This window comes from Mesoplodon bidens (assembly GCF_964165515.1).
Source record: "Mesoplodon bidens genome assembly, chromosome: 16".
NCBI classification, from domain to species: Eukaryota; Metazoa; Chordata; class Mammalia; order Artiodactyla; family Ziphiidae; genus Mesoplodon; species Mesoplodon bidens.
Window position 1 is genome coordinate 34,937,006 of NC_138173.1, and position 144,179 is coordinate 35,081,184.

The window sequence follows — 144,179 nt, forward strand, 5'->3', positions numbered from 1 at the left end:
TTGATTTCTCCGTCAAATCTGAATGGAGTATTTGCTGGATAGAATAGTCTTTGTTGTAGGTTTTTCCCTTTCATCCCTTTAAATATGTTCTGCCTCTTGCTTCCGGCCTGCAGAATTTCTGCTGAAAAATCAGCTGGTCACCTTGTGGTGATTCCCTTGTAGATTATTTGTTGCTTTCCCTTGCTGCTTTTAATATTTTTTTCTTTGTATTTAATTTTTGTTAGTTTGATTAACATGTGTCTTGGCATGTTTCTCCTTGGGTTTATCCTGTATTGAACTCTCTGTGCTTCCTGGACTTGATTGACTATTTCCTTTCCCATGTTAAAGTAGTTTTTGATTGTAATCTCTTCAAATATTTTCTCATGTCCTTCCCTTCCTGTTCTTCTGGGACCCCTATAATTCAAATGTTGATGTATTTAATGTTGTCCCAGATGTTTCTGAGACTTCCCTCAATTCTTTTCATTCTTTTTCTTTATTCTGCTCCCTGGCCTTTATTTTCACCATTCCATCTTCCAGCTCACTTATTCATTCTACTGCCTCAGTTATTCTGCTGTTGATTCCATCTAGTGTATTTTTCATTTCAGTTATTGTGTTGTTCAACACTGATTGTTTGTTCTTTAGTCTTTGTCAATCTTCTCGATCTGTGCCCCCATTCTATTTCCATGATCTTGGGTCATTTTTACTAGCATTACTCTGATTTCTTTTTCATGTAGATTGCCTACTTCCTCTTAACTTATTTGGTCTTGTGATATTTTACCTTGCTCCTTCATCTGCAATGTATTTCTCTGTCATCTCATTTTGTCTAACCTACTGAATTTATGGTCTTCTTTCCACTGGCTGCAGGGTCGTAGTTCCTCTTTCTTCTGTTGTCTGCCCCCTGGTGAGTGAGATTTGTCCAGGGGCTTGTGTAGACTTCTTGGTGGGAGGTCCTGGTGCCTTCTCTCTGGTGAGTGGGGTTGAGTCTTTTCCCTCTGGAGGGCAGGGCCTCTTCACTTGGTGTATTTTGGGGTGTCTGTGAGCTTAATACAACATTAGGCAGCCTGCCTACTGATGGGTGGGGCTGTGTTCCTGTCTTGCTGGTTGCTTGGTGTGAGGTGTCTAGCCCTGGAGCCTGCAGGCAGTTGTGTGGGGCTTGGTCTTTGTGCTGATATGGATACTTTGGGGAGCATGCATGCTGATTAATGTTCACTGGACCCAGAAATTCTCTGGTGGTACAGCGTCCTGGGCCCTACATTCCCAACCCAGAGGCCCAGGCCTGACCTCTGTCCGGGGAACCAAGGGTCCACAAGCCACACAGTGTGGCCTGAGAGAAAAGAAAAGGAAAGAAAAGAAAAGTAAAGGAAAGAAAACAAACAAAACCCAAGACAAATAGCAAAAACAACAGCAAACAAACAGCAACAAACAACAGCACAACACACAGATACACACACATTCAGAAAAAAGAGAAAAATAAAATAAATGAAAGTAACAGACCAATCAAGAAAAGAATTCTAATATGAGAACAGTCAATAAGGACTAAACTAACAAAAACAAAGAATGAAAAATAAAAACAGAAAGTGAACAGACAACACAAAAGGGAAGGAAACAAAATATACACATAAAAACAATGAAAAAAATAAAATAAAATAAAGAACAGATAACAAAGAACAAAAACAAGGAAAAAACCACAAAGCAACAAAAAAATAAAATAAGAAAAATAAAAAATTATAGGTATTGAAACAAGATAAAATAATAAGAATAAAAATCAAAAATAAAAGAAAAGATAATAAAAGCAACAACACCAACAACTGAGCAAAATGAAACAAACAAAAATAATATTAGTACTAAGAATATTTTCCTGGGGCCTCCTCTGTCAGTGTCCCTGCTCCCACTCTGAGTTAAAACCAATCCCCAGAAGGCCTTCCAAAACCTGTAGGTAGGTCTTTGGACCTGCTGTGGGCACTGTGGAGTCAGCAGAGACTCTGACCTGGCCTGATTCCTGAGTGTACTTGTCCCCAGAGTCCAGTGCTGTGAAGGCTAGACCAGTCTCAAATGTTGAAACACTCATCTATTCAGGTATTCCACAGATGCAGGATTTACCCTACAGATCTTGGGTATTTAATCCACAGCTATACAGCTTCATGGAAAGATTTCCACTCCTCTTCCTTAGTCACACCTCCCCTGGGGCTCAGCTTTGGTTTTGACCACACCTCTGCATGTGCACCACCCTCAGGTGTCTGTTCCTTGCTCAGGCAGGAGTAAGTGAAAGCAGTGGCTGCTTGGGGCACACTTACTCACTCTTGCTGGGGCCTGGGTACTGCTGCTACAATTGAAGTGTCTGCCAGTTGCCTGCAGCAGAGGGTCCTGCAGGCAGTTGGAACAGACTGTGACACTGGCAAATGGGAGCAGTGGCGACTCCACACCCTGTGCACCTCTCAACAATGGAGCCTCACTTTCCAGGCAGACCACACTTCCTCTAGGAGCATTCCTGGCCGCACATACCCTCACTCCCATCCCCTCTACTCTATCCACACAGCCCACATAATTCCTTTCCCCAAATCTGTTCTCCCGACCCCACGCTTCAACACTCTTCTCCCACCAGCATCAGCAGACTCATCTCTGGCATGGGCGCCCAGGACTGAGTCCCAAAGAGGCTTTGGGATGGGTGGCCCTCACGGCCCTGGAACCCACATGAGCGGAGGAGACCCCAGCTCAATGGGGGAGCAGGCCAGCTCAGATGTGAGCTCCTCCTAGTGCTCGCAGAGGCCAAAGAAGCCAGAGGTTAGGAAAAGGGGTTGTAATGGTGGCTCTGCCCCTTGTGTGCCCCTCAACAATGATGCCTTGCTTTTATGGTATCTCATTTTTTTCTGCAGATTTTCCCAGTTGTGGGGCTTGTTACTCCTGTCCCTTCAGGCTGTCTTTTCACAGCCAACAGCTGTCCCTTCCCTGGGTCTGCACTCCATACCCCCACTTTCCAGCACCCAGGCCCCTTTCACAACAGGGAACTCATGATTCAGGAATGTGCAGAGCTTCAGTGTAGACCCTGAATGCAGTTCTTACTTTGTTCTGCCTTCCACAGACTGTCAGCTGTGTTCTCCTTTGATCCCCTGAAAGTCCTTTTCTATCCCAGCTGATTTTCCCACCATGAGGGAGTTTTTCTGAGTGTGGGGACTTCCACTCACCTCCAGCTTCCCACTGGAGTTGCTGGTCCCTTTTTTGATTCCTTTTTTCTTCTCTTTCTTTCATTTTTTTTAGGTGTCTGAAGTCTTCCGCTAATGTTCAGCAGGTGCTCTGTGGGAATGTTCCATCTGTAGATGAATTCCCTATGTACCCGTGAATTCCGTGTCCTCCTAGTCCACCATCTTGACTCCCCAGATACCTCTTCAAGATAATGATTTCCTTTCCTGTGGATATATACCCAGAAGTGGGATTGCTGGATCATATGGTAGTTCTTTTTTTTAATTTTTTGAGGAAACTCCATACTGTTTTCCATTGTGGCTGCACCAATTTACATTCCCACTAACAGTGCACAGGGTTTATTTTTCCCCACATCCTCAACAGCATTTGTTATTTTTGTCTTTTTGATAATAGACATCCTAACAGGGGTGAATTGCCCTCTTCATTTATTTTATTTTATTTTTGTTATAAGAATGCTAACCATAAGATCCACCCTCTTGGTAGAATTTTAAGTATACTATATGGTACTGTTAATTATAGGCACAATTTGAATTTCTTACTTTGATTAATATCTTAACTTCTTAGAGGACATGTTCAAATTTTCTTATAGAAAATAATTGAAAGTTATATTTTCTAACTCCCTGGGATGCCTGAAATATCAGGTGTTTGCACACAGCAATGAAAATGCTAAATATGTGTCCAATATCAACTGGATCTGATCTTGTTTCTCATCAAAATATTGATCTCTTTACCTTGTTCCTTGGAACTCTATTTGGAGTTATTTAATCTGTCCTCTACTAAATTCATTCTCTGTTATATCTTCTATATCATGGAAAGACTACACAATAATTTTTAATTTCAAAATCATGTCTTTCACATTATAAATTTTCTTATCCAAGATCTTTTTCTCTTTATGACTTAACACTGCATTTTATTTGATTCATTGTATACTTGTGTGTATAGGAAAGTGCAAGTTAGAATTTTTAAAAATATATATTTTCCTTGTAGTAAATACATTTCAAGGGAAGGCACCTATGATGATCTCAGAACTATTATTTTCTCTGAACTGTGATATAATTTCAAAAGCATGGTAATTCCTTTTTACTTATCTTTGCATAAGGAAGTCCATGTTTACCCAGGATTGACTTAAAGTAAGTCTGGAATTGAGAATGATGTGGGCCTCTAATTCTCTCATTTTCAAATTAAAAAAGTAAAAAAAACCTATTTATCTTAATTTTACTTAACTAGCTTTGGTATTCTGCAGACTAAGAGTGGTGGAAATGGAGTTTTGAGTCAGAACACTGGGCAATCATTGCAGGTAAATTTGCTTCTGATTCAAAGTATCTCCCATTGTGTGGTACTTAGTCTGTTCTCACTCTAGCCACCTCCTCTCTGAGCTGAGGGCTGTCAGTCATATTCTCCTGGGTCTCCTCCAACTGCTTTCTAGTACCCTTTCATTATAAGATAATTAAACAGCTATACTCAACTCACTGTCTTGCCCAGAAGTCCAGAACTGTGGTATGTATGTTAAAAATTAAGTTGTGAAATAGGACTTGGGAGTCAGATAACCTGTCTACCATTTTTAGCTATATGCCTTTTGGAAAATGATCTAACTTTTCTGAGTCTCAGTTTCCCAATCTGAAAAATACTTTTTCTTCTGCAGGAATGCTGTGAGGTTTCTGTGAGATACCAAAGCACTGCCAGTCCATGGCAAAGACCTCCAATCAACAGTGGTGTGGTTTTCTACTGAACCAGATTCCTACTAGAAACCTTTTCAAAGCATGCCACAGGTCCACCACTCCCAAACAACATCCAGGCCCTTCTTTAGTTACTAGCCTCTGTGGTGCTTTTGTATTTTGCACAGCTCTTAGTCAACACTTGCACTTAGTAGGTACTCAATAAATAGTTTAAAATTAGTATGATGAACCTAATTTGGGGTGCCTTTGGGGATTAGTGAGTCATCTTCTGAGATAGTTTCTCATGTCTTGTTTTTACATAATTAGCTTTTTCCCATGGTTGTACTTTAATAGGGAAAGAATTAAAGAAATAAGGCCACTGGGAATGAGAGCCTAAGGAGCAACTAGACTAAAGAGAAGGAATAAGTGAACATTCTTCATGTGAGCATAGTGTAAAGAACTAGAAGTCCTGGAAGTTGCCCACTACCTCTTTTGCACATGTGCCACATTCCCTGTGAGATCAGTAGCAATCTTGTCCTTTCCTGAGCACTGGCACTAATCCCTGTCCTAAACAGCCTTGGATATGGGAAGTAGGAGAAGGAAAAAGTGGATTTAATGAAAATGCTTCTGTTACCAAATGTGTTTCTGCTGCCTTTGTGCTGTATCCTGTCAGTACCCAACCATATGTTGTTAAAAACACTCCCTAAAATATGTTTTTTTAAACTACTTTGCAGTTATAATGGGTAATTGTGATCTGCTTCACAGCTAGAAATGCATGAAAGTGGCTCCTATGATATCACCAAACTGCAAAATGCATTAGAGGACCAGGAAGGAGGAAGAAAGGAAGATGATCTCTACTCCCTTCTCTCTATAAATCACAGTGGGTACCTCTAATAGGTTAAGTCAGAAGGGAGCACTATGATGGTTGCTTCTAGTCAATATTAGGCCATCAGACTCTTGAGCTGTGCTTTTATAACTGCCCCTCTCCATGGCCCCTTATTCCACCTTTAAAGATGAGTCTCTGTGTCTAGACTTCAGGGCATCTTAACTTCCCTCCAGCCACAAAGCTCATCTACAACTACAACTGAGGCCTGCAGAGGTTCCCTCCAGTGGGCACTCCAGCTCTGTCAATCAGGTAAGAAATAGCCAGCACTAGCTGCAGCAGTTTGATTAACTGATCCTCTACATTAAGCAAAAGACTTTAGTAGAAACTGCCCTAATAGGCTGGGTAATCTACATGCTTAAACATCCTGGGAGAGCTTTCTCCATCTTTGCAATAGATCATTCCCATTGACTCATGGCCTAGGAAGACCCACTAACATTTACAGACTGCAGATAGAATCCCAGCTACAGTCGCCTACTCCTCTGTCCTAGAATCAGAGATATGAGGATTCCAAAGAGTGGTATTTCTGAAACACGCTCGCTCTGATCCCAAGTCACACAACTAGTTGACCTCAGGTTCCTCATCTTTTTTTTTTTTTTTTTTTTTTTTTTTGCGGTATGCGGGCCTCTCACTGTTGTGGCCTCTCCCGTTGCGGAGCAAAGGCTCCGGACACGCAGGCTCAGCGGCCATGGCTCACGGGCCCAGCCGCTCCGCGGCATGTGGGATCTTCCCGGACCGGGGCACGAACCCATGTCCCCTGCATCGGCAGGCGGACTCTCAACCACTGCGCCACCAGGGAAGCCCAAGTTTCCTCATCTTTAAAATGAAGGGAATGGACTAGATGCCATTCTAAGGCTCTCTAGCTTTGACATTTTATGAGTTGATGACACACAAATTTGTTCAAACTTTACTTTGCATATTACTTGCTATCTTTCTAGTGAGCAATACAAAGTTAGTACAAGTCACAGATATAAAATTACAGAATCCCTTCACCCTGTTAAAAGCTAAACTGAGGCATATTAAAATTTTATCTATTGTAATCAGGCACCACCAAACTGTAAGTGGTAGCAGTGCTGTGCCAACTGGAGCTGGGGAGAGACTTTATAGAGAAGAGGCTGAAGCAAAGTAAGGAAATTATTGATTGGCTGTAACGTAAAGCCTGGTTTGTTCTTTGTGATTGGTTATCCTTAGTTTTCAACTTCTTAACTTGAAGCACTTGCATGCTTGGATTTTGGTTTGCTTATGCAGGCTTCCCAGCACTAGAGTCCCCCTCAGTCTAATGGCCTCCTTGTTTAATTAATGTAACACCACTAACACTTTAGAGGGAAAGCTCAGACTAAGCCCACACTCATCCTCCTGAGGTAGAGGAAGATTTTACCCTGGGACCTGGGTTTGCCTGTAGCTGTTGCTCCAGGTTCTGCCTTTTATCAGCTAAATGACAAAGGGAAGTCTACTTAAAACTCTTGAACTGGTTTCCATGTTTATAATGTGAGAGTCAGTTTGTTGTAAAGATATAATTCATGTATGAAAAGTGCCTGGGAACATAGTAGGTTCTCAATAATTCACAGGCATGCATCTGTTCTGTGATATTGGGTGATTCTCTCCCCTTCCACTCCCATTTTTTCACATTTCACAAGTGGAGCAAGAGTTGGATGAGCTCAGGACCTACCCTGGTCCCCGATTTCTCACATTCTTGCAGAGCCCTAAAAGAGGGCTCCAGCAAAATATATTCTATTTATTTGACACATTTCAATCTCACTTCCTCAATTTAGGTTCTCCATACAGTTTTACTTTTGGAAACAGTTTGTTCTGTGACAAAAGGTTTGCAAAAATACAGGGATAATTGCTAAAGTTTCTCTCTTTTTGACAGTAATTCAATGCCTTTAACAAAATTTATAATCTTTTTGTACCTAAGTGTTTATATGTGTTGTTAAACCATAATGTTAAAGTATATAAACATTTTCATATGTTCTACCAGATCAAATATGGTACATATGATAATAATCAGAACCACCAACCTAACATATTGTGAAAATGCCACATATGCATTTAATTATAGTTTCTGTTTTTCAAGCATGCATTCAGGGAAAGGAGGAAGTGGCTTTCTATTTAACTTCTTTGCTGCTAACAGAGCATGCATGAATTTTGGCAAGTTTCCTAGGGAACATCTGTCTAAAAGGGAACATTGGGGAGTTAATCGACATCTACCAAGCCTGAGCAACTGCTCTATGGCCCATGCTGTCTCTGTTAAACTTCTTAACTGTGTATCCCTTTAAGAAGAGTCACAAAACATACTATTGATTCAGCTCTTTGAGTAAAAAAGCAGATCACAAGCAAAACTTAAACTGGTTTATTTACAGAAGAGCTTTATGAAGTTGGTAAACAACTTAGACTCTTTTTCCAAAAGAATTATTTGTAGAAGACGCCAATGCTGGGGTGGGGATAGGGTTATGGGGTGGGGTTTGTAAATGGCTTGCGGATGTTTCCACTGGTTCATACTAAAGGAATGAATGGAAAAAGGCTCCTTAGAACTGGGTGACAGGGGTGGAGAAGGGATGGGATGGAGAATGAAACAAACTAGTACTTTGACATTGCCTCAATTCTGGTTGGAGGAAGCATGATGAAGGATTTGAAAAATAATAAAGACCCTAACAATTTAGAGGAGCTGGCTGGACAGATATAAATAGAATGGAATTAAATCTTCCATTTCTCAGATAGGTTTGACAAGGAATGTGCTAATGGTTTACAGATGAAGTAAGACTAAATGACAGAATGAATAGTTCCATGCTACTTGGAAACTTAGTGGGAATGTGAGAATTTGAACTCAATGTCTTGCTCTAAATCCTGACATTCACTTTTTTAAACTGAAGATATAAGTTTTTCCCCACTTCATAATTAATTGTGCCACAGTAAGGACACTTAAGACTCTGGTGACGGGTAAAGGACAAGACACTGAGTTAAATTTGAGTTCGGGATAACAATATTGTTTTTTTTGGCTAAATCTGACAACTCTGGTCAGACAGTAATGTAAAATGACAGAAAGCCACAACCAGTCCAAGTAAGGCAAGCAAGCCTAAAACAGGACCAACGTAAAAGGCAAAGCTAGAAAGAGAAATCACGTAGAAGGGTAAAAACAGGAAACCACAAACTCCAAGGGAAGAATAAAATGATAGGAGACTGGGGATGGTTGGTAAGAAGGAATCAAGAACTGGAAGATTTTCAAACCCAGCAGAAAGAAGCCAAAGCTGAAAAAGAGATAGAAAGTAATTCAGCAGAACTTTGATAAGGCACATACTAGGGCCTCATGACCAAAGTGATTATATTAGTTCAGGCTGTGATAGCAAAGTACAGAAATTTACTTCCTCAGAGTTCTGGAAGTTAGAAGTCTGCGATCAAGGTGTCAGCAGTGTTGATTTCTTTTGAGGTCTCTCTCATTGGCTTGGAGTTGGCCATCATCTTTCAATATCTTCTCATGGTCCTTTCTCTGAGTGTGTCTGTATTCTAATCTCCTCCTCTTGTTAAGATGCCAGTCATATTGGATTAAGGCCAACCCATATGACTTCATTCTACCTAATTACCTCTGGAAAGGCCCGGTCTCCAAATACAGTCACATTTTGAGGTACTGGGGGCTAGGACTTCAACATAGCATTTTTAAGAGGACATAATTCAGTACATCACATGTTATACTTCCCAAATTGCAATCAACTCAGTTCATTTTTGCAAACATTTATCAGTACTTAAAATAGGTAATCTTGTGCCAGGTGTTGGGGAAACCAAGATTAATAGGGCATGATTCCTGCTTTCAGTGTGCCATGTAGTGGGGAGTCAGACACATACATAAGAAAATTGGTTTAGAGAAAACAGATCTAGGTCAAATCCTGGAGCAGCTCACTGACCAAGTGAGCTTGGACAGTTTTCTGATCTGATAAAAGGTGTAATTACATCTAGTAGTAGTCTTGAGAATTAGCAATATTGATATCAAGCCCAGTTATTGGTGTATAACGGTAGCTCTTACTATTACAAAGTGTTCAGAAAACACACAGGGAGACGATAACTGTTACAACTAGGAAAAATTAGACAACTTCCCCCCAAAAGTCATCATTAGAGCTGAGCCTTAAAACACCAGGAGGATTTTGCTAGGTGGAGAATGGGGCTAGACCATAATACAAATACGAAACAGCAAGAGGCACACATGTATTTTGATATGTCTACAGCAGAGCAGGGCTGATGTGGGTGGCAGAAAATAAGGCCAGAAAATAAAGTTGGTGCTACATTGTGAAAGGTCTTCAGTATCATGATAAAATATCTGAAGGTTTTGCTACAGGCAAAGGAAAACATTGATGCTTCTGTGTAGTTTTGTCTATTGATTTTGTTGTTATTGGCAGTTTGTTTGTTTTTTATTATTTTCATAGAGAATTAACTGCTTTTCAAAGGTGATATATGGGAATGCCTGACTATAATGGAAATGAAAAGAAAGTTAATAAAAAGAATAGCTCTTGTCTAAGGCAAATTCTGGCAAGCTGCGTATACTAGGACTAGATCTGTCCCTTCCATAGTATCAATGGATAAAACAATTCTTTCAATTTCTGCAATGACAAAACAAAATGAAAATCTCTCAGCCCTTGCCTCTGCCTAACTCTCCCCACTCAGTACATAGAACACTCAGATCTCTCATGTCTTCTAAAAACAAATCCCTCCTTTGATCTTCCATCTTCTCTTTGCCTACTATTCACTTTATTTTTTGTTGTTGTTCTTGTTGTTGTTATAAATGGAAAAAAAAATGAGTCATCAATTGATATGTGTTTATTTCAAATAAATTAGAAAATATAAGGGAATTAAAAACAAATTTTTAGTAATTCCTTCCAAACACCCAAAGATAATTTACTCTTCTGAATAGGTATGCACATATTTATTCTCACAGTATGTGGTGGGGTCAAACTATACGTTCTATTGGGTTATATTCTTTTTTTTAAATAAGCTTTTTATTGCAGAAACATATAGTAAATTATTCAGCTAAATGTTACTAACTTCCATCAAAAAATAAAATATCTTTATCTTCCCATGAGCCTTCCTCTCCCACCAAGGTCACCATGCCTGATTTTGAACACGAGGTAAGGTATTTGCTGTTCATATAGTGTGTACTGTTTCCTAACTGGCTTCCATAATTCCACATTATGTTTGTGAGGTTCATCCATCCTATTTAATGCATATAGCAGTGGTTATTCATTTTTCATTTCTGCATAATAATTTACTGTATGAATCCACCACTATTTATCTATTCTTCTGTTCATGAGTGTTTGCACTGTTTTCTTTCTTGGGTTATGAATAGTGTTGCTATGAAGGTTACTGTACACATATTTTGGAGCACATTTGCATACATTTCTTTAGGTATATATTTAGCAAAGGAATTGCTGGGATAAGAGAGTATGCAAACGGTTTTCAAAACTGATTATACTAATTGGCATTCCCTACAACTTTATATAAGTTTCTAATTGCTCCATATCCTACGCACCCTTCGTATCATCTGTCTTCTTAATTTTAGCCATTCTGGTGGGTGTGCAGTGGTAGTTCATGTTTCTTTTTTTACTTGCATTTCCTTGACTATGTATGAGATTGAGCATCTTTTCATATGTTTATTGGCTAATTGGATACCTCCTTCTTTGCAATATTATGAAGACTTAAGTCTTGTCCATTTTTTCTAGTAAATTTTCTGCCTTTTTGTTATGATTTGTTCTTTATGTATTCTGGATTCAAGTGCTTTATCAGATGTATTTGTTGCAAATATCTTCTTACACACTATGGTTTGCTTTTTAAAATCTCATAAAGTTATATTGATGAATGAAATTTCTTAATTTTAATAAACTCGACTTTATCAATCTTTTCCTTTATGTCCAGTGAATTGTAAGTCTTGTTTACAAAATATTTATCTATGCCAAGTGGTAAAGATATCCTTCTATGTTGTCTTCTAAAAGTTTTATTGTTCTACTTTTAATATTTAGATGTACAATCCCTAGAATTGATTTATTTATATGATGTGAGGCAGGGGCTAAATTTAATTTTGTATGTTTATTTTTATATCCAAATAACCCAGTATCATTTATTGAAATATCCATTCATTCCTCATTCTGCAGTGTCCTCTCAGTAGTGCTATTTTTTTGTAATTCTATTGTTCATGTGTTTGGGTCTATTTCAGGATTCTCACTCATCTTTCTATAGATCCAAATTTACATGTAGCTCCTTTGATTTTCATTTTAAATTTAATAAAATTAGAAATTTACTTATTTATTTATGTCACACTAGCCACACTTCAAGTGCTCAGTAGCTACATGTGGCTAGTAGTTACCAGGACAGTGCAGATATGGAACATTTCCATCATATAGAGAGTTCTATTGGACACCATCACTACAGATCAGTAGTGTCTATTTCCATAGCTCTTATCACTATCTGAGGAAATCTTATTTTCATTTGCTTATTGTCTTTGTCCACTCTTAGACTATAAGCTCTATAAATGAAAAAACATGGTCAATTCATTGTTATATGTACTAATTCCAGAACACTTCCTAGTACATGATATGTGTTGAATGAATGACTAATATTCTTCTGTGTCCTGTGAAGCCTAGACTGCTTTCTGAACCCATTATATCCAATCTCAATGATACTCCCCAAGATTCAGAGCAGAGAAAGGCACCTTGTCATTTTGAAAATTTTGGAGTGTCCCGCATCTGGTATTTATAATGGTTGTTGATTAAGACAATGTTATTCCTGCAGACATGTATAATATTGATAAAAGCTATCTTTCTTTTGAGTACTTACTTTGTATTACAGGCTGTTCCAAAATTTACATTAATTAACTCATTTAATGCTTATAACAACCATATGAATAGGTACTGTTATTATCTCCATTTTATGGATGAGAAAACTAAGAAACAAAGTAGTTCAGTGACTTGTCCAAGGTCACCACACCAGAGAACGGAAGCACCCAGATTTGAACCCAAATGTCTGCTGCAGAACCTGAGCTCATAATGACTGACATTAATGCCTCTCAATATAACCGTAGCAGTCTTCAACTTATTTTTGTTTGTTTATTCACCTACTTAAAAAAATAATACAATTGTTGAACAGTCCCAGGTAGTGTCTTCAGCTCTGTGTTTTTTACTCTTTGCCACTTCTGTTCTCTCTTCAGAGTATAGACCATATTTTGATTGATTTATAACCTCAATCCTAATGGTTATTTAGATATTGCCACTTATAGGTTGGATTCCCAAGAAACAGAGTAGGAATTTTAGTGCACCAAGGTGTGCTTTTAAGAGAGATACTGTGAGAGAGGCAGGATAGGGAAGGATGGGGCAAGTCTATATAAGAATGTGGTCCCAGCTGGTGTCCAGCTTCATGCTGATCCCTTGGGAAGCTCTGGAGTATTAATTGCACCGTGATCAGTGGGACAGGTCCTATATACAACTTTAGTCAGTTATTGGCAGCAGGCTTCCCTGGAGTGCATGTGTGTCTCTGTGTGTGTGTGTGCACGCACGTGTGCATATATGCAACAGAATAATCTTCAGGGAGAATACTCCTGTTTAGATCAGCTTAGGGAAATTCTCTGGAGAAGGCAACTATAAGCCGTTAGCCATCAAAAGCTGGGGGCTAGGTATACTGACCAGGAAAATAGAATCTTGACCAGGGTCAGTGACAGCATCCACTGTCCTCACTCCATCCCCATTAAAATGTTCCTATTTTATTTATTACTTAAGATTAGTATGAAATAGTGTTCAGCATGTTCATGCAGTTGACTGGTTTTGTGTGGATTTCACAAAACACTTTCACAGCCCTGATTATTGCTGTTGCGTCTTTGTTTTAGGAATACATATGTTTCATGCTTTTAAAGATTTCCAAATGGAATGAGATCAGAATGAAATAAGAACACCCTACAAGCTATTTTAAATAAAAACTAGTAAATAAAAACATCTGGTAGATGATTAAGAGCCACATCTTGAACCTCAACAAAGACTGTGTGATGAACCTTTAAGGAGGAGCATACACATTAGCAGCTTTTTCAGTGATTTTGGTGTCTAACAGGGAGCTTAGGAAATGTAGGCAGGAGGATGTGGAGTCATTTGGATAGCTCAGTGGGATGAGAGGGCACAGAGCATGGCTCCCCCTGTTTCATTGATCTTTATACTGTGTTCTATTTATACTTTTTAGAAGAGTAGTTATGAAAAACCAGATATTACATTCATTGGATGTGAATGTGACACCATCATCTGCTTGCTTTGACTTGATGTTTCTGGTTGGAACCATCGGGAATGCTTTATCCCATATCTTCTCTTTGGAAACATGAACAACAACAAAAAAATCAAAGTCCTGAAACACCTGTGTAAGCTCTTCTACGCCATGGAACAGCCACATAAACTGATTCTAAAAATGAAGCCCTCTGTTCCTTGCCTTCCTTTGAAGATGCTGGAAAGGAGTGATCACACAGGGTTCTGATAGCCTGTGAAGTTCTTACCTCCTGCCTGGTTATCCTGAGATGTCAGGAAAAAAATCCTTAGTGCCTCTAAAAGCAAGAGCTAGGAGCAGGAATGTTGAGTGTCAAGAAGTATCATTTTCCCATCCACACTACAGCCTCACTTAAAAAGTCAAAGCAAATAAAATCTTTTGGTACCGTTTTGGTAATGAATATTTAGAGCAAACCCCACTGTGCCTGTATGACTTTATTCTCAGTTTTCCAAAGTGAGATATAACTTGTTTCAATTGCTTAAAACAGAGGGGCAAACCACATATGATGAATGCATTCTGTTCGAAATCCATTTCCTTCATCATTTTATTAGATTGAATGCTCTGAGCTAGGCAGTATTATTTTCCCATTCTACTTTTGCAAAACTTCCCACTCTTGGCGTTCTTGTGGCTGTGAGCTCTGGATCAGTGTCATTGTTTTTCTTTTCTTCTACTTTCCTGGCTACAAGGACTTAACACTTTCCTCACCTTTGAGTAGCAGGATGGCACCACAAGGAAGGTAGAATAAACTGGATGATTAAACAACCCTGTGCAGCAAGGGGGCAATATTTCAATAGCAAATATTGCTACCCATATACCTCAACAGAATGTGCTAGAGTAAACAAAATGATAGCATAATTACAGTAGTTCCAATTATGTTCATTAGACTGCATACACGCTTCACTGATAATCAACTGTACTACAAAGAAACTCCATAAGCCTGGTACTTGAGCCTTTAGTGCTACTATTTTCTTGGGTAACATTTACCCTCTCACATTTTTTTTTCTTTCTTTTGTAAAACTTCTGTTGGAAAAACATTCAGGGACCTGCTACCTCACGTTTGTAGAGAAGCCAGAGAATCTATACCTGCTATGTTCCTCTGTGTTTTGTTTCCTTTCTCCTCAAACCTCAAATGAAAAACATTAACATGTTCCATCTGCCAACTTAAAATCCATCTTAAGAAAATGGATTTGCTTTTCAGTTTACTCCAAAACACATTCTCTGCTTTGATATCACCCATAAAAAGAATCCATGAGGGAAGAGGTTACCAAAAGCTGTTATTCACATAGCAGGCTGCATTTGGGGGGAACTAAAGATAGGGGAATCTGGTACTGCTCCCAAGTATTTTATCTTGGTGGGTTTATGGGAAACCTGATTGTTTTAACAAAGAAGGTCACGGATTGCAAAGATATGGAAGATATAAAAAGAAAAATCATAACAAAAAATTAAATGCCCAGAAAGGAAAAATTATATTTGTAAGCCAATTAGAACCATTTAGATTTTAAAATTGAGTGCTAATGCAATTAAACAATGATTTAAGTAGGAAGCAACCAAAAAACTCATCAATAAAATCAAAAGTAATCTAACACCTAAGTCAATCAAAGAACTTGAAGAGTAAAAAGAGCCCGTGTCTAGTTCAGATATTATCTATGAGACATTGTCATAATAGTGTAGTAAATAATTACTTCAAAAAGAAAAACTAAGGAGTTGTTTTCATCCCCAAAAGATTGCCGAGAAGTTAATCTAAATGAACGCTTATAAAATCAGAGGATAAAATGAGTATATTAGTATACAATCAAAGCAACACGGTAGAATTTTGCTTGTTTAAAAAGAAGTCTTGGTGGCGCAGTAGTTGAGAGTCCTCCTGCCGATGCAGGGGACATGGGCTTGTACCCCGGTCCGGGAAGATCCTGCATGCCACGGAGCAGCTGGGCCCGTGAGCCAAGGCCGCTGAGCCTGCGCGTCCGGAGCGCCTGTGCTCCATCACTGGAGAGACCACAACAGTGAGAGGCCCGCGTACCGCAAAAAAAAAAAAAAAAAGAAGTCTAAGTCACTTAAGTTCCACCTTTGCACTTCACTCCACTCTATCCTGTGTCTTTTATGAGCTCATTTCAACAGTTACTCACTTTCTCTCTATTTCTTATTTTCTACCTGTTCTTTTCCTATAAACTCTGCTTGAGCTTCTCCAGTCTAAAATGATTTTCTCTTACCCTTACTTCTCTCTCTTTCTCAGAGTTCACTTCTTTCTCTTCTTGCCAGATCTCTTGAAAGGATGGATGATAATCATCTTCTTCAACGTTCTTACTTTCACTATCAGTGCTAAGTAAAAATTGCACAGGATTAGATATTTAAATAAATCAGCATTCACTTGTCAAAACAAGGCTAAATTCTCTTTGGTTCTGCCTTAGTTATCAATGCAATTAGGTTGACTTTTAGTACCAGTAACCCTAAAATAAGCTCTTTATATGCCATTGCATGAGGTTTGTTTTCCATAACACTGCCTATTGAACAAAAAGAAACACTAAGGAAAGCACAAGTGTACTAAGAATATAAATAAGAGACAAGTGTGGCCTATAAAAATATCATAGAACAAAAATATATGCCCTGGAGGGAAAGATTTTTTTTAAATGCTGAGCTGATTTTGTGTAGACAAGAAAAGCTAAGAGTTGGTGACTAACCACCTATAATTATGTGAAAGATTATTAGGAAGGAGGATGTTGCCAGCTGATCTCTGCTCTGCTGAGGGTAGAAGGATGAGATTAAATTATAAACAGAAAGGTTATGTTAGACATAAGGAAGAACACCATAGCTTTGGGAGGGGGTGATATTCTCTAAAATGGATTAGCAAGGGATAGTGTAAAATCCTCACTATAGAATTGTAAAATGTTTGAAAATGGGACAGACTATTCTCTGTCTCAGATAGTTTAGTTAATTCTTTTGTAAACGTAATGAATATTTGCTTAAGAGTTGTTACTAGATGATTCTCTGCTTACGAAATACACCTGAAGATTTAGTAATGTGGATAAAATGAAAAGATAGTATTTAATTTTGCATAAATATTTTCTTTGCCTAGAGCACAGGTTTTTTTTTTACTCTTTCTTACCTCAGTCCCCTACGGGTTTTCTAGCTATTGGTTTATGTACAAATGACTCAAGTTCCTTCTAAGCTTTATTATTCTATTTTTTTCAGTTTCCACAGTAAGATGAGAGCATAACAGAAAACTTGTGCTCTTTGTCTTTCTAATTATCAAGGGTCTATGAAGACACATAGTTTGACTCCATCATCTGCTACAGAAACACTTATAACACCATGAAGGTTAATATATTGGCTTGGAAATGCATGCCTTGGGGAGTACACTTATGGGTGGGCTTCTCTCTTTCAGATATAGTATGAAAAGACATGAGAAACCTCTTCGTTTGCTTTTGGATTAGGGAGGCAAAAGTGACTGTGGCATAATATTAAAGTAGCAATTGATTTATCTGTATATTTCTTTCCAAAATACTCAGCAATAGAGAAATCACTGGGAACCTGCAAGTAAAAATGTTCTATGAGTAACTTCCAAAGAAGGCACAAATAAACCTCAAAATGTTCATGGATTTTACTCTCAGAAGTTCCTCCCAGGTATGTATTCCGTCCCTATATATTATTCTTTTAGATACTGATATATCAAATTTAAATCCCAGGCCTCAGCAAGAAAGGAGACACAATCTATGGAAAGAAGTCAGGTAAATTAAAATAACCTGCCACAAGGGGTAAAGGCACCAAAGCAAATGCAGAGGGCACTGCTTAAAGCTGAAATCAGTCAGCAGGTATTTATCAGGCACTACTAGGTGCCAGGTGCTGGAAATAAAATGAGAAAGCTTTGGTCCTTGCCATTCTGAAGTTTATAGGCTAAGGCAGTGGGCATACTCTAATGTAAATATTATGCAATTTTTTTTCACATTGTGATAAATACTAGGGAGGAAAATTATGGGGTGTCTGAAAGTTTACAACATAAAAAAAACCTCCCTGAGAAAATAGAAATGTATCTGAGATTTCAAAGTTGTATAGAAGGTAACTAATGTTTTGGAATATAGGGGCATAGATGAGGGACACAAAATGTTTCATACAGAGTATACAGCTTATGCAAAGGCCCTGAGGTAGGAAGAAGCTAAGGAAATGAAAGACCACTGTGAGGAGAGTAATAAGATGAGATGATGTGCAGAAAAATATGTAATTAATAGATGTAGTGTATGGATACTGTTTTAATACTAATGAACATAGGGAAGCTATTGAAGGGTTTTCAGTGTGAGAGTGAGAGAATGAAACCTGTATTTTAAAACCATCACTCTGAGTAAGTCAGAAAAAGACAAACAAATATCATATATTAATACATATATATGGAACCTAGAAAAATGGTACAGATGAACTGGTTTGCAGGGCAGAAATTGAGACACCACAGATGTAGAGAACAAACATATGGACACCAAGAGGGGAAAGTGGCAGGGAGTTGTGGTGGTGGTGTGATGAATTGGGAGATTAGGATTGACATATATACACTAATATATATAAAATGGATAACTAATAAGAACCTGCTGTATAAAACATTAATAAAATAAAATTTAAAAATTAGAAAAAATAAAACCATCACTCTAACCACAGTATAAAGAACAGATTTACTTGGGGCAAGATTGGCAGCAGAAAATCAGTGAGAAGGTTATTATAGTAGTAGAGTTGAAGATGATGGTGAATTGACTAGGATGCTAACAATAAAAATGGAGAAAAGTGGAAAATTCAAAAAGCATTTAGAAGGTAAATATGTAAAAAGTAAACAAGAGATAATTAAAAGCACTTTTTTGGACTATAAATTGGGCTGTGGGAAAGGAAATTACCACAAATGACTTCCAGTATTTCAGGAAACAATAAAAAAGAACTGTTTTCAGTCAGAGCTTGCAAACTTTTTTTAAGTAAAGGTCCAGATAGTAAATATTTTGGGATTTAGGGCACATGCAGGTCTGTCACAACTATTTGACTTTGCTGGAATAGAGTGCAAGCAGTCATAGACAACGCGTAAATGAATGGGCTTGGCTGTGTTCCAATAAAACTTTATTTATAAAAACAGACAGGGGACGAGATTTGGCCCTGAGGCATAGTTTACCTACACATTTTAGATGATGAACATTCTGTTTTCACAGACTGTTGTTTACATTGATGGCCCTGGATCATGAAAAATAAATTTAAATTTTGTTCACTGTTTTCTGGTGAATGAAAGCCATGCATATTTGAAATACTTTAAGAGAATCTAGTGAAAATTACTGAAGGCAATTTAGGTGCTTAAAACTTTACCTGAATTTTTCAGATCACTAAAGCAAATATGGAATATATTTCATCCTGATAACACAGGATGAAATTGAGGTTTCAACATGTATATTTTTAACTTAGCTTCAGAAAGATCAGCTTTAAAGAGGCCTGAGTTATATTCATCTCATTACAAAGAACTGAGGCAACAACAAATATTTGCATGATGATATCTCTCTATATCTCACTATTATATCACCTTGCTAATGAATGATATTTCTCCTGAGTCGTAATAACTATAGAAAGAAAAAGGATTTCTTCCCAGAATTTGTGATAACCTCTCTAAAGCTTGTATTCTTGGCAAAAGTGTTTGGGTAGATGAACATAAAAAAGAACAAGTACAATTATGCAAACTCCAAGAAGACTTTGACACAAATATTTTTTCATTCAAAACAATTTTCTTAGCAATTCTACAGAATGAATGTGGAAAACTTAAGTAGAAGAAGTTGTTATTAAAATGCCTATTTGTACAGCAATTTTTTCTTAAAACCCTCATTTTATTTCAAGCATTATTAAGCACCTTTAGAATCTGTGTCCCAATTCCAAACCAGATATACAACCAGACACTTCTGCTGCCTGGACTGTATAATCTTAGGAAGCTTGAAAAATTATAGAGTTCAGTTCAATGACAACATAATTTTATTTTTACAAAGATAGTTTCTGAAATTATATGAATATTCCCTCATTTAATATCTAATCTGATAATATATAAACACAAATTTAATACTTTTAAATTACAGAAAGATGTGTTAGAAAAATTGATGTAAGATCAATTAGAAAGGTATTTTGCAGAGTTGTTTTATGAGTTGAGAAAGCAGAATTTTTAAAGTTTTTTAAAATAAATTTTTATTGACGTATAGTTGATTTACAATGTTGTGTTAGTTTCTGCTGTACAGCAAAGTGAATCAGTTACACATATATCCACTCTTAGATTTTCTTCCCATATAGGTTATTACAGAGTATTGAGTAGAGTTCTCTGTGCTATACAGTAAGTTCTTATTAGTTATCTGTTTTATAAAAGACGTTTTAAAATCCATGATTCTTTTAAACATAATACTCATAATCAATGAGTTCTCATAGCAAATTATTTCCTGGAGAGCAGGGAACACTCTTTTTTTTTCTTTAATTGGAGTATAATTGACTTACAGTATAATATTAGTTTCAGGTGTACAGCCTCGTGATTCAATATTTTTACAGATTATAATCTAAGGGAGATGACCTAACAGGAGTTTTCCTTTTCATACGATTTTATGAAGCTATGAAATCCTCAATATGTTGTGGGTCATAGACATCTCTCCTGGATCCAGCTGTGCCAGAGAAGCAGAAAAGGTTTTCTGATACTCCAATGCTACATAGTAAAGTGAGAACCTAAAACAACAACAACAAAAAACCACCCAGGTGCTAACTATTTAAAACCCTGTTAACTAGGCTAATGTGCTTTTTCTACTAGGTCGTTATAAAAAAAACTGTTAACACTTTTCACCAGAAGCTATTCAAAGGCAGACTTAATCCTAACTCCAGTATTTTCACTTCTTTTTTCCTGGTCAAAAAATAATTAGTGCTAATTATAGATCAAATGATTTCTTGTTTATTATTTCAATGTCAATGTTAGTGCTTTCTGTGTACATATTACAAGATTATGTGTTGGGGGGGAAGAAAAGTTTTTAAATGTAAGACAAACTCCGCTCCTGAAGAAATTAACCAAGGAAGTGGAATATAAGTTTAGAGTTAATTAATAATAAATGAGAGTTTATGGTAAATAAAAAAATGAATATTCAGCTAGAGAAGCTGAAAGAATTCAAAAAAGAAATTGCTTTTTAAATCTCCAGGAAACACCTCATAGAAGACAAAGAATTGGCCTCAAAAAAATTTGATGGATAAGATTAAGAAAGCTAGTCAAGGTGGCAGGTATGTCATGTGGGATGCATAATATAAGCTATGCTGAGTATGGAATACACACGACAGGCTTGGGGGCCTTTGAAAAGACTACCCTGGGCAGGGCAGGGTTTATTTGCATATCAGTGAAGAGAGTCGAATAGACTCAGTGACTCATCAGTAGAGGGATTAGGATATGTTCCATGATAGCATCAAAGAATTAAGTAATGGGCAGGAAGAGTCAATAAAATACAAATAGAAAGGCTAGGAAAAAATTAAAAGAAAATAGTGCCACAAAATCCTTGAGACAGAAGAGTTTTTTAAAAGTAGGAAGGGTGTTCCAATTGAACACAAATTGGAGCATAGAAAATCAACCCAGATTTTGATGATTAGTTGGTTAATGGGGATGGTAGGAAGAGCAGTCTCAATAGACTGCTGGGGACAGAAAATGGATTGAAATAAATTTAGGACAGATGAAGGCTGAGTGAACTGAAAATATTAGTGAAGGTCTGGAAGCTGTAGTGTCTAAAAAAAGATAGTTATTTTTTTACCCCCTCTCCCTCCCAACATCCCATTTCAGTGGTTGAAAATGTGTTTAAAAGAGTACATTTATAGCAGTGCTGCAAAATATTAAAACATACTCAAATTCTTGTCTTATCCAAGAGAGAAGTTATAGGGGTTAATAAAATTGATCAATGTTGACAGAAAAAAAAACATGAGTTCAAATGTTTGTTATAATTTTAATGGTCATCTTACTAGGTGTCTATATCTGAATCTATATGTCTATATCTGTTGATATAGAACATTGAGTATCATTCTCAGACTAATGGAATTAAAGTATATGTGGGAAAGTAGATGGAATTGGGGGACAGAGTGACACAACTTTGGAGGAAACATAACCCAATTAATTAAATTAATCAACATATTATTTCACCTACCAAGTCATGGAAGGATTTTTGGAAATTAAGCATATCTGCTAAAATTGTTAAAAATTAATAAAAAGGCTGAATAAGTTAATGGACATTGTTAAAGAATGTAAATTAATAAAGTATTTTAGTTATAAAATAAATAAGCCATGGGGATAAAATACACAGCAAAAGGAATATGGTCAATAATACTGCTAAAGAAAAGAAACAAATTAATGAATTAACTTTGTATGGGGACAGAAGGTTACTAGACTTATGTGGTCATTTCATAATGTATGCAATTGCCAAATCACTAATGTGATTTGATACTTGAAACTAACATAATATTGTACATCAACTTTATTTCAATAAAAAAAGGAATTCCTCTTGAGAAAATAAATGAATAAATACAGGAATATATTTTAGTGCATATGTAAGGGTAAAAGAAATGAAAAATATGAAGAAAATCTTTTAGGAGATATGGAGGAGAATTCCAGTGTATCTAATATTTCTGTTCTAGGAGAGAAGAGGAATGAGAAATTTAAACAATGAAAAGATAAATAGTTTTTTAAAAAAGGATGAGGTAAAAAAGATTCAAGTCTTCATATTGAAAAGCTTACTGGGTATCTAGTAGTAAAATGAGATAAAGCAAATACATCTACTCATTCTTTATCAAATATTTTATTCAATATTTACTATATGCTAGATACATTAGAGATACAGCCATAAAGAGGAAAGGCCAAAATTCTGCCTTTTTGGATCTTATATGCTAAAGAAAAGAAACAAATTAATGAATTAACAAATATAGCAAAAATTAAAAACCAATAAATTATTTGAAGAAAGTCATATGGGTAATGAGATAATAACTGTATGAAGCTACTTTATACAAGGATGTCAATGAAGGTATCTCTGAGGAAGTAACATTTGCTATAAGATCTGAATAGCAAGAAAGTTCTAGCCATGGAAAGATCTGGGATAAGAGCTTGTCAAGCAGAAGGAAGATATTTACATGTCCTGGTGAAATTTCCAAGTGCCAAGGCTTAACAAAAACAAAAGGAAACATATCAGTTACCCTGGAGTAGGAATAACATTGGAATCAGAACTCTCATCTATCAAACTCTATGCTAGTAAAAGAAGGGAGAATATAATTCTGAGTCTAGAATTTAATAAAAGGTCAAACTACCATTCCAAGTATTTTTCAGACATGCAAGGACACATAATTCATTCTGGGAGGAAGAAAACTTTAGTATGTATTCCAGCAGAATGAAAAAAGAATACAAAGAAAAATATAACATGGGGTATATGATCAATCAAATAAATCAATAAAACATAAGTTATGTGTAAATAATTGTTGTTAGTGTAGCTGTGAAGTTTAGTTCAATCATTTACTGTTCTGGTTATAACTACAGAAAAAACACCCCAAACTTTAGTGGTATAAAACAACAATAATCATTTATTATTATTTTCTATAACAGTCATGTGATTGACTCAGCTCAACTAGATGCTTCTCATTTAGGGTCTCTAATGTGGTTGCAGTCAGGAGATTTATGGAGGTAGAGTCATCTATATGGCTTCCTCACTCATATTAGGGAGTTGACGCTGGCTGACAACTGGGGCCTTAGCTGATGCTGTCAGCTGGAACACATTGATGTACCCTTTGTGTGTGGCCTGAGTTTAAAGCATGGCAGCTAGGTTCTAATAGCAATCATCCCAAGAAAGAAAGCAAATCAGGTGGAAGCTGTATCTCCTACAGCTTGGCCTCAGAAGTCATACAACTCCTTATATTCATTAGGAGCGAGTCATTAACACCAGGTCAAATTCAAAGGGAGAGGTATTAGACTCGTACATGTTTTAAAACCACCACATTGAGGAAGGATACTTTAAAATTTTATCATAATATGTGAAAAACTTAATAATAATCTGGTGACGAGAAACAAAAAATAAGTAAAAACATTACTCGAACCCTGGTCTTATTTGGGATGAATAAATTATCAATGTTGACACTGAAAAAATGTTCAAATATGTTTATTAAATTTGCAGTGGTCCTCACATTATATACCTATATCTATTTACACATAATTTTCTCCAATGAAGTGCTTAATTCATTAAACAACTTATCTTGAACATTCTCCCCTCCATCCACAGGTATATCTGTTCATCTACCTTCAAGGCTCATGCCATTAGGCTATATCCTCATTCTTGACCTCCCTACCCCTGTCAGTTCTCTGACTCAGAATCTTCCTCCTTTATAGTGGCAATCTGGGGAACTTCACAGTTTCTTTTAATGACCCGTCGTTCAAAGAAGCCTCCAATGCCTGAATCTTTCTTATTCAATGATCTTCATGTCTACTGAGATTCATTTTTGCCTGTTACCAAACTCTGAATACTGTCAGCACTGGGAATTACTCCACCTCACATTTTGACTGTAACCTTCATCTTCAACTCTTACTATACCACTCTTCCATTTCGGAGATGTCAAATTCTTTGATAATTTTATTTCCTTCCAGTTTATTAGCCCTGTTTTTCATCTTTTCCCTTATGTAACATGAACTAAATTGTTGATTATCTTATGTTGCAGATACTCAACCAGAATCTGCCTAGTTAGCTCAGGCCTATGTTGCAATATCTACTGAACTGTGTGGTCTTGGTAAGGTTACTTAGTCTTTCACTCCCTCAGCTTCCTCACCTCCAAACTGAAGACAGTTACTTTATGTAGCTGGTGTGAGAACTGAGTGTCAATAACGCCTGGGAAATGTTTCCACCATATCTGGTAGATAGTGAGGACTGTGGTGAGTGAACGTTGTGGTGGCAGGAGTGGTGGCAGTAGTGGCTATTTTCAGAAGTTTCTCTGAAAAGTTAAAATAGAGAAGAGGAAATAGATTGACTGGCCAGAAGGTGGTAAAGACTTCCTTGCCTCATATTATTCCATCTGCCTGAATTTTTATCCTTTCCTTACCTGAAAATTCCAAAACTACCATTTTTGGAACTTCGTATCAGTGGGGAAAAGAGAGATCAGATATTCCAGAATTGGTGTTGAGTCCAGTGGCTAACTAGGTTAAATGGAAGTGATACACCAAAATGAATTCTAGATGGAGGAGAGGTTTATTGGAAAAAAAATCAAAATGGTAAAAGCATTTGAAGAACACACAGGAAGATTGATTGACTGATTGAAGGTTGATTGATTGATTGATTTTTGAGAACGCTTTACAAAAACAAACAAAATGCTCCAAATAGAAGTCATTTAAAAAATGATAAATTTGGGCTTCCCTGGTGGCGCAGTGGTTGAGAGTCCGCCTGCAGATGCAGGGGACATGGGTTCATGCCCCGGTCCAGGAAGATCCCACATGATGCGGAGCGGCTGGGCCCGTGAGCCATGGCCACTGAGCCTGAACGTCCGGAGCCTATGCTCCACAACGGGAGAGGCCACAACAGTGAGAGGCCCACGTACTGCAAAAAAAAAAAAAAAAAAAAAAGATAAATTTGATCCAATAAACTATTTTAAATTCTGCGTGGTAAAAGTACCTAAACAAAGTCAAGAGACAGATGACAAACTGGGAAAATATTTGCAACACATATGACAAAAAGACATTTCCCTGTACTAAAATTACACTAATTAAATATATTTAAAGTTTTAAAATATATTATATTTTTAAAAAAACAAGGGCAAAGCAGTGTATATGTGATGCTTCTATTTATGTAAAAAGAAAAAGAGGAAATATGTACAAACATTTGTCCATGCATTGAGTATCTGAAGAGATACACAAAAATAACTGGCAAAAATGAGGTGCTTCTAGGGAAAGAAACTTTCATTAAATAGATTTTTTACTCTGAATTTTAAAATACATATATAACATTATCTTACCATCACAAAACTGAAACTCTTTCTAGTAAATCTTCCCCAAAACCCTGAAGAGGAAAATGGCAGAAAGAAAGGAAGGAAGGAAAGAAGGGAGGGAAGGAGGAATAAAAAAAGGGAAGGAAGGAAGATCTAACATCTCAATTCTCATAGTAACTAATTCATGTTTTTTAATTAATTTATCATCAAAAAATATTCCATCTTCTCTACAAGAACACAAACTGTTTAGGGCAAAAATATTTCCTGATCATCCTCAGTGTTTTGTACTGTACTAAGCATTTAATAGATGCTTTACATACACTTTTAAAATAAATAAACAAGTGAAACTTATCTCACAGTGTATTTTATGTATGGTCATTTTGCTTTGCAAAATTTGCCTCATGTTACCTCCTGTGTTTCTAGTATGTTGCACAGATTTTCCAGAATTTTGGAAAGTGCAAAATAAATATTGCGTGGTAGCTAACATTTTCTCTCCAAAAGAGAGTTTTATACCACTGGTATTTGAGTCAGAAAAGTCCCAGAGCCCTGTCATCTTATATAAATCCTCCTCATTCAGAAAGACAATATCACTAAAGAGCATGGCATATATAAATCTGTGTATTCTTCAAGAGGGTCCCAACCATATGAAAGTGAGTAACCTTCCACCAAAATCATTAATATTTTGCATTTGTAGTAAGCTTACTGGAAATGATTGGTATGCATTGTGTATAAATTTGGAGCTTTATACTGCACACAATTTAGACATAATTGATTGACCGAATTATTCTAGTGTACTTTATAATCAAATTTCTTCAGCTCAGTGTTACATGTTAAATCACATCTCCAAAATGTGGTTCTAGTAATGAGAGTCCATTAACATTCTTGAGTGATATTACATACAACAAAATTACAAGCGTATAAGAATGAAGACAATCTTAGGAAAAGAACGGTGTGAAACTAAAATTGGGTCCAGTTTCTTAACAGCAGGGCCAACATCCACTTAACTCCCTTCACAGGATGGCGTCTGATCATTATGCAACTAAGAAATCCGATTCATTAGTTTCTTGACTCCACATCTGAGCCTTACGTGTTTACTCACTAGTCTCTGTAATTTCTCCAGATGTTTTTTGGTCAAAGATTCATCTTCAAGCTAATTCTATCCTCTTTGGCAGGAAATTGTACACAGATTTCAACCAAGAAGGGGAAGCTGGGACAAAGTGAGAGAGTAGCATTGACATATATACACTGTCAAATGTAATGTAAAATAGATAGCTAGTGGGAAGCAGCTGCATAGCCAGGGAGATCAGCTCAGTGCTTTGTGACCACCTAGAAGGGTGGGATAGGGAGGGTGGGAGGGAGGCGCAAAAGGGCAGGAATATGGGGATATATATATACATATAGTGGATTCACTTTGTTATACAGCAGAAACTAACACAACATTGTAAAGCAGTTAAACTCCAATAAAGATGTAAAAAAAAAGATTTCATTCATGAAGACAAAGGCTTTGCCACTAAATCATTTAACTGGCAATAAGCAACATGTTTAGTCAGCAGATTTGGCCCAGAGCTCAGGGCTAATTTAGTAATGTACTTTAAATATCACATTTGTGCCATAATGCCTTTATTTTGTACCTATAATGTAAAAATGCACTTCAGGTAGAGTGTCAAATGTGCCTGCACACACACAAAAGTATATCTTCGGTTCTTCAATGTGTTCCTGAGTGTACTTCCTATGAGTGGAAAATGTGGTTCAGATCAGACTATTTTTCTACCTGTATTGTGAATCTGCAAGAGTCTGCTTTCCTAAAATTCCAAATAAGTCCCTTTCTTCCATCACGCTATCAAAATTCACAACCACAAAACGCACACTCCTGTGTGTATTCGGTTGGCCAAACTTTCATTTGGTTTCTTCTGTAAGGTGGCTCTAGTAGCACTTTAGTTGTCTTTAACCTCATTCAAAACAATTTGGTTAGAGTGTATTGTGACAGCTGTCATATTAGCATGCATTTAAAAAAAATCAAAATTGGTGAATTTTTGTGTAGCCATTTTAATATTGAAAGTGGAAAAAAACAACATTTTCAGCATGTTATGCTTTATTATTTCAAGAAAGGTAAAAACACAACTGAAAGGCAAAAAAATATTTGTGCAGTGTATGGAGAAGGTGCAGTGACTGATCAAACGTGTCAAAAGTGGTTTGTGAAGTTTTGTAATGGAGATTTCTCACTGGATGATGCTCCATGGTTGGGTAGACCAGTTCAAGTTGATAACGATCAAATTGAGACATTAATTGAGAACAATCAACGTTATACCACACGGGAGATAGCCGACATACTCAGTATATCCAAATCAAGTGATGAAAATCATTTGCACCAGCTTGGTTATGTTAATTGCTTTGATGTTTGGTTTCCACATGAGTTAAGTAAAAAAACCCTTCTTGACTGTATGTGATTCTCTACTTAAATGTAACAAAAACGTTCCATTTTTTTAAAACAAATTGTGACAGGTGATGAAAAATGGACTGTACAATAATGTGGAATGGTGAAATGAACCACTCCCAACCACTCCAAAGGCCAGTGTTCATCCAAAGAAGGTCATGTTGTGTATATGGTGAGATTGGAAGGGAGACCTGTATTATGAGCTCCTTCCAGAAAACCAAATGATTAATTCCACCACGTACTGCTCCCAATTAGACCAACTGAAAGAAGCACTCGATGAAAAGCATCTGGAATTAGTCAAAAGAAAACGCATATCTTCCATCAGGATAATGCAAGACTGCATGTTTCTTTGATGACCAGGAAAAAACTGTTACAGCTTGGCTGGGAAGTTCTGATTCATCGTCCATATTCACCAGACATTGCACCTTTGGATTTCCATTTATTTTAGTCTTTACAAAATTGAAAAAAATATCAATTCCCTGGAAGATTGTAAAAGGCACCTGGAACAGTTCTTTGCTCAAAAATGTAAAACTTTTGGGGAAGATGGAATTATGGAGTTATCTGAAAAATGGCAGAAGGTTGTGGAACAAAACAGTGAATACGTTGTTCAATAAAGATCTTGGTGAAAATGAAAAATGTGTCTTTTATTTTTACTTAAAAACTGAATTAACTTTTTGGCCAACCCAATATACATCTGCTATAATCTATGTTGCATGTGAAAGTTTCAGTCAAGAGCAAACATGATTAGAAAGAGGTAGACCCAATATTCTGTGGTCGTGTTGAAAGGCAGGTCTAGGCAGAAACATGTGCAGGGCAGTGACTGTTCTGGTTTGCTTTGGAAATGAGGGGTTCCACGGATGTAGAACTTTCAGTACTAAAACCAAGGTGGTTCTGGGTAAGCTGAGATGGATGGTCATTCCAAGTAGGTTACTTCTCTTTAAAATAATGTTGTTTTCACAATGTGGCCATGCCTGTCTTATGCAGCTATTGTTGGAGATTCTGATACTGTGCTTTGTTCATCATCCTTGGAAGTCTTCTCAACAACTGGGCCTATTGTGTGGAATTCCCTGGTGGTCCAGTAGTTAGGGCTCAGTTCTTTCACTGTGTTGGCCTGGGTTCAATCCCTGGTCATGGAGCCAAGATCCTGCAAGTCATGCAAAAAAAAAAAAAAAAAAAAAAACTGTGGCTACTGCAACCTCATATGTCTCACAGAGGAAATTCCTGGCAAGGTCTAATGTGGGAGAAACTGGGGAGAGAATGGCAGTATCTTCAGCATCTTTTGCAGAACCAATTCTTCTACCTCATTTTTCCCTAGAATATTACTGTCCTACAATCCTTCCCCTGTTCCACTCCAGAATTTACCATATACTCAGAGGCAGAGAACAGCTAGTATTGGATCAACAGCTGAGCAGACTTGTCACATGATTGCATAGTGCATTCTAGATTTGTTAGTTTGTTTACATATTTTGATACATAGTGTGTTCGATATATCTTTGGAAATATTTATTGGCTTGAATGAGTTAAGTGTTGCAAATGATCCTCATATCTTAGGAAAACTTGAAAGCTTGTGGAATTAGGAGTATCTAGTATTTAACTAACATCACTATATTATTAGATATGCATCGACAGCAGAGTTTTGAAAATGAAAAGAGAGAATTATATCCATTCAAAAATGAAAGGAGAAAATTTCTATTGATATATCTGGGAGAGTGAGACTAGTTCATTTTTGAAATTTTATCATACAAAATGTATTAGGAAATAAGAACACATAAAAATTCTTGGAAACATCATTACTTGGAAAGCCTTCTGGGAATGGTGAGAACTACCATTTATGAAATATTTGTTATTTGCCAGGCACTTGCTAACATTTTTGCTGTGGTTATTTCTTTAATTCTCACAATGATTATCTGAATAGGCATTATCATCCTCATTTTACAAATGAGTAACCTGAACTCAGAAAAGTTAATCCATTTAGTTAAAGTCACAGAGCTGATACTGGTACAGTGAGAATTGCCACTCTGCTGCCATGCCACTCTGCTCAGTCAGTTCTCCCTATTCATTCAGCAAGCATGAATGAATGTGTCCTAAGAATTAGGCCTGTGCAAAAGAGGAAATTTAGCAGGGATCATGAGAGACTTCATTTCTGTCTCTTTGAAACAAATACTTAATGCAAATAGTCCCTACATTTGTACATAATGCATCCTCAAAATATTTTAAAAAGCCAAACTTAAATCTTGGAAGAGAGCTTTCCTTCCAGAGAAATACAAATTAACATTCTTAATCTTTACCTTCTAAACACAATATGGAGAAGTTCTTTATAATATACACTGTAACTAGCTTAATCTTAATGAGTATCTGATTGAAACTAAATTTGATTTCCTTGGCCTTTGAACCAGAATTATTACCTTTTAGGTCAGTGGAGGATTTTGGTGGCTTAAATGTAAACCTAAGCAATGGAAAAAATGCATATTGCTTTTAAATTGGGGAATTCGATACCCCCTCACACATTTCACTTTATTGAGCATAGGCCAGTACAATTCATCTTGTTTCATTCTGTATCAACTGCTTTTAAAGGGCCATGATGTGCCCTATTAAGTGTAAAAATTAATTGTGTTTTTCTCATATAATTTATATAGCCTTTATCCAAGATCATAATTAAATGTTAACTTGTATACTAACATACCTTCTTCAATCTTCCAAAATTTTACAAGGATAAGCAACAATACAATACTTAAATAAATACTTCATAGAAAACAAATAAATCATAGTGATCTTAAAAGGCTAATTCAATAAACTAATCTGATCAAACAATTGGTCTTATAAAATCAATCACATTTGTCTTCAAACAAAAAGACATAGAAAAAAATCATAAATGCAATATGTTTTCCATAGGGACTCAAACAGAGATTGATTTATGAAAATAGTCCCTAAGAGAAAGAATAACTTCATTCTTAAAGAATTTCCACTAAAAAACAATGACAATTCTGTTTTCTTTTGGACTAGTTAAGCAACTGGCTGGGTACATGTAAATCGTTCTAAAACAGTTTATAGTTACAGTTCTGTAGTCTTTGTTTTTCATGTGTACGTGGAAATGACAGTAATCCATATCACCCAGAAAACCTGGGCCAGAGCATTCTTTAAAATAAATCCTACTCTGAAACTCAGACTGGGGTTTCCATAGAGCAGTGATGATTGTCATCACCAGGTTATTATTATTTTTGAATAATGCAGGAAGGAACATATGCAATCCTTAGTTACCTCAGATTTCTAATTGGGAATGTGTTGCTGCATTAATTGTCATGTTACATATATTCTTTGTGACTAAATAGCTAAACAACCATCCAAAGTGATCCAAGGGAGCATTTCTTTTACATCTGGGAGAGATGCTAACGATGCTGACTTTCAAATGCACAGTACACCGAGACATCTAGCACATCAAGGGAATGGTAAGGAACATTTGTATTTGTTTTTATTCTGTTGAACTTAAGAAAACCAGTTATTTGGAAACATAAACTCATAAACATAAACTCAAAGGATCCTCTGAGATCATTAGCTCTGTGGCATTCAAAATGCTTTAGTAGTGTAATGAATCCTTTATTTCAGATACCACTTAATGGAAACCCCCACTAATTGAAATGAACACCAGGTAAATCAATTTTACAAGTTCAAAAAAGAACATTTACATAATATTAGGTTCCATCAACATGATAAAATATGGATATATATCCCACATACATACGCATGTGTATCTATTTCAGTTTAAACATTGTTTTTGAAAGATAAACCTGAGTCATATCCTCTGAGGCATTTTTGTGGAATATAACAGTTCCTTAAAACAGTTTGAAAAATTCTAATGTAGTTTTTCCATCTCATTTTGAAGATGACGAAAATGAAACCTAGAGGCTGAACTGCTATTTTTCGAGAGTACATAATGGCAAAACCAAAACTCAAACCCAGGTACGCTGACTCTTATTAAAGGAAGAATGTTTTCGTTTGTATACATTGAGTACTCACCTTGTGTTAGGCACTTAACTTATTTAGTGTTTGTAACAACTGTATGAAGAATTAGTGCTATAATCTCCATTTTTACAGAAGCTGAAATTTATAGATGCTAAGTAATTGAGCACTTTAACAGGGCAAAAATGGTCAGAGTTTCATTGAATCCTATTTGTCTTGACACACATGCCTAGGCTTATGTCACATCTCTGATATTTGAATATACAATCTAAAGGGCCAGATTTAGGGTAGGGTGAATCTGTGGCTAGAAGTTCCTGGTCTCCATCTGTGAACCCTCTTTGACATGCTTTCAGTTAGGTAGATTCAGGAAGAAGATCCATGGACTGGCCCTGCCTTTCAAATTCTATTTAGCTCAGAATTGGACCTCCTTAAATGCCCAAATCTCCTATATAGGAGCCAGTCCTACTTCTGACTGTGCCAGAATTGTTGGCAAGCTGGAGAAGATATCTATATCTATATCTATATATATCTCTATATATGTATATATATATATATATGTGTATATATATATATATATTTATTTATTTTACAAAAAAGAAAAACTGCAGATTTGGAAAGAATTGGGTCAACTTCTACAGTGGTATCATTGGCAGTAATAAGTAGAAAATATTTCTGAGCTGAAATGAATATGACTATTGAAAAAAGGGTCTTTGCAGCTCTCTTTTTGTGCCAAAACCTTCTGAGTATGTTTAAATCTTTTAAATCTACTGGGTTTAGTTCTTGCTTTTACTTAATATACATCATAAATCAAAATGCTCTCAATTTTATCAGAGCATTGACTACATGTAGTAATTAGCATTTAAAATCATCATCTGGAAGCCCTCAGGGAAATTTCATAGGTGAGATGATCCAACTACAGTCTCCAGCTGACTGTAGGTCAGAGGCATCAAATCACCCTCTATAATTGTTCTCTGGTAATCTCATCTCAGCTGATGAGAGGCTCAAGCCAAATTAGGTCGAATTACTTATTACTTCTTAGGAATACATTTCAGTCATGCACAGGTCAAATTGTACTGTCTGACCCCTGATTACCCAGAGGCTGCCTTTGCTAGAAATACAGCACAGATCTGAGTTGTGGCAGTGAGAAGGGAGGCTGGTCCTGAGGGAACTGCCACTTGACTATGAATTTTCTTAAAACAGCTTTTAAAGATAGCCCTGTGATTTGTATTTAACTTTTAGAATGCTAGACAGCGGAAGAAAACCAACAGTCTCAATGTCATATGTAAGCAAATGATGAAATACGAAAGTCTCCACTTTTCAAAGTTTAAATGAAATAAATGATGATAAAAAATTTAAGTCTATTTTTAAAACTTAATAGCTCATAAGGAATTTTAGACAAAAATAGTCATTTGAAGAAGAGAAACAAGACAAAATCCTTATAATCCTCAAACAAACCAATAACAGATACTATTGTTATCTTCATTTTTCAGATGAGGTTACTGAAACATAGAAAATTTCAGTAACTGCTCAAGACCATACAACTATTTTAAATATGTAGTAGTTGGGCCAGGAACTCTGCATGTTTAATAAAAACACTCCCATGATTCTAATGCATGCACTTAGGAAGTAACTGGTTCAACCTTTTCTTATAGAGAGATTGGGACTCGGTTAAACGGGTAGGATGCTCATGCCTTCCCATATCTCATCCTGCCCTTGGACTCAGGTGTCTTTTCTGTGATCATAAAGCTGTATAGCACAAGGTCATGTGTTCTTTTTCTCCAAACAAGTGTACTTTCAGTATAAGAGGGTGGTATTGAGAAACAGCTTCTCATTTTACCTTACCCTCAAATGTAAAGGAGAACTGATCTAGTAATACTGTAGGGAGTCCTCTACTCTATGTAATGTTTATCAAAATATAGTTGATGTGGGGACTTCCCTGGTGGTGCAGTGGTTAAGAGTCCACCTGCCAGTGCAGGGGACACGGGTTCAATCCCAGGTCCAGGAAGATCCCACATGCCATGGAGCAAATAAGCCCATGCACCACAACTGCTGAGCCTGCGTGCCACAACTACTAAAGCTCATGCTGCTAGAGCCCGTGCTCCTCAACAAGAGAAGCCACTACAATGAGAAGCCTTCTCACTGCAACAAAGAGTAGCCCCCACTTGCCACAGCTAGAGAAAGCCTGTGCACAGCAATGAAGACCCAACACAGTCAAAAATAAATAAATAAATAAATAAAAATTAAAAAAATATATATATATAGTTGATGTACAATATTAAGTTAATTTTACATGCACTACGTAGTGATTTGACGGTTGCATACTGTTCATTATGAAATTAACAATATGATAGGTCTAATAAACACCTGTCTCCATACAAAGTTATTATAATATTGACCATACGCTATATGCTGTATACTTCATCTGCATAACTCATTATGTAACTGGAGGTTTGTATGTGTTAATCCCCTTCACCTGTTTTGTCCATCCCCTCCCTTCAGTTTCGTGAAAAATGCCACTGGTATTTTGATAAGGATTGCATAAATCTATAGATTGTCCTGGGGAGTATGGTCATTTTAACAATATTAATTCTTCCAATCCATGAACATGGTATATCTTTCCATCTCTTTGTGTCATATTCAGCTTCTTTCATCACATTTTACAGTTTTCTGAGTACAGGTCTTTTACCTCCTTTTTAGATTTATTCCTAGGTATTTTATTCTTTTTGATGCTCTTGTAAATACGATTGTTTTCTTAATTTCTCTTGCCAGTTGTCCGTTCTTAGTGTAAAGAAACACAACAGATTTTTGTATCTTACTTTTCTATGTTGCAACTTGTTGCAAGATGTTGATTCATACTTACATCCCTGAGATAAATCCCACTTGATCATGGTGTATGCTCCTTTTAATGTATGTTGAGTTTGGTTTACTAATGTTTTGTTGAAAACTTTTGCATCTACTTTCATCAGTGATGTTGGCCTGAATTTTCCTTTCTGTGGTATCTTTGTCTGGCTTTGGTATCAGGGTGATGGTGGCCTCATAGAAAGAGTTTGGAAGTGGTCCTTCCTCTGCAATTTTTGGGAATAGTTTCAGAAAAATAGGTTTTAACTCTTCTCTAAATGTTTGGTAGAATTCAGTTTTGAAGACATCTGGCCCTGGGCTTTTGTTTGGTGGGCATACTTTTATTACTGATTCAATTTCATTACTGTTAATTGGTCTGTTCATATTTTCTTTTTCTTGGTTTAGTTGGGAAATTGTACATTTCTAGGAATTTGTCTATTTCTTCTATGTTGCCCATTTTATTGGCAAGTAATTGTAGTAATCTTTTATGATACTTTGCATTCATGTGGTGTCAGTTGCAACTTCTTTTTCGTTTCTGATTTTATTGATTTGTTCCCTCTCTCTTCTTTTTTTCTTAATGAGTCTGGCTAAAGGTTTACCAATTTTGTCTTTTCAGCTTAGTTTAATTGATCTTTTCTATATTTTAGTCTCTATTTCATTTATTTCTGCTCTGGTCATTTTCATTTCTTTCTTTCCACTAACTTTGGGTTTTGTTCTCTTTTTCTAGCTTCTTTAGGTGTAAGGTTAGGTTATTTGAGATTTTTTCTTGTTTCCTGAGGTAGGCTTGTATCACTATATACTTCCCTCTTAGAAATGCTTTTGCTGTGTCCCATAGATTTTGGATTATTGTGTTTTTATTTTCATTTGTCTCCAGGTATTTTTTTACTTCTTCTTTGTTTTCAGTCTTTTAATATGTTCTCTTCCCCTTTCTCTCTCTCTTCTTCTGGACCCCTATAATGGAAATGTTAGTACACTTGATGTTGCCCTAGAGGTCTCTTAAACAGTTCTCACTTATTTTTATTCTTTATTCTTTTTTCTGTTCAGCTTCAGTGATTTCTACTACTCTGTCTTCCTTCTTGTTGATCTGTTTCTCTATATCATCTAATCTACTGTTGATTCCTTCTAGTGTATTTTTTTAAATTTCAGTTATTGTATTCTTCACCTCTGTTTGGTTCTTCTTTATATGATCTAAATCTTTGTTAAAAACTTCTAACTTCTTACTCTGTTCATTCCATTTTCTCCTGAGTCTTTGAACATCTTTATAATCATTATCTTGGACTGTTTGGCAGGTAGATTGCTTATCTCCATTTCAGTTAAATCTTCTTCTGGGGTTTTATCATGTTCCTTCATTTGGAACACATTCCTCTGTCACCTTATTTTGCCTAAGTTTGCTGTTTGTATTTCTATGTATTTTGTAGGTTGGTTACCTTTCATGACCTTGGAAAAGTGATCATTTGTAGGAGATGTCTTATGCATTTGAACAGCACACTTTCCTCCAGTGACCAGAGCTATATGCTCTAGGGGTACCCCCTACATATGTTGCATGGGTCCTTCTGTTATGGGCTGACTACTGGGGGCTGTCTTATAGACGTGGTTCATCCCTGTTCTGATTGGTTGCAAGGCCCTGTCCTGTGAGAAGACTGCCAGGTGCTGGTAGGTGGGGCTGGATCATGAGGTGGATGGTTGTGGAGCTCTGGGGAGGAGGTCCCTGTTCTAATTATTACCCACTGGTCTAGGGTGTCCCAAAGCTGGTGTCATTCTGACAGTGAGTGTGGCCAGATCCCAGGGTAGCTGGCTGAGGGGCCCAAGGTATCTTGAAGCTGGTGTCAGCCTGGTGGTGGGAGAGCTGAGTCTTGACATGGCAGGCTACAAAGCTGAGGTAGTCCTGGCGCTGGTGTCAACCCACTGGTTGTGGGACCAGGACCAGGGGATCCTGGAGCTGGTGTCTACCCACTGATGTGCAGAGCTGGATATGAGGGTCTCTGGCTGCAGGACCTGGGGTCCCAGATCTAGCATCAGTCCACTGGTGGGCAGTGTTAGGGTCCAGGTGTCCTGGGGTTAGTGTCAGCCACTACTGGGTGGAGCCAGATCTCGGAGTTCCTGCCTGCATGACCTTGAGGATCATAGAGTTGGTTTTGGCATGTTGATATGTGGGACCAGTGTCCAGGGCATCCAGTGTCTAGTGTTGGCTCACTGGTGGAAAAAGCCAGGTCCAGGGTCTCTGGTGCCAGAATCCTGGTGGTCTTAGAGCTTGTATTAGCCAGCTGGTAGACACAGTGGGATCCAGGTTGTCCTGGGTTTGGTGCCTTCCCACTGGTGGGTAAGGCTGGTCCCAGGGCTAGTGCCAGCTCATTAGTGGGCAGGGTTGTGTCCCACATTCTCTGACTGCAGGGCCCTGCGTATCCTGGGGCTAGTGCAGGTGCACTTGGTGACCAGAGCCAGGTCCACTCTGGTGGATAATCTCAGGTCCTGGAGAAGCTGGGAGTTTAGGGGTCTTAGGCAGCAGGCCTGCTGGTGGGTGAAGCTGTGTCCCTGCCCAGGTAGCTGTTTGGCTTGGAGTGTTGGAGCATGTGAGGTTTTGTTTGCACCCTTTAAGAGTGGAGTTTTTATTTCCTACAGCCTTGTGGCTCTCCAAAACATAAGCCCCAATAGCCTTCAAAACCAAATCTTCTGGGTGCTCATCTTTCTGGTGCAGGGCCCTCAGTCTGGAGAGCCCTGTGTGGGACTCAGATCCCTCACTCCTTGAGGAGAACCTCTACAATTGTAATTATCCTCCTATTTGCAGGTCATCCACCCTGGAGTATGGGCCTTGACTATACTGTGTCTCCACAACTCCTACACATCTTGTTGTAGTTCCTTCTTTATATCTTTAGTTGTAGAAGATGTTTTCTACTAGTTTTCAGGTCTTTCTCATCAAAAATTTCTCTGTGGGACTTCCCTGGTTGCACAGTGGTTAAGAAACTGCCTGCCAATGCAGAGGACATGGGTCCAAGCCCTGGTCCGGGAAGATTCCACATGCCGTGGAGCAAATAAGCCTGTGTGCCACAACTACTAAGCCTACACTCTAGAGCCAGTGCTCCAAACAAGAGAAGCCACTGCAGTGAGAAGTGTCCACACTGCAACAAAGAGTAGTCCCCACTCACCACAAATAGAGAAGAGTCTGCCAGCATCAACAAAGATCCAATGCAGCCAAAAATAATAAAAAAGTAAATAAATAAACTTAAAAAAATAATTTCTCTGTAAATATTAGTAATTTTGGTGTACCTGTCAGAGGAGTGAGCTCAGGTTCTTCCAACTAAACTATCTAGGCCACTCCCTGTCCTCATTTTTTTAATCCTTTTTTGTTTTCTTTTTTTCTGTTCAGCTTGGTAGATTTTCACTACTCTGTCTTCCAGTTCACTGATTCATTCCTCTGTATCATCTAATCTATTGTTGATTCCTTCTAGTGTACTTTTTATTTCAGTTATTATATTCTTCAGCCCTGTTTGGTTCTTCTTTATATTTTCTAACTCTTTGTTAAACTTTTAGCTATGTTTATCCTTTCTTCTCCAGAGTTCATTGAGCATTTTACCATCATTGTCTTGAACTCTTTATTGGGTAGCTTAATTGCCTCCACTCACTTAGTTCTTTAAGGTTTTATCTTTTTCCTTTGTATGGAACATATTCCTTTGTCACCTCATTTTGCCTACTTCTCTGTGTTTAGTTGTATGTAGTAAGTAGGTCTGTTATGTTTCCTATCTCGGAGAAATGGCCTTATGTTAGAGATGTCTTATAGGGCCCAACAGCACACTACCTCTGGTCTCTAGAGTTATATGATCTAGGAGTGCCCCCTACGTGAGCTGAGTCAGCCCATCTGTTGTGGTGGGGCAAACTACTGCAGGTGAGCTGGTAGAAGGAGCTGGGTGCTGGCCCAGTTAGATGTCAGGCCCTGCCTTGTGTGAAGGCTGTCAGTTGCTGTTAAGCAGGGATGGATCCTGGTACACCTGACTACAAGGTATGGGGAGTCCTGGGGCTGGTGTCAGGCTGTTGGTGGTTGGGGCCAGTTCCTGTCATGGCTGGCTGTAGGGCCAGGGGTTGCAGAGCTGTTGCTGGCCTGCTGGTGGGTGAGGCCACGTCCAGATATGATTGGCTGTGGGCCCAGGGGGTCCTGGGGCAACTGGTTGCTGGACCCAGGGGATCTGAGGGCTGGGGCTGTCTTGCTGCTGGGAGGCACAGGTTCCAGCATAGCTGGCTGTGTAGCCTGGTAGTCCCAGGGCCTTCTGGGTTCCAGGTTCTGGCTGGCTGGTAGGTGGTGCTGGGTGCTGGGATAACTTGTTGGGAGCCTTGTGGGAGGCTGGGGTTGGTGCCAGCCCACTTGTGAGTGGGGTTGTGTCCCCATGAGACTGGATGCTTGGACTTTAGGGTACCTGGTCTGGGTACTAACTGGTTGGTGGGTGGGGCTAGGTCCCAGCATTAAAAGGCTAGAGGGAGGACTAGTACAAAATGGGACTTGCCAGCACCAGTGTCCTTGTGGTAGAACAAGCTCCCAGAAGTGGATGCTACCAGTGTTTATGTCCCCAGGGAGAGTCTCAGTGGCTTCCTGCCTTCCTGGGAGGCTTCTGCAAGATTAGAAAGTGGGTCTGACCCAGGCTTCTTTCAAATTACTGCCTCTGTGCTGGGACTCAGATCATGTGCGATTTTGCATGTGCCGTTTAAGAACAGAGTTTCTGTTTCCTACAGCCATTCAGCTCTCCCATAGGCAATCACAGGTGGCCTTCCAAGCCAGATATCTGGCCTTTATCTTCCCGAGGCAAGACCCCCGGTCTAGGGACCCTGATGTGGGGCTCTGATCCCTCATTCCTTGGGGAGAACTTCTGCAATTGTGATTATCCTTTTCTTTGTGGGTTGCCTACCAGGGTTGTAGGTCTTGACTATACAGTGCTTCCTCCCCTCTTACTTGTCTCATTGTTGTTCCTTCTTTATATATTTTGTTGTAGAAAATCTTTTCTCCTAGAATTCAGGTCATTCTCATTGATAGTCGCTCTGTAAATAGTTGTAATTATGGTGTGCCCATGGGAAAAGGTGAGCTCAGGGTCTTCCTACTCTGCCATTTTGACCAGTAATCTTTATAATTATTTTTTGTTAGCTGGATATGATGTACTGTTAAAAGGAACTTCTATAAATAGGCTTTTAGTAACATGGTGGTGAGATTGGGGGGAGTATTCTCTAGCTCTATAATTTGGTCTCAGTCTTTGAGTGAGCCTATGACTCTAGAAAAGTGTTTCTCAGTTTTTTCTTCTCCACCCTTAGGCGGGACATGATGGTTAGAATGGGTTGGAGTTGGGTATTTCTTTTGCCTTGGTCAATTAGGCTTTGATTTTACAATTGACCTTTGAACAACATGAGGGGTTAGGGGTGCTGAACCCCTGCAGAGTCAAAAATCCACATTAAACTTTTGACTCCCTAAAACGTTACTAATAGCCTACCATTGACCAGAAACCTTAGCAATAATATAAACAATACTTATTTTATATGTTATATGTATATCTACATGTAGTTTATGCATTCATGACATACCTTTTTTCTTTTCTTTTCTTTTCTTTTTTGATATTTCTAGGCTATGTCTGTTTTTGGGAGGTTTCTTCAAATTGCCACAAATCTACAAAAAAAATTTTAAATGTATTTATTGAAACAATCTGCATATAAGTGGACCCACACAGTTCAAACCTGTGTTGTTCAAGGGTCAACTGTACCTCAGGCATGTTACACTCTCGTTAATTGATTTCCCCTGAGGGCAGAACTTGTTAAGATGAACACAGTGGGGCTTCCCTGGTGGTGCAGTGGTTGAGAGTCTGTCTCCTGATGCAGGAGACATGGGTTCGTGCCCTGGTCTGGGAAGATCTCACATGTCGCGGAGTGGCTGGGCCATAATATATAATGATACTTACTGAAACAGATATGGGGCATTTGGGTAATTAGGAATCCATTAGCATATTTTTCTGGAAGCCTTGACTACAAAATGAAGACAGTGGATTTGGACACTTTCAGCTATGAAGAAGTTATTTGGATATTCATCTTTACGCTGAATGGAATATGCTTATTTCATCTCTGCAGCTTCCCATATACCATTTTCCCACCTCTGTTTTGTGTTTGGAAAGACATTTAGAAATTAAAACTCAAGTTAAAAAGTGAGTGACGGGCTTCCCTGGTGGCGCAGTGGTTGAGAGTCTGCCTGCCGATGCAGGGGACACGGGTTCGTGCCCTGGTCCGGGAAGATCCCACATGCTGCGGAGTGGCTGGGCCCGTGAGCCATGGCTGCTGAGCCTGCGCACCCGGAGCCTGTGCTCTGCAACGGGAGAGGTCACAACAGTGAGAGGCCCGCATACCACACACAAAAAAAATAAAAATTAAAATTAAAAAAAAGATGAACACAGTGCTCTTGTATATTCCAAAAAGTTCATTTATCCTTCCCCAATCAGAAGCCTATGGGGATTTTCTGATATTTACTTTGGGATCCTGGTCAAGCTCCTGGAGGTAAACTTCACAATATTGTGGGACTCCCCTATGACTGTGTCCCCTAGAGTTTTTAACTCAATATTCACACTGAACCTCCAGCAATTCATCAATCACAGTCCAGCTTTTCTATCCCACAGTAGTTCCCGTGGCAGTTTCCACTCATGAATCTCTGCTCTGGGAAGCTACAACTCCGTGCATTTGCCTTTCAGTCTCTCCAGTCCTGGGATGACATTTTGTCCTGTGTCCCTGTGTCTTCCCCTCTCTTATGGATTGAAAAAGTAAAAAAAAAAAAAAAAATCTGTTCAGCTTTTTACTTGTTAGGACAATGTGGTGATTTCCATGCTCTTTACAGACAGAATTGGACTGAATTATTATTTTAACCCATAAACTTTGACATCATTTATATTTGACAATGCATTTTCTTTACATATTTTTTTCTCAGATTCTGATGCTAATTTTACCTGATTGGAATATATTTTCTATTTTCAGATTATTAGTGAATATATTTATAATTAAAAAAATTAAGCCATTTTTATAAGCATAATAACTTAGGTTTCCATGTGGTGTGAGATGAGAAATTTTATCCCCACTTTTTAAAAACTGTTTTTTTTTTATATTTTTATTTTTTTAATTTATAGAGTATAGGATTTAGACATAGATCATAATTATAAAATTAATGATTTGATGCAATCTATTATTTTCTTTTCTAGGATAATGTCTGATATTTGCATTAAACTTTAATACCATATTAGAAATAATCATTTAGGCTTAACTATGATTATCCATTTCACTGCTCACTTTTAATCTCACATAATAACTTTTTTATTTTTTAAATTATTTTATTTTTTCTTCTGTTAGCTGCAAAATATCTTTAGTTAATTATTCCAGGAGGAGTATGTGAGGAGTATACTTTCTGAGTCCTTGCATGTCTGAGAATGTCTTTCTGATTCCTTATTACAGGAAAAACTGGGGACAGAATTCTTGCATTAAAAACCCTTTCTGCTCAAAGCTCTATGGGTGATTACTACCTCAAACTGTGCTTTAGAGGAAAGTAAGAACAGCTTAGTTTTTGGTGTTTAATTAACAACTAATTTTTTTTGTGTGTGAATACATATAACATTTTATGTTTTATTCTTGAAAAAGAAACCAGCAATGCCAAGGCTCTTTTTAGTTCCTTGAAGCCTTCCCTTCATTAGATCTGTGACTGAATACTTTTTTTCATCTCAGGAAAGTTTTCTACTTTTCCCTTGTCTGTTACTTTGCACCATATGATCTGGTGTTTCTTTATGAGGTTATTATTTTGCAAAAATTGGATGTCTTAAATCTATACTTCAAGTCTTGTAGTTTTCTTCTCTGTGCCTGTAAGTTTTGAAAATATTTCTTTTATTTTTAATTTTATTTATTCACTATTTTTATTTTTGGCTGTGTTGGGTCTTTGTTGCTGTGTGTGGGCTTTCTTTATTTGTGGCAACCAGGGGCTACTCTTCATTGCGTTCCATGGGCTACTCGTTATGGTGCCTTCTCTTGTTGTGGAGCGTGGGCTTTAGGCGTGCAGGCTTCAGTAGTTGCAGGCTGCAGGCTCAGTAGTTGTGGCTCATGGGCTCTAGAGTGCAGGCTCAGTAGTTGTGGTGCACAGGCTTAGTTGCTCTGTGGCATGTGGGATCTTCCCAGACCAGGGATCGAAGCAGTGTCCTCTGTATTCATAGGCAGGTTCTTAACCACTGTTCCACCAGGGAAATCCTGAAAATATTTCTTAAGTTTATATTCTGCTTCACTAATTTGATTAGTTTTAGTATTATTTCTGCTATTAGTTGATCCCATTATGGAATTCAGTAATTATTCAAAATGGATTTTGTGTTTTAGTCTTTTTTTTTTTTTTTTTTTGCTCATTCTTATAGGAGGAGTTCCATGGTTACACAGTATTGACTCATGGTAAAGTAAACATTGAGAGATTCTGTCTGAAATTGGTTCAGCCTGAAACCTTTATATCAAGGTGAAGGGAGATTATATTTACTGTAAAATTACAAGAACTCTTCGGAGAACCTTCAGTCTTTGGAGAAAGGAGATGGAGCCAAGGTAACAGGCAGCTTCAGCAGGGAGCCCCTCCTCTATGCAGAAACATTGCTTCTTTATTCTTTTCTGTTCTGACATGGCCACTTGCTCAATAACAAGCTGAATTAATGTCTATCCTCTGTCTATCTTAGGTGTCTGGGTCAGAGTGCTGCCCCAAGCTTTGTTTGTGGTTGCCCCATGAGTAGGGCTGCCGGATTTAGCAAATAAAAATACAGCAGCTCAGATAAATTTGACTTTCAGATAAACAATTACTTTCTTTGCATATGTCACAGATATTGCATGAGACATAATTATACAAAGAAAAAAAATCTTTTGTTTACCTGAAAGTCAAATTTAACGTGACATCCTATATTTTGTCTGGCAACCATACCCATGAGACACTGTCTGCTTTTGCCCTTTCTGAGGTAAGGAGGTGTTAGAACAGAGCTCTTCAAGGATTCCATCTAATCCTAAGGATGCTGTTCTTTCATAGGGTTGCATGATACTCCCCTTCAGTTCTTCCTTCATTCAGGCCCTATCTGCATTCTACCTGGTGGAAATCCCTTGATATTTCATGTCAATTTCAGATGTGACATATTATAGGTTCCAGAACTGAACTAATACAGCTTTCCCACTACTTTTATATTTCAATGGTAATCAAGATTCTGGAGGTGTGTGTGTGTGTGTGTGTGTGTACCTGAGGTGAGGAGAAGATGACTGATAAAAGGAAAGTTAAATGCCTGTGCTTACATTTTCATTGTACTAAAACTTTTTGTCATGTCTAATTCAATTTTCTAGAGCCCTCATACCTCACTATATAACACCACATTAAAAAATTTTTGTCAAATCAAATTGGACAGAATGAGTTATGTGTTTGGTTAAACTATGCCATCTTAGGCTATATCTGATTTAGACTGAGACGAATGGCTTTTCTCAAACTATCCTCTTAGAGATTTATTTTCCCCTCCCCTCATTCTCTTCTCTGTTTACTACTTTACCACTTAAGATTATCTACCCCTCTGGGAAGTTAATAAACCAAAAGAAGATAAAAGTTCTATGTGAAACTGCCTATCAAGAGAAAGCAATCATACCAACTTTTATTGAATATTTAATATATGCCAGCCTAAGTGTTTTAGATACACTACCTCACTTAGTCTTCTCTACACTGTATTAACCCTCTTTTTCCTGGTGAGAAAACACATAACCAGAGAGGATAACAGACTTGTCATAGGCCACACAGTGAGGTTTGAGTACACTTTTTCTACTCTACTATATCACTCCAGAGATCTTTATTTTCAATTGCCCCTTTTAGAGACAGTTGGAATTTTGTTTTGGCCAGCTCATCAATTCTTTTCTACTTCAATTTCTCAGAGAGACAACTCTGGGCTTAGGGATTAGTATATGCTGCTGATTTCCATTAGCCATATCTACAACCAGGTGCAGATAGCTGTAAAATACAACTTTCTCCTTCCTGTAGTTGCTAAAGCATTACCACCTGCAGAAGTTCTTTTATCCATTCACCAACTCATGTAGCATCAAATGATAACTTTATGACCTAAAAAAAGTACTAAAATATAGAATTCAGAAGGGAATTCAGAGATAAAGCATGGCAAGGAGCCAGTTCCCAAAGCAAAGTGGCTCAGAGGAAAATCCCTAGTACCTGCTAAAGGCTGGAATAACTTTGTGCACTGGTGGCTCATGTTAATTTCAGGAAATCCCCTGCAATTTCCCATAAAGGTGTATCAATGGCCCACATGTCTTCAGTTATTTCCACTGAAAGTAAAAAGTTTCCAATGCAGTAACTGTGTGCAGTATGTGATATTACTGCCACATTAGCTTGTAATGAGACCGAGTCCTTAACTCATGCCACCATAGTGCATTTCCAGTGCATCCTGCTCATCATGAAAATTTCTGACTGTATATTCTGCTCATTATTAAAATAGAGGTCACGAGTAGTACCACCTAGACCCAATAAATGCCACATAAACATTCTCATATAATTTCACCAAATTATTTCACTTTTTTTTTTTTTTTTTTTTTTTTTTGCGGTAAGCGGGCCTCTCACTGCTATGGCCTCTCCTGCTGTGGAGCACAGGCTCCGAACGTTCAGGCTCGGCAGCCATGGCCCACATGCCCAGCTGCTCCGTGGCACGCAGGATCCTCCTGGACTGGGGCACGAACCCACATCCCCTACATTGGCAGGCAGACTCTCAACCACTGCACCACCAGAGAAGCCCTCATTTCACTTTTGACACTTCCCATCAAGCCACTTCATAACTGCAACCTTGTATGGACAGATATAGACACATAATGTAATTGTTTCATGAAGAACACAAAGTTTCAGAGGAGAGGGTTCAAGAATGAGAAATAAACAATTACTAACTGAGTGCCTAGTGTGTCCAAATTCCATAATACCCAAACAACCCTATGAATCATGTTCTGTTGCTCTCTTTTTTTCCAAATCCAAGGATGGAAGAGCAGAGAAGGTACATTATGTCCTAAATGTAACATAGCACATCACAACATTATCTAACTCAAAGTTAATCTGCCTCTAAAGTTCTAAGTTTTTCCACTTGAACCACAAACAGCCTCCATTTCATTATCTATAAGACTTCTCTCTTCTAAAGTAAACTGCCATTCTTGCATTCATTTTAATCACTTTAAATTTTAATTTAAAATATTTATTGGATTAGCAGAGTCTGACATGGATGCATTTATGCAAAGAACCACATTCTGCAATTTACTGCTTGCATAGTCAAACAAAAATCAAACAGAAAGATATCTAACAAGTACAATTTGTTTCACTCCTTTTTTATAAATGCTGAGTTACTTAAACCCAAATTTTGATTATCAGTTATAGAGATCTGATTTAGGTCTATATCAACAATCAACCACACACAAATGAAGAGACAAAGAAGAGTGTAAATAAAGGAGAGAGGAAAAGCTCAGATTATTTTTCTGTTCTATATCTGTAGCCAGACTTATTTCCCCTGTGGCCCAAAGAAGAAATCCAATATTTATCTTATTTTCTGTAAACAAGGGAGACCACAAGAGGCTGAGATGAGCAGGTGTCCATTACTAAAACTCAAATGAAACATCTCAAAAATTAGACTCCTTGACTTCAGTGGGAGTTTGATAGCAGTTAGCCAAACCTCAAATTTGATGTAATAGAAATGTTACATACAAATATATATTTGAGGAGACATTAAAAGCAAAACAAATGCAATTTTAGGAGTAATGATTAAACTATAAACTAAGGTGAGACAAGTGCATAAACTCATCAGTTTTATTCTCTAATTCACATTTCATGTTTTTCTTTGTTCATTTTTACTTCTTAGAATCAGGCTCTTTCCAAGAGATAAAAGTTGTACATAGAATGAGATCTTAAACCAAAAAACATGAAATATTTGTGATTTAAATTGAAAGTAGTATCAGTCAATAATAAAACTTAATGGTATCTTTCACATAAAGAAGTCTTTAAATACTCAAATAATAATAGCTAATATTTATTAAGCACTTATGATGGGCCTTGCCTAGGGTGAAATGCTTTACATGCATTTCATGGCAATCCTACTGTCTAGCCACCATTTCAGGATTAATAAGGAGAAAAAATCCTTCTCTTTAAGAGGAGCTGATTGAAAAAAGGCAGCCAGCACAGCTGGACCCAGGAACATCTCTCTTCATGTGAAGTAGCAAAGAGTTTCAACAGCTTCCATAGCAACCCAGTGTTTATGCAACTGAGCTCAATAATAGTGAATTGTCCTATTCACAATATGAGTGATGGTATATGAAAGAGAGCCAACCAGAACTTAGATTCCATTTCATGATTAGGGGCTCTGTTCATGTGTTAACATGTTCACCCACTCATTCACACATTCAACAGGCATTCATTGGGGACCTTCTATGTACCAAGTGCTGAGCTAGCTGATGAGAATACAAAGACAAAATGACACAATTCCTGTTCCCCAGGAGCTCCCAGACTAGTTAGTGAAAAAGACAAATACTAGAACAAGTCCCAATAAAGTGTAGGTGTAAAACGTTGCAGAGGTACAGGTAGGAAGAAAGGGCTCACATTGGCAGGATATGCTAAGGGAAGGCAGAACTGGGTTGACTAGGTAGACAGAGGAGAAAATAATATTTCAGAACACTGAAATAACTTTCACAAAGCATTTGGGCATGAACCAGCATAGTGTGTTTTGGGATCTATAAATAATTTGGATGCAGAGGGCAGCATGGACTGATTGTGAAGTGACTTATATGTATTTAAAGGACTTAGATTTTTCCTGTAGTTGATTGGGAGTTAATGTAAAACTAAGTGAAATAGAACTATGATCCAATTTATTCCCTGGGAAAGTTAATTCTGGTGAAAATGTGGATAGGAGATTATAAAGGATACATGCAATATATTTTATGATAATTGTATATGAATGGGTTGAGCATTGAAAGAAAACTTTTCAGTGTTGCTAGTAAATGAATTATATTATGAGACATTTTGATCTACTTTGGAAATCTTAACTATGTTTTATGTACATGTGTGTTTATGTGTGTGTGGGTAGACTTTTTATAATAAGTTATTTTCCCTAGCATTATTGCCCTAAGCAGCAATCAGAAAACTGGAACTAATGAATTCTTCTCCCACTTGATCTTTTAAGCAAGGCACCTGAAGTTTAACTGAGACTAAAATAATTCTGACTTCTTCATTCCTATTACATAAAGGAAGATTGAAGTCATATCAAGCACCTTTCTGACCACAACAGTATAACACTAGAAATCAACAACAAGGAAAAAAAAACTGCAGGAAACAGAAAACACATGGAGGCTAAACATTATGCTATTAAGCAACTAATGTGTCAATGAAGAAATCAAAGAAGACATTTAAAAATACATGGAGACAAATGAATATGAAAACACAATCATCCAGAATCTATGGGACACAACAAATACTGTTCTAAGAGGGCAGTTTATAGTGATACAAGCCTACCTCAGTAAACCAGAAATCTTAAAAAAAAAAAACAACCTAACCTTACAACTAAAACAACTAGAAAAATAACAAAGCACAAAATTAGTAGCAGGAAAAAAAATCATAGATATCAAAGCAAAAAAAATGAAGTAGGGCTTCCCTGGTGACACAGTGGTTGAGAGTTCGCCTGCCGATGCAGGGGACGTGGGTTCGTGCCCCAGTCTGGGAAGATCCCACATGCCCTGGAGCAGCTGGGCCCGTGAGCCATGGCCACTGAGCCTGCGAATCTGGAGCCTGTGCTGCACAATGGGAGAGGCCACAAGAGTGAGAGGCCCGCTTACTGCAAAAAAAAAAAAAAAAAAAAAAAGAAGTAGAGACTGAAAAGAACAATGGAAAAGATCAATAAACCAAGAGCTGTTTGCTTAAAAATGTAAATACAATTGATAAAAATTTTAGCCAGACTTATCAGGAAAAAAGAGGGAGGGCCTAAATCAATAAACTCAGAAATGAAAGAGAAGTTGTAACTGACACCACATAAATACAAAAGATCATAAAATATTACTACAAAAATTATTTACCAATAAAATGGACAACTTACAAGAAAGGAACAAATTCCTAGAAATGTGCAATCTCCTAAGACTGAACCAGAAAGAAAGAAAAAATATGAACAAATCAATTAACAGTAATGAAATTGAATTGGTAATAATAATAAAAAAAAAGTCCAGGGCCAGATGGCTTTACAGGTGAATTCTACCAAAGATTTACAGAAGAGTTAACACCTATCCTTCTCAAACTATTCTAAAAAATTGCAGAGGAAGGACTGCTTCCAAACTAATTCAATGAGGCCACCATCACCCTGATACCAAAACCAGACAAAGACACCAGAATAAAAGAAAATACAGGCCAATATCACTGATGTACAAAGATGCAAAAATCCTCAACAAAACATTAGCAGACCAAATTCAACATTCATTAAAAGAATCACACCATGATCAAGTGGGATTTGTCCCAGGGATGCAAGGATGGTTCAATATCCACACTCAACCTGAAACCATAAAAATTATAGGAAAAAACATTCTCTTTGACATTGGTTTCAGTATTTCTGGAGGGATATATATCTTCAGGCAATGGAAACAAATGCAAAAATCAGCAAATGGGACTACATCAAACTAAAAAGCTTTTGTACAGAAAAAGAAACTATCATCAAAACAAAAAGGTTGCCTACTGAAAGGGAGAAGATATTTGCAAGCAATATATCTGATAATGGGTTAATATCCAAAAATATATAATGAAATCATACCACTCAACATCAAAAAAAACCAAGCAACATGATTAAAAAATGGGCAGAGGATCTGAATAAATGGTTTCCCAAAGACGACATGCAGACGTTCAAGCAAGTGAAAAGGTGCTCATCATCATTAATCTTCAGGGAAATGTCAATCAAAACTACCGTGAGATATCACCTCACACATGTCAGGATGGCTATTCTCAAAAAGACAACAAATATCAAGTGTTGGTAAAGATGTGTAGGAAAGAGACCCTAGTGCATTATTGGCAGGTACATAAATCTGTACAGCCCCTATGGAAAACAGTATGGAGAGTCCTGAAGAAATTTAAAATAGAACTACCATATGATGCAGCAAATCCACTCCTAGGTATTTATCTGAAGAAAAGAAAAACTTTAATCTGAAAAGATATACACATCTCTACATTCACTGAAGCATTATTTACAATAGCCAAGATATGGAAGCAACCTAAGTGCTTTCAATAAATGAATGGATAAAGAATATGTGGTATATATGTAACTCAATCATAAAAAAGAATGAAATCTTGCCATTTGTGACATGAATGAGCCTACAGGGTATTGTGCTAAGTGAAATAAGTCAGACAAAGAAAGACAAATATCATATGATTTCTCTTGTACGTGGAATCTAAAAAAAAAAAAGCAAATGAACACACATGACAAAAAAGAAACAGAATCATAGATACAGAGAATAGCTGGGTGGTTATCTGAAAGAAGGGGGCTGGAGGGTTGAATGAAATAGCTGAGGGAAATTAAAAGGTAAAAACTTCCAGTTACAAAGTAAATGAGTCTCAGGGATGAAATGTGCAGCATAAATAATATAGTCAATAGTAATATAATATCTTTGTAAGGTGACAGATGGTAACTAGACTAGTCATGGTGTTCATTTTGTAATGTATAGAAATAACAAATTCTATGTTGTGAACTAGGGACTAACATAATGTTGTAGGTCAATTATACTTCAACAAACAAACAAACTTATAGAAAAAGAAATCAGCTTTGTGGTTACCAGAGGCAGGGAATGGGGGTAGGGAGAATTGAATGAAAGTCATCAAAAGCTACAAACTTCCAGTTATAAGACAAGTAAGTACTAGGAATATAATGTACAATATAATTAATATAATTAACACTTGTGTATGTTATATATGAAAGTTGTTAAGAGAGTAAGTCCTAAGGAAAAAATATTTTTTTCTTTTTCCTTTATTTTGTATCTGTATGAGATGATGGATGTTCACTAAACTTATTGTGGTAATCATTTCATGATGTGTGTAAATCAAATCATTATGCAGTATACCTTTAACTTATACAATGCTGTGTGTCAATTATATTTCAACAAAACTGGAAGGAAAATAGAAAATTACAAGGCATACCAAGAGACAAAATATCATAAGTTGAAGATACAAAGCAAGCATCAGAATCAGACTTGGCAGGGATGTTGGAATTATCAGACCATTCATTTAAAATAACTATGATTAATACACTAAGGGGTCTAATAGATAAACTATACAATATGCAAGACAGATGAACAAAGAAAGCAGAGTGATAGAAATCCTAATTAGGAACTGGAAATAAGTGCTAGAGATAAAACTGTAATACAAATAAAGAATGCCTTCGATGGGTTTATTAGCAGACTGGACATGTCTAAGTAAAGAAACTCCGACCTAGAGCTTATATCAATAGAATCCCTGAAAACAGAAAAGCAAACAGAACAAAGAGTGAAGAACAGAACCAAATATCTGAGGAATGTGGGACAACTATAAAAGATTAACATATACATGATGGGAATACTAGAAGGAGAAGAAAAAGAGAAATGAACAGAAGAAATATTTTAAACCATAACGACTGAGAATGTCCTCCAAATTAATGTCAGACACCAAACCACAGACCCAAAAACCTACACATCAGCATATCATTTACAAAATATGAAAATCAAGATAAAGAAAAAAGTCTAGAAGAATCCAGAGGGGGAAAAACACTTTCCCTATAGAGAAACAAAGATAAGAATTACATCTGACTTCTAAGAATAGTGAAATATATAATGTGTTGACAGAGAAAAAAAACCCACCAACCTAGAATTCTCTACCCTGTGAAATTTTTCTTCAAAAGTGAAGTAGATATAAAGGCTTTCCCAGACAAACCAAAAGTTAGGGAATTTGTTACCAGTAGACCTGTCTTGCAAGAAATGTTAACAGACATTCTTTAGAAAGAAGGAAAATAATACAGGTCAGAATCTCTGGTCTGCATTAGAAAAGTAAAGCATCAGTGAAGGAATAAGTAAAAATAAATAATTTTAACCTAACAGATAACAGTTTGTTCAAAATAATAATAGCAAAATGTACTTGATTATGTATGTTTATGTATATATTTCATAGTACCTAAAGGAGTTGAAACCATGTTCAAGGATGTTTATAGCAGCTTTATTCGTAATTGCCCAAACTTGAAAGAAATCGAGATTTCCTTCAGTTGATAAGTGAACACATAAACTGTAGTATTTACAGACAATGGAAAATTATTTCATGGTAAAAATAAATGAGCTATCAAGCCATGAAAAGACATTGAAGAAACTTAAATGCATATTATTAAGTGAAAGAAGCCAATCTGAGAAGGCTATATACTATATGATTCCAACCATGTGACATTCTGAAAAAGGTAAATCTATGGAGACAATAAAAAGATTAGTGATTGCTAGGGGTTGTGCAGGGTGGGATGAATAGGCAGAGCAGAGAGGACCTTTAGGGTCATAAAAATATAATGACAGGCTTATGTTATTATACATTTGTACAAATGCATAGAATGTACAACATCAAGTATGAATCCATAGGTGAACTATGGACTTTGGGTGATAATAATGTGTCAATGTAGGGTTATACTTGATTTAAAAAATGGACCATTCTGGTGAGTGATATGGATAATGAAGGTAGCTAGGGGGTATATGGGAAATCTCTATACTTCCCTCTCAATTTTGTTGTAAACCTAATACTACTCTAAAAAATAAACTCTTTAAAAATAGTAATGATATTTATCACTAGGTATTACATTTGTAATCTGAAAAAAAAAACATCATTTCAGAAAAACTACTATCCTGTATACTAGGAACAGAGATGGGTAAGCCCCAAACAGCCTCTGTGGCCCTTAGATTATTTGCGAATGCCCAGACTCTTGCTGAAGAGATTGTAGATACAACTGGATAGACACTGGCATGGTTAACGTTCTTCTCTGACATCACACTAGTAAATGTATCAATGATTGCAAACCTAATTGATTCTGTCTGTTTAGGAGGCATAAGTTTCCTGGTACTGCTGTTTCCATTTTTCCAGCTTAAAACAACTACAGTGCCTTCTTGCACAGTAGTAGGAAATTTTTGAAAAGATTCTGCTATTCCAGCACCCAATCCATCAGTTTTGAAGGTAAGACACAGTGATGAGCATTCCAGGGTGTGTTGTGTTAAGGTCCCTTCAAAAATGACCTCTCAGTAAAACCTATATTAGGTAAAGTGTCCTTCACTTTCCCCTTGACAGTAGACTTGTAGCCTGTGAGAGCAGTCATGGCTGATCACAAATAATTCATTTTATATTAAGTGCTAAATTCCATAGTAGTTCTTAACAACAAGGGACTCTCAAAGGGCAAAAGACTGAATAAACTTAAACTTCAAGGAATAGTGAGCACTTACTTGCAGAAATCAATAGCCTTTTACTATGGAGAGCAACAAAACCTTTTGGCTTCCTGACTACAAGTCAAGTCTCTGATCCCCATTCTAACCATCATTCATTTTCAGGGCACTTTGATTCTGTGCTTCTCATGTGGAGGCAACAAGGTGCTGGCCCCTGTTTGAGCTCAAGTCCCATGGAGAAAAAGATTCCCCAACAGAGAAAATAAATACTTCCTAACTTCTTTGTTTGTCTTCCAGGCTCCCAGTGGGCACAGAACTCCTGCTCCCTCTGGGTAGCACTCTTCAACTCTCCCTGCTAATTAACCTCTCCTACAGGGTTGCCAAATGAGCTGCTGACAACCAGCCCTGAGCAACTAGAAAACACCAGGACAGCAGACTGAATTGTTAAATTTGTCCATTAAGTCTAGGAGCAGAGAGCGCCTTTGGAGTTTTACTTGAATGCAATAGTGTTAGGTTTACATCATGGTCAGAAGAGGGAAAGAATTTGTGCCATACTTGCTCTCTAACTACCAACAGGATACAGTTTTTCAATATTTTTTTCATGCAGTGAGGAGGTGATAAATAGTAGTAATTGGACTTGAGATCTTTTTACAACAATAAATGAAAAAGATTCTGAGAAATATTAGGGATGCTACTGAATTTTCAACATTTCTTCCTCCCCTTCCTTAATATAAATGGATCCCAAACCAAAAGCCAAATGGCCCTTTTTTTGCTTTAGCTGAGTAAGGTGTGAGGGTAAATATGCATGCCTGACAAGTTATGGGGGTCTAATAAATATTTAAGAAGAACAAACATTTGTTAAAACACATAGTTGAACATCTATGTGGTATGAGAATACCACAATTTTCAGAATCTCCCCTCCAATGATATAAAAACAAATCAACTGTGAACAATTTACTTAAAAGTAAACTTTAGTAAAACCAATTAAGGAACAGTTTTGTTTTAAAATAAATGAAAATCAATTTCCAGTCTTAGGTATGTCCAGATGGATAAATATATTTTTGTGACCTTCAAAGTTAATGTTTCTTTAAGTCAAGGTCACCTAAGCATTTTCAATGGGCTGAGTATCCGAAGGATCAGTACATGGCCATAAACATTTTATGAAACTCAGAAATGTTGATGTCTGCTTCATTTAGAGCCAAAAAATATGCTTTCTGCTTCTTTTCTACCTGCCTCACTTCTATCACTTACACACACACTGATTTTTCCATTTTCCCTTAAATTCTTTCTCTTTCTGACCTCAGTATTCCTTAACTTTTTACACCCAAACCTCTTTTCATAGATTGTGTTTAAACATGACTGCTGGCCAAACTGATGTTTAACAATTTCTCCTTCCACTCTCAGCTTAAGCCTTACCCTACAAGGTAATTATTCACCCACATCATCTGATTTGAAGGACAGCAGCTAATCAAATGCTTCCACAATTCCTGAAATTCTGATATTAACATATTCTTCTTTCGGATGAATGTCTCTGCTCACGTTTTCTCTTAATTTTGTACATAAACCTTGATGGTTTAATAAGATCACAGATGCCTATTATCACCCCAATTAATCCCCACTGATTGGTTTTGATGACCTGGAATGCTACATTTTGAAGAATTCCAAGGGAAGTTAAGCAAGAATATTGGCTATAATCAATTAATGATGTCTGCCATAGGAAAGTTCACAGTATAAAAACTTGTAAACTTGCTGTGCCTTTTCCAGCTACATCGGCTGGCTTCTCTGTATGAATGTATTGGTCAGTCTCTTTTACTTGCTGAGTGTCAGGAGAGATCCTTAATTACATAAGGTGAAGTTTATGAAAAAGGAAACCCTAAATAGAAGGGATTCTAAATACAAAGTGTTAAAGTGCCATTATTTTGCTTTCTGTGCTCAGATCTAACCCTGAATACCTATCTCAAAACATTTATTCAAATGCAATCTTCTCTTTCCAAAAGCAAAATTAAAAAGTGCCAAAATAGACATAGCAATACTTACTTCCAGGAGCATATCAGTCACAAGAAAAAAATTATGTAGGGCACCAGTCTACAAGCAATTTTTTGTTCACAATTAGAGAGGGCCATACTGTAAAATAAAGAAAAAAAATTGAAACCCAGAATGAGTATGTTGTACTTAAGTACACAGACAACTGCACAAAAATTTTCTGAGCAGTTTCTTTTACAGGTTCCTCTTCCCTCCCAATTTCTCTAAATATTAGTAACATGTAAAGCTCTCTCCTTAAGCCATTTCTCTTCTCCTTTTTTTATTCTTTCCATAGGCAATCCCACCCCATGGTGAAAGTCTTTCCTCTCTTTAAATGACTTCCAATCCCAAACCTTCAAAATTACACCTGATTATTTAGTTGAATAGTAAAATCTGGATTCTGGAATGTTCTACCTAAACTTTTAAAACATCCCAAGGTAAAGTAATCATTTACAAATGAAAGTTATTTTTTTCCTTCCTAAGTTTTTATGTTAATGGGACTGCAGCAGTCCAGTCACTAAGCTTGTTCATTTTGTCTCCAATGTTTTCTTCTTTATATCCCCAATGTACAGGGGCTGTTTTAGGTCCTGAATTCCTATATTTGTTCTATCTCAATTACCTCTGAAATTGATCTTTTGAGATTTTTCCTTTCAATTCATATTAAATGCCTTTACCAGATATTTAATTTTAAAGCATAATTATAATTTATTGTTCCCCTATTCAGAAACCTACAGAGATTGCCTATTATCTATGGAATAAAGCACAGAACTCTCAAGCTGGCATTCAAGATCCTCTGCAAAACATCACAAGGCTAACAATCTTATCCATCTATCTCACTCTCCCTCTTTGCTTCCTTCCATCCTTGATTATCCTTTCACTCTTCCACAAGTACTTACTGAGTGATTATTATGTGTTCAGCCTTGTGCTAGGCTTTGGGAATACTAAGCCAAATAACACAGGTACATACTGAATCAGTCTAATAAAATAGATATATGTAAAAAATTACAATACATTTTAAATAAATACATAAAATTACAATACAATACAGTGAGTGCTAATAAGGAGCTAAGGACAAAACATGATAAGAACACAAAGGAAGAAGCAACTAACTGTTCTGGGGGACAGAAAAGGACTCTTCAGATAAGAGTATATGTAAAATGTGATGCTGGCTTTGAGTATTAAAGGATAAAAAAGAGCTCCTTTAGGCCATATCTCTCACTCTTTTCCCACATTTTGTGTACTTTCCAGTTAGACTAGATGACTTTTCTCTGTTAACACATCCTTAATGTACATTTGATCATGTTTTTTCTCCTTTCCAATCTGTACCAGGTTGATTAGTGTCTCCCCAGTATTCGTGTTCATTCAAAACCTGAGAATGTGACCTAATAGGGGATCAGATAACATTTGTTGAGGATCTTGAGATGAAGTCATCCTGAATTTAGAGTGGGTCCTAAATCCAATGATTAATATCCTTATTAAAAGAAGGATAGGGCATCCAGAGATACACTGAGGAGAATGTCACATGAAGATGGAATTAGAGTAGAGTGATACCACTATGAGCCAAGGAAAACCAAGGATTGCTAACAGTCACCAGAAGCTGGAAGGCATGAACAGATTCTTCCTGAAAGCCTCCAGGAGGAAACAAATCTGCTGGCACCTTGATTTCATACTTCTGTTCACCTGAACTGTGAGAGAATAAATTTCTGTTGTTTTAAGCCACCCATTCTATGATAATTTGCTTTGGCAGCCTGGAGAAATTAATGTACCATTTCAATTCCTTGAAATTCTATCCAGTCATCAAGATCTTCTCAAATGCCACTTTTTCTATCAAGATTTTTCCTACTGCTTCTTCCCCACTAACAGATTAGATGTGATTTCTTTCTTTGAGCTTCATTTGTGACTCTTCTGGAATTTTACATTTTACCCTACATCTGACATTTTTGTGTGCCCTTCCCTATTCAACTAGATTGCAAGCTTTTTGAATGATGTTAACATAATTTATTCATCTCATATTTTATACAGCACAGTTTCTAGCACTTCCTTAGCATAGGGTCCATCAAAAATGAAAACTGGTTTAAAAAAAAGCATATGTGTGAATAGTTTTAGTAACATGGTACATAGAAGTTGCACAATAAAGTATAGAGAAAATGTTCAATAAATGTTTGTTGAAGGAATATATGAATAAATAAAACAAAAACTAACATGTTATAAATCCATGGAGGACAGGCATCCTATCTATTCAATATAAGCCACTGCCTAACATAATGTCTATTGTACACAGCATGTCCTTAATAAATAAATTGATGAATGATGAATGAGCTCAATTCAAGGGACTTCATCCAGTGTGAGTCCTTTGTTTTACAATTGTCCTGTGTTCCACTGAATCATACCTTCTCCCCTGGTCAGAGAGGGCTAACAATATAAAAACTCTGAATAGATTACATCATCTCTATATTACTCTTAGGTTTATGTGATCATAATTAACATGTATCAGATTATCATATCTGATTGATTAATTCTGTGGATAAAATTAAAAGTTCTTTGTTCACCTATTATCTTTATTCAGAATTCTGACGAGTTTTAAATATGAAATTGAGACCCCTAGTGATTTGTCAAATGTCACAGAAAATAGCAGAGCTAGAATTTAAAATTAAATTTACCCTATTACAAAGCTCATACTATTTTCACTCTTCCAAGCTGACTTGGCTTCAAATCACTTCAATTTTTCTTACCTCAAAATCCTCCACTCACCAGCTCAAGTTGATTCCTTTATTTCCACCATCCTGCTAGCTCTGAATTGTTTCTAGGCGTCCAATGACCTTGTGATAGGAATGCCACCCACTTATGCTGTACTGACCTCCATCTGGTCCTCATCAATGTGATTTTACCCTCATCATCTCTTCAGGGCACTTGCCCTTTCTTTGCCACCTTCCAAGACCATATGGCACATTTTTATGTCACATGGCTTCCATACATCCCGCTTCCTTATGTTCACCATCCTCTTAATCCCCTTTATATACACTTTGACAATTTTCCCCTGCTCTTAGATTTCTGATCTCTACTTTCATCCCAGCTTTCACTGTGGTGCCCTGTTCTTTCTCATTTCATGGCATGCTATACAGTCATGACTGCAACATATGTCTATAATTCCTTCATAGTATTGGGAACATCCATCACACTGCTGACACCACATAAATTTTGTGCATACATTACAGATTTTAGAGAAAGGGAGGACGCTTCCATCCAAAATGAGCTGACATTGCTTCACAGGTTGATTTGGGGGCCCATCAACCCCCAACAAAGTGACATCATATGAATATACAAAGAATTCAAAGACTAAATATTTTTATTGTATTTCTAGAGATTAAATTACATGTGTATACACAAATAAGATTGCACATACAAAACACATATGCCATTATTCTTTTGTTTCCAAATTTGTATTATACATTTTACAATGCTGAAATGTTTAAATGAACAATGAACATCCATATGCTCAACATCTAAATTCAATAATTGTTAACTTCTGCCACATTTGCTTAACATAGCTATAAATGTGTGTATATTTCTTTTTAAAAAATGAATTATGTGAAAGTAGTGAAAGATATCAAGATGTTACAGCATGTATTTCCTAAGAATGAAGATGTTTTCATTTATAGCCATAATATGTCATTATTATACTTAAGAAATTAAAGATTCCATAGTATCATCTAAATTGTTGCCCATATTCAAATTTCTGCCAGTTGTTCCTAAAATATATTTTATAGCTTTAATAAAAATCCAGGACCAATGAAATTTCATACAGTCCACTTGGATATTTTCTCTCTTTTAATTTACAACAGTAGTCCTGCTGCCTATTTCTTATGCCCATGCATGACCAAACCAGGCTCGTTCTCTTGTACCATGGGTCAAATTCTGGATTTCTCTGTATAGTCTTTTGTGTTGTCATTTAATTTCTTTCTTTATTTTCTGTAAATATTAGATGATGTTTAAAGTAGATTACATTCTGTTTAAACATGTTTGAGAGAATGTTTCATAGATAGTGATGTGTAAGTCAAATCTCTTCACATCAGGGAGCACATATTGTCCCACATTTGATCACTTGGTTAGGATGGAGAAAGTCAGATGCCCCCATTGTAGAGGTACATTTTTCTAATTGCAATTGGCAAGTAGTCTGTGAACTGACACTTTGGCAGTGTGAGTTACCTATTCCCTTGACTGTCTTTCCTACAATGAATCTAGTGACTGAATTAATTATTGTATTAGGAGTTACAAAATTTTAATTTTTCTAATTCTATCATTCTTTCTAGATAGAATTATTACCTGGCATTCATCTATAAAGGAAAACTTCCTCTCATCAGTTAAGATAAATTCTACTTACTCTGAAAAAGGCAGATTAAATACTTATTATTTCCCTTTAATTACCAAGTTTTAAAATAAGTGATTGTTATAATCATCATCACTAATGAAGGCAAGTGAGTTTTCCCCCTTTTACTTCTTTTAGACTCATTGATTTTTAGTTGTTCTATTATTTATAATTATCAAAGTTGTGGTTCTTATTCATGCTCAAATTACCCCAAATTTGGTCAGTGGGAGTCCCTAGGAGCTAGCTTGTATTTTCTTTCATCAGCATTGAAATTAAATATTTCCTTGTTTTCTAGCACACTCATATTCTCTTGTACTTTTCTTCCCAGGGCAATGTTAGCAAGGAAATTTACAAAATTTTTATGTTCAGATGAAAAGAACACTGTGCCTATAATTTGCAGTAGGTCATTCAAAAATATGCTTAATGTAATGCAAAAATATTAATTCCATAAATTAGGTGTAACCACCAGAAGAAAGATGTTCAGACCCATGGCTTAACTTTGTGTTTTACTCCACAGGTGAGAAATAAGCACACAAAGGAAACAGAATGAGAAAACTAACATGACCCCCAGACCATACCCATGACCTACTGATAGGTACAACAGATTGGAACAAGAGTAGAGAAACATTAGCAACACTACAAATGAAAAAGCTCATTACAAAAGTATATTAAGTGTCATGCTGATGCATTTATAAAATGAACTAGAAAATTTTTAAAATTGAAGAACTTTTAAATTTATCAAAATGCTATAATTTAATATTCAAGGGAAATGGTAGTAGTGCTAGCTTCATATTAGTTTATGATTAGCCAAAATCATAAGGAAATAATAAAATAAAAATATAACATTCTGCATCAAGGTGAGAGGGAATTCTAAAATATCTAATATTATATATTATATCATACCAGTGCACTGAAAATAAGTAGTCTCTGCAACTAAACACCAATAATTAGATTTCCAGAATTTGTAATAAATGTCAGAAACTAGAATAATTCTCAGACAATTTAGTAAGTCTAGAGCTTATGCAGGCACAGTCATTCAAAAAATATAATAAGATCAAGGAGAATCCTGATAACATTTGATGTCTGTTTATCATACTGGAGCTTTCATATAAAAAAGCCTTCAAAAGAGCACCAGCATCCTACAAAGGTTAAGTGAACGTCAGGAATTTATAACAAAAACATTTAGACATTCCCAGAACAAAATAAAGTTAATGGATCGCTCATGTAGCTGGAATTCAGAGAAGCAGAGCTCAGACAATTCTAAACAGATGTTGGTAAGGACAATGCAAAAGAGGAAGTGTGTCAGCTTGTTTTTCAGGGACAAATGCAGTGATATTTTGGCCAGCTAACACCATGGCTGTGTTGTGAAATACATTAATAGATTAACTAAAACTGTGCCACCACAGTATCTACCACATTTCCATACATATTTATTCTCTTATGCATATACATATTGTCCCACACCAATTTTTAAATGAATATCAGGAAAACACATTTGTCACTTGTTATCTTCTCTGAAAGTGCAACCACTTCTGCCAGAGGTAGTCCTTGGGAGTTTTAAGAGCATCCATCTCACACCCAAAGGGAAAGAAGCTTACAGCTATTGAGCTGAGCACATGTTCCTTTCACAACATCTAGCTTTTTGGAATTAAGTTAAGGATCATTTTTCACAAAAAGCATTCAAGATGAATGGCAAGCTACTGTCCTGCTTTCCACTATGTTTGAGATAGGAAGGAGCAAATCACAGGTACTCTTTCCTCTATGCTAATGGTTCTTAAATGCTTGGGGGAGGAGTGGTCAAGATCCCTTTGAATATCTGATGAAAACTATAGACTTTATCTTTGGAAAAATGCACAATACTTTGCTTGCAATTTGGGGGCATTTACTGATCCCCTGAAGCCCATCTTTGGACAGATATGTACTCCATGAACCTGAATAATAAAGCAAGCACCCACATAATCAAGGCTATGAATAAAAAAGTTTCTGAGCACTGCACTTCACTCAACATTTCAACAAGAGAGACATACTGATGTGTGACTGTCATATGTGACCAATAACATTCTTATCTCAGCTCTTTGAAAATTTACATGAAGAGCCAAGAATAAGTCAATGATGAAAATCGTGGCAATTCTAGACAGTTCCACACAGCTTCCAAAGTAGTATGATTATGATCAAGTTAGAAAAAAAACTGATGATAAGAAATTTCAGCCTGGAAGAGACAGTGACATAAACCAGATTTCTTAAAGGCCACCACATTTCCCACACCATTCTAATTAGTACTATGTTGGAAGTGGCTATTCATGCTAGTATACGATTTGGTTGCTTTGCTAGGAGTTGTTTATTTTCCTGGCAATCCACAAAAATATTATTCTGTGCAACTGCTAACAGTATTTGTTTTCAAATTAGCAAAATTTCATTGGGCATTTATGAAATTCCATGATTATTATCCACACTTAAAAGTAATCTCTCCTGTAAAGTTGAAATAATTGATATTTGTTTGGTTTCTGGTTTGGGGGCTCTTTTGTTTTTAAACCCAGTTGATTTTTAAAAAATTTTATTGGGGTATAATTAATTTACAATGTTGTGTTAGTTTCAACTGTACAGCAAAGTGAATCTGTTATACAAATACATATATCCACTCTTTTTTAGATTATTTTCCCATATAGGCCATTAGAGATTATTGAGTAGAGTTCCCTGTGCTATACAATAGGTCCTTATTAGTTATCTATTTTATATATGGTAGTGCATATGTTTCAATCCCAATCTTCTAGTTTATCCCTCCTCCCTTCCTTACCCCCTGGGGGCCATAAGTTTATTTTCTACTTCTGTAACTCTATTTTGGTTTCGTAGATAAATTTATTTGTAGTCCTTTTTCAGATTCCACATATAAGAGGTATCATCTCAAACCGGTCAGAATGGCCATCATCAAAAATCTACAAACAGGGCTTTCCTGGTGGTGCAGTGGTTGAGAGTCCACCTGCCAATGCAGGGGACACGGGTTCATGCCCCGGTCCCGGAAGATCCCACATGCCGCAGAGCAGCTGGGCCTGTGAGCCATGGCTGCTGAGCCTGCATGTCCAGAGCCTGTGCTCTGCAACGGGAGAGGCTGCAACAGTGAGAGGCCCACGTACTGCAAAAAATAATAATAATAAAATAAATAAATAAATAATTTTTTTTTAATGTACAAACAATAAATGCTGGAGAGGGTGTGCAGAAAAGGGAACCCTCTTACACTGTTGGCAGATATGTAAATTGATACAGCCACTATGGAAAACAGTATGGAGGTTCCTTAAAAACTAAAAATAGAACTACCATATGATCCACCAATACCACTACTGGGCACATACCCAGAGAAAACCATAATTCAAAAAGACACATGCACTCCAAGTTTCATTGCAGCACTATTCACAATAGCCATGACATGGAAGCAACCTAAATGTCCATCGACAGAGGAATGGTTAAAGAAGATGTGGTACATATATACAATGGAATATTACTCAGCCATAAAAATGAACAAATGTATGTATATATATATATATATATATATATATATATATATATATATATATGGAATCTAAAAAAAAAAAATAGTCATGAAGAACCTAGGGGCAAGATGGGAATAAAGACACAGACGTACTAGAGAATGGACTTGAGGATATGGGGAGGGGGAAGAGTAAGCTGGACAACATGAAAGAGTGGCATGGACATATATACACTACCAAATGTAAAATAGGTAGCTAGTGGGAAGCAGCTGCATAGCACAGGGAGATCAGTTCAGCGCTTTGTGACCACCTAGAGGGGTGGGATAGGGAGGGTGGGAAGGAAGGAAGACGCAAGAGGGAAGAGATATGGTGACATATGTATATGTATAACTGATTCACTTTGTTATAAAGCAGAAACTAACACACCATTGTCAAGTAATTATACTCCAGTAAAGATGTTTTTTAAAAAATGAACAAAATAATGTCATTTGCAGCAACATGAATGGACCTAGAGATTTTCATACTAAGTGATGTAAGTCAGACAGAGTAAACCCAGTTGATTTTGATGATTTGTTTGTTTTGTGCCTGGAAACTTATGAGGAGTCAATAAAGAATATTTACAGTCCTACATTATGCTTTTTGCCATGATTTTCAAAGCCTTTGCAATGAGACCTAAACCATTACCAATCTTATTGCTTTTGATAACCCATTTCAGACATTTTACCATTTCCTGCAGTGCCTTATATCCATGCCTTTACCATGCTGTGCTAGTTGCCTAGGACGCCATTTCTAGCTCATCTACCTAATGAAGAGCTACTTGTTATTCAAAGTCCAGCTCAGCTTATCTCTCCATTTTGAAGCCTTCTCCCACTTCTCCAGGCAAACACAGTCTTTTCTGTTATTAATTGGCATAGCTCTTCTTTGGAAGGGAGGAAGGAAAGAAGGAAGGACAATTAAGTGCTGCATATCTTGAAAATATTTCTAGTCCATAGGAGACTGGAATATGCAATAAATAGAGCACAGCTTTTAGACTCAATCAAATATAGATTTTAATACTGTTTATTGCTAAATAGTTATATAATAATGGGAATTCATTTTTTTGAGCATCAGTATTTATACCTGTTAAATGGAGATCATCACATTTATTTCATAGGCTTGCAATGAAATTTAAAGAGATAATATATGCAACAGCCCTAACACAATGTAGGTGTTTTCAAATGTTAGCTCTCCCTTCCTGCCACTCCACATCTATTGTTCCAGAGATGTCTACCTCACCCCAACTCCTTTATGTAACTGTGTGTGCCATGTGAACAAAGGCCATGCCTATGTTTTCTCCCATACACAGGCCTGACATATAGCTGGTGTTTGACAAATAGTTATTGAAATCAATCAATCAATCACTCCAAAGTATTTTAAAATGCCTTTCACTTCTTCAAAGTAAAATTCACACTTTAAGAACTGAATACATAATGGACATAAATGTGAGAGTTCTCTGGAAAATGTGGAGTATCCTGTTATTATTATTTTAATTTTCAGAAGGCAGCAGGATATGGTGTTAGGAGTTCAGACTCTATAGTCAGACACCTAAAAGTTGATCTAGCAAAGTTACTAAAGCACTCTGTGCCTTACGGAGTAATAATCAAACAGGCCTTATGTTGTTTATGCGAGCATTAAATGAGATAATACACATAACACTTAGAGTGGTGCCTAGTATAGAGTAAGATGTTAAAAATTTAGCTACCAGTGATTACAGAGGTGGTTGTTGAAGTGATAAAGTTAATATTTATTAAAAGCTATTTGAAGGCAACTGTTTTAATTTTTTAGAAGAACCCTAGGGAGATGCTTATACAAATGTAATATGTTGGTTATTTCTTTGAATGTTTGTAGCACTTAGTTTCTTATGTGAATGAATGCTTTATGAAAAATGCTTAATGAAAATGTATATCATATTTGTAAGAATAGGCAGGCTCTAGAGTAAAACACTTTCTTGTCTTTGAGGAATCCTTTCAATTGAGAGAGAAAGATGTGCCAAGGTTTCTGTGTACCAAAGAGTTATGGGTGGTATGGCAGAAGTTTGTAGGGGGTACAATAGAGGGGATGGTTAGTTCTTCCTGAGTAGTGAGAGAGGGAAGCTAGGAAAATCTTCATAGAAGTGATGATGTTTCAACCAAATTTTGAAAAGCATTCTTTCCACTCAGCTTGATATTTTACTGGGGTTAAGTAAGACCCACTAAAGGTCAACAGAATGAGAAGAAATCAGTAAATAGGACATGAGTGGAGAAGTCAAGAAAGGGAGAGGTTATCAGTTGTTAACTGTCTGCTACAGGATAACTTCTCTAGCCTGTAAAGTGAGATAGGAAACAGAAGCTAAAGTTGAGGAAGGTAAATATTTTAAAATATTTACAAACTAATAGAAGGATGAGTTATGAGATAGCATTCTTATAGATACTTTTTTTTTCTTATTAGTGTAAAAATCTCAAGGAAGAGTAAGTTTAAAGGAGATTATCAACTGAATAATATTTCAAATATGGGTTTCTGTTTATAAAAGAATGATATTTTTCTCCATTTCTCTCCTTTAATATTCATTTAAAATGACAGAAAGGAGGAAAGGAGGAAAGAAAGGAAGGGAGAAAGAGAAGAAAACTTTATTATCAATGAAAAAAACATATTCATAATTTTACATTACAAAATCTGAAGAACATTTAACAAATACTATAATACTTGGAAAAGAAAATAAATTATTGAAAGTTTATTTATACTCCCGCAAACTTCAGACAGGAAGAGATTTCTTAAAATTAAGTAACCATGTTCTTTAAAGTTCATGTATTAAACCTTTGATTAAAGCAATGAAATAAAAAGTTTTAGAAAGGTCATAGAAGAAGAGGAAAATGTCCCTATAATGAACAATTTTATAGAAAAGATTATTAAGAGAGATGAGGCTAAAGGACAATTCCACAAATCATACCAATATATCTTTTTTGTGATGGATTTTATAACATCCTAGTTTAAAATATCTGCTGGAGGTATAATGACAGAGAAATTGAAAGTGGTAAAACCCAAATTATAAACTCAGAGATCATATTACTTAAGAGGCTTCACTATAGGCCAACCTGAATTCCTGAGTGGCATAAACTGAAGGAGATGGGCACCCAGGATAATAGTAACAAATGCAGGAAGAGGATATCAAAGAACACAAATTTGATTTAAATCTGAGTACTAACCAAACTGAATCAGTTTAATTCTCTTCTGTCTTTCCTTGGCAAATAACTGTTCACAGTTGAACACTCATTCAATGATAAATAGTAAGTAGAAAGGAAAAAATGATGATAATGAACAATATGAATAAAAAGAGTTCTCTGAAATTTCACTTATAATCTTTCTAACAGAAGAATCCAAGAGTAAGGGGAGAAAAAAAGAATGAAAGAAAGAAGAAAGAAAGAAAAAGAAAGAAAGAAAGAAAGAAAGAAAGAAAGAACTAAGAAAGAAAGAAAGAGAGAAAAAGAAAGAAAGAAAGAAAAAAACAAAGAAAGAGAGAGAGAAAAAGATTATCAGTAGTAGGAAGCAAAAGGAGCTAGTGGATCTCAGGAAAGACATGGAAATAATAATAATCATTAAAGGAGAACAGCAACATTGATTTTTTAAAAAGACACAAAGAAGATGCAAAAAGAAATAAAAATATGAAATAGAAAATAAAAAGCTATAAAAATAATTACAATGAATATGACACATATGGATGACAAAATTGATAACATTTCAGAAGAAATAAAAATTAAAAAATGTATGTTGTAAATGTAATTGATACAATAGAAGAAAACTTTTCTGAAAAACGACCTGAACAACTTGAAAGACAGAGGTTATGCATTAAGTGGAAATTTTCAAATTTCAAGGATTAAGTTAATGTTTGTTAATAGCCATTTTTTTAAAAAGCAAATCACTTCAAGAAGGAAAAGAAATAATAAAATCTTACAAGTTCATTTCCACAAGACAGTAGAACAATGTCTACAAAGATCTGAGCAAAATTGTGACCAAAGAATTAGAACCGACAACATTCCCTTACAGACATAAAGTCAACAGACTAATATGCTCATGTATGCAGAATCTCAGGGAGTACTGCATCTATGAAGCTTACTGAAAAAACTACTCTAGGATGAAATCTAGCCAACCAAGTGATGTATCAAAATAAAAAGGTGAGATAAGGGGATTCCAATATGAAAACGTTACTGATGAACATTAAATCATATTAAATATAAAACTAAGAAACTATAGACTTATGGTAATAGAACAGAATGAAAATTTTATATTTTATGTAAAGATAATATTATCAACAAAATTTGCAGTTTGGGGAGGAGAGATGATAGGAAAAAAAGTATCTAATTATTTCATCAACTATGGCAGGAAGAAGTAAATGTTGACAGGTGAAAATATAATTAAAATAATTATCTCTTCTAATTTTTTTAACTCTAGAGATATCTCTTATCAACTGTATTATGTATGTGTGAAACACATGAATATACATGCATACAAAGGGTCTACAATAGGTATGTCCTAGATCATTTGCATTTCCATATAAAGTTTAGAATCAACTTGCCAATTTCTACAAAAATTGCTTGCTGAGGCTTGATTAGGATTGCTTTAAATCCATAGGTAAATTAAGAATTGACATGTTAACTATATTATCTTGTGAGCCATCAGCATGGCATATCTCTCCACTTATTTAGGCCTTATTTACTATAAGAAGAGTCATTTTTACTTCTTTTACTCTACCTCCCATCAGTAGTTTCTTGCACATGATAGGTGCTCAAGAAATATGTATTTATGTAATCAGTGTCCCCTAAACTAAAACATTTATTCAGGGAACAGTATCTAGAGACAGATATGGGGGTAAGAACAAAATATGCCAAAGCTACAGGTAAATAAACTGTCCCAGCATCAACTTAAATTTTAAAGCCTCATTGCTTTTGCACAAAGTTTGAAAGACCATTTTATTTTACTTAATTAGTAAAACTCCCCACTGGGATTCCATAACTTTATCTCCAATATACACATAATTACCATTAAGCTAACATTTGTTGAATGAATAACCTTTATATTTTACCCTTGAATATCTGTTCCATGATGCTGTGTCATGAAAATCTGATTTTTTTTCCAAAAGGAAGCAGATCTGCCACAAATACTTCTGTAAACCTCACATGAAACACCATATTGCAGATGTCTCAGGAAAAGTTCATGACACTATGGTTGAGCCATAGAAATGAACAGTTATATAACTAAACTGGCTTTTTGAAGAGGAAGCATTGGGAAAGGGAGAAAAGAAAAGTTCAGGGCATTCGAGAGGTAATGGAAGGAAATAAATGAATGATGAACATTAGTAGTTATAAAATAAATGCATTTAGGTAACCACTGATTGAGTTTATAGAACTACTGGGAAATTCTTCTATGTATGTCATGATAAAGTGATCAAGACATTCACAATAGGACAGTGTCCTGATTTACAGCCAGCTGGTATGCTTTTCTGAAATGACTAACTAGTGTTAAGAACCTAGTCTTTTATGCTGGGACAGAGTACCTCTCTATAGACATAAGCGTATTGAACCTTAGCCTTCCATGTTTGAAACTTTAACCCACTGAGTTAATTGTCCTTAATTAAATTATTAATAATGATGGAACAATATAATTGCTGTTGAAGTCATTGTTTATTATAGAAAAAAAATGAGCAAGCAACATTGGCATCTCAAGAATAACAAGTATTATACTCACTCACAACAGGCAAGAGGGTTCAATAGATCTGCTGGACTGATCTGCTGTGAAATAATTGCATTGATGACTTTCTTCAGGTTGTCATCACCAAATATCTCCTGGCAATTATTGTGAACAGCTGGCTTCTGTTATTGTGCATCTATTTTTATAAAGCTGTCCTCTTCAACAAAGCTGGGATCTTATAAGCATTTGTCTGTAGCCAGTTTTTGTCTCTTATTGAAATGATTTTTTGCAGACCTTAGTTCTTGACAACCTTTCCCCTTAACACTACCAATATTCAATACCCTTTTCTGGATCTTCTTTATTTATACATTGTTTCTATTAACAGATCTGTCCCATGCAATCAAAATGAAAACAACTCTGAATTAATTAAGTCATGACTGATTTCTGTCATATTTCAAAACAAATGAGATTATATCTCATCCCTGGTTTACAAGATCTTTTCCAAATGCATTTGGGATGATAGCAATTGTTCTTCTTCAACTTCTGATTTCTTCTTGTTGAACTTCAGGATTTTATGTTATGCTTTATAGATGCAACTAAATGAAAGTAAATAGTGGAAGTCATTTTAAAAACTGCTTCAAATTAAAGTATAGCACTTTTGGAAAAATTGTCATTGAATATTTCAGCTTAAAAAATACTGTTCATGTATGTATATCCTAAGACAAATTAAACAAATATCAGGAGGAGATGACAGATTAATGGTGGCATGTTTTCTCAGAGGACACTCCAGCATCTGTTCCAGGTTTGGACATTTGCTAATGCTGTTTGGAAGATGAAGCTAGAAAAAGAACTATCCCATGGAAAATGTCCAGAATATATAAGGAATGTGGAATACTCTAAATCAGCACTGTCCAATAAACTTTCTGAAATGACATAAATATTCTATATCGGCCACTAGCCACATGTGGCTACTGAGTATTTGAAATATAATGAGTATAACTGAATAACTGAACTTTTATTTAATTTTAATTAATTGAAATAGAAAAAGCAGCATGTGACTAGTGGCTACCATATTTCCAGCTCTATGTAATAAGCTCCAATCCTATAAACCATAATTTTATTTGTGAGATTAATAAGTCAAATATATAAATATGTATATGTAGATTTTATATGAAATATCATTAGATGGTTAGATTTTTACTCACAATACAGTATGTTTCTGGGAAATCTAGGCTTTTCTGCAATATTATTTTATTCATATTTTTATAAATTTCATGAATGTTTTACTTACAGAATTTAGAAGCTGAATAAAACTAAGAAATAACTCAGTATAACTTCAATTTATAGATGAGTAAAATGATTCCAAAGAGTGTTGAAATGACTTCCTTAAGGTCACTTGGCCTTGTGAGAAACAAGGTTAAAACTAAGATCTTTTTTGGTTTTGGTGGACAGATTTTCTCCCACTTTATTCCATCTTTTCAAAAATGTTTTATTTATTTATTTATTTATTTATTTATTTATAGCTTTAATTTTTTTAAACTTTTACTGGAGTATAGTTAATTTACAATGTTGTGTTAGTTTCAGGTGTAGAGCAAAGTGAATCAGTTATACATATAAATATATCCACTCTTTTTTAGATTTCTTTCCCATAAAAGTCATTATAGAGTAATCAGTAGAGTTCCCTGTGGTATACAGTAGGTCCATATTGGTTACCTATTTTATATATAGTACTGTGTATATGTCAATCCCAATCTTCCAATTTATCCCCTGTTTCCCCTCTGACAACCATAAATTTGTTTTCTACATCTGTGAGTCTATTTCTGTTTGGAAATATGTTCATTTGTAAAATTATTTTTTAGATTCCACATATAAGCACTATCATATGATATTTGTCTTTCTCTGTATGACTTAATTCACTCAGTATGACAATCTCTAGGTCCAGGCATGTTGCTGCAAATGGCATTATTTTCTTCTTTTTTAAGGCTGAGTAATATTCCATTGTGTATATGTGCCACATCTTCTTTATCCACTCTTCTGTCGATGGACATTTAGGTGGTTTCCATGTCTTGGCTACTGTAAGCAGTGTTGCAATGAACATAGTGGTGCATGTAATATCTGTTAGAATTATGGGTTTCTCTGGATATATGCCCAGGAGTGGGATTGCTGGATCATACAGTAGTTCTTTATTTGGTTTTTATAGGAACCTCCATACTGTTCTCCATAATAGCTGTATCAATTTACATTCCCACCAACAGTGTAGGAGGATTCCCTTCTCCATACCTCTCCAGCATTTACTATTTGTAGATTTTTTTGATGATGGCCATTCTGATCAGTAGGAGATGATATCTCAATGTAGTCTTGATTTGCATTTCTCTAATAATTAGTGATGTTGAGCATCTTCTCATGTGCTTTTGGGCCATATGTATACCTTCTTTGGAGAAATGTCTATTTAAATATTCCACCCATTTTTTTTTTTTGATTTGGGTTGTTTGGTTTTTTGATATTGAATTGCATGAACTGTTTGTAAATTTTGGAGATTAATTCCTTGTTGGTTGCATCTTTTGAAAATATTGTCTCCCATCCTATGAGTTGTTTTTTTCACTTTCTTTATGGTTTCCTTTGCTGTGCAAAAAGCTTTAACATTTAATTAGGTCCCACTCGTTTATTTTTCTTTTTATTTTCTTTACTCTAGGAGGTGTATCAAAAAAGATCTTGCTGCAATTTATGTCAGAGAGTGTGCTTCTTATATTTTCCTCTAAGAGTTTTATACTATCCAGCCTTACATTTAGGTCTTTAATCCATTTGCTGTTTATTTTTGTGTATGGTGTAGGGAGTGTTCTAGCTTCATTCTTCTAAATTTAGTTGTCCAGTTTTCCCAGTACCACTTATTGAAGAGACTGTCTTTTCCCCATTGTATATTTTTGTCTCCTTGTCACAGATTAGGCGACTATAGGTGCATGTGTTTATTTCTGGGCTTTCTATCCTGTTCCATTGATCTATGTTTGTGATTTTGTATCAGTACCATACTGTCTTCATTACTGTAGCTTTGTAGTATAGTCTGATGTCAGGAGGCTGATTCCTCCAGCTTCAGTTTTCTTTCTCTAGGTTGCTTTTGTTATTTGGGGTGTTTTGTGTTTCTATATAAATTGTAAAAGTTTTGTTCTAATTCTGTGAAAAATATCATTGGTAGTTTGATAGGGATTACATTGAATCTGTAGAATGATTTTGTTAGTATAGTCATTTTCACAATGTTGATTCTTCCAATCCAAGAACATGGTATATCTCTCCATCTGTTTGTGTCATCTTTGATTTCTTTTATCAGTATCTTATAGTTTTCTGAGTACAGGTCTTTTGCCTCCTTAGGTAGGTTTATTCTAGGTATTTTTTTTATTTTTATTATAATGGTAAATTGGATTGTTTCCTTAATTTCTCTTTCTGCCTTTTCATTGTTAGTGTATAGGAATGCAAGTGATTTCTGTATATTAATTTTGTATTCTGCAACTTTACTAAATTCACTGATGAGCTCTAGTTGTGTTTTGTTAACATCTTTAAAGTTTTCTCTGTACAGTATCATGTCATTCTGCAAACAGTGATAGTTTTATTTTTTCTTTCCAATCTGGAAACTTTTAATTTTTTTTCTTCTCTGATTGCTGTAGCAGACTTCCAGAACTGTGTTGAATAAATGTGGCCAGAGGGGATCCTTCTCTAGTACCTGATCTTAGAGGAAATGCTTTCAGTTTTTCACCATTGTGAATGATGTTGGCTGTGTGTTTGTCACATATGGCCTTTATTATGCTGAGGTATGTTCCATCTATGACCACTTTTTAGAGAGTTTTCATCATAAATGTGTGCTGAATTTTGTCAAAAGCTTTTTCTGCATCTATTGAGATGATCATATGGTTTTTATTCTACAGTTTGTTAATGTGATGTATCACATTGATTGATTTACATATATTGAAGAATCCTTGCATCCCTGGGATAAATCCCACTTGATCTTGGTGTATGATCTTTTTTATGTGTAGTTGGATTCAGTTTGCTAGTATTTTGTTGAGGATTTTTATGTCTATGTTTATCAGTGATATTGGTCTGCAATTTTCTTTTTTTGTGGTAACAGTGTGGTCTGGTTTTGGTAACAGGGTTACAGTGGCCTCATAGAATGAGTATGGGAGTGTTCCTTCCTCTACAATTTTTTGGAAGAGTTTCAGAGGATAGGTGTTAACTCTTCTCTAAATGTTTGATAGAATTCACCTGCAAAGCCATCTGGTCCTGGACTTTTGTTTGTTGGAAGTTTTTAAATCACAGTTTCAATTTCAGTACTTGTGATTGGTTGGTTCATATTTTCTATTTCTTCCTGGTTCAGTCTTCAAAGTTGTACCTTTCTACGAGTTTGTCCATCTCTTCCAGGTTGTCCATTTTATTGATGTATATTTCCTTTTAGCAGTCTCTTATGATCCTTTGTATATCTGTGGTGTCCATTGTAACTTCTTATTTTTCATTTCTAATTTTATTGATTTGAGCCCTCTTCCTCTTTTTCCTTTTGAGTCTGGCTAAAGGTTTATCAATTTTGTTTGTCTTCTAAAAGAACCACGATTTACTTTCATTGATCTTTGCTATTGTCTTCTTCATCTCTATTTCATGTATTTCTTCTCTGATCTTTACAATTTCTTTCTTCCTACTAACTTTGAGTTTTGCTTGTTCTTCTTTCTCTAGTTGCTTTAGGTGTAAGGTTAGGCTGTTTATTTGAGATTTTTCTTGTTACTTGAGGTAAGATTGTATTGCTATAAACTTCCCTCTTAGAACTGCTTTTCTACATCCCATAGGTTTTGGATTGTCATATTTTCATTATCATTTTTCTCTAGGTAATTTTTTATTTCCTCTTTGATTTCTTCAGTGATCCATTGGTTGTTTATTAATATACTGTTTAACCTCTATGTGTTTGTGTTTTTTTACAATTTTTTTCTGACTTATAATCAAAACATCGATTTCTAATCTCATAGCATTGTGGATGGAGAAGATACTTGATATGATTTCAATTTTCTTAAATTTACTGAGGCTTGATTTGTGGCCCAAGATGTGATCTATCCTGGAGAATGTTCCATGTGCACTGGAATGTTCATATGGAATGGCCTATAAATATCAATTAAGTCCATCTGGTCTAATGTGTCATTTAAAACTTGTGTTTCCTTATTGATTTTCTGTCTGGATGATCTGTCCATTGGTGTAAGGAAGTGTTAAAGTCCCCACCTATTATTGTGTTACTGTTGATTTCCCCTTTTATGACTGTTAGCATTTTCCTTATATATAGAGGTGCTGCTATGTTGGGTGCATATATATTTACAATTATTATATCTTCTTGATTTGATATCCTGATCATTGTGGAGTATACTTCCTGGTCTCTTGTAACAGTCTTTATTTTAAAGCCTATTTTGTCTGATATGAATATTGCTATTCCAGCTTTCTTTTGATTTCTGACTGCATGGAATATCTTTTTCCATCCCCGCACTTTCAGTCTGTATGTGTCCCTAGGTCTGATGGGGGTCTCTTGTAGACAGTATGGGTCTGGTTTTGTACCCATTCAGCCAGTCTATGTCTTTTATTTGGAGCAGCTAGTCCATTTACATTTAAGGTAATTATTGGTATGTATGTTTCTATTGTCATTTTCTTAATTATTTTTATTTATATTTCTTGGTCTGCTTTCTTCCATTCTTCTTTTGTTCTCTTCTCTTTGGGTTTGATGACTATCTTTAGTGTTGTGTTTGGGTTGCTTTTTCTTTTTTGTGTGTGTATCTTTTGTAGTTTTTGGGTTTGCAGTTTCCATGATATTTTGATATAGCAGTCTATATATGTACAAGTTGTTTTCAGTTGCTCATTTCTTAATTTCAAATGCAATCCCCATTTCTTTCATTTGTACTCTCCTCTTCTCATAGTTGCTGGTTTTGATATATTTGTGTGTGGATGATTTCTTTCTATTACTTTATGTTTGCCTTTACTGGTGAGCTTATGCATTTGTGAATTTCTTGTTTCCAGTTGTGGCCTTTTCCCAATCCCCCCCCCCCAAGAAGTTCCTTGAGCATCTGTTGAAAGTCTAGTTTGCTGGTGATGAATTCTCTTAGCTTTTGCCTGTCAGTAAAGGTTTTGATTTCTCCATTGAATCTGAATGAGAGCCTTGCTGTGTAGAGTATTCTTGGTTGTAGGCTTTTCCCTTTCATCACTTTAAATATATCATGCCACTCTCTTCTGGCCTGCAGAGTTCCTGTTGAAAAATCAGCTGATAAACTTATGGGGATTCCCTTGTATGTTATTTGTTGCTTTTCCCTCATTGTTTTTAATATTTTTCTTTGCATTTAATTTTTGTCAGGTTGATTAATATATGTCTCAGTGTGTTCCTCTTTGGGTTTATCCTATAAGGGACTCTGCACTTCCTGGAATTGAGTGACCATTTTCTTTCCCATGTTAGGGAAGTTTTCAACTATAATCTCTTCAAATATTTTCTCAAGCTCTTTCCCTTTCTCTTCTTCTTCTGAGACCCCTATAATGCAAATGTTGGTGCATTTAATGTTGTCCCACAGATCTCTGAGACTGTCTTCATTTCTTTTTATTCTTTTTTTCTTTATTCTGCTCTATGGCAGTGATTTCCACCACTCTATCTTCTAGCTCACTTATTCATTCTTCTGCCTCAGTTAGTCTGCTATTGATTCCTTCTAGTGTATTTTTTCATTTTAGTTATTGTCTTGTTCATCTCTGTTTGTTTGTTCTTTAAATCTTCTATCTCTTTGTTAATAATTTCTTGTATCTTCTTGGTCTGTGTCTCCATTCTTTTTCCAAGATTTTGAATCATCTTTATGATAATTACTTTGAATTATTTTTCAGGTAGTTTGCCTATCTCTTCTTCATTTGGTTGTGCTGTGTTTTTTTATCTTGTTCCTTCTTTTGCAACATATTTCTCTCTTGTCTCATTTTGTCTTATTTTCTGTGTTTGTGGTCTCCGTTCTGCAGGCTGCAGGATCATAGTTACTCTTGCTTCTTGTGTATGCCCCCTGGTGGGAGAGTTTGGATCAGGGGTTTGCGTAGTCTTCCTGGTGGGAGGGACAGGTGCCTGCCCTCTGGTGGGTGGAGCTGGGTCTTGTCCCTCTGGTGGGTAGGGCCATGTCAAGGGACATGTTTTGATGTGGCTGTGAGCTCAATATGACTTTAAGCAGCCTGTCTTCTGATGGGTGGGGCTGTGTTCCTATCTTGTTGGTTGCTTGGCCTGAGGATTTCCAGCACCAGAGCCTGCAGGTTGTTGGGTGGAGCTGGGTCTTGGTGCCAAAATGGTGAGCTCCAGGAGAGCTCATGCCAATCAATATTCCCTGGGGCCTCCGCTACTGGTGTCCTTGCCACCACAGTGAGCTACAGCTGACCCTCGCCTCCCCTGGATACCCTCCAAGAACACTAGCTAGGTCTAACCCTGGCTCCTATGGAGGTACTGCTTAGTGCTGAGTCCTAGTGCATGAGTCCTGAGAACTTGTGTGTGCCCTCCAAGAGTGGAGTCTTTGTTTCCCCCAGCCCTGTGGAGCTCCTGCACTCAAGCCCCGCTGACCTTCAAGGCTAAATTCTCTTGGGGTTCTTCCTCCCTAAGCCAGACCCTCAAACTCTCTTGGAGGGCTATCATTATGTGGGAACATCCCTGTGTAGCCTGCATGGGTTTAATATTTTTTGGTGTGAGGGCTGTTGTTAGTGTAGATGTCTGCCATCTCTTTCCTCAGTGTATGCTGGTCATTATTCCCTTGATAGGAGGTGTGACTAATGTTGTGGTGATCTTAGCTTGCACTGGGTATTTAGCAGGGCCTCCCATTTGCTCTGTAGTTATCACTGCCCTGTCTGGGGTGAGTTATGCTTCCCAGTTGTTGGAGTAGACACCCCAATTTCTGTTTCTTAGCTGTGTTTCTGACCTGTGTTGAGGTAGGCTGGATTGGAGCACTTCCACTAGGAGAGAAGCCACTGAGTATTCCTCCTCTGGAGATGTTCATTTGTGGGTGTGCTCTGTTGTGTCACCTTTCACCCATTGTATGAGCTCTCAGATTACACTGTTGTTGTCACTGCTCTTGGCCCCACCATAACCATGTGTATGCTAGCAATTGCTCCTATGTCTCTCAGATGTTGTTTTCACCAGGTCACCAGCATAGATCCACTGAAGTCAGGATTGCAGTAATGATGGAAGTGGAACCACTGTGGGTGCTATGGGGGCAGCTCAGGCTTAGAAGCATCATTTACTGTTTTCTCCTGCTCTATTCAACACTTAAACATTGCTATTTCTCAGGACACTTTCTCACTCTTTTGACACCCCTTCAGTGATCTCATCTATTCCCACTGCTTTAAATACCAACTTTATGTTTCTGACTCCCAAATTTAAACCTCAAGTCACATTTTCTCTAGTTTTGCACGTATAATTCTCAATCTGATATTTCTATTTGGTAGTTTCCCAAGTATTGCAAACTTAACAGGTTGAAAACAATTTGAGGGGTCCCCTTCAATCAAATTTTCCTATCATAGTGTTTGGTTCCACCTAAAGAACTCCCAGGTAAAAAGTATTGTTAGAGCCAGTCTTTCTCTCCCCTATTCATCTAAAGTTGGGCCAATAATGCTAAAATATATCCCCAAAATATTCTTATTTTTTCTATCCTGTCCAAGTCACAATCAAACCTCTCCTGGAACTAGTTCAATAACATCTGAAATGGGACTCCCTGTGCCTTATTTTGTTCTCCTAAATCTATTCTTTACAGAGATACCATATTGATAGTTTATATATGTCATATATCATATCATTTCCCTTAGACTCTTAAATAGTATCCTATTACACTTAAAATGAATTCATAATTTAATTTTGTTTGGTCATCTTCACCCCATCATGTGCACTCCTTCTCTCACTCATGGTGGCCAGCCACACTGACCTTTCCTTCTGTTCTTCAAACATTTTAAACATTTAAACATGTACATGCTGTTTCCTGTGCCTTAAATGCTTTTTCCCTGGTTTTTTACAGGGGTAGTTCCCTTTCCTTTTAGATCTCGGATTAAATATGCCCATCTTGGAAAGACCTTCCCTGGACATACTATCCAAAGAGGTCAATCCTATTGTTCTCTATACAAATATACTACTTTTTTATAGCCATTTTCATTTTCTATCTATTATTATCTCTCTATATCTATCTATCTATCATCTATCTATCTATATCTATCTATCATCTATTTTTTTTTAATTTTCTATAAATGGTAAACTTCAAAGAAGGAAGAGACAGAGTTTTATTTTGTTTTTAGCTATATACACAGAACTTAAGACAGAGCATGACACAGAGCAGGTCCTCAGAAATCATTTGCTGAATAAATTATTGGATGAATGAAATACCACATAAAATGCTAGAGATTGTTCAGGCATTAAAATATGAGCACGATTTCACCGCTTATTAAGGAAGAGTCTTTTCATATCATTATTAGTATACTTCACTATACAAATAGGGATGGGTAGTGAAGTATACAAATAATGGTATCAAATCCATAATATTATTTTACCCCTTCTATCCTCCTGAGTGCTTGCACAATAAGTTTACACTAAATATTTACTTAAATGAAATACACAGTATAGTTTTTGGAAAACAGTTTTGGACCTGCCTTTAGATATGTCCTTGGATCATCTATATGCAGGGCTGGAAGGGTCATCCATTTAAGCATATATCTCAATTAAAGCTTCTCAGTGTTTACAAGAGGGTTTTAAGCCTTTCTCCTACCTGGGTAATTGTCAAAGTACATGGGTCTGCATTTTATCAATATCTCAGAATACCTGAACTCTAAATTATTGCCAAAGATTACCGCTTTAAACTCTCAGTTATATCTCCCTATCTCTTCTTCAAAATATGCTGCTTAGAAGAATGACTGTTTGCCTTATTCATCACTCTTTCACAGAACTTAGCAGAGAGCCTGATACATAACAGGTACTCAATAGCTGTTGAATGAATGTTGCTTGAATCTTGCAAAAAAAAAAAATTCTGGGGGAAAATATAATGCAAATAGCCTAAATGATTTCCTTTTGTTTCTCCAGAGCCTGAAGTCTTGATATTTAGATATTTCTGGAGATTCTGGATCTACAAATTATATTCTTAAACCAAGCCATCAAAGACTCCAACCCTAAAGTGTACTGTGCTTATGTTCTCATAGAAATGTTTTTAATGAATTGTGTTTAAATTATGTTTCCAGATTACATAGTATAATCTGGCAAGATTATTTATTCATATTTAATTGAACTGAGCATCTAATTCCTGATTTGATGACAAATTATCTCCATTCACTTAGAAGAAATATGTTCATATTTTTCATTCATAATTTCACTTTGAAGGCACATAAAAATATAGAGTATTGTGAAAACTCAATTCAGTGCATGTAAGCTGCTCTTAAATATATATTCTAAATTCTCATTCTTAACATTCTATAAGAAATTTATACCAAGCTACAGAAGTATGACCTCCTAGTTTTATGAATTTAAAGCTGATATATGCAAGATTCTTTCAGAAGGTACAAGGAATAATGTAAAAATTGGTACATCTTCCTGAATAAATTTATTCACTAGTAATTTAAAACATTATTTTAATATTAAAACTAGCATATATAGTTTATAGAGTAGAATACAAAGTTCACATGAATTGTTAAGATAAAATACAGAGACTTCAAAGAAAGCCTATGCCTAGAGAAAGCAGCTGTAAGCTATCCTTTTGGGACCACTAGGAGTGCACAGTATCCTTCTCTAAAGTCAGGAGTTCTTTGATGAAAATGTTTGAGATGCATTGAATCAGTTTTAAATAAAAGAGTGATCTCAGAACTAAAAAAGTGGTCCATCTAAGGATATAGAACTAAAGGAAGGCTTTAGAAAAGGGAAAAACCCAGAAACTTTTTAAGAAAGTAGGTATGAAGAAATCCCTAAGTGAAGATGAGAGAAATGAAAAGCATAGGAAACTATAACCAATCCCTAGAGTCCCTTCTAATAGCTCATAGCAATGAATCTCTGAAGGCAGAATAGAACTTACTATGCAAGAGTTCATCATACTCAGATTTGAACCTCTGCCCTACCCAGATATGGGATTCTCTAGGCCAGGAACAACAACGTGGAGATTTCTCTAGGCATAGTGTGATATGGAGTTGGAGTAACAAGCTGAGTAAGAATCCCCCACCAGGGACTTGATGGTCCCATTCTGAAGAGGAGTGTCAGGAAGGATAACTGTGGCAGACACAAAGATACACTGCCCAGATCCCCTTTCTAGAAAGGATCTACTGCCCAGATGTACAGAGGGCAGTCAGCATACTTCTTCCAGTTATCAGCTCCTTTAACCTCAGTTATGGAGAGCTGCCTCATCCAAAGTCACAGCCTTCCTGGGGCAACCCATATTTATAGACTGGGTGGGACAGGACCCAAAATCTGTCATTTTGGACCATTAAGAGACAACTCTGATGGGTAATAGTCACTTCAGTGTTCTGAGCTGGCAAAGGCTTTTTTGGGCCTCTTTCAGCCTAATCTTGTTTCTTCTCTTTCTTTTCCCAGATGTCGACCCCTAATAAATTCTATCACAGGATGTGCTTCTGAAGAGCCCACCTGAGACAGTACCACATTTTGTCAGGGCCAGAAGCAGTGCTTGTATTGGAGTGCAGATCTGCCATCATACAGCAGGAAAGTAGTGAGTGAAAAGAGGCTGGGAACAAGCAGATGAAGAGAAGGGGACTTGTGGGAAAAAGAAGTCCTGGTAATTGCTTTCAATTTTAGTTAAATTTTGAGACTAATTTTTTTGGGTCAGCGAAAGTATGATGAGTGGGAGAGAAGTTTATATAGCAAAGAGTGGAATAGGCATAATCCCTCCTTTTAGCTCCTCTTCCCTATGCAAGATAAGGCCAGGCATTCCAAGTTTTGACCCCATATTCATGCTGTGGAAGGAATGTTTCCTTGCCTAAAATTTCAGCTCCATGCTTTCAATTGTACCTGCTGCTGGAGTCAGCCTTCACACTAATGGGAATCCAGTAATCCCTGTACCATATTTTCCAATTAGATTTCCCATCTAGTTGTTAAGGCTGGATGCAGACCTGGGCAGGGAATTGTGGGGCTTTGATAATCCAGGCATGATGGGCAGTAGAAGACAAGGTTGGTGTGTGGATAGACACAGTTGAAAAGTTGATGATTCCTCTGACCTTAAATGACCCTAAGTTGCATTTGTGCAGTATTGTGAGCAAGAGCAGATGGTCCATATAAGATAGGAGTAGAAACAGATGGTATCTCACTGTCAGATTTTCTCTCCTGAGACCTGGTGCCTGTTGCTGTATGCTTTATATTGCTCTTTGGTATGCTAAAAGGAGTTTTTAAGAACTCCTTGAATAGCCAGTGGCTCTTGCAGGACCTTGCTGGCCTTCTGCTTGGGGGAGATGAAGAGGTCTGAGCAAGCGCTATGAGTAAAAGCCATAGTTCTAATACAAGGATGAATTCCAGTGGAAGGAGTATAGTAAACAATAAGCAAAGCCCAGATGGTGAGTAAACCCATGCTGTCATCTGTACAATGTGCAGCAGTGACATGATCACAGGAAAGTGATGAAGCATGCAGACTCTGGGGCTCTAGTCCCAGCAATTTAACCATTATCGTGCAAACTTGGGCAATATGCTTAGCTTCTCTTTCTCAGTTCCTTGTTTGAAAAGAAGAGGCAACATCATAACACCTACCTATCTTATAGTTTTGTGAGGATCAAATGAGTTAATACATGCTAAATACTTGCCATAGGAAAAGTATTCAGTAAATGTTAATGATTATGTTTTATTGATTCATTCCATATGGCTATTGGTTTGAAAGCAAAAGAGCAGATAGGTAGAACCAGAGGTGATTGGCTTAACTACTGCCTTCTAGAATTGGGTCATGACCCAGGGGCAGGTTTAGAGAAGTTGTAGCTGAGTAATGTGAATTCTGAAAGTATCTTTAATCAGTGGAGGGTAGAGGCTTGTTGATAGAATGCAGGCAAGGGATAAATTGTACCTTGGGAGGGTAGCCATTATCACCATAATGAGTTCTGGTCACAGCAGGGGTTTGCAATCATAAAAATCCAATGAGCATTTATAGGTTGGCAATGGAAATAGAAGTTCTTTAAGCCTCTTGAATATGCCCTTGGCCTGAATATGTATATTACAGGGCAGCCTGGGAGACATCAGGTGGCAGTATCAAACATCAGTATTCCCCACAGGGAGGAACAGCCGCACATTTCAGCAAAAGGATGCTCTCCATTCCCCATCTCTCCCCTTGCTTTCCCCTCTCACATTCCACAACCCCCAGGCCCTGTCCTGGTTACCTAAATCACAGCTTTGTGGTTAAGGCTTCTGCCTCTGTCTCTTGCCAGTTGGCCTCAGTCCTTAACAATTAATACTGGATGGTAGAGAGTTGTCAGGGAGAGAAATTTCTTGGGAAAAGTGGTTGTTTTCATCCCCTGATGATCTAGTGTATGTGATAGAATGTTTAACTACATTATTTAACTACATCCTATGATGAAACAGGAACTATATATATATATATATATATATATATATATATATATATATATATATATATATATATATATATAATTAAAACAAAAGGAAAAGTGTCAGGATAGTAAAATGAAGCACAGGGACAAACTTAATCTTAGAATGAATATTGTAAGAAAATTGGGTGGACTACAACTTAAGCCAAAATAGTGCTTGTAAAACTTTGACCATAAGTTAAGATTACACAGTACCAGTGGATCCTCAGAAAGTGGACACTCAGAAAAGGGATACTATAAAATTTATGAATAATATCCTCAAAAACATCCTTTCAAAAACAATAGTAAATATCACACAGATGCTTCTGATTTACCCCTCATTGTAGGCAGAGGGCATAACAACAAAACACAATGTAGTTTTAAAAAAAATATGATATAAATATTAAGGACAAAAGCAATGTGGTCCAAATTCATAGCTCTCTGGTTTCACGCCAGCATACATTTTAAATTTTTTGTTTGTTTGTTTGTTTAACTAATTATAAAAGTAGTATATGGACATCACAGAAAATTTAGAAACGCTGGAGACAATTAAACTACTTAAAATAACCTGTGCATCAGTTAGGATTTTTTTTTTTTCTGAATTGCAAGTAATAGAAACTGACTCTATCTCAAGCAAAAAGAAACATTATTGGAAGAATATAAAGAACTCACAGAATCAACGTGACCAGGTTGAAAATGAGCAGGAACAAGGGCTAACCCAGAGAGCAGGGAAGAAGGAAACACAATAATACCTGTAGCTGAAATAGCCTGGCCAGATGCTGCTGTCTCACTGCAGGACACTAATGAGGAAGGGATTCTCAAATTTTAATGTTCATCCAAATCATCTGGGGATCTTGCTCTACTCCAGGTTCTAATTCAGTAGGACTAGTGTGAGACCAGAGTCTGCACTTCTGAGAAGCTTCAGGTGATGCTAATGCATCACAGCAGACAGTACAGACTCCGGTACTGTAAGTTATAGGATGAATCCCAACCGTTCCATAGACATTGGTTCTCTTGTTCTATATTTAGTTCCCGCTTCAATTGTGTAGGTTCCACGTCACGTACTAAGCATATTGTTACCAAGGAGCAAGAAGAGAGAAAATCAAGACCCCTTTATTAGTAAGTATAGGTGGTATTTCGTAAGGGACATACCTCAAGTAGGAAAAAAGCCCAGCCCAAAAGAAACTTGCAAATAAACACTACAATTTGTAATCCTAGAATCTAAGGATAACTACAGTCAACATTATAACATTCAGAGTTATTCCTTTAACTTATTTTTTGAATTTATTTTTTCATGAAAGAAGAGTATCAGAAAGTTTGAGATTATATTTCCTGACAAACACCTGAAATAAAGATTGTTTACTTTCCTACTAACAGATTCATATGTCTCAGTAATCAATTATTTGATTCAGGAATCAAATCAGTATTCATGTGTAAATAAATACCAGACCAAGATGCACCAAAGTATTATCTGCAAAAAATGGCAAGGCTTTCTTTAGAGAATATTTCTGGGTTTCCTCCAAAACCTGAAAAAGAATGGGCCACTGAGGCCCTACATTTTTATCTTTTGGAGTATATCTGTGATAATTTTACTTAGAAAATGTGTAAACCAGTTATCATCACCTGCACATTCCAGCCAAAGAAGTTATTTTAAGCAATGTAACTTCCTGGTGAATCCTCTGGAATAAATTAGCTGTAAAATGAACGCTTAACTAACAAACTTGGCTCACAACTGGAATTGTTTGACATAAGCCAATCAAATGTAGGAGTGCATCTGCCAAAAATAATGATTTGGGTCTTGTACTTCTTTAGCTTATGTAATTCATTCTGGTAATAATTAAATAGTAGGACCATATTTAGGCTGCTCCTAGTTCATGACAAGTAAGCTATGTTATCCGCCCAGAAAAAAAAAAAAAAGCTTATTATGGCACATGCATTTAGTTTTTCCAAAAGTAGTTTCAAATCATTAAGATGCAAGTAAAAAGCATAGAGTTAAATATAATTCCCTTTTCACTTATTTGATTTTATTAGGTGATACGTGAAGAGACCATCTTTATCAACCCTACTTTCATGCAAAGATCTGTAATGCAAGTCCTAAGAATTAAGAAATAAGCCATATATATTAAGTTCATACGACTAAACTTAAAATCACTCCTTGTTAATAGAAATATTAACACTTTTTTTTTTTTTTTGCGGTACGCAGGCCTCTCGCTGTTGTGACCTCTCCCGTTGCAGAGCTCAGGCTCTGGACGCACAGGCTCAGCGGCTATGGCTCACGGGCATAGCCGCGCCACGGCATGTGGGATCTTCCCAGACCAGGGCATGAACCCGTGTCCCCTACATCGGCAGGCAGACTCTCAACCACCGCTCCACCAGGGAAGCCCAGAAATGTTAACACTTTTAATACTACTTATCTGGAATTTTTTTTATAAAATGATAACTTTTTTTAAAGATAGCAATGGAATCTCCAGTTTTCCCATGTAGAATATTGGATTGTAAAACAAATTTTGTTTTTCAAGGCAGAATATAACAATAGATGGAATGTCCAGGAAATGAAACAAATGGATCTGATATTTGGTGAGATGTAGAATATTGCTCTTTTTGAAAGACAAATTAATGGAATAAGCCATGGGATTTTGCTCATCCAGCTAGTATCATACCCATTGAATAAATTAAAGGAAGCCATATGTGTATATGTATATATATATATATATATATATATATATATATATATATATATATATACACAGCATAAGACCAGACACTAAATAGCTTCTGTAAAAGAGAGTCTTCACCTCATGCTTTATTGTTTTGTTGTTGTGAGTTTATTATCAGTCATGTAATATGAGAAAGCATCACCAATACTGTATCATAAAATGGTAAATTATCTAAAAAATTCAACATTTTTCTGTGAGGTTATAACACTGAAAAAAAATCTGCTACTTCACTTCTATGTTCATATCACAAGTGATCATATACCAGAATCAGTCCTCAGTGTCAATTCTGCACGTCCAGAGCCTGTGCTCCACAATGGAGAGGCCACACAGTGAGAGGCCCACATACCGCAAAAAAAAAAAAAAAAAAAAAAGGATTAAATGTAAGACCAGATACTATAAAACTCCTAGAAGAAAACATAAGCATAACACTGTTTGACATAAATCACAGCAATAATTTTTGGGTCCATCTCTTAGAATAATGGAAACAAAAGTAAAAATAAACAAATGGGACATAATTAAACTGAAAAGCTTTTACACAGCAAAGAAAAGCATAAACAAAATGAAAAGACAATCTATGGAATAGGAGAAAGTAGTTGCAAGTGATGCAACTGACAGGGGCTTAATTTCCAAAATATACAAACATCTTATACAGCTCAATATCAAAAAAATAAATAACCCAATGAAAAAAAGGACAGAAAACCTGAATAAACATTTCTCCCAAAGAAGTCATACAGATGTCAAATGGGCACATGAAAGGATGCTTAACATCACTAATTATTAAAGAAATGTAAATCAAAATTACAATGAGGTGTTACTTCACGTCGGTCAGAATGACCATCATCAAAAAGTCTAGAAATAATAAATGCTGAAGAGTGTGTGGAGAAAATGGAACCCTCCTACACTGTTGGTAGGAATGTAGACTGATACAGCTACTATGGAAAACAGTATGGAGGTTCCTTAAAAAAATGAAAATAGAGCTACTATATGATCCTGGAATCCCACTCCTAGGCATATATCTGGGGAAAACCATAATTTGAAAAGATACATGCACCCCAATGTTCATTGCAGCACTATTTATAATAGTCAAGATATAGAAACAACCAATGTCCATCAGACAGATGAATAAATAAAGGTGATATATATATATCAGATGTTTCCACATAATGGAATATTACTCAACCATAAAAAAGAATGAAATAATGTCATTTGCAGCAACATGGATGGACATACAGATTACCATACTAAGTGACATAAGTCAGACAGGTAAAGATAAACATCGTATGATATCACTTATATGTGGAATCTAATGAACTTATTTTCAAAATGGAAATAGACTCACAGCCATAGAAAACAAATATGGTTACCAAAAGGGAAAGGGAGGTGAGAGATGAATTAGGAATTTTGAATTAACAGATATACACGACTTCCGGGTAAGATGGCGGAAGAGTAAGACGCGGAGATCACCTTCCTCCCCACGGATACACCAGAAATACAGCTACACATGGAACAACTCCTACAGAACACCTACTGAATGCTGGCAGAAGACCCCAGACCTCCCAAAAGGCAAGAAACTCCCCACATACCTGGGTAGGGCAAAGCGGAGAGATTCCCGCAAAGAGGATCAGTGCCGAGCGGCACTCACCAGCCCGAGAGACTTGTCTGCTCGCCCGCCAGGGCAGGCAGTGCTGGAAGCTGAGGCTCGGGCTTCGGTCAGAGCGCGGGGAGAGGACTGGGGCTGGCGGCGAGAACTCAGCCTGAAGGGGGCTAATGTGCCACAGCTAGCCGGGAGGGAGTCCGGGAAAACTCTGGAGCTGCCGAAGAGGCAAGAGACTTTTTCTTCCCTCTTGGTTTCCTGGTGCGCGAGGAGAGGGGATTAAGAGCGCTGCTTAAAGGGGCTCCACAGACGGGCGCGACTCACGACTGAAAGCGCGGAGCCCAGTGACGGGCGTGAGACGCTGGGGCTGCTGCTGCCGCCACCAAGAAGCCTGTGTGCGAGCGCAGGACACTGTCCACACCGCCCTTCCGGGAGCCTGTGCAGCCCGCCACTGCCGGGGTCCTGGGATCCAGAGATGGCTTCCCTGGGAGAACGCACGGCGCGCCTCGGGCTGGTGCAACATCACGCTGAACTCTGCCACTGCAGGCTCGCCCCGCACTCTGTGCCCCTCCCTCCCGCCCGGCCTGAGTGAGCCAGAGTCCCCGAAGAGGCTGCTCCTTTAACCCTGTCCTGTCTGAGCGAAGAACAGACGCCCTCCGGCGACCTACACGCAGAGGCGGGGCCAAATCCAAAGCTGAGACCCAGGAGCTGTGAGAACAAAGAAGAGAAAGGGAAACCTCTCCCAGCAGCCTCAGAAGCAGCGGATTAAAGCTCCACAATCAACTTGATGTACCCTGCATCTGTGGAATACATGAATGGACAACAAATCATCCCAAATTGAGGAGCCAGGAGTCAGTGCTGTGCCTCTGAGGTGGGAGAGCCAACTTCAGGACACTGGTCCACAAGAGACCTCCCAGCTCCACATAATATCAAACGGCGAAAATCTTCCAGAGATCTCCATCTCAACAGCAGCACCCAGCTTCACTCAACGACCAGCAAGCTACAGTGCTGGACACCCTATGCCAAACAGCTAGCAAGACAGGAACACAACGCCACCCATTAGCAGAGAGGTGGCCTAAAATCATAAAAAGTCCGCAGACACCCCAAAACACACCACCAGACGTGGACCTGCCCACCAGAAACACAAGATCCAGCCTCATCCACCAAAACACAGGCACTAGTCCCCTCCACCAGGAAGCCTATACAACCCACTAAACCAACCTTAGCCACTGGGGACAGACACCAAAAACAACGGGAACTACGAACCTGCAGCCTGCAAAAAGGAGACACCAAACACAGTAACATAAGCAAAATGAGAAGACAGAAAAACACACAGCAGGAGAAGGAGCAAGATAAAAACCCACCAGATCTAACAAATGAAGAGGTAATAGGCAGTCTACGTGAAAAAGAATTCAGAATAATTATGGTAAAGATGATCCAAGATTCTATTTCCTAGATCCAAAATCTTGGAAATAGAATAGACAAAATGCAAGAAACAGTTAACAAGGACCTAGAAGAACTAAAGATGAATCAAGCATCGATTAAAAACACAATACATGAAATAAAAAATACTCTAGATGGGATCAATAGCAGAATAACTGAGGCAGAAGAACGGATAAGTGAGGTGGAAGATAAAATAGTGGAAATAACTGCTGCAGAGCAAAATAAAGAAGAAAGAATGAAAAGAACAGAGGACAGTCTCAGAGACCTCTGGGACAACATTAAACGCACCAACATACGAATTATAGGGGTTCCAGAAGAAGAAGAGAAAAAGAAAGGGACTGAGAAAATATTTGAAGAGATTATAGTTGAAAACTTCCCTAATATGGGAAAGGAAATAGTTAATCAAGTCCAGGAGGCACAGAGAGTCCCATACAGAATAAATCCAAGGAGAAATACGCCAAGACACATATTAATCAAACTGTCAAAAATTAAACACAAAGAAATCATATTAAAAGCAGCAAGGCAAAAACAACAAATAACACACAAGGGAATCCCCATCAGGAAAACAGCTGATCTCTCAGCAGAAACTCTACAAGCCAGAAGGGAGTGGCAGGACATAATTAAAGTGATGAAGGAGAAAAACCTGCAACCAAGATTACTCTACCCAGCAAGGATCTCATTCAGATTTGATGGAGAAATTAAAACGTTTACAGACAAGCAAAAGCTGAGAGAGTTCAGCACCACCAAACCAGCTTTACAACAAATGCTAAAGGAACTTCTCTAGGCAAGAAACACAACAGAAGGAATATAGCTACAATAACAAACCCAAAGCAATTAAGGAAATGGGAATAGGAACATACATATCGATAATTACCTTAAATGTAAATGGACTAAATGCTCCCACCAAAAGACACAGATTGGCTGAATGGATACAAAAACAAGACCCATATATCTGCTGTCTACAAGAGACCCACTTCAGACCTAGAGACACATACAGACTGAAAGTAAGGGGATGGAAAAAGATATTCCATGCAAATGGAAACCAAAAGAAAGCTGGAGTAGCAATTCTCATATCAGAAAAAATAGACTTTAAAATAAAGACTATTAGAAGAGACAAAGAAGGACACTACATAATCATCAAGGGATCGATCCAAGAAGAAGATACAATAATTGTAAATATTTATGCACCCAACATAGGAGCACCTCAATACATAAGGCAAATATTAACAGCCATAAAAGGGGAAATCGACAGTAACACAATCATAGTAGGGGACTTTAACACCCCACTTTCACCAATGGACAGATCATCCAAAATGAAAATAAATAAGGAAACACAAGCTTTAAATGATACATTAAAGAAGATGGACTTGATATTTATAGGACATTCCATCCAAAAACAACAGAATACACATTTTTCTCAAGTGCTCATGGAACATTCTCCAGGATAGATCATATCTTGGGTCACAAATCAAGCCTTGGTAAATTTAAGAATATTGAAATTGTATCAAGTATCTTTTCTGACCACAATGCTATGAGACTAGATATCAATTACAGGAAAAGAGCTGTAAAAAATACAAACACATGGAGGGTAAACAATACACTACTTAATAACGAAGTGATAACTGAAGAAATCAAAGAGGAAATTAAAAAATACCTAGAAACCAATGACAATGGAGACACGACGACCCAAAACCTATGGGATGCAGCAAAAGCAGTTCTAAGAGGGAAGTTTATAACAATACAATCCCACCTTAAGAAACAGGAAACATCTCGAATAAACAACCTAACCATGCACCGAAAGCAATTAGAGAAAGAAGAACAAAAACATCCCAAAGTTAGCAGAAGGAAAGAAATCATAAAAATCAGATCAGAAATAAATGAAAAAGAAGTGAAGGAAACGATAGCAAAGATCAATAAAACTAAAAGCTGGTTCTTTGAGAAGATAAACAAAATTGATAAACCATTAGCCAGACTCATCAAGAAAAAGAGGGAGAAGACTCAAATCAATAGAATTAGAAATGAAAAAGGAGAAGTAACAACTGACGCTGCAGAAATACAAAAGATCATGAGAGATTACTACAAGCAACTCTATGCCAGTAAAATGGACAACCTGGAAGAAATGGACAAATTCTTAGAAATGCACAACCTGCCAAGACTGAATCAGGAAGAAATAGAAAATATGAACAGACCAATCTCAAGCACTGAAATTGAAACTGTGATAAAAAATCTTCCAACAAACAAAAGCCCAGGACCAGATGGCTTCACAGGTGAATTCTATCAAGCATTTAGAGAAGAGCTAACACCTATCCTTCTCAAACTCTTCCAAAATATAGCAGAGGGGGGAACACTCCCAAAGTCATTCTACGAGACCACCAGCACCTTGATACCAAAACCAGACAAGGATGTCACAAAGAAAGAAAACTACAGGCCAATATCACTGATGAACATAGATGCAAAAATCCTCAACAAAATACTAGCAAACAGAATCCAACAGCACATTAAAAGGATCATACACCATGATCAAGTGGGGTTTATTCCAGGAATGCAAGGATTCTTCAATATATGCAAATCAATCAACGTGATACACCATATTAACAAATTGAAGGAGAAAAACCATAGGGTCATCTCAATAGATGCAGAGAAAGCTTTCGACAAAATTCAACACCCATTAATGATAAAAACCCTGCAGAAAGTAGGCATAGAGTGAACTTTCCTCAACATAGTAAAGGCCATATATGACAAACCCACAGCCAGCATCATCCTCAATGGTGAAAAACTGAAACCATTTCCACTAAGATCAGGAACAAGACAAAGTTGCCCACTCTCAGCACTCTTATTCAACCTAGTTTTGGACGTTTTAGCCACAGCAATCAGAGAAGAAAAGGAAATAAAAGGAATCCAAATCGGAAAAGAAGAAGTAAAGCTGTCACTGTTTGCAGATGACATGATATTATACATAGAGAATCCTAAAGATGCTACCAGAAAACTACTAGAGCTAATCAATGAATTTGGTAAAGTTGCAGGATACAAAATTAATGCACAGAAATCTCTGGCATTCCTATATTCTAATGATGAAAAATCTGAAAGTGAAATCAAGGAAACACTCCCATTTACCATTGCAACAAAAAGAATAAAATATCTAGGTATTAACCTACCTAAGGAGACAAAAGACCTGTATGCAGAAAATTATAAGACACTGATGAAAGAAATTAAAGATGATACAAATAGATGGAGAGATATACCATGCTCTTGGATTGGAAGAATCAACATTGTGAAAATGACTCTACTACCCAAAGCAATCTACAGATTCAATGCAATCCCTATCAATCTACCACTGGCAGTTTTCACAGAACTAGAGCAAAAAATGTCACAATTTGTATGGAAACACAAAGACCCCGAATAGCCAAAGCAATCTTGAGAACGAAAAATGGAGCTGGAGGAATCAGGCTCCCTGACTTCAGACTATACTACAAAGCTACAGTAATCAAGACAGTATAGTACTGGCACAAAAACAGAAAGATAGATCAATGGAACAGGATAGAAAGCCCAGAGATAAACCCACGGACATATGGTCACCTTACCTTTGATAAAGGAGGCAGGAATGTACAGTGGAGAAAGGACAGCCTCTTCAATAAGTGGTGCTGGGAAAACTGGATAGGGACATGTAAAAGTATGAGATTAGATCACTCCCTAACACCATACACAAAAATAAGCTCAAAATGGATTAAAGACCTAAATATAAGGCCAGACACTCTCAAACTCTTAGAGGAAAACATAGGCAGAACACTCTATGACATATATCACAGCAAGATCCTTTTGGACCCACCTCCTAGAGAAATGGAAATAAAGACAAAAATAAACACATGGGACCTAATGAAACTTAAAAGCTTTTGCACAGCAAAGGAAACCATAAACAAGACCAAAAGACAACCCTCAGAATGGGAGAAAATATTTGCAAATGAGGCAACTGACAAAGGATTAATCTCCAAAATTTATAAGCAGCTCAGGCAGCTCAATAACAAAAAAACAAACAACCCAATCCAAAAATGGGCAGAAGACCTAAATAGACATTTCTCCACAGAAGATATACAGACTGCCAACAAACACATGAAAGGATGCTCAACATCTTTACTCATTAGAGAAATGCAAATCAAAACTACAATGAGATATCATCTCACACCAGTCAGAATGGCCATCCTCAAGAAATCTAGAAACAATAAATGCTGGAGAGGGTGTGGAAAAAAGGGAACACTCTTGCACTGCTGGTGGGAATGTGAATTGGTACAGCCACTATGGAGAACGGTATGGAGGTTCCTTAAAAAACTACAAATAGAACTACCATATGACCCAGCAATCCCACTACTGGGCATATACCCTGATAAAACCATAATTCAAAAAGAGACATGTACCAAAATGTTCATAGCAGCCCTATTTACAATAGCCCGGAGATGGAAACAACCTAAGTGTCCATCATCGGATGAATGGGTAAAGAAGATGTGGCACATATATACAATGGAATATTACTCAGCCATAAAAAGAAACGAAACTGAGCTATTTGTAATGAGGTGGATAGACCTAGAGTCTTTCATACAGAGTGAAGTAAGTCAGAAAGAGAAAGACAAATACTGTATGCTAACACATATATATGGAATTTAAGAAAAAAAATGTCATGAAGAACATAGGGGTAAGACAGGAATAAAGCCACAGACCTACTAGAGAATGGACTTGAGGATATGGGGAGGGGGAAGGGTAAGCTGTGACAAAGCGAAAGAGCGGCATGGACGTATATACACTACCAAACGTAAGGTAGATAGCTAGTGGGAAGCAGCCGCATAGCACAGGGAGATGAGCTCGGTGCTTTGTGACCGCCTGGAGGGGTGGGATAGGGAGGGTGGGAGGGAGACGCAAAAGGGAGGGGATATGGGAACATATGTATATGTATAACTGATTTAATTTGTTATAAAGCAAAAAAAACAGATATACACTAGTATATATAAAATAAACAACAAGGACCTACTGTATAGCACAGGAAATTATTTTTTAAATCTCATAATTATCTATAATAGAAAATAATCTGAAAGAGTATATATATGTATATACATATATATGTGTGTGTGTGTGTGTGTGTGTATATATATATATATATATATATATGAATCACTTTTCTGTACACCTGAGATTTTGTGAATCAAATATACTTCAATTAAAAAAAAGAAAAAAAATAACACTTGGGTAAATACCTGAGCCCAGGATTACTGGATCTTATGGTAGGTTTTATGTTTAACTTTATAAGAAACTGCTAAACTGTTTTCCAAAATGACTGTACCATTTTGCATTTCCATCAGCAATGTTTCATAGTGGGTCTGCAGGCTCATCAACACTTGGTATTGTCAGTTTTTAAGCGTTTTAATATTTGAATAGGTACATAGTGATACATCATTTTGGTTTTGATTTATATTTCTCTAACAACTTATGATGTTGGGTTTCTTTTCATGGCTTATTTGGTATCTGTGTTCATTGTTTGGTGAAGTGTCTGTTTGAATACTTTGCCTTTTAAAACATTGGGTTACATTTTTCCCCCTGTTATGGAGCTTTCATAGTTCTTTATCTATTCTGGGTACAAGCCTTTTATCAGATCACTATTTACCCATATGAAGTGAAAAGTTATATTCATATAAAAACCTATATACAAATGTTTATAGTTGCTTTATTCATAATTGCTGAAAATGAAACAATCAAAATATCTGGCAACTGATGAATAGTTAAAAAATTGTAGTACAACTATAACATGGACTATTATTCAGAAATAAAAATGAGCAAACATCTGGTTCATATAAAAAGTTCTATCATCTTCAAGGTATTATATATGGTGATGAGAATTAACAAAAGCAAAATAAACAAATGAAAAACAGGATATGGCCACTAGAAACTTCCAACCTATTTGGGTTAGAAAAAATTAAAATAAATGTAAATCACATGTTCCTTTAATTAAAACTGCAGTAAATATATAAGGAAAGAAATCATAGTTGACTAATAGATTTGGAAGGGTGAACCTTCACGGAAGAATTGAAACTTGAGTCAGATTATGGGGGATAACTAGTATTTTGCTTCACAGAGGAAGAAAGTATATTTTTACAAGAAAAATAGCTGGAGCAAAGCCATAGAGAACTGAAACTGAGTATGACTTTAGGCAGGAAATGACTATTCCAGACTGACATCTCAGAAGCAAAGATGGGGGAAAGGAAGCTTGATCTTTAGGCAGGTATCTACTTTGATTTATTTATTCATTCAGTAAACATCCATTGAGCATCTAATCTGTATAGGCACAGTACTGAAGGAGGAAATAACAAGGTGAGAAAATATAGACATGAACCCAGACTTCATGGGACTTCTCACCCCATGTAGTTAGTAGAGAAGGGATTTCTATTGTTGTACCAGAAAAATGTCTAATCATAAAGGGGGTATGCAGAATCTGGTCTTCTTGCTCCTAGTCAAATGTTTTCTCAGGAAACATGATAACCTCTCTGCTTATAAGCATTTGTGATGCCTTTCATTACCATGACTCCATCTTGAACTTTTCATTTCATAAAGGAATATATAGCACATTTGGTTTTACTTTGGGTGAGGACAAATTTTCAATCTGAAAGTTATTTTTAAAGTGGAGACAAGGGAGAAAACATCTTTTAATCCAAGGTTCATTTTGTTAGGATAATGGGTTCTATCACTCAGTTCGTCTTTCTGAATGATCTTACTAAACCACACTGAGATTGAGCTTTGACATGCTCAGGGTCCAATTCTCAGTCCAGGAACTGCAGCCCCTCTCCCCAGAAGATGTACCTTTTCTTAAACCAAGCTTTTAATAACTAAGAAGCTTACAGAGCTCTGAAAGAGGTATTCCTTGGGAAAGCAGTTTGCATAGTCTAAATCAAGCCTATTTCATTACTAATTCAATGAATTAATAAAATATAGAGATAATTTTGCCCTTGTTTTAATTTGAATTAGAAAATGTTTTCAGATGTGGTTGGTTAATTATCTGTCACTAGCCTCACCGTTACCTAAAGGGAAGGAAAAGAAGAGGATGATAAAGCTAAACCTAAGCACTGAGGGTGAACTCACAGCATTTCCTCTACAATTTGAGATATCCAAATGACCTGTCTGTATTCTTACAGATTTTCATCTTGCTTCAGAAAAAAATCATTGTATCACCAGGGAGTTCCTGTTAAAATGGAAATGTGGTAATGCAAAAAAGTGAAAAAAAAACATACTGAGTTTTAAATATTGATTTCATTAGTGGAAGAGAGATAGATAACTTCATGCTTTATCTAGAAGAGGAGGTACATTTTAGTCGAGTATGTACATCTCCGTAGTAAAGCAGCACAAAATGTGCTGTTACAATGCCACAGAAGAAAATGTATTATTGATAACCCGTCTAAATCATCCTTTCACTAGATTAAAAAAAAAATTGACAACTGACTATATCGAGAAGGCTCCAGGTCACCTCCCACAACCTCTCTCTGTGATACCTCTATAGGCTATGTATTGACAATTGAGGTAAGGAGAAGCAGTGCCCTGAATACAACTGGCTTGATGTATGATTTTTTTTCCCACATGTTTCAACAGGGAGTAATTTCGTTGCCAATAAGAAGCAATATTTTTTAAAAACAATTATGAGGACAAAATCTTTCCAGCTGGCTGAGATGTCCAGAAAAGTTGTTCATTAATGAACTTAGCTTGCATCAAGCATCCCCTTGCTTAGCCAGGCAGCAAGTTAGTCCTAGCAAAGTGCACTGTCTGAGGATTCAAAGTTTCCTGTGAAAATAGTCATTATTTTTGTATATGGTTGTGTTTGGTATCTGTGTGTGTGTGTGTACATATGTTTAGAGAGAGGGAGACAGAGAAGAAGAAAAAGAGAACACAGAGGAAGAAGAAAGGAAGAAATATTATACAAAATGTCAGCTTTTCAGGAGTTTGAGTAGAATATTACAACGATATAGAATACACAGTAGCATAAAAAGTCCAGGATGGTCTCCTGACACATTCTCTTTGTCAGTGTGGAACCCTTGCCTTAGACCACCTCTTTCTTCTCATTCAGGCCTATTGATCTGCTTTACTACATTCTTCTCTCCTTTCTCCCTCCACCTGCCAATGGGAATCGTGTCTTCTTCTTCTTTTTTTTTTTTTTTGACTATAAAGTAAGAGATTTATTCAACAAAAACAATGTGTGTTTGTGTGTGTCTGTTACAATTATAACACAATATACTGACTTGTTGGACACCCTGGATTGGCTACCTCAGCATTCCAGTTATTTTCTATTTGTCACTGTATCACAAAAACTCATTAGTGTGAATATTTCTGAAATGCTGGATCATATCCAGAATGAGATATCAAGAAGGAGAATGAGAGTTTTGTTCACTACTGTTTGTATCTTAATGTCCCCAAAGAAGGGAGATATTCACATGTTTTCTTAAAGTTCTCTTCCATAGATTCTCTCATACTTAGAGTTGTCATTTAAAATTTCTGCTTCTTTTGAGAAACGAATGTAATTAAGCTTCCATTGCCAATAAGTGGAGAGGAAGTGGTACCTCTCATATAAACTGAATTCCAAACAGCTTCAGAAGTTGGGAATGTACGAGATTGGTGCCATTAGAGAAGTCCCAAAGGTGATATAGATACTGAGGCCAGCACAGGGCGTGGATCAACTATCAGTAGGATACCCCTGTTAGTTGGTGACATACAGAGTGAGTAAGTGACATGGGAACCATGAAGAAGCTAGTTTCCTGTCAGTTGGGCAGGAGCGAGAGTGGGTCACTTTCTAATATATGCTGAGTTTCCCATATCATCTTTTATTTTACTTTTTATTTTACATTGGAGTATAGTTGATTAACAATGTTGTGTTAGTTTCAGGTGTATAGCAAAGTGATTCATTTATAGATATATATGCATCATGTCTTCTTAAATTCAGCTTCCTGTACAAGTTATCAGTCACTGTAATATGCTGGTTGAAAATTGACTCCCTAGTTCTGATGGTAGGATTGAGAACTGGATATATTCTAAGCATATGTGTTTTTTCTTAGAGAATAAAACCCATAAAAAAAGAGTAAAACAAATGCTAGCCTGAATGCTATCTACCACCTTCCTTAGATTTGGAAAGTAGAGAAGGAGAAGATTCATACCCCAAGGAAGAGTGAAGATTTTCAGGAGGACCATTGATACTGGAGGAGGTAAGTGCACATTATCCCATCGCTGTGTGTCTCTGTGAGGGGCTGTATCCAACTCCTCCAGGAAAAGGAGGTACAAAATTCTTCCAGCAGGTACCAGCAAGTATAAGAGCAAGAACAAAGACCGAAATGTGTGTTTTGTTACCTCATCTGCCATGGGCTTTTTCCTTTGTAAGTCTACCTGAGCAGTGTCCAGATTTTTTGCAAGAGTAGCCAAGCATCAGGGCAGTCTTCCAATTCTTTATAATGGCATTTCAAAAAGTCGTCTTATTTATTTCTGGCATTGCATTATTTCTGCATTATAAACTACATGGTTGTCCTTTAAAGTTGTTTTAATGTATTTTGTTTAAAAATTAGAATACAGTCTTGTAACCAAATGAAGAATCTTAACCATATAGTTATTGCTTGAAGGACTCCTAAAAGGGATTGTCTTGGGGACCTAAATACTATTGTCGTTCATTTCTGTGGACTTTCCTTCTGCATGAGTTTCCAGATCCTGAGAGCGGAAGCAAAGAGGATGCAGATCCTCAACATAGGCTGGTCACCAGTTTATTTTGTAAAAGAAAATGAGACATTTAATGCTGCCAAGATTAACTTTCAAATAGCATATCTCCTGTATCCTATTATGAATAAGGGGTCTCTTTAGCTACTCTGATTTGTTTTAGCATAGGTAAATGTCAGGCATCAGGTAGGAAGGGAAATGAAACCTACCTTGCTATACATACATTGTCTCATCTAATCCTCAAAACAGTTATATGAGACAGTTATTATTATGATCCTCATTTTACAGAAGAAGAGACTGAATCTTGGAGAGTTTGAGGGATTTACCTGAGGTCCCATCCTTAAAATTGGCAGAACTATGATTAGAAGCTGGGTCCTTTCCCTCCAAGGATTGTGCTCTTAACCACCAAAGTACATAGGGTGCCTCTTAGAACTCAGAAGGGTGATATTGTGTTCATTTATTTTTTAATTCATTTGATAGACAACATTTTCTTAGTGCCTACTGTGTGCCAGTCAGTATATGATTTGGGGAATATAATGATTTTTACCTTTATGTAGCTAACCGAATTTCAGGGCATAGGAAACTTCTCTGGAGTTACAGAAATCCAACAAAAGACCTTAAAAAAGGAACTGCTTGTTGCACTCATGTCCCATGGAAGACAAAGCCCTTGAACCTTTCAGGAGACTTCAGTCTCCTGCTCACTTAATCAATCTGTCCCAGGTTAGACTAAAGATCACACACTAAAACGAAAAAAAAGAGTTTTGTATAAGTTATCTTTCCCCCCAGACTTAAAGCTTACACACTGTTAAAAGCTGGTGTCTGCACCAGAGTCAGTACAAGGGCTCTCTGGGGGAATTCAGAGCTGGGCAGGTGGAGACTCTCACTGCTGCTTCCCAGCCCTGTCACCTGGCATCTGAATCCCATATGCAACAAGTCCAGGAAAGATAAATTGAAGAGGGATGTTTCTGTTCCCCATGTCCAGGTGTGGAACAGCTGGTAAAGGCCAGGGGACCCCAAAGCTGTAAACAATAAATTCTGTTGAAAGTCTGGTCATTTCACATCACTCCGGATTTCTTATATTAATAATCACTGCCCTGAGCAAAATGGAAGCTCAGGTGTGTTATGTCACTTTGCTCTCCAACATATCCACATAGTCACCTGGTTTGGATTCACAGCAGGGTCTAGAAAAAATGACAGGCAGAAGACTTGCTTTATATAGGGAGTGGGTAGTTAAGGCAAAATGCCTGGAAGGGCAGCCTCATTTAAAGTTGTTTCACAATCTTGATTAGAAGCTCGCACTGTCCAAAAAGTCAATTTGAGAATATCCTGAATATGTATACACACACACAAACACACATTTAGAGAGCTAAATGTTTGAGAGTGCATTGACCTCTTTACGCTACTGGCATTAACTCAGGATATTATGAGGGTTTAAGCTATGACATTGGGTTACATGCTTCTTTCTCAAAGTTTTACAGGCAAAAAAAGGGAAGGAAAAAAATTGCAAATTATACAGTAAAAATAATTTGGCAATTTAACTGCACTAAAAATTAAGTTGGCCTTAATGTGCAAAAACCAAAGATATATATATATACTGATTCACTTTAAATGAATCCTCTATGAAAAACTCTTTGGACTTTTTAATTTTTTAATTTTGACTTTTTAATCTTATGCATCTCTGCATATAAACACAGGGATATAGATGCAGTCTGTCAAGTGTAGAGTTTTGCCTTTTTTTCTTGCTTTATGACACAAAAGCCTGTGTGCTTAATGCTCTTCAAGAACATACTGTGTTCATTGCAACATTTTTTCTTATTGTTTATTTTATATTGGAGTATAGTTGGTTAACAATGTTGTGTTAGTTTCAGGTGTACAGAAAAGTGATTCAGTTATACATATACATGTATCTATTATTTTTAAAGTTCTTTTCCCATTTAAATTATTACAGAGTATTGAGCAGAGTATTGAACTGTGTTCACTGCATTATTCACAGTAGCCAAAATATGGAAACATCTTAAAGGTCTGTCAACAGATGAATGTATAAAGAATGGATACACACACACACACATACACACACACAAAATGGATATATATATATATATACACATACATACACACACAATAGAATATTATTCAGCCATAAAAAATGAAGTCCTGACATTTGTGACAACATGGATGAACTTGGAGGGTATTAAGCTTGGAGGGCATGGATGAGCTTGGAGGGCATGGATGAACTTGGAGGGCATTAAACTAAGCCAGACAGAGAAAGACAAATGCTGTATGATATGATATCATTTATATGTGTAATATTAAAAAAAGAAAAAAAAAAGCTAATTATAGAAACAGAGAATAGAATGGTGGTTTCCAGGGCCTGGGAGGAAAGGAAAATAGAGAGATATAGGTCAAAGATTGTAAAATGTCAGTTATAAGAATAATAAGTTCTGAGGATCTAATATACAGCATGGTGCCTATAATTAATAAAGTTTGAAAGTTGCTGAGAGTAGACCTTAAGTGTTTTCAACACACATATATGCACAAAGTTAACTATGTGATGTGTTATTTATTTTGACCTTGGTAATCATTCCACAAATGTATGTGTATATTAATATATCACCCTATCATACACTTTAAAGTATATACAATTATACTTGCCAATTATTTCTCAATAAGTTGGAAAAAATATTCTATGGTCATTTCCTCTGTTTTGTGTTAACCTGTGATCAGCTGACGTGTAGCCAGAGAACTCAAGTGACAAATGGTATTAAACAGATTTTCTAGGCTTCTGTTATTTGATTTTCTATTTTCTACATTCAGGAGAGAAGAAAATCCCACCGAGGCAACTGTTTCTTGTAAGTTAATGATAAATATAAGTGTCTCTAGATTTCAATGAGTTGGTGTGCTCTGAGTATATAGCTCATTGATAAAAAAAATAGTTTAGAAGAAATCAAGGTTCAACCATTGTCATGCAACTCTGATCACTGTACTTAAAAATTTTAAGCCTGTGCCTAGAGATTAATAATAATACAAATAATAACCTCTTACTGAGCAAATACTACTACTCAAGCACTGTGCTAATATTTTATTTGATCTTCATCACAACACTACTTCCATTTAACCCATGTGGAACTTGAGGCTCAGAACACTTAAGTAACTTTCCTCGAATTCAAATACTATTCTATAGCATGACCAAGGCTTGAGCTCAACTGATATGACTTCAAGCTTTATGCTCTTAATTTCTATGCCATTCTGCTTTCAAGAAAGTCAAGGGAGAGTAAAGCCTCCAAGTAATTAGGAACAGATGTGAACATGTAAGCATCTTTTCTCCACCACCGCTATCTCTGCTAGTTGAAATCCTGTCCCTTCTTTGTCCTCCATGGCTTTGGAAGTTGGGAATCCTATGGATGTGTGTCCAAATACAGTTCTAACTTCTAGATTGTGTGATCTAGAATGAATTGCTTAATGTCTCTGAATAATCCTTACCTCACAGAATTATTGTGAAGAATGAATACATTTATTTATGTAGAGTGTTCTTTTCATGGCGGGCACAGATCAGGTGTTTATTAAATGTAGTTCCTGCTTGCTACCTATGCCAAGAAGACTATTTTTCAGAACTAGAAGAACTCTTTTCTTTCTCCATGGTTTCATGTACCATTGATTTATTCTCCCTTAAAAGGATATCACGGTTATTTGGTGGCATTCAATTTTCCCAACTAACTTGTAAAATGTCTGATGTCAGGATTAACCTCATATAACCAACAATCTTTGCTTATCCTCTCTAGAATGGGGGATGGTGCATAATTTTTGTCATTAAAATTCTGGCACAGAATTTTAGTCAGAGCAGGAAGAGATGATATGAATAACTCCTTGATATTGAATGAATATTTAATATTAAAATATTAAAATTTCAATTAGTCAAGATTAGCAGACCCCTATGAAAATTAGAAGCTGAATAAAAGGGAGCTGTAAACTGATGAAATATATTTTGGATTAGAAATGTTCCATATTTATTCTCGATTCTAATCAGAGATATTGTGGATGACTTTGAGATAATATTTTGAAATATCACCATACGAAACAATGGTCACCTACTGAATGAATGAATGAACTAATTAGGTCACTGGGTTATCATGATGACCTGTACACATTGCAAAATTATCCAGTTTGCTGTGTGATTGACATTAATACTGAACTATAATGTGACTTGAAGCATTGAAAAGCCACGAGCTTACAATACCCCAAGATGTTTGAGAATAGACTAAAATGAAAACATATAAGATAAATTTTCATGGACACATTTTCTTGATGATTTTGAGAATGTGGTGAGTAGTACTGTTTATTATTTAAATAATCAAGAAATCAACCTAGGGTTAAACATTAAAATAAGTCTGAGGACTATAAATTTTTAAAATAAGCAAAATTTTAAAAGCAAACTACTTCTGGGGCTTCCTTGGTGGTGCAGTGGTTGAGAGTCCGCCTGCCGATGCAGGGGACACGGGTTCATGCCCCAGTCCAGGAGGATCCCACATGCCGTGGAGAGGTTGGGCCCATGAACCATGGCCCCTGAGCCTGCGTGTCTGGAACCTGTGTTCCATGGTGGGAGAGGCCACAGCAGTGAGAGGCCCGTGTACTGCAAAAAAAAAAAAAAAAAAAAAAAGGAGACTATTTCTGAATTTTTAAGCATCAGAATACAAACACTATTTTATGGAAAATATTTGGGCTAAAGTAACTCAGTGTCCTTTCAACTATGGCAAAGAAGGCAAAATGACAAACCAAATAATTGGGAAACTAACAAAGAATTTGAAAAGCTTATCCTAATAACTATACTAGAAAATATTGATAAGCAAGGCCATATTGCAGAAATAGCAATAAAAACAGAAAAATAACCTCTTTACTCATTAGAAATCAAAATCCTCCAAAAACTACAGATAACTTGACAAAGCACACTAAGTAATTTGTAGTAGATTCATTCATTCATTTATTCTATTCATTTATCAATTTATAAGCACATTTGGGTTAACATTTACTGAGCACATGTGAACCATGTGCTAGATTCTGGAGATGAAATGCTTCCAGCCAGGTCACAGCCCTCAAGGCAAAGAACAATTTGGGGGGAGTGGGAGTCCCAGTCATATAACCAATTAATTATGATACAAAGATACTGTCACTTTAATTGGGTGGTGAATAATTCTTCCTGAGGGATTCAGGAAACGTTGCTCAAAGAAATGACATCTAAGCTAGGCTCTGAAAGTAAGGAAGGTGGTGCAAAGGCATAGAGGTGGGTGGGGAGGGTGTTCACCAGATTAATTAGGTTAGAAGGAGGACTATTTCAGGTGCAGTATTAAATAACATGAACTATTTGGGAAATAACAGACTGGCTGAATTACAAACTCAAGGAATAGTAACAATAGGAGATAAGGTTACATTAGTTTGGGAATAGTCTTTAAAGGGTCTTGGTGCCAGGCTAAGAAGGTTATTGAGCTTTATCATATAAGCAAAAGAGCTGATAATTTTTTTTTTGAGAGAGAGAAAGAATGTCATAAGCAGATATATTGCTTTAAAATAACACTGGCTGAAGCGTGGAGGCTAAATTGGAGTTGAATAAGATTAGGTAAAGAGAAAATTACTAAATCCAATAATAAGATAAGAGGATAGATATCAGATAATTTATGAAACTAACCTGTATGCAATGGAATAATTATTTTTTTCAAATTCCTCCTTGACCGCTTGACTGATTTCAGTGAGCCAGATATCATATAAGAGCTTAAAATTATTTGATCAAAGGTTTAAAATTAATTAATAAAATCCAATTAAATAAAGCTAATGGAAACTGTTGAAAGGGAAAGTCTCTAGATAAAAAATACATTAAATTGAAATATGTGTTGTTATAATTCATCATTAAAGATGTTCACAGGATAAATGATGAGGTGGGAGACAATAACAAAATGCTTCATTTTAGCAGGGAAGAAAAACTTGTTCACAGTAATGTGTTATCATTGACTCAGCAGACTTTAGTTATTTTAAAAACTTAATCTTCTTTTTCACTTAGAACATATTACTTTGCATAAACGCAGGGAGGAAAAACTTTACATAAACTAAAAGTTACTGTATATGAAGAAAATAAGTTCAAAGAAAGAAATGGAACTCCATGGTTATTTTCCTTTGAAGTGTTTTTGTGGAAATAATTCTGTGGATTATACTGCCCTAGGAAAATTTCCCAGATTCTAAACATTAGAGAAAGGGTAGTATCTGATTCAAGAGAGTCAAATTGATTTGCTAAACTAAGTCAATCATAGTCTCTTGAATAGGAATTTGAAACTGGTATACTAAGACACTCTTCAGTTGACCCAAAGTGCTAAAGCTGGGAAGACAAGTAAAGAGACAGGGTTGTCCTTTGTGTTCTAAGTATATTGCAAAGGAGAGAAAGTCAGTCTAAAGAGAGAATGTGGATGCAGACATCCAGAAGGAGACAAGGGATCATGGGACACCAGGAGAGAAAATAACAGAAAGAGTAACTAGCTTAGTTGCTGATTACTTTCTATATGCTGGGTCAAGTGTCTGCCTCTTGTATCTTTGCAACATACTTTCATTCCTTCTCAACATTGTTTCAGTGGATTTATCTTTGAAGTCAAGTAATTCCTAACCAAGACATGCATGTTTCCTGTATCAAAAAAAATGACATAATTGGGTAAGAAAATTGGGTATCCCTTGGCAAGAAACTATTCTGAAACTGAACATAACAATATATTATAACCATGCAACCTTGCCCTTCTAGCTTTAGCCCTAACATTTATGAATTTTAAATGTAATTCCTAGTTTTATTTACTACAAGAAAGAGTATCTCAAAGTTTTTTAAATTGATATTTTATATTTTCATGTCATTTTATAGAGCTATGGCAGAGTCTTCTGCAAGCAATTTCTAGAGTTTTGGCCTAGCATCAAAACATGGTTGCCCAAGACTTGTTCAAATTGGAGGAATAGAAGGATGTTTGCTCACTCCTTCTTGTGAGAGCACCTGAATTACAATTAACTGCTGAACAATCATTGACAAGAAGACACTGGAACTCACCAGAAAATATACCCCACATTCAAAGGTGAAGGAGAAGCCACAATTAGATGATAGGAGGGGCATAATCATGATAAAATCAAATCTCATAACCACTGGATGGGTGAATCACAAACTGGAGAACAATCATACCAGAGAAATCCACTCATTTGAGTGAAGGTTCTGAGCCACACATCAGGCTTCCCAACCTGGGGGGTCCAGAAAGGAGAGGAGGAATCCCCAGAGAACTCGACTATTAAGGCCAGCAGGATTTGATTGCAGGACTTTGACAAGACTGGGGGAAACAGAGACTCCACTCTTGGAGGGTACACACAAAATCTTCTGTGCACCAGGACCCAGGGGGAAGGATCAGTGACCCCATAGGAGATGGAACCAGACATACCTGCTAGTGTTGGAGTGTCTACTGTGGAGGTAGGGGGCAGCTGTGGCTCATCACGGGACAAGGACACTGACAGCAGAAGTTCTGGGAAGTACTCATTGTTGTGAGCCATCAAAGAGTCTGCCATTAGAATCACCAAAGAGCCAGTTGGCTCCAGTACTGGGTCATCTCAGGCCAAACAGCCAACAGCGAGGGAACACAGTCCCATACATCAGCAGACAAGTGGATTAAAGTTATACTGAGCTCTGCCCACCAGAGCAACACCCAGATCTACCCACCACAAGTTCCTCTACCCACCATCAGGAAGCTTGTACAAGCCTCTTAGATAGCCTCATCCACCAAAGGGCAGACAGCAGAAGCAAGAACTACAATCCTGCAGCCTGTGGAACAAAACCTACAATCATAGAAAGATAGATAAAATGAAAAGGCAGAGGATTAAGTTTCCAGATAAAAGAACAAGATAAAACCCCAGAAAAAACAACTAAATGAAGTGGGGATAGGTGACATTCCAGAAAAAGAATTCAAAATAATAAGAGTGAAGATGATCCAGGACCTCGGAAAAAGAGAGGAGGCAAGGATCAAGAAGATGCAAAAAATGTTTAACAAAGATGTAGAAGAATTAAAGAACAAACAAACAGAGATGAATAATACAATAACTGAAATGAAAAATACATTAGAAGGAATCAATAGCAGAATAACTGAGACAGAAGAACGGATAAGTGACCTGGAAGACAGAATGGTGGAAATCACTGCTGTGGAACAGAATAAAGAAAAAATAATGAACAGAAATGAAGACAGCCTAAGAGACCTCTGGGACAACATTAAATGCAACAACGTTCACATTATAGGGGTCCCAGAAGGAGAAGAGAGAGAGAAAGGACCTGAGAAAATATTTGAAGAGGTTAGAGTAAAAAACTTCCCTAACACAGAAAAGGAAATAGCCACCCAAGTCCAGGAAGCACACAGAATGCCAGGCATGATAAACCCAGGAGAAACATGCCAAGATACATAGTAATCAAAATGACAAAAATTAAAGATAAAAAATATTATTAAGAGTATCAAGGGAAAAGCAACAAATAATATACAAGGTAATCCTTATAAGGTAATCAGCTGATTTTCAGCAGAAACTCTACCAGCCAAAAGGGAGTGACAGGACATATTTAAAGTGATGAAAGGGAAAAGTCTACAACCAAGAATACTCTACCCTGCAAGGCTCTCATTCAGATTTGATGGAGAAATCAAAAGTTTTACAGACAAGCAAAAGCTAAGAGAATTCAGCACCACCAGACCATCTTTGCAACAAACGCTAAAGGAAATCCTCTAGGTGGGAAAGAGACTAGCAACTTAAAACAACCTTGTACATATATAGACTGTTGCATCAAAACCTCATGGGAACAGCAAACCCAAAACTACAATACATACACACACACAAAAGAAAAAGCAACCCAAACACAACACTAAAGATGGCATCAAACCACAAGAGAAGGGAACAAAAGAGGAAGGAAAGAAAAAAGACCTACATAAACAAACTCAAAATAATTAAGAAAATGGCAATAGGAACACACATATTGATAATTACTTAAATGTAAATGGATTAAATGCACCAACCAAAAGACATAGACTGGCTGAATGGATACAAAAATAAGACCCATATATATGCTATCTACAAGAGACCCACCTCAGATCTAGGGACACATACAGACTGAAAGTGAGGGGATGGAAGAAGGTATTCCATGCAAATAGAAATCAAAACAAAGCTGGAGTAGCAATACTCATATCAGACAAAATAGACTTAAAAATAAAGACTGTTATAAGAGACAAAGAAGGACACTACATAACAATCAAGGGATCAATCCAAGAAGAAGACATAACAATTGTAAACATATATGCGCCAAATATAGTAGCATCTCACTATATAAGGCAAATATTAATTAGCCATAAAGGGAGAAATCAACAGTAACACAATAATAGTGGGGAACTTTAACATCCCACTTTCATCAATGGACAGATCATCTGAACAGAAAATCAATAAGGAAACACAGGCCTTAAATGAAACTTTAGACCAGATGGACTTAATCAATATTTATACAGCACTCTATCCCAAAGTAGAAGAATATACATTCTTCTCAAGTGCACATGGAACATTCTCCAGGATTGACCACATCCTGGGCCACAAAGTGAGCTTCCATAAATTTAAGAAAATTGAAATCATATAAAGTATGTTTTTCAGCCACAATGCTGAGATTAGAAATAAACTACAAGAAAAAAACTATAAAAAATACAAACACAGGCTTCCCTGGTGGCACAGTGGTTGAGAGTCTGCCTGTCGATGTGGGGGACATGGGTTCGTGCCCCAGTCTGGGAAGATCCCACATGCCGCGGAGCAGCTGGGCCTGTGAGCCATGGCCTCTGAGCCTGCACATCTGGAGCCTGTGCTCTGCAACAGGAGAGGCCACGACAGTGAGAGGCCCGTGTAGTGCAAAAAAAAAAAAAAAATACAAACACGTGAAGGCTAAACAATATATTACTAAATAACCAATGGATCACTGAAGAAACCAAAAAGGAAATAAAAAATGTACCTAGAGACAAATGAAAATGAAAGCACAATGATCCAAAACCTATGGGATACAGCAAAAGCATTTCTAAGAAAAAAGGAAAGAATTTCATAGGAATACAGGTCCCAATACAGGAAACAAGAAAAATCTCAAATAAATAACCTAACCTTACACCTAAAGCAACTAGAGAAAGAAAAAGAAACAAAACTCAAAGTTAGTAGAAGGAAAGAGATCATAAAAATCAGAGCAGAAATAAATGAAACCGAGACAAATAAGACAATAAAAAAGATTAATGAAACTAAAAGCTGGTTCTTTGAAAAGATAAACAATATTGGTAAACTTTTATCCAGACTCATCAAGAAAAAAGAGGGGAGACAATTCAAATCAATAAAATAATAAATGAAAAAGGAGAAGTTAAAACTGACACCACAGAAATACAAAGGATCATAAGAGACTACTATATGCAACTGTATGCCAATAAAATGGACAACCTGGAAGAAACGGACAAATTCTTAGAAATGTAGTCTCCCAAGACTGAACCAGGAAGAATTAGAAAACATGAAAAGACTAATCACAAGCACTGAAATTGAAACTGATATTAAAAAACTCCCAACAAACAATATTACAGGACCAAATGTCTTCACAAGCAAATTCTATCAAACATTTAGAGAAGAGCTAACACCTATAGTTCTGAAACTGTTCCAAAAATTGCAGAGGAAGGAAAATTCCCAAACTCATTCTTTGATGCCATCACCCTGATACCAAAACAAGACAAAGATACAGCTAAAAAAGAAAATTATAGGCCAATATCACTGATGAACATAGATGCAAAAATCCTCAACAGAGGGCTTCCCTGGTGGCGCAGTGGTTGAGAGTCCGCCTGCCGATACAGGAGACATGGGTTCATGCCCCAGTCCAGGAAGATCCCACATGCTGTGGAGTGGCTAGGCCCGTGAGCCATGACCGCTGAGCCTGCGCGTCCGGAGCCTGTGCTCCACAATGGGAGAGGCCACAACAATGAGAGGGCTGCATAACGCAAAAAAAAAAAAAAAAAAAAAAAAAAAAAAAAAAAATCCTCAACAGAATACTAGGAACTTGAATCCAACAACACATTAAAAGGACCATACAACATGATCAAGTGGGATTTATCCCAGGGTTGCAAGGACTTTTCAATATATGCAAATCAATCAGTGTGATACACCATATCAACAAATTGAAGAATAAAAACCATATGATCATCTCAATAGCTGCAAGAAAAGCTTTTGACAAGATTCAACAGTCATTTATGAGAAAAACTCTCCAGAAAGTGGGCATAGGGGGAACCTACCTCCACATAATAAAGGCCATATACGACACCCCACAGCAAACATCGTTCTCAATGGTGAAAAACTGAAAGCATTACTTCTAAGATCAGGAACAAGACAAGGATGTCCACTCTCACCACTATTATTCAACATAGTTTTGGAAGTCCTAGCTATGGCAATCAGAGAAGAAAAAGAAACAAAAGGAATCCAAATTGGAAAAGAAGAAATAAAACTGTCACTGTTTGCAGATGACATGATACTATGCATAGAAAATCCTAAAGATGCCAGCAGAAAACTACTGTAGCTAATCAATGAATTTGGTAAATTTGCAAGCTATAAAATTAATACACAGAAATCTGTTGCATTTCTATACACTAACAATGAAAGATCAGAAAGAGAAATTCAATAAACAATCCCATTTACCATTGCATCAAAAATAATAAAATACCTAGGAATAAACCTACCTAATGAGACAAAAACCTGTATTCCAAAAACTATAAGATGCTGAGGAAAGAAATCAAAGAAGATACATACAGATGGAAATATATACCATATTCTTGGGCTGGAAGAATAAATCTTCTCAAAATGACTATACCACCCAAGGCAATCTACAGATTCAATGTAACTCTATCAAATTACCAATGGCATTTTTCACAGAAATAGGGCAAAAATCTTAAAATTTGTATGAAGACACAAAAGACCCTGAATAGCCAAAGCAATCTTGAGAAAGAAAAGTGGAGCTGGAGGAATCAGGATCCCTGACTGACTTCAGACTATACTACAAAGCTATAGTCATCAAAACAGTATGGTACTGGCACAAAAATAGAGCTATATATCAAGGGAACAAGATAGAAAGCCCAGAAATAAACCCATTCACCTATGGTCAATTAATCTACAACAAAGGAGGCAAGACTATACAATGGTGGAAAGACAGTCTCTTTAAAAAATGTGCTGGGAAAACTGGACAGCTACATGTAAAAAAATGATATTAGATCATTCTTTAACAGTATACACAAAAATAAGTTTAAAATGGATTAAAGACCTAAAAGTGAGACCAGACACTATAAAACTCCTAGAGGAAAACATAGGCAGAACACTCTGAAATAAATCGCAGCAATATCATTTCTGATCTGACTTCCAAAGTAATGGAAATAAAAATAAAAATAAACAAATGGGACTTAATTAAACTCAAAAGCTTTTGCAGAGTAAAGGAAACCATAAACAAAATGAAAAGACAACCCAGAGATTGGAAGAAAATATTTGAAATGATGTGACTGACAAGATATTAGTCTCCAAAATTTACAAACAGCTCATGTGGCTTAATATCATCAAAACAAGCAACCCAATCAAAAATGGGTGGAAGACCTAAACAGACATTTTTCCAAGGAAGACATATGGATGGCCAAGAGGCACAAGAAAAGATGCTCAATATAGCTAATGATTAGAGAAATGCAACTCAAAACTACAGTGAAATATTGCCTCACACCAGTCAAAATGGCTATCAACAAAAAATCCACAAACAGTAAATGCTGGAGAGGATGTGGAGAGAAGGAAACCCTCCTACACTGTTGGTGGGAATGTAGATTGGTACAGCCACTGTGGAGAACAGTTCAGAGGTTTCTTTAAAAAACTAAAAATAGAGCTACCATATGACCCTGCAATCCCACTCCTGGACATATATCCAGAGAAGAGCCTGGTCCAAAAGGATACATGAACCCCAATGTTCATTGCAGCACTGTTTACAATAACCAAGACATGGAAACAACCTAAATGTCCATTGACAGAGGAATGGGTAAAGAAGATGTGGTACATATATAGAATGGAATATTACTCAGCAACATAAAAATATTGAAATAATGCCATTTGCAGCCACATGGATTGACCTAGAGACTGCCGTACTGAGTAAAGTAAGTCAGACAGAGAAAGAGAAATATCATATGATATCAGTTATATGTAGAATCTAAAAATAAATGATAAAAATGAACGTATTTACAAAACAGAAACAGACTTAGAGAATGAACTTATGGTTACTGGGGTGGAGGGAAGGGATAGTTAGGGAGTTTGGGACTGACATGTACACACTGCTATATTTACAAAGGATAACCAACAAGGACCTACTGTATAACACAGCAAAGTCTGCTCAATGTTATGTGGCAGCCTGGATGAGATGGGAGTCTGGGGGAGAATGGATACATGTTTATGTATGACTGAGTCACTTTGCTCTGCACCTGAAACTATCACAACATTGTTAATCAGCTCTACTCCAATATAAAATTAAAAGTTAAAAATAAAGACTGTGAGAATCATTATTAGAAAAGCAAAACAAAAAAAACACAAAAAAAATATGCTCTGCCCTGAGTGAGAAAAGTCACTGAATCTCTGGACCTAAATAGAGCTTGTTATTCTAGAGCAGAAAGACACCTGTCTTTAATATACCCTGCTTTGCCTTAGGTCGCAATCTATGCAGATCTATGTCCAGGCTTTCCGCAGTACTATCTCTTAAGATAGGAACAAAGAGGGAAAGCAGACATGCAGATGGGCCATTTGCTGCTGCCAGTAGTGAGAAATAAAGTTAGCAAGCACCCACATTCAGAAGTCATCAGAAAAAATTTCCTATTTTACTCAATTCCTATCACCTTTTAGTAGAATTTTCCTAATGCCTAGTATGCTTCACACACACTAGGAATGGATGAATGAATGGATGAAACAGATGGCTGAATAGATAGATGACTGAATGAAGACTTAAGCTCTTGAAAAGCATCTTTCATCTGTAGTTACCTACTTACTGTGGTTTATTAAATAAACAAGAGGTTTAAAAACTACCCACAAAACTTTACAATCTTCCTCCAACACACTGTACAATATAAAGCTGCAGCCAATGACTTCTCACCTAGCAGTGAGCCTCTGACAGAATTTCCCTCAACCATTCTGAATAAAAATCAAAGCATCTCCTGCATGTATAAAAATTGCAGTGAGGAGATAGGAGGACCAGAAATGAACCATATTAGGTGATGAAGAACTATCTTCTTCAATCAGTCTTAACAGAGATTTGTATTTATTGCTTGTTATAAAAACTTTATTACCCTTTTTATAACTCTAGCTGTCTAGGGTTTTATTTAACCAGAAAACATGCCAGTAATTTGCTCTTCACTACGTACATATTTTCGAGATGTAGAAGTTACGGTCATGACTTTGCTGTTCTTTTGGTACGTGAATCAGTACTTCAGAATGAAAAGTGCAGGTTAGACACTAGATATTGAGGAAGGACCTCTGTCAGGCAAGAATATGTGCTTTGGGATTAATTTTAGATGGTTTGCCCTGGGAAACTTATCTAAAAGTTGAATATTAAATATATTGAAACTTTCTATATGCAAAATTACCATAAGTTACAGAAGTCATATGGGATATGCTGCCTATTTAAATAAAAATTGTGAGTGTCATATAGATGTTGATTTTGCTGCATAATTGGAGAAATTTACATTAGTGAGTCTCATGTAGACATCCATACAGCAAAAAATTCCATCTATTCTTCCTTCTTTTAGTTACTCATATCATATATCTTCCTGAGGCCTGAGTCCTCTGCAGATTTCACTTTCATTTTGTTTTAGTAATAATATTAAGGAGTATGTTTTATTGGGTGCTATTGTGTATTTGTATCCCCAAATGATGGCTTGATTTAAAGTTATTCTAGGGAAACATTAGTTATTTATAATTATGAGATTAGATTCACTCTAGAGAAGCAATTAAATCATTTAAATGTAATAGAAAAATAAGAAATATATGTAATAGAAAAATAAGCTCTACTTCAGGTTTCTCTGCCCAATTTTATCTAAAACTGAGAAGATTCTAACAAAAACTTTCCTATCTCCCAAACGTCCATTAGTCCAAATGTGATTAAATTAGCTGTGTGCTTAGTGAATGTGCTGCTGCTTGGGAAACCGTTTGGGATCTGGGGATGAGACTAATGGGAAACTATAAAGCTCTTGGAATAAACAGGAATGTAAATCATTCATGTGTTTAGCTAGCCCTAACCCCAAGAATGTACAGGCTTGGGAAAGTATTATTCAAACAATATTTTTTTTCCAGCCTACTCTTCATAGAAAACAGATGGTTTGGATTAAAAGAAATGGATTTCAAAAATAACTAAATAGAAAAGTTTTGAGCACCTTACCAGATTCAGGTAAGAGAGAGGAGAAAGGAATGCATTTCACCATGTCCTTTTATTTCTTTTCCTTTTCTTTTTCTGGAGGAAAGGGGATAGGAAAAATATTACTTAGGTTGCTTTAGCTATTGAATTACAGGTATTTAGTCCAATAATATATGACAGATTTATAAGACCCTACTGAATGATAAAGCTACACTTCTCTTATCCAACCATTCTGAAATCATGCTCCATATAGAAAAAGCATACAAAAGAAGTAATTTGATAAGATTATGCCAAAATACCAATTTTGCACCTAAGTAGTTCTCATTTATTTATTACATATTGAATCCATCTGAAAGTATTGCATCAAGTAACAGGCTTTTCCTAAAGCCTCAATTTGTCACTCTTTATGCAGTGAATGGCTAGAAATGCCAACAAGTGAACAGTGTTAACAGTTTAAAGTGTGTTTGCACAAGTTTAAAACTCAGGTAAAGGTGGAGGAGTCAAGATGTTGGAATAGGAGGATGTGGAATTTGTACCTCCTCACAAGTTCATCAAAAACACATCTACGAATGGAACAATTCCCACAGAGCTCCTGCTGAACAGTAGAGGTAGACTTTGGACACCTAAAAGAATGAAAGAGAGAAGAAAAAAGAAAAAAAAGAAAAGAGGAATCAAAAAACAGACCAACAAACCTGGCAGGAAGCTGAAGGTGAGGAGAGATCCCTACATTAAGAAAGATTCCTTCATGGAGGGGAAATCAGCTGGGACAGAAGAGGAACTTTGGCGGATCAAAGGAGAAAGCAGCAGATGGTCTGTGGAAGGCAGAACAAAGTAAAAACTGCATGCATGATCTACAACACAGCTCTGCATTTTCCAGACTGAATCGTGTGTTGCCTGTTATGAAGGGGAACTGGGTGCTGAAAAGAGGGGTTTGGAGTACAGACCCAGGGAGAGGACAGCTCTTGGCTGTGAAAAGACAGCGTGAGTGGACAGGAGCAAGGGATGACACAACTGGGAAAGTCTGTGGAAAAAGCCTGAGACACAATAGCAAGGTGTCATTGGCCAGTGACGTGCAAGGGGAGGAGCCACCATTATAAGCCCCGTCCCCAACCGTCAGTTTCTTCAGCCTCTGTGGGCATTGAGAGGGGTTCCCACCTAAGGGGGCCCACCTACCCCTCCGGCCAGGGTTGCCTCCACCTGTGTAGGCTCCAGGGACTTGAGTGCTGCTCAATCCCAAACCTCCTTGGGAATCAGTCCAAGGCTTCCCTAACTTGGACAAGAGTCTGCCAAAGCTGGAAGGGTCAGAGGGCTAAAGTGTGGGGTTGGTAAAACAGACCCAGGGAGAGAAACACAGTTGGCTGTGCAGATACAGTAGAAGGGATGGGATGAGGGGAAGCATGGCCAGGAATGCCCCTTGTGGAAGTGGGGTCTGCCTGGGAAGTGAGGTGCCATTGTTGAGAGGTGCATGAGGAGTGGGGCTCATAGCACTCCCATACAGTAGCTCCTGCTGCTGCAAGTACTGGGAGTACCCATGTGTGCTCCAAGCAACCACTGCTTTTGCTCCCACTTACCTGGGCAAGGATCAGACAACTGAGGGCGGCACACACTCAGAGGAGGGGTTAAAACCAAACTTGAGCCCAAGGGGCAGTGCAAATAAGAAAGAGAAACACAAATCTTTTTATGCAGCAGCACAAGCTGTGAATTAAATCCCCAAGATTGACTAGGTAAATCCTGCGTTTGTGGAATACCTGAATAGACAATAAGTGTTTCAACATCTGAGACCAGTCTAGCCTTCACGGCATTGGACTTTGTGGGCAAATACACACGGGAATTGGGCCAGATCAGAATCTGAGCTGGTCCCACAGAGGTCACAGCAGGTCCAGAGACCTACCTAGAGGTGTTGGAATGCCTCCTGGGAGGTGGCCAAAGGAAAATATTCTTATTACTACTATACTTTGTTTTTTTGTTTCAGTTCTTGGTGTTGTTGCTTTTATTATTTTTTACTTTTACTTTTTATTTTTTACTTTTATTTTTTAATTTTTTATCTTATGTTATTTTCTTAATATACATAAAGTTTTTATATTTATATTCTTCCTTTATTTTTGCTCTGTGGCTTTAGTCTTGTCTTTGTTCTTCATTTTATATATTTTTCCCTTTTTCTTTTTTAAAATTGTTTTTAGGTGTATATTCTGTTTTATTTACCTGTTATTGTTGTTGTTGATGTTGTTTGCTTACTCCCATTTCTGTTTTATTTTTCATTCTTTGTTTACATTAGTATAATCCTTATCAACTGTTCCCATATGAGAATCCTCTTGTTTGGTTGTCTGTTCCCTTGTTTTTGGTTACTTTTCTGTGTGTGTGTGTGTGTGTGTGTGAGTGTGTGTTGTGTTGCCGTTGCTGCTATTTATTTGCTTCCATTCTTGTTATTTGCCCTGAGTTTTGTTTGTCTGTTTTTTGGTTTTGTTATCTTGTTTTTTGTTTTGTTTTGTTTTTCTTTTCTATTTTATTTTCTATATTTCTATTGGGCCACATTGTGCAGCTTGAGGGCTCTTGGTGCCCCAACTGGGATTTGGTCTGGGCCCCCAGGATGGAAACATAGACTTCAGGAGGTTGAAACATAAAGAATTCCCAGACCCAGGGAATATTAATCAGCATGTGCATTCCTGAAGGTATCCATATCAACATCAAGCCTGAGAAAATATTTGAAAGATTATAGCTGAAAACTTCCCTAACATGGAAAAAGAAATATTCAAATAATAAGTCCAGGAAGTGCAGAGAGTTCCATACAGGACAAACACAAGGAGGAACACACCAAGATACATATTAATCAAACTAACAAAAATTAAATACAAAGAAAAAATACTAAAAGCAGAAAGTGAAAAGCAACATATAACCTACAAGGGAATCCCCGTAAGGTTATCAGATGATTTTTCAGCAGAAACTTTGCAGGCCAGAAGGGAATGGCAGGACATATTTAAAGTGTAAAAAGGGAAAATCCTAAACCAAGATTACTCTACACAGTGAGAATCTCTTTCAGAACTGATGGAGAAATCAAAAGCTTTACAGACAAGCTAAAGCTAAGATAATTCAGCACCACCAAACCAGCATTACAACAAATGCTAAAGGAACTTCTCTAGGTGGGAAACACAAGAAAAGAAAAAGACCTACAATGGGTGTGTGTGTGTGTGTGTGTGCGTGTGTGCGTGTGTGTGATGAATTGGGATTGACATATATAAACTAATATGTATAAAATGAATAACTAATAAGAACATTCTGTATTAAAAAATAAATAAAATAATATTCAAAAGTAAAAATTTAAAAAAGACCTACAAGAACAAACCTAAAAGAATCAAGAAAATTATAATAGGAGCATACATCTCTATAATTACCTTAAATGTAAATGAATTAAATGCTCCAACCAAAAGACAAAGGCTGGCTGAATGGATAAAAAAATATGACCCATATATATGCAGTCAATAAGAGACCCACTTCAGACCTAGGGACACATACAGACTGAAAGTGAGGGGATGGAAAAAGATATACCATGCAATTGGGAATCAAAAGAAACTGGAGTAGCAATACTCATATCACACAAGATAGACTTTAAAATAAAGACTATTATAAGAGACAAGGAAGGACACACATATGATCAAAGGATCAATCCAAGAAGAAGATATAACAATTTTAAATATCTATGCACCCAACATAGGCACACCTCAATACATAAGGCAAGTGCTAACAGCCATAAAATGCAAAATCAACAGTAATACAAAAATCGTGGGGAACTTTAACACCCCACTTACACCAATGGACAGATCATCCAAACAGAAAATAAATAAGGAAACACAAGCTTTAAATAACACATTAGACAAGATGTACCTAATTGATATTTAGAGGATATTCCACCCGAAAGTGGCAGAATATACTTTCTTCTCAAGTGCTCATGGAACATTCTCCAGGATAGATCACATCTTGCCTCAGTAAATTTAAGAAAATTTAAATCATATCAAGCATATTTTCTGACCACAGTGCTATGAGAGTAGAAATCAATTATAGGAATAAAACTGAAAAACATACAAACACATGGATGTTAAACAACATGCTACTAAATAACCAAGACATCACTGAAAAAAACAAAGAGGAAATTAAAAAATACATAGAAACAAATGACAATGAAAACCCAACCACCCAAAACCTATGGAATGCAGCAAAAGCAGTTGTAAGTGGGAAGTTTATAGCAATACAATCCTACCTTAAGAAATAAGAAAAATCTCAAATAAAAAACTTAACCTTACACCTAAAGAAACTAGAGGAAGAAGAACAATCAAAACTGAAAGTTAGTAGAAGGAAAGAAATCATAATGATCAGAACAGAAATAAATGAAACAGAAATGAAGAAATCAACAGCAAAGATCATTAAATCTAAAAGCTGGTTCTTTGAGAAGATTAAAAAAAATGATAAACCTTAAGTAGGCTCATCAAGAAAAAAAGGGAGAAGACTTAAATCAATAAAATTAGGAATGAAAAAAGAGAAGTTACAACTGACACCACAGAAATACAGAGGATCGTAAGACAGTACTACAAGCAACTATACAATAATAAAATGGACAAATTCTTAGAAAAATACACTCATCCATGGAAGAAATAGAAAATATGAACAGACAATTCACAAGTGATGAAATTGAAACTGTGTTTATTTAAAAATCTTTAAATAAACAAAAGTCCAGGACCAGACTTCACAGGTGAATTGTATCAAACATTTAGAGAAAAGCTAACACCCATCTTCTCAAACTCTTCCAAAAAATTGCAGAGGAAGGAACATTCCCAAACTCATTCCACAAGGTCACCATCACCCTGATACCAAAACCAGACAAACATACCACAAAGAAATAAAACTACAGGCCAATATCACTGATGAACAAAGATGCAAAAATCCTCAACAAAATACCAGCAAACAGAATCCAACAATACATTAAAATGATCATAACCATGATCAAGTGGGATTTAGCCCAGGGATGCAAGTATCTTCAATATATTCAAGTCAATCACTGTGATACACCATATTAACAAATTAAAGAACAACAACCATATAATCAGCTTAATAGATGGAGAAAAACCTTTCAGCAACATTCAACACCATTTACGATAAAAACTCTCGAGAAATTGGGCAAAGAGAGAACCTACCTCAACATAATAAAGACCATATATGACCAACCCACAGCCAACATCATTCTCAATGGTGAAAAAATGAAAGCATTTCCTCTATGGTTAGGAACAAGACAAGGGTGTCCACTCTCTCCACTATTATTCAACATAGTTTTGGAAGTTATAGCCACAGCAATCATAGGAGAAAAAGAAAAGGAATCCAAATTGGAAAAGAAGAAGTAAAACTGTCACTGTTTGAAAATGACATGATCCTATACATAGAAAATCCTAAAGATGGCAGCAGAAAACTCCTGAAACTAATTAATGAACTTGGTAATATTGCAAGATACAAAATTAATACACAAATCTCTCTTTCATTCCTATACAGTAACAACAAAAGATCAGAAAGAGAAATTAAGGAAACAATCCCATTTACTATTATAACGAAAAGAATAAAATACCTAGGAACAAACCTACATAAGGAGGCAAAACCCCTGTACTCAGAAAACTATAAAACATTGAAGAATAAAATCAAAGATGAAATAAACAGATGGAGAGATATACCATGATCTTAGATTGGAGGAATCAATATTGTGAAAATGACAATACTACCCAAAACAATCTACAAGTTCAATACAATCCCTATCAAATTACCAATGGCATTTTTCACAGAACTAGAACAAAATACTTTATAATTTGTATGGAAACACAAAACACCCTGAATAACTAAAGCAATATTGAGAAAAAATATGGAGCTGGAAGAAGCAGGCTCCCTGACTTCAGACTATACTACAAAGCTACAGTAATCAAGACAGTGCGATACTGGCACAAAAACACAAGTATAGATCAATGTAACAGAATAGAAAGCCCAGAGATAAATCCACGTACCACTGGTCACCTAATCTATGACAAAGTAGGCAAAAATACAATGGAGAAAGGACAGCCTCTTCAATAGGTGGTGCTGGGAAAACTGGACAACTACATGTAAAAGAATGAAATTAAAACACTCCCTAACACCATACACAAAAATAAACTCAAAATGGATTTGAGACCTAAATGTAAGGCCAAACACTATAAAACTCTTAGAGGAAAACATAGGCAGAACACGCTTTGACATAAACCACAGCAAGATCTTTTTTTTTTTTTTTTTTTTTTGCTTTATAGCAAATTTAATCAGTTATACATATACATATGTTTCCATAACCCCACCCTTTTGCGTCACCCTCCCACCCTCCCTATCCCACCCCTCCAGGCGGTCACAAAGCATCGAGCTGATCTCCCTGTGCTATGCGGCTGCTTCCCACTAGCTATCTACCTTACGTTTGGTAGTGTATATATGTCCATGCCGCTCTTTCACTTTGTCACAGCTTACCCTTCGCCCTCCACATATCCTCAAGTCCATTCTCTAGTAGGTCTGTGGCTTTATTCCTGTCTTACCCCTATGTTCTTCATGACATTTTTTTTCTTAAATTCCATATATATGTGTTAGCATACAGTATTTGTCTTTCTCTTTCTGACTTACTTCACTCTGTATGACAGACTCTAGGTCTATCCACCTCATTACAAATAGCTCAATTTCATTTCTTTTTATGGCTGAGTAATATTCCATTGTATATATGTGCCACATCTTCTTTATCCATTCATCCGATGATGGACACTTAGGTTGTTTCCATCTCCGGGCTATTGTAAATAGGGCTGCTATGAACATTTTGGTACATGTATATTTTTGAATTATGGTTTTCTCAGGGTATATGCCCAGTAGTGGGATTGCTGGGTCATATGGTAGTTCTAATTGTAGTTTTTTAAGGAACCTCCATACCGTTCTCCATAGCGGCTGTACCAATTCAAATTCTCACCAGCAGTGCAAGAGTGTTCCCTTTTCTCCACAACCTCTCCAGCATTTATTGTTTCTAGATTTTTTGATGATGGCCATTCTGACTGGTGTGAGATGATATCTCATTGTAGTTTTGATTTGCATTTCTCTAATGAGTAAAGATGTTGAGCATCCTTTCATGTGTTTGTTGGCAGTGTGTATATCTTCTGTGGAGAAATGTCTATTTAGGTCTTCTGCCCATTTTTGGATTGGGTTGTTTGTTTTTTTGTTATTGAGCTGCCTAAGCTGCTTATAAATTTTGGAGATTAATCCTTTGTCAGTTGCCTCATTTGCAAATATTTTCTCCCATTCTGAGGGTTGTCTTTTGGTCTTGTTTATGGTTTCCTTTGCTGTGCAAAAGCTTTTAAGTTTCATTAGGTCCCATGTGTTTATTTTTGTCTTTATTTCCATTTCTCTAGGAGGTGGGTCCAAAAGGATCTTGCTGTGATTTATGTCATAGAGTGTTCTGCCTATGTTTTCCTCTAAGAGTTTGAGAGTTTCTGGCCTTACATTTAGGTCTTTAATCCATTTTGAGCTTATTTTTGTGTATGGTGTTAGGGAGTGATCTAATCTCATACTTTTACATGTCCCTGTTCAGTTTTCCCAGCACCACTTATTGAAGAGGCTGTCCTTTCTCCACTGTACATTCCTGCCTCCTTTATCAAAGATAAGGTGACCATATGTGCGTGGGTATATCTCTGGGCTTTCTATCCTGTTCCATTGATCTATCTTTCCGTTTTTGTGCCAGTACCATACTGTCTTGATTACTGTAGCTTTGTAGTATAGTCTGAAGTCGGGGAGCCTGATTCCTCCAGCTCCATTTTTCGTTCTCAAGATTGCTTTGACTATTCGGGGTCTTTTGTGTTTCCATACAAACTGTGAAATTTTTTGTTCTAGTTCTGTGAAAACTGCCAGTGGTAGTTTGATAGGGATTGCATTGAATCTGTAGATTGCTTTGGGTAGTAGAGTCATTTTCACAATGTGGATTCATCCAATCCAAGAACATGGTACATCTCTCCATCTATTTGTATCATCTTTAATTTCTTTCATCAGTGTCTTATAATTTTCTCCATACAGGTCTTTTGTCTCCTTAGGTAGGTTTATTCCTAGATATTTTATTCTTTTTGTTGCAATGGTAAATGGGAGTGTTTCCTTGATTTCACTTTCAGATTTTTCATCATTAGTATATAGGAATGCCAGAGATTTCGTGCATTAATTTTGTTTCCTGCAACTTTACCAAATTCATTGATTAGCTCTAGTAGTTTTCTGGTAGCACCTTTAGGATTCTCTATGTATAGTATCATGTCATCTGCAAACAGTGACAGCTTTACTTCTTCTTTTCCGATTTGGATTCCTTTTATTTCCTTTTCTTCTCTGATTGCTGTGGCTAAAACTTCCAAAACTAGGTTGAATAAGAGTGGTGAGAGTGGGCAACCTTGTCTTGTTCCTGATCTTAGTGGAAATGGTTTCAGTTTTTCACCATTGAGGACGATGCTGGCTGTGGGTTTGTCATATATGGCCTTTATTATGTTGAGGAAAGTTCCCTCTATGCCTACTTTCTGCAGGGTTTTTATCATAAATGGGTGTTGAATTTTGTCGAAAGCTTTCTCTGCATCTATTGAGATGATCCTATGGTTTTTCTCCTTCAATTTGTTAATATGGTGTATCACGTTGATTGATTTGCATATATTGAAGAATCCTTGCATTCCTGGAATAAACCCCACTTGATCATGGTGTCTGATCCTTTTAATGTGCTGTTGGATTCTGTTTGCTAGTATTTTGTTGAGGATTTTTGCATTTATGTTCATCAGTGATATTGGCCTGTAGTTTTCTTTCTTTGTGACATCCTTGTCTGGTTTTGGTATCAAGGTGATGGTGGCCTCGTAGAATGAGTTTGGGAGTTTTCCTCCCTCTGCTATATTTTGGAAGAGTTTGAGAAGGATAGGTGTTAGCTCTTCTCTAAATGCTTGATAGAATTCGCCTGTGAAGCCATCTGGTCCTGGGCTTTTGTTTGTTGGAAGATTTTTTATCACAGTTTCAATTTCAGTGCTTGTGATTGGTCTGTTCATATTTTCTATTTCTTCCTGGTTCAGTCTCGGCAGCTTGTGCATTTCTAAGAATTTGTCCATTTCTTCCAGGTTGTCCATTTTATTGGCATAGAGTTGCTTATAGTAATCTCTCATGATCTTTTGTATTTCTGCAGTGTCAGTTGTTACTTCTCCTTTTTCATTTCTATTTCTATTGATTTGAGTCTTCTCCCTTTTTTTCTTGATGAGTCTGGCTAATGGTTTATCAATTTTGTTTATCTTCTCAAAGAACCAGCTTTTAGTTTTATTGATCTTTGCTATCGTTTCCTTCATTTCTTTTTCATTTATTTCTGAAGCAAGATCTTTTTTAACCCATCTCCTAAAGTAATGAAAATTGAAACAACAATAAACAAATGGGACCTAATAAAAGCTTTTGCACAGCAAAGGAAACCATAAACAAGATGAAAAGAGAGTCCTTAGAATGGGAGAAAATATTTTCAAATGAGGCAACTGACAAAAGATTAATCTCCAAAATATACATGCTGCTCATACAGCTCAATATCAAATAAACAACCCAATCAAGAAATGGGCAGAAGGCCTAAATAGACATTTCTCCAAAGAAGATATACAGATGGCCAACAATCATATGAAAATATGCTCAACATCTCTAATTGTTAGAGAAATGCAAATCAAAACTACAATGAGGTATCACCTCACACCAATCAGAATGGCCATCATCAAAAAAATCTACAAACAATAAATCCTTGAGAGGACGTCAAGAATAGGGAACCCTCATACACTGTTGCTGGGAATATAAATTGATACAGTCACTATGGAAAACAATATGGAAGTTCCTGAAAAAACTAGAAATAGAACTACCATATGACCCAACAATCCCAATACTGGGCATATACCCAGAGAAAACCATAATTCAAAAAAAGACATGCACCTCAATGTTCATAGCAGCACTATTTACAATAGCCAGGACATGGAAGCAACCTAAATATCCATCGACAGATGAATGGATAAAGAAGAAGTGGTATATATCTATATAATAAGATATTAGCCATAAAAAGGAATGAAATTTGGTAATTTGTAGAGATGTGGATGGACCTAGAGTGTGTCATACAGAGTGTAGTAAGTCAGAAAGAGAAATGCAAATATCATACAATAACGGATATATGTGGAATCTATATAAATGGTATAAATGATCTTAATTGCAAAGCAGCAATAGAGACACAGACTAAAGAACAAATGTATGGATACCAAGGTTAAAGGGGTGGGGTGGGAGGTATTGGGAGACTGCGATTGACACAAATACATTATTGATACTATGTATAAAATAGACAACTATTGGGAATATACTGTATAGCACAGGGAACTCTACTTAATGCACTGTAGTAACCTAAATGTGAGGCAATTCCAAAAGGGAAGGGATATCTGTATGCATATGGTTGATTCATTTTGTTGTGCAGTGGAGGCTAACACAACATTGTAAACAACCATGCTCCAATAAAAATTAATAATAAAAGGAAAGACAAAAATTAAAAATTAAAAAAAAAATAAAGCTCAGTTAAGAGTGAAGGAGGTAAAAGGTGGTAAGGCCAAAACATCTGCTCTAACAGCTTGGAAGAATTTATAACAACTGCCAAGATTCAATTCCTCTACCTTCAAATGCCTTTAAGCAATACCATAGTTACAGCTCATTGTGTTTGGAATGTAAGAAGATTATTTTTAGGTGGTTTTTCAAAAGCAGGGGTAATACCATATTCCTGTATTCCTGAAACTGAGTAGTAATGGAATTTTAGAATCTGGACACTGTATATAGCTCTGGTATCTTTTAAAGCCTGACTTTTCGGGCATTCAGAGCTACATTGTTAGTAGCACTTCCTCTCTTCTGCTTTCACAAGTTACTGGGACTGATGTTCGTGGAAAGAGACACCTTGTTAAATTCAATGTAGCTGCAGCTGTAGCTCTTCATAAAACTGCAAATAGGTTGTACGGTGATAATCTGAACTATTTTGAAAGAAGTTAAGCTCCTACTATGTCTGCAAATTTTTAATCACTTTAACAGTGATTCCAGTGAATAAGATTTAAAATGTTCTCGCCATTTCTTTTCTCCATTGCAGCCAAGACACATCCCAGTTCCACTACTCTGCAACTAACAAAAAGAACATTGGGATTTGAAATTTAAGCACTGGATTTACAATGCACTGATGTTTGTTATACTCATTAGTGCCAAAGCTGTGTGGTTTAACATACGATGATATAATATTTAATTTTATGAACACTGTTGACATTTTGCTTCCAAAAATAGCATGACAGGTGAGTCCTTGTCTGAGAGTGAAGGGAAGCTGAGAGTTGTTTAGAGGTGATTGTCCTTCTCTGAATTAGTAGACATTTTTCAGCTGTTTTCAGTCCTCCTTATTTCTAACAACCCAACAGCATGAACCAAATCTATTTATCAGTCAAATTGTTCATCAAAAACAAACAGCAGAAAGAGAAGAAAAGGAACAGTGTGTATGCATCTCTTTGTTGAAAAACTCTGAGGTGAACCTAGAAAATGGATTCTGCAACTGAATAGACAAATACCATATTCCAGGAAAGTATAACTTATACTCACCAGTCAGTAACTATTAAGGCAGTACTTCTTAACTGGTGGTGCACATCAAAATTATCCATTTGACTTCTGAAGCTATATCACCCTTAGCCCCAGCCCCCAGGTTGTGGCTTAGGTGTCTGTTACTTACTCACAGTGATTCTTATGTGCCCCACTATTCATTTGTTTATACTGAGGTTCTGTATACAGCAACTGAGACTTTTAACAACATATTAACCTTAATGTCTTGCCATTACAGTATATTTAAATTAGTTTAAATTCTCTTTTGTGATAAATATCATACAGACTTCACTCAGTCAAGGATGGGCCAACAAAAATATTTCAAGTTAAATCTCATGGTCGGGAAGATCTGTCATGGTAAATCTCAACAAATAGTTCCAGCACTTAACAGAATGCATAAATAGGGAGACTTTTGAGCAGGATGCATCAGATGGAGCTAGATCAGCACCAAGGACAGCACCAAGTGAACCAATGAACACTGGCTTCCAAGGAACTGCTTTGGCTTTTCATTCTAAGCCATTCAAAATTACTGAGTCGGGCTTGTCTCTGGTACAGTTCTGCAGACTTTGAATAGTTCTAAACCAGAAGTGTTTATTACATGTGGAGCTTTTTAAACCAATTCTCATGTCCCATCTCAGACCTTCTAATGCAGAAACTCTGGGGCAGAGACAAGGACAAATTTATATTTTATAAATCTTTACAGATTCACCAGTTGTTCATAATTGATTAAAAATCACTTAATTCTGTGATTCATCAGAAGTACCTGGATAATTAAACTTAGATTTATGAACCCTAGACTCAGATTTTTTCTGATTAAGAGGATTGGGTTGTGAGACATGAGAATATGCATTTCTAATTTCCCAGGTGATTCTGATGCTAATGCTTTGTGAAAAATACGTTGAGAACCACTAACTTAAATTATGGTGATAAGTTATTGCAGGCCAAGCTCCAGTTGAATAATCTGCCTCATTTACCAAGGAGATACTGGTTAGGGGTCCAAAGGTAAAATCACATATCTAAGTAATTTTGTGATGCATCTAGAAGAACTATGGGATCTTCAGAGGCCTCAAACTTCTTATCATTTGGTCACTCAGCCTGATGATCCTGCCAGCTTCCAGGAACATAACAGATATTCTGGAAGAAGGAATCCTGATCATCAATGAGGTTTCTCATACAGTGATTTTCCTTTATTATTCTGATAAAAAATATGGGTAGATATCACCTGGTCTTAACTGCCTTTTTACTTCTTTTTCATTCTCTTTATTAACCATTTCTTTTAGAATGACTCAATTTTTATGGATTGAATTGTGCCCTTCCAAAAAGATATGTTGAAGACCTAACTTCCATTAAGGCAGAATGTGACCATATTTGAAAATAAGATCTTTACAGAAGTAATCAAGTTAATGTGAGGTCATCATGTTAGGCGTTAGTCCTTATAAAAAGGGAACATTTGGACTCAGAGATAAACAGAGAGGTATATAGAGAGAAGACAATATGAAGAAACACAGGGAGAAGATGGCCATGTGATTGAAAAATGATGAACCCTTCAAGCTGACCCTTGAACAACAGTTTTGAACTGGGCAGGCCCACTTATATGAGGATTTTTTTCAATAAGTGCATGCAGTGCTACACATTCAGTGGTTGGTTGAATCTGCAGATGCAGAACTACAGATACATAGGGCCGACTATGGGACTTGAGGATTTGCTGGATTTTGGTATACACAGGGGTTCCTGGAACCAATCCCCCTTGGATACCAAGGAATGACTGTACTTGCAAGCTAAGGAATGTCAAGGATTGCCAACAAATACCAGAATAGAGGTGTCAAGGAAAGATTCTCCTCTAGAGATGTCAGAGAGAGTATGACCCTGTGGATACCTTGATTTCAGATTTCCAACTTCCAGAACTGTGAGGCAATACATTTTCATTGTTTTAAGCCTCACAGTGTTTGGTACTTTGTTATGGCAGCCATAGGAAACTAATATACTTCTCATAAGCTAAAACAATGAGGACATAAATATTTATGTAGTGCTTTATAGTTTACAAAGTATTCATATTATCATAGTCAATTTAAGTAGCTAAGTGAAACAATTTTTGGTAATATGTTTATTTTACAGACAAGAAACCAAGACAGAGAAAAGTTGAATGAGTTGAGATACATCATTAAAAAATAGTTAAGTAGCAGGAACAAGATGCAGAAAACTTTGCTCCTTACCCTTTACCACCTTTTACATTTGTTATTGTTTCCCAATCAAAAGAAGAGAACACTTGCTCCTATCGTGCAAATGACTCTATAAAATAGAAAATTCAAATTCTCTAATTTTATTCAAGGCCATTAACAAAAGAAGTCAGCATTGAAAGTGGTGTGGGTTTGCAGCCAGACAACCATGGGTTCAAACCTCAAATTTGTTACTAATTATGTATGTGGCTATAACCAAGTTAAGTAACGTACCTAAGCCTTATTGTTAAAAGTCAAAACAATAATTATCAGATAGGGATCTTTAGAGATGTAAATGAGACAGCATATATAAAGCTCATAACAAAGTTTTGGTGGATATTAAATAGATGTTAGCTTCCTCATTCTTCCTCTTGAGTTAGATCAGTTGAATGCAAAAAAAAAAAAAAAAAGAAAAAGAAAAATAAAAGCTTGAATCTCTGAAAGCATACTTAGAAAACAATGATTGACCTTCATATGCAAACAAGTCAGCATTGATTATTTAGTACAGTCTTTACTGACACAAGAAAAATCTTGGGCACTTTAGTTTTACATCCATAGAAGCTAGATGGGAAAGGGTTAAGCTAGAGAAATTTTTCACTTTTTGATTTAGAGACATTTAGCATTTAGTTGTTATTTGGCTCATAACATTTTTTCCTGTGTCCAATCCGGAACACACATAGAAGGTAGGCTACAGGTCAAGATTTTGATCACATTGATTATTCCTGGGTCCTTGTGTTGCAGAGAAATCATTGGGAGTGACAGTTTCATGGTGCTGCCACAGAGTACAGCATTAAGAAAAACTGAAGGTCAGGAAAATTCTTATCACCTACTTCCACAGCCAGACCATCATCTATGAACCCAACCAAAATGGAGCCTTATGTCACAGGCCAAAAGCTTTTGTGCCTCATTTTCTAAAACTCTATCACTTATCATAACAAAACCCTGATCTTTTAATATTTAAGAATATATTTTTTTGCACAGTCAGGATCCTTGATGGCAGGAGAAGGAAATACATGAGATAGAATGCTGAGAAATTAATGAAGACTAGGACATTAAGGATTCAGAAATAAAATTTGAAGGATTTGGTGTCTGGTCTCTGTATATGAAATGATACCCCTTAAGCACAGTAGTAATTGGCTTAATCAGAAGGGAAGGATCAGCACTGGTAGATTGAATTTAAAAAACATGAACAAGGTGACTTCTTGGTCAACATGGGGGAGTACAAAGACACTGAATGCACCTCCTCCCACAGACACACCAAAATTACAACTATTTACAGAGCAATTATTGATGAGAAACACTGGAAAACTATCATAAAATATCTTCTAAAACTAAAGATATAAAGAATGAACCACAATGAAACTGGCAAGAGGGGTAGAAAATTGTATAGTCAAGACCTGTAACTCTGGGTGGGTGACTCACAAAAGGGAAGATAATTACAACTGCAGAGGCTCTCCACAAGGAATGAAGGGTCCAAGCCCCACATAAGTTCCCCAGGCCGGGGGTCCAGAACCAGGAAGATAAGCCCCAAGAATATTTGGCCTTGAAGGCCAGCAGGTTTTACTTTCAAGAGGGTCAGAGGGCTGTGGGAAATAGAGACCCTACTCTTAAAGTGTGTGCATGAGCCCTCACATGCTCTGGGACCCAGGGCAAAAGCAATAATTTGAAATGAGCCAAGGTCAGACCCACCTGCTCACCTTGAAGAGCTTCCCAGAGAGGCAAGAGGATCTCATCCTGGGGAAATAGACACTGGCAGCAGCCATTTTGGGGTACTTGATCTACCATGAGTACACTGCTGCTGACGATCACCATTCTGGATCCTCCCTCTAGCTTATGAGCATTGGAACCTGACCCCACCACCAGCCTGTCAGCACCAGTATTGAGATGGCTCAGGTCAAGTAGCTAGCCAGGTGAGGACACAGCCTCACCCACCAGCAGACCTGCTGCATTATGACCTCCTAATCCCAGAGCCACCCCAGGATTCCCTGGGCTCCAGCTCCACCAACCAGCAGGCCAACATACCAACCCTGGTATCTCCAGGGACCTACAGCTACAGATCCCAGGACCTGGCTTCACACACCAGTGGTCTGGCATTAGCCCCAGGAAATTGTCTCACCCATGAGTGGTTGGACACCAAGCCCAGGACCACCAAAACACCACAATCAGTTGTGTCAGGAGCCAGACCACACACTACAGGCTGACACCTGTCAGCAGGCCACACACACAAGTTTCAGGACACCTTGGACTCCATTGCCAGCTGTGTCAGGAATTGGTTCTGCCCACCAACAGGCCAACACCAGACCCAGGACCATCAGGACTTTGCAGGCCGAGATCTTGTACAAGGACTTTGCCCACCAGGAGGGTGACACCAGCTCTGAGACACATTGGGGCCATCAGTCAGATGTCCCAACATCCAGTGCCACTCACCAGCAGGAAAATAACTGCTTTGGGACAGCCTGGTCTCACAGCAAGCCATGACATAAACTTACCCCACCCACCAGCAGGTTGACACTAGATCTGAGACCCCCCCAACCCTATAACACTCACCCTGGAGCCTGATTCTGCCCACCAGTGAGCCAGCATTAGCACTGGGACCCCTCAGGGCTCTACAGCCACCTTCATTGTGACCTGGGCCCTGTCCACCATTGACCAGCAGCCACTGAACAAAGCAGGACCTGGAAATCAGCTAGATGAGGGGCCAACCACACCCACCAGACCACACATAGTAGTCAGTGCAGCAAAACAGAAAGACCAATGCAGGCCACAAAGGGGGCACCCATGGAACATATAGCTCTACTTGCCAGAGGGAAGTGTGCTGCTGGGACATATAGGATGTCTCCTACAAAAGCCCATTTCTCCAAGGTCAGGAAGCACAACAAATAGTACTAAACATATAGAAATAACAACAGCAAATTAAGCCAAATGAGATGACAGAGAAATATGTTCCAAATGCAGGAATAAGATAAAATCTGAGAGGAAGAACCAAGCAAATCGGAGGTAAGCAATCTACCCAATGAAGAGTACAAGTTCAATGATAATAAAGATGTTCAAAGAACTTGGGAGAAGGTTTGATGAACAGAGTGACAAGTTAGAAGCTTTAAAATAAGAATTAGAAACTAAAAAGAGGAACCAAAAGGAGATGAAAAATACAATGACTGAAATAAATAATACACTAAAAGGAATCAGCAGTAGATTAGATAATACCAAGGAATGGATCAGTGAGCTTAAAGGCAGAGTAGAGGAAATCACTAAAGCTGAACAGAAAAAAAGAAGAGAATATAAAGAAATTAGGACAACTTAAGAGACCTCTGAGACAACAATAAGTGTACTAACATTGCATTATATAGGACCCAGAAGAAGAGAGATAGGGGCAGAGATAGTATTTGAAGAAATAATAGATGAAAACTTTCCTAACCAGAGGAAGGAAACAGACTTCCAGGTCCAGGAAGCACAGAGACTCCAAAACAGGATCAACCCAAAGAGGACCACACTGATACATATTATAATTAAAATGGCAAAAGTTAAAGTCAAAGAGAAGATATTAAAAGCAACAAGGGAAAAGCAACAAGTTATATATAAGGAAAAGTGCATAAGGTTATAAGTTGACTTTTCAGTAGAAACCATGCAGATCAGAAGTAAGTGTCATGCAATATTGAAAATAATGAGAGGGAAAAACAGCAACCAAGAATACCCAATCTGGCAAGGCTTTCATTCAGATTTGATGGAAATATCAAATTTTTACAGACAAGCAAAATGCAAAAGAGTTCAGTATCACCAAATCATCTTCACAAGAAATGTTAAAGGAACTTCTCTAAGCTAAAAATAAAAGACCACGACTAGAAGTATGAAAATTACAAAAGAAAAAATCTCACTGGTAAAGGTAAATAGAGAATAAAAGTAGTAAATCAACACATATAAGGTTAGTAGGAAGGTTAAAAAACAAAAGGAGTAAAATCCTCCATATTCACAAAAAGTAGTTAAGAGATACACACACACACACACAAATGTAAAATATGATGTCAAAAACAGTAAACATGAGGAAGAGAGACTAAAAATGCAAGGTTGTTAAAATGCATTCAACTTAAGAGATCAGCTACTCAGAATAATTACATGTAAATACAGATTGCTATATGTAAACCTCATGATAACCACAAACCAAAAATCTATATTAGATACACACATAAAAAAGAGAAAGGAATCCAAAAGTAATATTAAAGATAGCCATCAAATCACAAGGGAAGTGAACAAAAGAAGAGAAAAGGAACCAAAAAATGGACTACAAAACAACTCCCAAACAATTAAGAAAATGGCAATATGTACATAACTATCAATACTTACTTTAAATGTAAATGGACTAAATGCTCAAATCAAAAGACATTGAGGGGGGCTTCCCTGCTGGCACAGTGATTGAGAGTCCGCCTGCTGATGCAGGGGACACGGGTTCGTGCCCCGGTCTGGGAAGATCCCACATGTCATGGAGCAGCTAGGCCTGTGAGCCATGGCCACTGAGCCTGCGTCTGTGGAGCCTGTGCTCCCCAACGGGAGAGGCCACGACAGTGAAAGCCCCATGTACCACACACACACAAAAAAGTAAAAGACATTGAGTGGCTGAATGAATACAAAAATAAGACCCATATATATATATATATATGCTCCCTACAAAAGAATAATTTCATATCTAAAGACACACACAGAATGAAAGTGAGGGGAAGGACAAAGGTATTCAAAGCAAATGAAAACGAAAAGAAAGCATGAGTAACAGTACTTAAAACAGATAAAATAGATTTTGAAACAAAGACTGTAACAAGAGACAAAGAAGGACATTATATAATGATCAAGGGATCAATTCAAGAAGAAGATATAACAATTGTAAAAAACATATGTACTCAACATAAAAGAACCTAAATATGTGGGCAAACATTAAAAGACATAAAAGGCAATTTTAGCAGTAGCGCAACGAGAGTAGGGGACTTCAACACCCCTTCACAACAATGGACAAATCATCCAGCCAAAAATTCAATAAGGAAATTCTGGCCTTAAACAACACAATAAGAATGATGAAGTTAATAGATATATATGGAACACTCAATCAAAAAACAGCAGAATTAACATTCTTTTCAAGTGCACATGGAACATTCTCCAGGATAGACCACATGCTAGGCAACAATATGAGTCTCAGTAATTTAAGAAGACTGAGATCATATCAAGCATTTTTTTCAACCACAGTGTTGAGACTAGAAATTACCTACAAGAAAAAAAAAAACGCAGAAAACATAAACATGTGGAAGCTAAACAGTATGCTACTAAACAAATAGGTCACTGGAAAAATCCAAGAGGAAATCAAAAAAATACCTTGAGGTAAATGAAAATGAAAACACAATAATCCAAAATATATGGGATGCAGCAAAAGCAGTTCTAAGAGGGAAGGTTATAGCTATAAAAGCCTATCTCTGTAAATAAGAAAAATCTCAAATAAACAACCTAACCTTACACTTAAAAGAAATAGAAAAAAAGAACAAACAAAAACCAAAGTTAGTAGAAGGAAGGTAATCATAAAGAGGAGAGCAGAAATAAATGAAGTAGAGAAAAAAAAGCAATTGAAAAGATTAATGAAACTAAGAGTTGGTTCTCTGAAAAGATAAAGAAAATGGATCAACATTTAGCCAAACTAATCAAGCACAAAAGTGAGAGGGCCTGAATCAATAAATTCTTAAATGAAAAAGGAAACATTACAACTGAAAACAGAAATACAAAGGATCATAAGGGATTATTACAAACAATTATATGCCAATAAAATGGACAACCTAAAAGAAATCAACATAGGAGATTGATTCAAGATGGTGGAGTAGAAGGACGTGTGCTCACTCCCACGTGCAAGAGCACCAGAACCACAACTAACTGCTGAACAATCATCAACAGGAAGACACTGGAACTCACCAAAAATGATATCCCATATCCAAAGACAAAGGACAAGACACAATAAGACAGTAGGAGGGATGCAATCACAATAAAGTCAAATCCCATAACCACTCTGTGGGAGACTCACAAACTGGAGAACAATTATACCACAGAAGTCCACTCACTGAAGTGAAGGTTCTGAGCCACATGTCAGGATTCCCAACCTGGCAGTCTGGCAAAGGGAGGACAAATTCCCAGAGAATCAGGCTTTGAGTCATAGTGGAATTTGATTGCGGGACTTTGACAGGACTGAGGGAAACAGAGACTCCAATCTTGGGGGCACATACAAAGTAGAGTGTGCATCAGGCCCCGGGGGAAGCAGCAGTGACTCCATAGGAGACTGAACCAGACCTACCTGCTATGTCGGAGGGTGGCCTACAGAAGCAGGGGTGGCTGTGGCTCACTGCAGGGTCAAGGACACTGGCAGCAGAAGTTCTGGGAAGTACTCATTGGCGTGAGCCCTCCCAGAGTCTGCCATTAGCTTCACCAGAGAGACTGTAGGCTCCAGTGCTGGGTCTCCACAGGCCAAACAACCAACAGGGAGGGACCTCAGTCCCAGGCATCAGCAGACAAGCAGATTAAAGTTTTACTGAGTTCTGCTCACCAAAGCAACACTCAACTCTACCCACCATTAGGCCCTACCATCAGGAAGCTTGCACAAGCCACTTAGCCTCATCCACCAGAGAGTAGACAGAAGAAGCAAGAAGAACTACAATCCTGCAGCCTATGGAAAGAAACCCAAAATCACAGAAAGAGAGACAAAATGAAAAGGCAAAGGACTATGTCCCAGATGAAGTAACAAGATAAAAACCCAGAAAACAACCAAATGAAGTGGAGATATGCAGCTTTCCAGAAAAAGACTTCAGAATAATGATAGTGAAAATGATCCAGGACCTCGGAAAAAGAACAGAGACAAAGATCAAGAAGATGTAAGACCCCGGAGGAAGATGGCGGAAGAGTAACACGCAGAGATCACCTTCCTCCCCACAGATACATCAGAAATTCATCTACACGTGGAACAACTCCTACAGAACACCTTATGAACGCTGACAGAGGACCTCAGACCCCCCAAAAGGCAAGAAACTCCCCACATACCTGGGTAGGACAAAAGAAAAAAGGATAAACAGTGACAAAAGGATAGGGACGGGACCTGCACCAGTGGGAGGGAGCCGTGAAGGAGGAAAGGTTTCCACACACTAGAAGCCCCTTCGCGGGCGGAGACTGCAGGTGGCAGAGGGGGAAAGCTTCGGAGTAGCGGAGGAGAGCACAGCAACAGGGGTGTGGAGGGCAAAGCAGAGAGATTCCGGCACAGAGAATCTGTGCCCTCAGGCACACACCAGCTCGGGAGGCTTGTCTGCTCGGCCGACAGGGCAGGCGAGGCTGAGAGCTGAGGCTCGGGTATCGGGTTTCAGTCAGAGCGCAGGGAGAGGACTGGGGCTGGCGGCAGGAAGAGAGCCTGAAGGGGTTAGTGCACCACGGCTAGCCCGGAGGGAGTCCGGGGAAAAAGTCTGGAGCTGCCGAAGAGGCAAGAGACTTTTTCTTCCCTTTTGTTTCCTGGTGCGCGAGGAGAGGGCATTGAGAGAGCTGCTTAAAGAAGCACCAGAGACGGGCGCGAGCCACAGCGAAAGGCACGGACCCCAGAGACGGGCGTGGGATGCTGGGGCTGCTGCTGCCACCGCCACAAAGCCTGTGTGCGAGTGCAGGTCACTATCCACACCGCCTTCCGGGGAGCCTGTGCACCCCGCCACTGCTGGGGTCCCGGGACCCAGGGACGGCTTTCCCGGGAAAGCGCACGGAGCGCCTCGGTCTGGTGCAACTTCACACCAGCCTCTGCCGCCGCAGGCCCGCCCCACACTGCGCGCCCCTCCCTCCCCTCTGCCTGAGTGAGCCAGAGCCCCCGAATCAGCGGCTCCTTTAAACCCGTCTTGTCTGAGCAAAGAACGGATGCCCTCCGGCGACCTATGCACAGAGGCGGGGCCAGGTCCAAGGTTGAGACCCGGGAGCTGTGAGAGCAGAGAAGAGACAGGGAAATCTCTCTGTGCAGCCTCGGAGGCAGCGGAATAAAGCTCCACGGTCCACTTGATGTGCCCTGCGTCTGTGGAGTGCATGAATGGACAGTGAATCACCCCAAATTGAGGAAGTGGACTTTGAGGACAAGATTTAAGACTTTCCCCCCTTTTCCTCTTTTTACAATGAATTATCCCAAATTGAGGAGGTGGACTTAGCAAGATTTCAGACTTCTCGCCCTTTTCCTCTTTTTACAACGAATTATCTGAAATTGATGAGGTGGACTTGGAGAGCAAGACTTTTGATTGTTTCCCCTGCTCCCTTTTTGTAAATGTGTATGTGTATCCTTCTGTGTAAGATTTTCTCTGTATAGCTTTGCTTCCACCATATGTCCCAGGGTTCTATCTGTCCGTTTTTTTTTCAATAATTACTTTTTAATTTTAATAATGCTACTATATTTTATACTTTATTCTATTTTACTTTACCTGCTCTTTCTTTTTCTCCTACCTTCCCTTCCTCCCTCCCTCCCTCCACCCCTCCTTTCCTTCTTTCTCTCTTTCCTTCCTCTCTCCCTCCCTTCTTCCTTTCACTCTTTCTTTTTCTTTCCTTCCTCACTCCCCCCTCCTGTCTGTCTTTCTTTCCTTCCTCCCTCCCTCCCACCCTTCTTCCTTTCACTCTTTCTTTTTCTTTCCTTCCTCCCTCCCTCCCTCCTGTCTTTCTTTCTTTCTTTCTTTCCTACCTCCCACCCTCCCTCCCTTCTTCCATTCACTCTTCCTTTTTCTTTCATTCCTCCCTCACTCCCTCCTTTCTTTCTTTCTTTCTTTCCTTCCTCCCTCCCTCCCACCCTTGTTCCTTTCAATCTTTCTTTTTCTTTCCTTCCTCCCTCCCTCCCTCCTGTCTTTCTTTCTTTCTTTCTTTCCTTCCTCCCTACCTTCCTCCATTCACTCTTCCTTTTTCTTTCATTCCTCCCTCACTCGCTCCTTTCTTTCTTTCTTCCTTCCTTCCTTCCTTTCTTTCCTTCTTCCTTTCTTTCTTTCTCTATTTCTTTCTTCCACTAATTATTTCTTGCTACTTTTTCTCCCTTTTATTCTGAGCCAGGTAGATGAAAGGCTCTTGGTGCTGCAGACAGGAGTCAGTGCTGTGCCTCTGAAAGGGGAGGGCCAAATTCAGGGCACGGGTCCACAAGAGACCTCCCAGCTCCACATAATATCAAGCAGCGAAAATCTCCCAGAGATTTCCATCTCAACACCAGCACCCAGCTTCAGTCAATGACCAGCAAACTACAGTGCTGGTCACCCTATGCCAAGCAACTAGCAAGACAGGAACACAAACCCACCCATTAGCAGAGAGGCTGCCTAAAAACATAATAAGGCCACAGGAACCCCAAAACACACCACCAGACGAAGACCTGTCCACCAGAAAGACAAGGTCAAGCCTCAAACACCAGAACACAGGCACTAGTACCCCCCACAAGGAAGCCTACACAACCTACTGAAACAACCTTAGCCACTGGGGACAGACACCAAAAACAACGGGAACTACGAACCTGCAGCCTGCAAAAAGGAGACCCCAAACACAGTAAGATAAGCAAAATGAGAAGACACAAAAACACTCAGCAGGCGAAGGAGCAAGATAAAAACCTATCAGACCTAACAAATGAAGAGGTAATAAGCAGTCTACCTGAAAAAGAAATCAGAAAAATGATAGTAAAGATGATCCTAGATTCTATTTCCAAGATCCAAAATCTTGGAAATAGAATAGACAAAATGCAAGAAACAGTTAACAAGGACCTAGAAGAACTAAAGATGAATCAAGCATCGATTAAAAACACAATAAATGAAATGAAAAATACTCTAGATGGGATCAATAGCAGAATAACTGAGGCAGAAGAACGGATAAGTGAGGTGGAAGATAAAAGAGTGGAAAAAACTGATGCAGAGCAAAATAAAGAAAAAAGAAGGAAAAGAACAGAGGGCAGTCTCAGAGACCTCTGGGACAACATTAAACACACCAACATTCGAATTATAGGGTTTCCAGAAGAAGAAGAGAAAAAGAAAGGGACTGAGAAAATATTTGAAGAGATTATAGTTGAAAACTTCCCTAATATGGGAAAGGAAATAGTTAATCAAGTCCAGGAGGCACAGAGAGTCCCACACAGAATAAATCCAAGGAGAAATATGCCAAGACACATATTAATCAAACTGTCAAAAATTAAAAACAAAGAAATCATATTAAAAGCAGCAAGGGAAAAAAAACAAATAATACACAAGGGAATCCCCATCAGATTAACAGCTGATCTCTCAGCAGAAACTCTACAAGCCAGAAGGGAGTGGCAGGACATAATTAAAGTGATGAAGGAGAGAAACCTGCAACCAAGATTACTCTAACCAGCAAGGATCTCATTCAGATTTGATGGAGAAATTAAAACCTTTACAGACAAACAAAAGCTGAGAGAGTTCAGCACCACCAAACCAGCTTTACAACAAATGCTAAAGGAACTTCTCTAGGCAAGAAACACAAAAGAAGGAATATAGCTACAATAACGAACCCAAAGCAATTAAGGAAATGGGAATAGGAACATACATATCGATAATTACCTTAAATGTAAATGGACTAAATGCTCCCATCAAAAGACACAGATTGGCTGAATGGATACAAAAACAAGACCCATATATATGCTGTCTACAAGAGACCCACTTCAGACCTAGAGACAAATACAGATTGAAAGTAAGGGGATGGAAAAAGATATTCCATGCAAATGGAAACCAAAAGAAAGCTGGAGTAGCAATTCTCATATCAGTCAAAAAAGACTTTAAAATAAAGACTATTAGAAGAGACAAAGAAGGAAACTACATAATCATCAAGGGATCGATCCAAGAAGAAGATATAATAATTGTAAATATTTATGCACCCAACATAGGAGCACCTCAATACATAAGGCAAATACTAACAGCCATAAAAGGAGAAATCGACAGTAACACACTCATAGTAGGGGACTTTAACACCCCACTTTCACCAATGGACAGATCATCCAAAATGAAAATAAATAAGGAAACACAAGCTTTAAATGATACATTAAAGAAGATGGACTTAATTGATATTTATAGGACATTCCATCCAAAAGCAAGAGAATACACATTTTTCTCAAGTGCTCATGGAACATTCTCCAGGATAGATCATATCTTGGGTCACAAATCAAGCCTTGGTAAATTTAAGAAAATTGAAATTGTATCAAGTATCTTTTCCGACCACAATGCTATGAGACTAGACATCAATTACAGGAAAAAATCTGTAAAATATACAAACACAAGGAGGCTAAACAATACACTACTCAATAACGAAGTGATCACTGAAGAAATCAAAGAGGAAATCAAAAAATACCTAGAAACAAATGACAATGGAGACACGATGACCCAAAACCTATGGGACGCAGCCAAAGCATTTCTAAGGGGGAAGTTTATAGCAATACAATCCCACCTTAAGAAACAGGAAACATCTCGAGTAAACAACCTGACCCTGCACCTAAAGCAATTAGAGAAAGAAGAACAAAAAAACCCCAAAGTTAGCAGAAGGAAAGAAATCATAAAGATCAGATCAGAAATAAATGAAAAAGAAATGAAAGAAATGATAACAAAGATCAATAAATCTAAAACCTGGTTCTTTGAGAAGATAAACAAAATTGACAAACCATTAGCCAGACTCATCAAGAAAAGAAGGGAGAAGACTCAAATCAATAGAATTAGAAATGAAAAAGGAGAAGTAACAACTGACACTGCAGAAATACAAAAGATCATGAGAGGTTACTACAAGAACCTCTATGCCAATAAAATGGACAACCTGGAAGAAATGGACAAATTCTTAGAAATGCACAACCTGCCAAGAGTGACTCAGGAAGAAACAGAAAATATGAATAGACCAATCACAAGCACTGAAATTGAAACTGTGATTAAAAATCTTCCATCAAACAAAAGCCCAGGACAAGATGGCTTCACAGGTGAATTCTATCAAACATTTAAAGAAGAGCTAAAACCCATCCTTCTCAAACTCTTCCAAACAATATCAGAGGAAGGAACACTCCCAAACTCATTCTATGAGGCCACCATCACCTTGATACCAAAACCAGACAAGGATGTCACAAAGAAAGAAAACTACAGGCCAATATCACTGATGAACATAGATGCAAATATCCTCAACAAAATACTAGCAAACAGAATCCAACAGCACATTAAAAGGATCAGACACCATGATCAACTGGGCCTTATTCCAGGAATGCAAGGATATTTCAATATATGCAAATCAATCAATGTGATACACCATATTAACAAGTTGAAGGAGAAAAACCATAGGATCATCTCAATAGATGCAGAGAAAGCTTTCGACAAAATTCAACACCCATTTATGATAAAAACCCTGCAGAAAGTAGGCATAGAGGGAAGTTTCCTCAACATCATAAAGGCCATATATGACAAACCCACAGCCAACCTTTTCCTCGATGGTGAAAAACTGAAATCATTTCCACGAAGATCAGGAACAGGACAAGGCTGCCCACTCTCATCACTCTTATTCAACAGAGTTTTGGAAGTTTTAGCCACAGCAATCAGAGAAGAAAAGGAAATAAAAGGAATCCAAATTGGAAAAGAAGAAGAAAAGGTGTCACTGTTTGCAGATGACATGACACTATACATAGAGAATCCTAAATATGCTACCGAAAAACTACTAGAGCTAATCAATGAATTTGGTAAAATAGCAGGATACAAAATTAATGTACAGAAATCTCTGACATATCTGTACACTAATGATGAAAAATCTGAAAATGAAATCAAGAAAACTTTACCATTGCAACAAAAAGAATAAATTATCTAGGAATAAACCTACCTAAGGAGACAAAAGCCCTGTATGCAGAAAATTATAAGATACTGATGAAAGAAATTAAAGATGATACAAATAGATGGAGAGATATACCATGCTCCTGGATTGGAAAAATCAATATTGTGAAAATGACTCTACTACCCAAAGCAATCTACAGATTCAATGCAATCCCTATCAACCTACCACTGGCATTTTTCACAGAAGTAGAACAAAAAATTTCAAAATCTCTTTGGAAAAACAAAAGACCCCACATAGCCAAAGCAATTTTGAGAACGAAAAACGGAGCTGGAGGAATCAGGCTCCCTGACTTCAGACTATACTACAAAACTACAGTAATCAAGACAGTGTGGTACTGTCACAAAAACAGAAAGATAGATCAATGGAACAGGATAGAAAGCCCAGAGATAAACCCACGCACATATGGTCAACTTATCTTTGATAAAGGAGGCAGTAATGTACAGTGGAGAAAGGACAGTCTCTTCAATAAGTGGTGCTTGGAAAACTGGACAGGGACATGTAAAAGTATGAGATTAGATCATTCCCTAACACCATACACAAAAATAAGCTCAAAATGGATTCAAGACCTAAATGTAAGGCCAGAAACTATCAAACTCTTAGAGGAAAACATAGGCAGAACACTCTATGACATAAATCACAGCAAGATCCTTTTGGATCCACCTCCTAGAGAAATGGAAATAAAAACAAAGATAAACAAATGGGACCTAATGAAACTTCAAAGCTTTTGCACAGCAAAGGAAGCCATAAACAAGTCCAAAAGACAACCCTCAGAATGGGAGAACATATTTGCAAATGAAGCAACTGACAAAGGATTAATCTCCAAAATTTATAAACAGCTCATGCAGCTCAATAGCAAAAAAACAAACAACCCAATCCAAAAATGGGCAGAAGACTTAAATAGGCATTTCTCCAAAGAAGATATACAGACTGCCAACAAACACATGAAAGAATGCTCAACATCATTAATCATTAGAGAAATGCAAATCCAAACTACAATGAGATATCATCTCACACCAGTCAGAATGGCCATCATCAAGAAATCTAGAAACAATAAATGCTGGAGAGGGTGTGGAGAAAAGGGAACACTCTTGCACTGCTGGTGGGAATGTGAATTGGTACAGCCACTATGGACAACAGTATGGAGGTTCCTTAAAAAACTACGACTAGAACTACCATATGACTCAGCAATCCCACTCCTAGGCATATACCCTGAGAAAACCATAATTCAAAAAGAGACATGTACCAAAATGTTCATTGCAACTTTATTCACAATTTCCCAAAGATGGAAACAACCTAAGTGTCCATCATCGGATGAATGGATAAAGAATATGTGGCACATATATACAATGGGATATTACTCAGCCATAAAAAGAAATGAAATTGAGCTATTTGTAATGAGGTGGATAGACCTAGAGTCTGTCATACAGAGTGAAGTAAGTCAGATAGAGAAAGACAAATACCGTATGCTAACACATATATATGGAATTAAAAAAAAATGTCATGAAGAACCTAGGGGTAAAACGGGAATAAAGTCACAGACCTACTTGAGAATGGACTTGAGGATATGGGGAGGGGGAAGGGTAAGCTGTGACAAAGCGAAAGAGAGGCATGGACATATATACACTACCAAACGTAAGGTAGATAGATAGTGGGAAGCAGCTGCAGAGCACAGGGAGATCAGCTCGTTGCTTTGTGACCACCTGGAGGGGTGGGATGGGGTGGGTGGGAGGGAGGAAGATGTATGAGGGAAGGGATGTGGGAACAGATGTATATGTATGACTGATTCACTTTGTTATAAAGCAGAAACTAATAAAAAATAAATTAATTAAAAAAAATAAAGTTTTAACGATGGGGATAAAAAAAAAAGAAGATGTAAGAAATATTTAACAAAGACCTCGAAGAACTAAGGAATAAAAAGAGATGAACAATACAATTACTGAAATGAAAAGTACACTAGAAGGAATCAATAGCAGAATAACTGAGACAGAAGAATGGATATGTGACCTGGAGGACAGAATGGTGGAAATCACTGATGTGGAACAGAATAAAGAAAAAGGAATGAAAAGAAATGAAAGCAACATAAGAGATCTCTGGGACAACATTTGACTCACAAACATTGGCATTATAGGGGCCTGAGGAGGGGAAGAGAGATGGAAAGCACACTAGAAAATATTTGAAAAGTTTATTGTCAAAAATTTCCCTAACATGGGAAAGGAAATAGCCACTCAAGTCCAGGAAGTGCAGAGAGTCCCAGACAGCATACATTCAAGGAGAAACATGTCAAGATACATAGTAATCAAATAGATAAAAATTAAGGAAAATGAAAAATTATTAAAAGCAACAAGGGAAAAATGGCAAATAACATACAAGTTGACTCCCATAAGGTTAACAGCTGATTTCTCAGCAGAAATTCTGCAAGCCAAAAGGGTGTGGCAGGATATATTTCAAGTGATGAAAGGGAAGAATCTACAACCAAGAATACTCTACCCGGCAAGGATCTCATTCAGATCAATGGAGAAATCAAAAGCTTTATAGACAAGCAAAAGCTAGGAGAATTCAGCACCACCAACCCACCTGTACAACAAATGCTAAAGGAACTTCTTTAAGTGGGAAGCACAAGAGAAGAAAAAGACCTACAAAAACAAACACAAAATAATTAAGAAATGGTCATAAGAACATACATATCGATAATTACCTTAAATGTGAATGGATTAAATGCTCCAACCAAAAGACACAGGCTTGCTGAATGGATGCAAAAACAAGACCTATACATATGCTGTCTACCAGAGACACACTTCAGACCTAGAGACACATATACACTGAGTGTGAGGGGATGGAAAAAGATAGTCCATGCAAATAGAAGTCAAAAGAAAGCTGGAGTAGCAATACTTATATCAAATAAAATCGACTTTAAAATAAAGGATATTACAAAAGACAAAGAAGGACACTACATAATGATCAAGGGGTCAATCCAAGAAGGCATAACAATTATAAATATATATGCACCCAACATAGGAGCACTTCAATACATAAAGCAAATGCTAACAGCTATAAAAGGGGAAATTGACACTGACACAATAATAGTGGAGGAATTTAACACCTCACTTACACAAATGGACAGATTATCCAGACAGAAGATTAATAAGGAAACACAAGCTTTAAACGACATGATAGACCAGATAAATTTAATTGATATTTATAAGACATTCCACCCAAAAACAGCAGGTTACACTTTCTTCTCAAGTGTGCACAGAACATTCTCAAGGTTAGACCACATCATGGGTCACAAAATCAAGCCTTGATAAATTTATGAAAATTGAAATCATATCATGCATCTTATCCAATCACAAGATAAGAAATAAATTCCAAGGAAAAAATCATAAAAATCACAAACACATGAAGGGTAAACACCATGCTATTAAATAGCCAAGAGATCACTGAATAATCAAAAACAAATAAAAAAATACCTAGAGACAAATGACAATAGAAACACAACAATCCAAAACCTATGGGATGCAGCAAAAGCAGTTCTAAGAGGGTAGTCTATAGCAATACAATCCTACCTCAAGAAACAAGAAAGATCTCAAATAAACAATCAAACCTTACACCTAAAGCAATTAGAGAAAGAAGAATGAAAAAACTGCAAAGTTAGCAGAAGGAACGAAATCATAAAGATCGGATCAGAAATAAATGAAAAAGAAATGAAGAAAACAATAGCAAAGATCGATAAAACTAAAAGCTGATCCTTTGAGATGATAAACAAAATTGATAAACCTTTAGCAGACTCATCAACAAAAGGAGAGAGGACTCAAATCAATAA

At 37.1% G+C, this 144,179-nt stretch overlaps 1 long non-coding RNA gene across 1 annotated transcript; it reads left to right on the forward strand.

Moving 5' to 3' along the window:
- The first annotated feature begins 32,256 nt into the window (after positions 1-32,256).
- LOC308629906 lies at positions 32,257-111,772 on the forward strand. The gene is made up of 2 exons (XR_014017735.1): positions 32,257-32,329; positions 105,066-111,772. It is a non-coding gene; the product is annotated as an uncharacterized lncRNA (long non-coding RNA).
- Positions 111,773-144,179: the final 32,407 nt, after the last annotated feature.